The sequence below is a fragment of the Erpetoichthys calabaricus genome, chromosome 1 (assembly GCF_900747795.2).
Source record: "Erpetoichthys calabaricus chromosome 1, fErpCal1.3, whole genome shotgun sequence".
Taxonomy (NCBI): domain Eukaryota; kingdom Metazoa; phylum Chordata; class Cladistia; order Polypteriformes; family Polypteridae; genus Erpetoichthys; species Erpetoichthys calabaricus.
The window spans coordinates 102,994,123-103,130,170 of record NC_041394.2 but is presented as its reverse complement, the minus strand read 5'-3'; the positions used below and the strand labels follow the sequence as shown (position 1 = coordinate 103,130,170).

Here is a 136,048-nt window from a genome sequence, read left to right as displayed (position 1 = left end):
AATGATGAGCTTGGAGTCAGGACTGGGGACAGTAAATTATGCAGGGTCTGGATAACAAAAGGTGAATTTACAATTTGAGAATGTTGGGGGGGGGTTGTTTGATTTCTGATAGCAATGTCCGTTTACAAAGCTATTTCAGAAAAATATGCACTTGAAAGATGACATTTCAGAAAACATGTAGGAATTGGGCTATATTAGCAAGCTTTACTTGTGTTTGCATGTAAAGGTTATCTAATAAAAGAAAAAAAAAACAACTTATATCGTATAAGATAAATACAGAATGTTATTCATAACAACATTAGATGCAATCCAACTATGTTAACTAGATTGAAATGTAATGGGATATGCATTTTGGTAAGGATTTATCATGTCATAATTAAAAGCCTATCAACCAAATGATAGATTGCTTTCGACTGCAACAGTTTTCATGTCTGTTATAATGCAATACAAAAGCATTTTGAATTTTCATAGCTAAAAGCAAAGCAAACTTATTGCAGTCCACTTAGTGACAGTTCAGGTGTATCATATTTTGATTCATAACCAAGTTTTAATTGTGGCAAAATCACTGTAATCAAATGACCAATTAGCATCAAATGGGAAGGGGGGTGATAAGGGGCATAAAGAGTTGGGATAAGAGGCATGTGTTCAAGCAGCGCTAATGAAAGTGAAGTTGATAGGAGTTGATGTCTCATTGAAAGGGTGGAAGCTAGCAAAGTAAATGACAATTTAATTCCTTTTGGTGTCGAAAAATATATATCTGGTTTTCATAGAGGGTATGAAACCAAGCTCAGTGACAGTAAGAAATGTTTTATTATATTCAGTATTTAGTTAAAACCATTAACAAACCACACCTCAAAAATGTACCTGAATAGCTTATTCTAATGTGTTTTAAAATACAACAACTTTAGACAACATAATCCAAAAGTAAACTTTTTCTGTGAGACCTAAAACATACTTTTCGCCATTTTGGTTAATCATTCCACAGTCCACACTGACAAAACTTATGTCCACCACAAGAATATAGAAGTGTTTAGACGTAGAACATCTCTTACCCCAACTGTTGATGCCCTTGCCCCACCTTTTGACACTGATTGGTCATTTGTTTATATTCAGTTTTGGTAAGATGAAAGCATGGTCTGTAATTGAAATGCAATACATTTGAGCTTCTGCTAAGCAAAATGCAATACTTTTATTTTTCTTTTAGTTACAACACACAATCAAGGGACACAAACATGTCATTTGCTTTTGTACTGCATTTTAAACTGATGCAAAAATTGTCTGGTGTAGTGAAAAGCAATCACACATTTGGTTCATATGTTTTCAATTATGACACAACCAGTAATGGCACACTGCACAATAATGTGCAGTGAATACACTTGACTTGAGCATTCATAGTTTTTCTACTCTTTCTCTGTATGTTTAGCATTCGTTTGCTCAGAGGTTGATGCGCTTGCTGAGCAGCTCTTCTTTTCTCCATCCTGGAGGCCCGCTTCTTCCCTTCTTTCGTCTGCATCTTTTCGAGTTAAAACTGATTCAGTGTTTCTGTTGCAATAACTTAGTATGTTTTCCTTAATGTTTCACCTAAGCTAGCACTCAAGTCTTCAATCTGCCTCAATAATGATTTAAGATATGAAGAGGTAGGGGTAGTGACGGCAAAGGTGGCAGGGAATGAGAGCGGCACCTGTATGCATGTGCCACACGTCCGCCCTGCTGCCACTGCCAAGAGTTGATTTTATAATAAATTAAAATAAAAAGAGGAATAACCTTGGAGGTCAATCATCACCCAGAAAGCGGAGAGTAGATGTCATGTACAGTACTATATGTGTACCAAATTTCAGCTCAATAGGTCAAACGGTTTGTAATCTACAGGTGATTTAAAATCCTGGACAGACGAACGGACAGCCACGGTAGCGTATTATATAAGAAGATAAGACTGTGCCAAAATTAAATGCTATTCAACATGTTAAATAGATTGAAATATAATGTTTCTGTACCTGGTGCATTTAACTTTGGGAATATATGTTGCATTTCAATCTAGATAACACGCTGAATTGCACTTAATTTTGGCACAAACAATCTTCCATATTAAAACATATACATTTTACTTAAGTTACTGAAATAAACTGACAAGCGTAATATAATGACAGAATTCAATGACATTAAAATATAATGATTATCTTCAAATATTTACCCTTCATTCCTATTTAGCCTATCTTACCTTACATATGCAGATGATGCAATGTATCTATCCATTAAATGCAAAACCTCAAGACAGTTTTTTCAGTGATAGATGGACTATGGAGAACTGCTTTAGCATGCTAAGAATGAATGTCATTGATGGTGGTAAACAACAGAAAACGATGTTTGCCAAGTTTTAATGGGAGATGTGTACAAGTTGGTTTGAGTTAAATCAGCCATTAGCAATGCATTCATGAGCGGATGTCTTGTTGCCATTTAATTTTGTTTTTCCTCATCTGTATGTTCTATGCTACACCAGTTTAAGGATTTAGACCACCCATATCAGTGGCTTGTGTAGGTTATCACTTAAGATCTAACATCTTAACATAATAAAAAATCGGACTGGAAGTATTCAATCTAGAGTAAATCTAGAGAGGGGAAGAAAAAACAAATTGGGCAGATCTAAAAGGTTTCTCAGAAAGCCTGAGAGTACTTAGGAATTCTCCAGGAGAAGCTATAAGCTGCTGTTGCTGCCCTAGTTTGACTAGCTCAATGTGTTGCCACCATAAGCCTCATCAGGACAAGCAGATGGAAAGTGAAGTCTGTATTGTTTCTCTCTAAACAAGTCTTTAATTAATCTGTATACACATGATCGTCCTACAGTTTATTTCATGCTCACATCTGCTCCTATTTCTGTTCAAAACTAGGTCAACACACTTATGGCAATAACCTCTCTTGAGGAACATTTTTCCCTGGTTTCCATGTTGAATGCACCATAATTTCCACTGGCATCTTTTGCGTGCACAGTTCCATAATGAACTGGACAAATCATCCTGGATTAATTTTATTGATGTCTTTGAGAATTTTGAAGAGCTGACCCAATGAAGCCTGAAGAGGTTTAACTCCCTTAACCTATCAAGAGTTTGACTTGCCCTCAGGCTGGGGGTGCTCTCCTCTGCACATTTTCTAGAACTGTTATGTCTTTTTTGTAGCATGGTGACCATAACTGAATCTGCATCCTCAATAGCACATGATAGAAACTAAACAAAAAGGCTACTAAGGTTATACTGTAAAATATAAATAGAATATACATCAACATTTTTGCCTTTGTAATCGCATCAGCCTAGTGCCTGTAGAAAGAGAAGGTCTGTTGCAGCATAAACCACTAAAACTTTTAAAATTGTGCACCCTGTATGCCTGCACTATTTTGTATTTATAAATGTTCCTTTTGCATGCATATGGCCCTTTTCACTTGTCAGCATTAACAAGTATTTTCTAGTTTGCTACCCAATAAAGATCATGCAAGTTTTTCTTTTTTTGTTGCCGTCTCTTCAGAATTTGCTGTCCAGTGCAAATTTCACACATTTACTATGTATAGTAGTGTTATCAATATCAAACGTGGCATTTAAAAAATGTTCATTAAATCAAATGCTCCGGTAAAGTAAAATTGTCTCTAAAATTACAGCTGATAAGAACACTTAATGGAACTCCGTTACAGTGCAGTCAGTTAAGCGCAATGGTAAGCAACGTCAGTCCTGGAGAGACGATTTTTGTTCCAAACCAGTTGCTTAACGAGAAGTGAATTATTGCTGATAAAGCAATAAAGCTGAAGGCTTGAAATCATTTGGATAATATCCTTAGAGAGGAAAAAAACATAAGAATGATCTGATATTGCAGACTTAAAACATTGGCAAGTCATGATATTAAACAAGATCTGTTATTGACAAGGATTGTTTTCTCATTTGCACCCAAGTTGGAACAAGACCCTATAGCCTTTGGTTAAGCAGATGTATCAAAAGTACTAAGTAATTAACACAGTATTTTCCTATATAAAATATTTTGTCCCTTTTTTAAACTACGGACTAATATTATTGGCAGGCAATGTGTTGGGAGTGTGTAAGGCTTTGGACCTAGGAATTCAAACACTGAGGGTGTGGGTTCAAATCCTGCTACTGTGTGACCTTAAGCAAGTTACTTTAGCTGCCTTTATAGTATGCTTGCTAGCTGTTGAGCTTTGATGTACTTTCTCCTTCCATTTTACACCTGACTATACACGGCAGACGTGATTACATCTCTTTTTCTGACTAGGACACGGCGCCTTTTTCAGTCGTCTGTCCACCCTAATGGTTAATGGGATCTGTTGCCTCATCAATTGCTTCTGCTCCATCGTTCATTTGCATAGAATCCGTTCGTAGTGCAGAGCATGTACATTAGCATACTACGAATAAATAGACACATAAAAACACAGATTGGCTCATTTTCTTTTTCCTATAAAGGTCACCAAATTTTAATTAAATCAGTCAAAGCAGTTTTGAGATTTTGGTGTATTTAGGTTTTCTATTGTAGGAGTGGTTTTTACCTAGAAATATTGGTATACAGAAATTTCTTAGCAGATGCCTATTGCCCTCGCTGTACAATCCTGCCAAATTTCAGCTTTTTAACTAAACACAAAATTATACTTTTGATAATGAGTGAGTGTACTTTGCATTATATACATACAGATTTAGAACTTAAAAATCTCACCTGAAATCACTCTTCCTGTCTTTCTGCAGTTCTCCCAAACTCCCCTGAATGTTTTGCTTGCTCCTTTCATGACTAGCCAAAGAACACCAAAGCCTGAGCTGCTACAAACCTCCCACCAAAGGAAAACCAGGTTAGTGTCCTTAAAATACAAAAGGTACTTGAATAAGAGGCATTAGAGGTATCATAATTAGAGACACCATAATTAACAAGCAATGTTTATCAGTATTTCATTTACTATCAATAAGGTAACCATAAGTAGAATATAATACCAATTATCTTCCACATGTGAAATATTTTGCAAGTTAAAACCAGGTTGGTTTACACCAAGTTTTTTAGATACTTAAGGAAAATACTATTATTGCTCCATACCATGCAGATTTGTTTTAACTAATAGTTGAAAAAGCATATATGAAGGGATTAATTCATTCATAACAATAAAATTCAATAAAAACTAAAAGCATCCTGGTTGAAGTGCCAAGATTAATTAAAGAGTTAAGAGAATCAGAAAAATGTGCTAGCGCATTTGTTTTTTCAATATGTTAAAAGTAAACTCATCCACCATGAGATCCACTTTATTTAGTTGATTCATGGGGGTTGAAACTATAAATGAAAATTTTTGGTAAAAATAAATAAATACGCAAATAAATAAATAAAAGTACTGTGAAATGTGACAATAAGTAAATAACATGAAATGTGAGTATAAGTAATTAAATATCACAAAATATATTTTTATTGCTTATTTCTTCACATTTTTATTTATTTCTTTATTGAATATTTTCAGTGATCCACACATGCAACATGAAATACACCCTAAAATGAAAACTGGCAGTTTCATTCTTCAAAAATAAGAGGGCAGGTTGTAGCAAGTAGTTTTTTGATTGGTGAATCATCAGTAGAGCGTATATATACAGTACCTCCAGCAACTGTGAGAGAATAAAGAGAACAATCAAGGGGTAATACAGTTATTTAGGGGTAACAGTTTTTGGTATGCAGTCTACATTAAAAGAAATATATAGCATTTGTCTTAGAAATAGCATGGAGAGACTAATGCAAAGGTTGGGTAACAGATAAAATGCTCTAGGTGGTTTAAGGAGTGACTCAGCGTCATGTACACAGAAAACTTCATAAAAGAAGAGTAAGAGCTGAACATAAGAAATGTTTGAGAAGAAGAAAAATATATGAAATGAGAAATTTATTGTGGATATGTAGGCTGACTATGCTCTCTGCTGAAAACATCTTATGTCTTTTAACCAATCAGAGTAAATGTCAGAATTAATTCAGCACTTTTATGTAAATTTAGTTGTCAATAAGTATGAACTTCTGCCTTTATTCTGTGACCATTTGCTGACAACATCTGCCCAAGACACTGTCCCCAAGTAGATTGCTGTACAGGATGCACCCTCTTTAAGCATTTGCTGAAGAGAAATAAAAGACACAATGAACAAACTCCCTCCTGCCTGGTTCCGGACTCAAACAGGTCCTAGATGAGGATAAAATTTCTTTCTTTTAATAAACTAAAAATATATTATTCTACACAATCAAGTGGCACATTTACTCAGATGCTAACTCCTAATGTTGGATTCAGAGTTTCCTGAACTTAAATATCCATTTCATACAGTAATTCTGGAAAACTTCTTTAACTCGTATCTGATGTGCTTTGAGACTGCACGAGCCACAGGATTCCTAAGTCAAGCAAAGCGCATACGAATGATTCACCAATCAAAAAACAGTACTTACTTGAACTCATCTTCTCAACGATGATAAGTTTTGTTTTTTTTTTACCCCCAGGGCTTATTTCGTGTTGCATGAGCAATAAAAAAAGATTTTCTGATACACTTAATTATTTCTGCTCACATTTCACAGGACTTTTATTTATTTATGGATTTAATTTTGTCCATAATGTTCCTCCTTATGTGCCTATCCAGCAGGATATGGCACAACAATGAAACCAATCTTCGCCATGGTGTCTCTCAATCTCAAAATACACTTACTCATATGACGCCTGTTAGGAGGTGCCAGTCAACCCACCTTGTATTTCTTTGGATTGTGAAAGAAGATACTAGTGGAACAGGAGAAAAATCCACAACGACTCGGAAAGAATGTGTAAAATACACATACACAGAGCTCTGAATTGAATCTGAAACCAGGACTCTGGAGCTGAATCACGTAGCAAAAAGAAGGGAGTACTGTTTCTCTTTGTGAAATATGCCATTTTATCAAATGAAATCACTGTAAAGTCAATCTAAAATACTGCATGGACGTTGCAAACAGTTATCTTTATAAACAGAACAAGAAGCCCCACACACCCCACTCCATTTTCAAATCTACTCAAAATTAAGACAAGAAACTTAACAAACATATGCAATTTAATTTGCATTTATAAGCTGAAAACATATAAAATTTTGCATTTAAAAAGACAAGAATATGAAATGGATTTTGTCAAAAAGAAAAAAAATTCAGTAAAACAAAAATCAAAAAAGTAATATTTATTCTCACATGTAACATTCAAAAGACATTATCAAGCAGACATTTTACATCTTCTATAACATCCAAAAGCAATATCAATAACAAATTAACATTCTTAAAATTTTATATATACATATAAAAAAAAGGATTTATGGGTATAATACATTTTTAATTATTTATACCATCAAACTGAAGATGGTCTGGCTTTCCAGCCTTAAACAATGCAAGCAACACAATGGAATCTTCATATATACATTAAAAAAAGTGTTTACGCCCAGAAAAACTATTGCATCCTTATTAGCCAGCACCAACAAAGCTTTTTATTTAGATGAATTTGAAGAAGTTCCAAATATCAGCTACTAAAAACAATACAAAGAAATAAGCAGCAAAACTAGTCTAACAATTATGCTTCCAGGTTCTATCATCTGAACTGAATGGTAGACAAGTGACTACTGACTTTCATTATCTCTTACTTGATTATTATTTGGATGCCTCTTATTTCTTCATATGTTAATTTACATCTTGCCTGAAGAAGGGGCCTGAGTTGCCTCGAAAGCTTGCATATTGTAATCTTTCTAGTTAGCCAATAAAAGGTGTCATTTTGCTTGGCTTTTCTCTACATTCATAATGGCTAACACGGTACAACACCCTAGTACTTCATATGTTAATGTAATAAAGTTTTAAGTCTTACAGGTTCTCCCTTTAGGATTATGGTTAAACAACTGACTACCAGAATCTTTTTAACACTAGTAAACTGAAGACCAAAACATATGATTTTTTTCTATAAATTATGAAAGGTAAATTACAATTCAGCTACAACATTTTCACAACTGTACAAGTATCTGTATCACTTTGTGGTGTACAATGAAAATGTATAAATTTCTGAATATATAAAACACTATTTTCTAATACAATCAATATAAGAAGCTTCAAATGTGAAATGTGTCAATAATTCCATTGAATTGTGTGCATATTTATGCTCTACCAACAATACCAATAAGTAGAGAAAATTACCATTTATTAATTTATTTCAGGAAAAGATTAACTTATTAAAGATTAAGAGGAAACAAGTCTGATAAAAAGTTGTTTGCTTCTCTTTTCATTTAATCAACACCACTAAAAAATTATGTGAAAAGTGCTGGAAACACTGATTATTAGACATTAGTGCATTTTTGCCACAGTTACACTTCCAGCCATACACACACAAAAGAGTGGGTTATCAAATTACCTTGTGTACAAATTATACTTCTCTGCATCTTTACCAAATGTATTTATAAAAATTGTTTTGTAAATGGCGAAAAATGTAAAACAATGTAAAAAATTAGACAGTGAGTAAATGTATAAATTAACAAGTGCCATCTTATTTGTGAGAAAGAAAGAAAAACAAAATTTAACAATGAAACAGCTACAAGAAAGATGACAGAGTAAAAAGTTTTGCGACACATGTTCTAAGGCAGAAATTTACAGTTTTAATCATGACCATATTAAGTTTCCATCTTATTCCAAATATGCATTTAACTGATTTCTAGACATCTATTTCAAGCTAAAAGTTGGGTTGCTTACATTATGTACATTTTTGTGAGTAATCTAAACAAAAATACACACAAATGTATTCAAATTAACAGGTTATTCAAGCTAAAAAAATATCAAGGACCTTCTGGTGCTCATATATCTGTTTCCTTATCAATATATTTAAAGCATTTTCAGTCCGCTTTGACTACCCAGATTTTAGCTTGTGATATTTCTTAAGAAAATGTAAAATATAATATTTAGAACTAGATTTTTTACATTCATTGGCCTTTACTAGACTGCTACTTATTTGTACTTAATTTAAAATGTATGCATACAATGTGTACAATTATATTGAAGAACTGTTAGGAGACTCTTGAAAATCTAGTATTCCACAGCTCTTTCAGCTCCTATAATTCGATAATCAAATATCTTTGCTAATATTCAAAAAGCTATGTTTAAATACTGAAAGAAAAGCAATGCACAGACTGTACATTTTTCCTTCCATCAGAAATCCACACTGCATTTGTGTCATAACATTCCTACATTGTTCATAAATAGTCAGGCTTTGAATTGGCCATAATGCCAATATGTATAGCTCCACATCAGAACAGTCCTGGGAAAGTATTAATTGGAGTAAGCCAGAAAAAGGTAATATATGCCCACCATATACGATTCTGCATATTTTAGGCTGCATGGTGCCACCCACAGGAGTCATTGTACAACACTCCAATGATTAAAAAAAAGACACTGTAGTGCAAAAGAAACCATACTTTGGTAACTGCTACCCTAATTTCAATCACACAATAATAAAGCTGATTCAAATGAAAAATCCAAAAGGACCAAAGCATGGTACTTTCACTCTGCTAGGTGATGAAAGGGAAATGTTTGATTAATAAGACTTGTTTATTTGTCCATCTTCCATTCTAGTCAAAGCCACAAGGTTTATAATCAAAAATTACAGTGGAATTTTAGCACACAAATTGCAGCAATCAAAAAAGCAGCGCACATCGCATATCCCCTCTGGGTATTATTTCCAGGCAAAGTAAACTATATATATATAAAAAAAAACTGCACATCACATCTGTCCTATTCTGCAATATGTTTTACAATGTATCTGATCATTTCTAGGCACATTAGTCACAAAGAAGCACAGCAATGAACATGGTCCCAAACTATCAGCATTTTTGGGCAGCCACTTGTGTAAGCATGGCATTGTAGTTTAAAGGAACAGACTTGAGTATTGAAAAGAGGCAAATGCATTGTTTAACTCAAACAATGCAGCTTTTGAAAGCCCTGCTCAATTTCTACATTAGAAACATGTGCAAGTGATGTTCAGCAGTGTGCAATAACATGAGGTGCATCGATTCTGAATTCTTACACACTGTTTTTAAAGAGGTTTTAAGATGATGTGTTTGACACAAGGAAGTTTGTCCATTTAAATGTTCCTGGGTTTGAGGGAATGACTAAAAATATAATCTGTGCTCACCCCACAGTTTAAGACCAAATAAAAAAATATATGCTGTGTTATCAGCTCTTGACAGGGACAATACAACCTGTTGCATCCATCCACAGTAATAGGCCCAAGACATGCAGCTTTTTTTTCCATTCGTTGAAAGAGAATAAGTGTGTATTGTTGGACTCTCTAGTCATATTATGATATCAGCACTCTATTACATGTAAAATGGTGCCCACCAAAGCCAGAAGAGTTATGGGGTGTAAGCAGGAGGTGGCTGAAATTGATTGGCAATGTCATAATCTCCTGGATAAACTTCACTGTTCTCTTCCATCTCAGACAACAGCTCCAGAGCTTGCTCCTCTTCCTCAGTAGGGTAATGTCGAAGAAGGTTGGCAGCAGTTGCAAGAATGGAGGCTCCACCTGCCCCTGCAACTAAGTAAAAACTAACAGCAAAAGTGACGTAGACAAGTGACCCATGATATTTCTTATGTTGCTGCTGGAGGGCCAGGATCAACTCAGAGGCCCAATAACAGAAGCCAATCACTGTAGCACACTGCAAAACTGTCATTGGAAGACAAAAAAATGAAGATTTTATTTTAGAAGCCTGAGCACACAGCAAGACAGACATGAAATTGTGTGCGACACCAAGGACACATACAACCTCTCTATAGTAACACTTAAGCACAGGTCTGTAGCACTTAAAACAGATCAGAATCATTATATAAGACATGGTATGTTATTAGCTGCATTTAAAATTGTGTTGTCTTAAGGGTTTATTAATCCTATTTATTTATTCCCTCTTTTGGAATGCAACTATAAAATACCAGTTACAATTCACTGCTTTAAATAGATAGAAAATAAGTAAAAAAAAAAAAAAAAAAAAGTGTATGATTTTTCTACCATTAAGAAAAGCTGCTTAAGTCTTGCAGTACTCAATTAAAAATGTTAAAGCAAGAATGTTCTTTATTTTAAATACTTGTTGGAACTGCCTCTTATAACTAAAAAATGTAATTTCTAGATATCACAAAACATTTATTTAAATCTGCCAACTCATCCCTAAACACATATAATCCACAAGAAAAACTATATTTAAAAGACTAGGGGGCTCTGCCCCCTGCTCGCCAACCCATGTGCGGGCCCTACGCACTAGTCATTTCCCGGATCTGCCGCTCGTGCTGTGCTTTTGGATAACCACGAATATCAACTCTGTCTTTCGAAACTATTGTCGCTGACAATTCATCACATGTTGGTTTATTATATATGCGAGCATAAGCTTTCAGATTCTTATAGAAATCCAGGAAAACTTCTTTGTCCGTGTTTTTCAGATAAATTTTGTGTAAAGTGCGATACTTTTGGACATATGGATTTGTATCCATTATTGGCTGTAGAACTTCTAATATGTTCGATCATTTAACTCTTTCGATTCTATGTTAACATCACTTCTCCATGATCATAAATTTAAACCTGACTGAATTGTGGTTTCTTTGAAATTAAGCTGGTAGTAAGTTTAATTGTTGTGGGACCACAGATTCTTATAGATTATGGTCCTGAATCACGTAAATCTATTTTTTGAGCATTGAATGATGCAAATGTGAACAGATTATTGTAGATTCAGATATTTTGCCTGTAGTGTTTGTGGATTTCACTTTCACCAAATAACAAATCTTTTATTTCTCACGGATATGCCTCTCCATTGGGAAGAAGCACTACTTTTTCCTGATGGCAACACGAATTAGACGATGTACAAGTCTCCAGCTTAAACTTTAAAGCCAAACAATGTCTACATACTTCTGTCATATCACCTATGTCCATATATTCGATCTCTTTTTGCTGTTCAGTTATTTCACCGAGTAATAATTTCCGTTTGTTAGCACTGATGCGATTTTTACTCAGTTTTTTGAGAATTTCAAATTTTGGTACTTTCATTTTCTCTAACCTGCTCTGTATGTGTATCATGCCAATGTTTTTGAACCTCTTTATGACGTTCTACTTTGTCTTCTACTCTGTCTTTTCTTCTTCTACTGTTTGTCTTTTATTTCTGCCCACACTTGGACCTGTTAGGTTCTCAATTCATCTCTTGGCACAAAGTCTTGTCTCGCAGGACTTGAAATTATCTCTCTGAAAAAGTCTTGTCTCAAGATTTTTTTATATAATAGAGAGATATGCATTTCTTTAATATTTAAAAAAATAGAAAATTATGTGAATTATTTCTAAACAATCTGATTTTATTGTCATACAGTGCATCCGGAAAGTATTCACAGCGCATCACTTTTTCCACATTTTGTTATGTTATGTTATGTTACAGCCTTATTCCAAAATGGATTAAATTCATCCACACAACACCCCATAATGACAACATGAAAAAAGTTTACTTGAGGTTTTTGCAGATTTATTAAAAATAAAAAAATTGAGAAAGCACATGTACATAAGTATTCACAGCCTTTGCCATGAAGCTCAAAATTGAGCTCAGGTGCATCCTGTTTCCCCTGATCATCCTTGAGATGTTTCTGCAGCTTAACTGGAGTCCACCTGTGGTAAATTCAGGTGATTGCACATGATTTGGAAAGGCACACACCTGTCTATATAAGGTCCCACAGTTGACAGTTCATGTCAAACCAAGAAAGTCAAAGGAATTGTCTGTAGACCTCTGAGACAGGATTGTCTCGAGGCACAAATCTGGGGAAGGTTACAGAAAAATTTCTGCTGCTTTGAAGGTCCCAATGAGCACAGTGGCCTCCATCATCCATAAGTGGAAGAAGTTCGAAACCACCAGGACTCTTCCTAGAGCTGGCTGGCCATCTAAACTGAGCGATCGGGGGAGAAGGGCCTTAGTCAGGGAGGTGACCAAGAACCCGATGGTCACTCTGTCAGAGCTCCAGAGGTCCTCTGTGGAGAGAGGAGAACCTTCCAGAAGGACAAACATCTCTGCAGCAATCCACCAATCAGGCCTATATGGTAGAGTGGCCAGACGGAAGCCACTCCTTAGTAAAAGGCACATGGCAGCCCGCCTGGAGTTTGCCAAAAGGCACCTGAAGGACTCTCAGACCATGAGAAAGAAAATCTGGTCTGATGAGACAAAGATTGAACTCTTTGGTGTGAATGCCAGGCGTCACATTTGGAGGAAACCAGGCACCGCTCATCACCAGGCCAATACCATCCCTACAGTGAAGCATGGTGGTGGCAGCATCATGCTGTGGGGATGTTTTTCAGCGGCAGGGACTGGGAGACTAGTCAGGATAAAGGGAAAGATGACTGCAGCAATGTACAGAGACATCCTGGATGAAAACCTGCTCCAGAGTGCTCTTGATCTCAGACTGGGGCGACGGTTCATCTTTCAGCAGGACAACGACCCTAAGCACACAGCCATGATATCAAAAGAGTGGCTTCAGGACATCTCTGTGAATGTCCTTGAGTGGCCCAGCCAGAGCCCAGACTTGAATCCGATTGAACATCTCTGGAGAGATCTTAAAATGGCTGTGCACCGACGCTTCCCATCCAATCTGATGGAGCTTGAGAGGTGCTGCAAAGAGGAATGGGCGAAACTGGCCAAGGATAGGTGTGCCAAGCTTGTGGCATCATATTCAAAAAGACGTGAGGCTGTAATTGCTGCCAAAGGTGCATCGACAAAGTATTGAGCAAAGGCTGTGAATACTTATGTACATGTGATTTCTCAGTTTTTTTATTTTCAATAAATTTGCAAAAACCTCAAGTAAACTTTTTTTCATGTTGTCATTATGGGGTGTTGTGTGTAGAATTCTGAGGAAAAAAATGAATTTAATTCATTTTGGAATAAGGCTCTAACATAAATGTGGAAAAAGTGATGCGCTGTGAATACTTTCTGGATGCACTGTATTTTAGATATTTATTATTCAGTAACATAGGTATGAGTAAGGCTTTCAAACAGATATAGTTGCTATGAAAAACTGTGACAAACACAAGTATAGAAATATCACAGCAGGGTAATAAAGCAACATGAATATCAACAGACATGCTTTGTTACTCATAGTAGTTATACTACTCAATCTATTTTCTCATTTTTTTCACTGATTTGCAACATATTTATTATACAGTGATCCCTCGCTATATCGCGCTTCGCCTTTCGCGGCTTCACTCCATCGCGGATTTTATATGTAAGCATATTTAAATATATATCGCGGATTTTTCGCTGCTTCGCGGGTTTCTGCGGACAATGGGTCTTTTAATTTCTGGTACATGCTTCCTCAGTTGGTTTGCCCAGTTGATTTCATACAAGGGACGCTATTGGCAGATGGCTGAGAAGCTACCCAACTTACTTTCTCTCTCTCTCTCTTGCGCTGACGTAGGGGGGTGTGAGCAGGGGGGCTGTTCGCACACCTAGACATTAGGGATGTTGCTACATTCTGTGTGCAGCTGCTTCCTGAAGGACATGCTGCACGGTGCTTCGCATACTTAAAAGCTCAAAGGGCACGTATTGATTTTTGACTTTGTTTTTCTCTGTCTCTCTCTCTCTTTGTCTGCTCCTGACGGAGGGGGTGTGAGCTACCGCCTTCAACAGCTTTGTACCGGCGGTGCTTCGCATACTTAAAAGCTAAACAGCCCTATTGATTTTTTTTTTTGACTGCTTGCTTTGTTCTCTCTCTCCTGACGCGCACTCCTTTGAAAAGGAATATATGTTTGCATTCTTTTAATTGTGAGACGGAACTGTCATCTCTGTCTTGTCATGGAGCACAGTTTAAACTTTTGAAAAAGAGACAAATGTTTGTTTGCAGTGTTTGAATAACGTTCCTGTCTCTCTACAACCTCCTGTGTTTCTTCGCAAATCTGTGACCCAAGCATGACAATATAAAAATAACCATATAAACATATGGTTTCTACTTCGCGGATTTTCTTATTTCGCGGGTGGCTCTGGAACGCAACCCCCGCGATGGAGGAGGGATTACTGTATAGGGCGGAGTGGTGGCTCTGAGGCTAAAGATCTGCGCTGGCATCCCGAAGTTTGCCGGTTCAAATCCCCGTCACTGCCAAAAAAGAGATCCTACTCTGCTGGGCCCTTGAGCAAGGCTCTTAACCTGTAATTGCTCTAGGGGCACTATATAATGGCTGACCCTGCGCTCTGACCCCAAGGGGTAGGCGAAAACTAACAAATTCCTAATACAAGAAATTGTATAAGGCGAAATAAAGAACAAAAACAAAAAAACAAAAAAAAAAAACAATCAAGGTTTAGGTGTAAGTAAATTTCATCATCATAAATACAGAATGCATCAATCATACTGTCATATTTTACCTGTTGTTTGCTTGCTCGCAGTTCACAAGCAACTCCACAAAGTGTAAGCATACAATTATGAGACTATCAGTGCCCCAGGTTTTGGTAGGCAAATAGTTCTGCTTTTTCCAAAGTGATTCAGTGTTCTACTGGTTCAATGTAACCTCGACCTGATCAGAAAAGACCTTTCTGCTACATGAATCTGTCATCATACTACCTGTATAAAACGTAAGCAGCCTGCCAAGTCAAACAATGGAAGAACTTAACAGAAAGCTGTAGTAAGTGGTTTCCATTTCAAATATTGATAGATATAGCAACAATTTTCTGTTCAGTGTGGTGTACAACTACACACTTGTCCACTTAAACCATGGAAAACATGTCAGAACAAATGTGACCCAAGATATAAAAGTAGCAGTTTTAGTAATGGAAATTTCAGTTTGAAGAGGTCTGAAGAAATAACAGTTTTAAGAGAAACTCAACCACATGCACTAAGAACAGAAGTGTAACAATAAAACATAATTATCAACTTTTTTCTGTCATTTCTATGTATAAATTTTTAGAAACACTATACTGTTAGGAAGAATAAAAAAATACTGTATATATTGTTCAAGAATCGGGAATATAATGCATTATTAGTATATTCAACCATTGCATGGAGTGGTGTTAACTAGTAGATCTGAAGTCTAAATTTAATACTATTGTTTCACTGAACAATGCATCATTATCCAGAAATATCTTCAGTAAATGCAGAATTAAAAGAAACAAAAAGAAATATGTGATGCTTCTTAAGCATCATAATCTTTCAGTTGCCACGTCCCTGAAAATGTTGATAATTGTTAGCTATTATGTGCCAATTAACGTTAATAATCCAAGCATTGTCAAAAAGTATATATCAGCAGATGTTAGAAATCATTCTTCCAGAATGCCTAATCAGAGTGAACTACAAACCACAGCACAAACTCTTTACAGTCCACATTGTGGAAAATTAATCATCAGATTTGGAGGACACCCACAAACATACTTTCACAGTACTTGGAAGGGCCACAGCATGGAATAAACTTGCATTATCTTTCACCATCATCTTTCAATGCTCACTTTACTAAGAATTTTGCCAATATTACATGGTTAAACTTTGTAACCCAGCCACAGGGGATGCAAAAACCAGTGTGTTTCTTCATGCCAGTCCCAAGCCCAGATAAATAGGGAGGGTTACGTCAGGATGGGCATCCGGTGTAAAATTTTGCCAAATCAATATGCAGACAACAATACAAATTTCCATACCAGATTGGTCGAGCCCCGGGTTAACAACGACCGCCACCAGTACTGTTAGCCAACAGGGTGCTGGCGGAAATTGGGCTACTGTTGGCCAAAGAAGAAGAAGGAGAAAAAGAGGGGGGAGACGTGTCCAGAGGCAGGAGGAGAGGAGGAAGGTAAAGAGAGTTTAACTGAGTGTAGGAACTTTGAATGTTGGCAGTATGACTGTTAAGGGAAGAGAGTTAGCAGATATGCTGGAGAGAAGGAAGATTGATATATTGTGCGTGCAAGAGACTAAATGGAAAGGGAGTAAGGCCAGGTGGATCAGAGGTGGATTCAAATTGTTCCATCATGGTGTGGATAGGAGGTGCAATGGAGTAGGGGTTATTCTGAAGGAACACTATGTCAAGAGTGTTTTGGAGGTGAAAAGAGTGTCAGACAGGGTAATGATTACGAAGCTGGAAACTGGAGGTGTGATGATGAATGTTGTTAGTGCATATGCCCCGCAAGTTGGGTGTGCGATGGAGGAGAAAGAAGATTTTTGGAGTGAGTTGGATGAAGTGATGAACAGTGTACACAAGGGACAGAAAGAGGTGATTGGAGCGGATTTCAATGGACATGTTGGTGAAGGGAACAGAGGAGACGAGGAGGCGATGGGTAGGCATGGTGTCAAGGAGAAGAATGAAGGTGGTCAGAGGATAGTGGATTTTGCCAAAAGGATGGACATGACTATGGTGAATATGTATTTTAAGAAGAGGGAGGAACATAGGGTTACGTACAAGAGTGGAGGAAGATTCACACAGGTAGATCACATCCTGTGCAGAAGAGTCAATCTGAAGGAGATTGAAGACTGCAAAGTGGTGGCAGGGGAAAGTGTAGTTAAGCAGCATAGGATGGTGGTCTGTAGGATGACATTGGAGATCAAGAAGAGGAGGAGAGTGAGGACAGAGTCAAGGATCAAATGGTGGAAGTTGAAAAAGCAAGACTGCAAGGTTGAGTTTAGGGAGGATGTGAAACAGGCACTGGGTGGCAGTGAAGAGTTACCAGACAGTTGGGAAATTACAGCAGATGTAGTAAGGGTGACAGCAAGAAGGGTGCTTGGCGTGACATCTGGACAGAGGAAGGAGGAAAAGGAAACCTGGTGGTGGAATGGGGAAGTACAGGAGAGTATACAGAGGAAGAGGATGGCAAAGAAGAAGTGGGATAGTCAGAGAGATGCAGAAAGTAGACAAGAGTACAAGGAGATAAGGTGCAAGGTGAAGAGAGAGGTGGTGAAGGCTAAAGAAAAGGCGTATGATGAGTTGTATGAGAGGTTGGACACTAAAGAGGGATAAAAGGACCTGTACCGATTGGCTAGACAGAGGGATCGAGCTGAGAAAGATGTGCAGCAGGTTAGTGTGATAAAGGATAAAGATGGAAACATACTCACAAGTAAGGAGAGTGTGTTGAGCAGATGGAAAGAGTACTTTGAGAGGCTAATGAATGAAGAGAACGAGAGAGAGAAGAGGTTGGATGATGTGGTGATAGTGAATCAGGAAGTATAACGGATTAGCAAGGAGGAAGTAAGGACAGCTATGAAGAGGATGAAGAATGGAAAGGCCATTGGTCCAGATGACATAACTATGGAAGCATGGAGGTGTTTAGGAGAGATGGCAGTGGAGTTTTTAACCAGATTGTTTAATGGAATCTTGGAAAGTGAGAGGATGCCTGAGGAGTGGAGAAGAAGTGTACTGGTGACAATATTTAAGACTAAGGGGGATGTGCAGAACTGTGGTAACTACAGGGGGATGAAATTGATAAGCCACATCATGAAGTTATGGGAAAGAGTAGTGGAAGCTAGGTTAAAAAGTGAGGTGATGATTAGTGAGCAGCAATATGGTTTCATGCCAAGAAAGAGCACCACAGATGCAAGGTTTGCTCTGAGGGTGTTGATGGAGAAGTATAGAGAAGGCCAGAAAGAGTTGCATTGCGTCTTTGTGGACCTGGAGAAAGCATATGACAGGGTGCCTCGAGAGGAGTTGTGGTATTGTATGAGGAAGTTGGGAATGGCAGAGATGTATGCAACAGTTGTACAGGATATGTACGAGGGAAGTGTGACCATGGTGAGGTCTGCGGTAGTTGTGACGGAAGCATTCAAGGTGGAGGTGGGATTATATCAGAGATCGGCTCTGAGCCCTTTCTTATTTGCAATGGTGATGGACAGGTTGACAGACGAGATTAGACAGGAGTCCCCGTGGACTATGATGTTTGCAGATGACATTGTGATCTGTAGCGATAGTAGGGAGCAGGTTGAGGAGATCCTGGAGAGGTGGAGATATGCTCTAGAGAGGAGAGGAAAGAAGGTCAGTAAGAACAAGACAGAATACATGTATGTAAATGAGAGGGAGGTCAGTGAAATGGTGAGGATGCAAGGAGTAGAGCTGGCGAAGGTGGATGAGTTTAAATACTTGGGATCAACTGTATCGAGTAATGGGGATTGTGGAAGAGAGGTGAAAAAGAGAGTGCAGGCACAGTGGAATGGGTGGAGAAGAATGTCAGGAGTGATTTGTAACAGACGGGTATCAGCAAGAGTGAAAGGGAAGGACATCAGGACGGTAGTGAGACCAGCTATGTTATATGAGTTGGAGACGGTGGCATTGACCAGAAAGCAGGAGACAGAGCTGGAGGCAGCAGAGTTAAAATCCTAAGATTTGCATTGGGTGTGACAAGGATGGATAGGATTAGAAATGAGTACATCAGAGGGTCAGCTCAAGTTGGACGGTTGGGAGACAAAGTCAGAGGTGCAAGATTGCATTGGTTTGGACATGTGCAGAGGAAAGATGCTGAGTATATTGGGAGAAGAATGCTAAGGATAGAGTTGCCTGGCAAGAGAAAAAGAGGAAGGCCTAAGAGAAGGTTTATGGATGTGGTGAGAGAGGACATGCAGGTGATTGGTGTAACAGAACAAGATGCAGAGGACAGAAAGATATGGAAGAAGATGATCCACTGTGGCAACCCCTAACGGGAGCAGCCAAAAGAAGAACAAGACATGGTTAAACTTTGTCAAACATATGAGCGTGGCAAGAGACTTTTGGTGTCTTGTCTGGGTGAACACGTGGAGAAAATTAAGTCTCCAACTCACTTTCTATTTCCAACCTTAGAGTGGAAGAGGATATTTCCAAAGAGATGCGACATCATTTCCACCTTACTTCCAAAGTCCTACCTCTTCTTGTTCCACAATATAAAAGAAATATCACCATTGGAAAGTGGCTTTTCAGAGTAAACCAGCTGCTGAGGACAGGAGTATTTGATACCAAAAGCCTTACTACTAGCCCTGAGACATAACATCTTTACTTTCTTATTATTTTTCCCTTGCCAAAGCAATTAAACTAGGTTTTTCCCAACTGGAGACCAAAATCTCTTTACCTCAACCCTGTTGTTATAAAGTGGTCTGTTATTACTATGCAACAGAACAACCTGAACTGACTAATACTAAATTTTACATGTACCACATACTGTTTTCTGTAACACAGAGTTAAATACAACTTGTTCATTGCTGCAAAACCAAACAGATGCTATATGTTTTATGATTCATGCCATGTGTAATGTTCCAATTTTTGTATTTGCATATATGTAATTCTTCATATCCATAAGTGTCTGTATGATGTGTGTGGGTATTCATTTTATGACTTTCACCAACACACACGAATTGGTTTTAAGTTAGTATGCAACACTGTTCCCCTTCACCGTCTGCAAAACACACACATTGCAACAGTATTTAGTCTTAGTATGCCGCTAATCCTGATCCGCTGCTAGTATGCAGCTAAATTGCACTCTGTAACAGAAATAAACCCGGCTAAAATTTTTGTTACCATAAATACTTACTAAGACAAAACCATCACAGAATGATCCCATGCTGAATGCACACTGCAACTGACGTTCTTGTCTAAAAAACAACATCAAGCCACACAGAAAATAAATACCTGTTAATATGTGGGCAAAGGCATATCTCCGAGTTATTTTCAGAGCTGGGTGCTTTGGGCCAAAAACATCCAAAAGAAATGCACAAAGGCTGCAAAGGATTCCCAGGAAGCAGAAGGCAGCTATAACACGGAGGAGGAGGATTGTTTGAGGGTTCATGCAGTAGTCTGAGAAAACAGAACAAAACAATTATATGTCAGATAAAAACCATCCAAATCACAATGTTTTACTCAAAAAATGACCTCAAATGAATGTGGACAAATCTTAATAAATTAGGGCAATGAGAAGTTCAACAACTCACAAAAGGGAACAGTAAATCTGTTTATACAATAATAATGCAAAAAAAAAAAAAAAATTAAAAAAAAAAAAGCATTATCCCTAACCTGTTTCATCACTTCCTGAACTCTGAAGTAAACTACTGATTCTAATTTTTCCTCTGAACAACACAAGATTTGTATGACTAGACAGTCTTTTGGATTTCACAAATTAAAATTATTATAGAAAATTTGGAAAGCTTGGATCTAGTGAAGGAAGACTTAAAAAATCTACCTAGATATGATCGCCTACCAATTGATAGGTATCTAGAAATGACAATAAATTAATTGATTGATTGATAGGTAGATATGACAACAGATTGGTAGTTTGGTTGACTGAACAATTGGTAGGAAGCTAAATATAGGAAGCAGACAAATGAACCATAGATGGAGAGCTAGGTATGATGTATTTAGATATCACAGTAGACAGGTTGGGAGAATACACTGACTTTACAATGCATCGTCACACCCACCACACAATGAACCACCCAAACTGGGACCCAAGTGAAGCCGTGCAACAGGTTACACCTCAGCACCACACTGGAACAGTGCAAGTTGTTTTTTTTTTGGTTTTTTTTCAGTGGCTGGAGTGTCAATCCTGCCACCAACCCCAAAGTTTTCCTTGCAAGTTGGAGGACCTGCTTGCAGGACTGGATGCAGATTAATGTCATACTCAGGATGAAACAACTGTAGGGTAAGGGCCTTGCTCAAAGGGCCAACAGAGTCACTTCTGCCATTTATGGGATTCGAACCAGTGACCTTCCAATTGCCGGCACAGACCCCTAGCTTCAGATCCACCACTCCACCCCAACATGTAGACAGATTCCTAGAAACAAAAATTAGCTAAACAAAGAGATAGAACCCTAGAAGTAAAAGTACATGGGAATATAGCTAGATGAGACAACCGGTAGCTAAACATGACAACAGATAGGTAGCTAGTTATGGTAATAAACATGTAGCTGAATAGGACCAGAGATACAGTGACAAGAAAAAGTATCTGAACCCATGGAATGACCTTATTTTTAATTGGTCATAAAATGTGATCCGATATTCATACAAGTCGCAATTACAGACAAACACAATATGCTTAAGTTAATAACACAGGAACAGTATCTCATGTCATTATTGAATACAACCATCAAACATTCAGAAGTGTGCTGTAAAAAGGTAATTGAAAACTTGGATTTAATAACAGGTCAAACCTCCTTTGGCAGCAATGACCTCTAAAAAGTACATCTGGTGGCTGCAGATCAGACCTGCACAACATACTGGGGGAATTTTGGACCATTCTTCCTTACAAAACTGCATCAGCTCAGCCATACTCTTAGTATGTCTGAAGTGAACTGATCTCATTCCACAGCTTCTCTATTGGGTTAAGGACTGGGCTCTGACTGGGACACTCCAAAAGGCAGATTTTCCTTTTCTAAAGCCATTATTTAGTAGATTTACTTTTGACATTTAGGGTCACTGTCCCGCTGCTTCACTCAGCTGGCACACAGCTACCGTGACATTATCCCATTGGATACCTTGTTAAACTTGGGAATTAATTAATTAATTCATTTTAGAGCGGAGTGGTGGCTCTGAGGCTAAGGAGCTGCGCTAGCATCCCGAAGGTTGCTGGTTCGAATCCCCGTCACTGCCAAAAAAGGCCACTGCTCTGCTGGGCCCTTGAGCAAGGCCCTTAACCTGTAATTGCTCCAGGGGTGCTGTACAAAGGCTAACCCTGCGCTCTGACCCCAAGGGGTATGCGAAAACTACCAAATTCCTAATACAAGAAATTGTATAAGGCGAAATAAAGAACAAAAAAAAAAAAAAAATTTTCCCCTCGATAATAGCAAGTAGTCTGGGTCCTACAGCTCCCTGCACCATTTTTCACTGTTTGAATGATGTTCTCATGTAATGTTCTTTTTTTATTCCATATATACTACTGCGTGTTCACCATGAAATATTGCACCTTAATTTAATTTCATCAGTAAGCATACAGTTTCCAAGTAATGATTTTTGTTTTTGGACAACTGTGGCTTATTCCTCACCTGTTCAAAGTTTTGTGTATGTTTAAATCAAGGACACAAACCTTAACATGTTTCCAATGGTTCCTTCAAGCCTTTAGCAGTTACTCTAGGGTTCTTTTTTACCTCACTGATCACTCTTCATTGTGCCTTTTGGCTAGGCACTCATTTCTAGTCAGAGCAGCCAAAGTCCATCCATCCATCCATTGTCTCCCGCTTATCCGAGGTCGGGTCGCGGGGGCAGCAGCTTGAGCAGAGATGCCCAGACTTCCCTCTCCCCGGCCACTTCTTCTAGCTCTTCCGGGAGAATCCCAAGGCGTTCCCAGGCCAGTCGAGAGACATAGTCCCTCCAACGTGTCCTGGGTCTTCCCTGGGGCCTCCTCCCGGTTGGACGTGCTCGGAACACCTCACCAGGGAGGCGTCCAGGAGGCATCCTGATCAGATGCCCGAGCCACCTCATCTGACTCCTCTCGATGCGGAGGAGCAGCGGCTCTACTCTGAGCCCCTCCCGGATGACTGAGCTTCTCACCCTATCTTTAAGGGAAAGCCCAGACACCCTGCGGAGGAAACTCATTTCAGCCGCTTGTATTCGCGATCTCGTTCTTTCGGTCACTACCCATAGTTCATGACCATAGGTGAGGGTAGGAACATAGATCGACTGGTAAATTGAGAGCTTCGCCTTGCGGCTCAGCTCCTTTTTCACCACGACAGACCGATGCAGCGCCCGCATTACTGCGGATGCCGCACCGATCCGCCTGTCGATCTCACGCTCCATTCTTCCCTCACTCGTGAACAAGATCCCGAGATACTTGAACTCCTCCACTTGAGGCAGGATCTCGCTACCAACCCTGAGAGGGCACTCCACCCTTTTCCGGCTGAGGACCATGGTCTCGGATTTGGAGGTGCTGATTCTCATCCCAGCCGCTTCACACTCTGCTGCGAACCGATCCAGAGAGAGCTGAAGATCACGGCCTGATGAAGCAAACAGGACAACATCATCTGCAAAAAGCAGTGACCCAATCCTGAGCCCACCAAACCGGACCCCCTCAACGCCCTGGCTGCGCCTAGAAATTCTGTCCATAAAAGTTATGAACAGAATCGGTGACAAAGGGCAGCCCTGGCGGAGTCCAACTCTCACTGGAAACGGGTAAAGTATTAAATCATTTCCATAATTCACACAATGTGTCTAACTGTGGACTGATGAATATCTAAACCCCTTAAAATTACTTTGTAACCCTTTTAGAGTTTTATACAAATAAGCAATTCTTGATTGAAGATCTTCTGGAGTCTCTTTTTTTGCAAGACATGCTTCATATCAGCAGATTTTTATTGTGAATAGTAAGTGCAAAATGTTTTCGTCTTTTCTTTTATTGTTCAAAGTATCTCTAAGCTACACCTCCAATTTTGTTTCATTAATTGGACCCCAGCTTAGATTTGAGCATGAAAATTTGCAAAAACCAAAAAATAAGAAAATGCATATCCAAAAAAAAAATCTGATTTATGAAACCTGGATACAAACATTTCCACTCAATCTGCCTTTATAAACTACCACCATCTTGTAAATGTGTGTACACGAATGCATCTTGAACTCTGCCTTACTGCCACCCTCAAACAACCATACATGGTCAATGCTAATCAGCCTCATACATATGCAGTCACAATGCTGCAGAACTTCATTGGCTGGTAGAGTAGCTGCCCTTCTGAATCAGTGCGACCCCTCCTACTGCATTCAAGAGTATCTGGCTGCACTCTGGAACTGACCACACAAGATCATGTGTGGTTTAATAGCGCCTCTCCTCTAAATTCTGAGGGTCAGGTAAGGAGTAAGGCACCAGCATCTGACCGGGTAGCCACTATCATTTGACAAATGTAATGACAGGATTGCTGTTAAAATTAATAGTAAAGGCCATAAGAAAAACTGAGTTGTTAGCCAGTTATCTTACCATCATGCCAGCCACCACGTACAGCACCTTCACATCTGCCAAAGCTACTTTTCCTCAAAAAAAATAATTAATCATAGAGTGAGCCAGGCTACTGAACAATGACATTTGTCAGTCTCACCTTGGTATTACAGATAACTTGCGCCTTAATGGAATGTAACTGATTATGGTTAACAAAAGCAGCTTCATTCTCACTAGGTGGCCTTATTGCAAAGCTAGTGTAGCCAATTGCTCCTAATACATTAGGAGAACCGGACAATGGTGCAAATTGCCTTTTTAAGTTGGCAAAAGCACATTATGTTTTATGCATGTACACCCACACCAAATGAAGACAGGATACAATACCTCACCAGACGGTGAAGGGCTTTCAGCACTATGTAAAGCTTGGCTGAGATGTTCCTGACCTGTTGGACAGTTCCATGAGAAGTGACAAAAGGTAATATAGACGGTAATATAGACTATATAAACTGAAAATAAATGAAAACGTTTTTCAGTGCAAATACGTAGCATTGATCCTCCTAAAAGGGAAGTAAAATACATGTACATCATAACTTTGAGATACAATTCTCAAAACAGCTCAGTGATGTTAATTATTATAAGCATGAGTCATCTTTTAGCTGGCTGTATTCTCCTGCTTGATCAAGAGTGTCATAATTTCCTAGTTTCTCAAAAATATTGCATGCGCCATAAATATCCACACATTCTCTTGTCAACTTTCATACACGCATTTCGAGTCTCTTTATGTGTGTATACAAGTTTTATAAATCTGACCCCAGGTTTGCCATCGCCTGATACTAGTTAACCTTAGTTGAAGTCATTAAATGTAGGGGTAAACACACTCTTTCCAAACCATACATGTGAATATTTTAATGGAGTTCAATATGTGCAAATATGATAAAATAATTTGTGAGATATTAAAACAAATTGTGTTTGTTCATTACTGTAACTGCCGCTACACTTAGAAATAACAGATAGCTGGATGGATAGGTATGAGGTCAAATAAATGATGAACAGGTAACACAATGCCAGGTAATTAGCGAGGTAAAGCAATAATCGGCTATAAAATGATAACCGATAGATGCAATAAGTATATAGAGTTAGTACAATATTCAGGTAGCTAGATAGGAAGATAGACAGACATACGAAAACGTGGATTCCTACCTTCTAATAACTTGGCCTCCACGTGTCCCAGCACGTCCGCCACGCCCAGCTCCTGCCTGGGACAGATGCCTCCGTGGACCCGCAGCCAGGCCGGTTCTGCCAATGCCGTGCACAGGGCTGTAATGGACAAGGCGCCGGGCAGAGCAGAAGCCAAACTGCGTTCCGGCTGCTTTGGAAGGGCACTACCCCCTGGACCTCGCCTTCGCCGACTGCCGGGTATTGTAGGTGCCGTGGGCGCATACATCTCCAAAAAAAGAAACCGTCAATTACTCAGATAGAGCAACTCCGAACCGAGAAACGCCCGTCCTGACACGCAACGATGGAGGAAATTAAATAATGTATATCAATGTCGCGAGGACAGAGTACTTTAAATAGCTAGTTACTGCTTTAACACTCACGGGACAAGTGAACTAGAATAACTTGATTGTCCAAAAGCAAGCATGCGGATATCTCAAGTATCAGACAGTACACATAAAAAGCCATCAATGACACAATCCAGTTGAATACCCCGGTTCTTTCGTGTCTTATTTTAATATTTCAGAAAGGCCTTTGCTGTGATCGACTTAAAATTCTGTTCAAAGAAACTGGTTTGGTTTTAGACTCCTTTATTGAAACGAAAAACAATAATCGACGTGTGCAATATAAACATTCCGTTCAACAAGTTAAGCTTCTTTGTCTCGCAGCGTTTTTGAGTTTAAATCTTTTTCCCATTACACCGATGCCGCACGAAAACCGCAACAATAAAAAAAAAAAAAAAAAAAGGTGAAATGGAGCCGTCTAGGACACCCAGTAACAGACGGAATACAGTTTTCACCTACCCTGCCTGCTACAGTTCTTGTCTATACCCTCACAAATCAAAACAAGAAACAAATACTACCTTGTTTAAAACAAAAAAAAAGAAAACATAAATAAAGTCGCTTTCTACCCTGCTCTCTTCCGGATTTCTGGAAGGAAGTTATTTCCTGGCAACAGGATGTGAATCCGGTGCATCATGGTCTATGTAGTTGTATTACAATATCAGGGAAAAATCTGTAGATTTTAATAAACAATCTAAAATAACTAGACAACGTTTTCTTTTGTTTCATAAATATTCTGAATTTAAATGTAATAGATTTTCTTTTTATTGATTTTCTCATTCAAAATATTGTGAAACCTATGATTGCCCATCCATTCATTTTCCAAACCTGCAGGACAGCAGGAGTGTATTCCAGCAAGCACTGGATGCACTGCAGGAGCAATATTTGGGCAGGAAGCCAGCCCATCGCAAGGTGAACAAACATATCAAAGGTCACTTTGTCAGCATCAGTTCACCTAGCCAGCATGTATGTGGGAGGATACCAGAGCACCTGGAGGAAACCCACATGGACATGGAGAGAACTTGCAAAATCTGTGTGGGGAGCATCAGGGAATTAAACCTGGGTCTCTTTTTTGTGACACAGCAACAGTACTACTGAACCACCCCAAATATCATGATGAATATCTTAATATCCTTTAACTGTTGTATTCTAAAAGTGATGCATTACAGGAGGAGAAAGGCTTCTGTCCATGTGGAGACGTCAAACAGTAATTTGCATTGTATTAACTGTGCCCCTCTTATTTGTTCGGGGATTCTAATTTATATCGTGGCGGACAGCTGGGGATCCTGCCCAGCTGGGACGCCTGAAAGGGCCGGGAGGGGGACAATACCTTCCCTGGGCCATGAGAGGGCAACCACCCTGGTCTGCATGGGGGCCAAGGGACCAGAGCATAGAAGCTCAACCCTATTGGGGCCTGTGAGCACCGCCAGGGGGCACCTGGAGGATCACGGAGCCTTGGAATTCAGCACTTCCGCCACACTCGGAAGTGCTACCAGAGAGGATTCCAGGCATGCCTGGAGTGCTTCCGGGTGCTTATGCGGCACTTCTGCCACAACAGGATTTGCCACCAGAAGGCAATTACGGACCACCTGGAGCACATCCGTGGCATGATAAAAAGGGCGGCTTCACTCCATTGGACAAGCTGGAGTCAGGAGGATGGAGACGGAGGTTGTGGGTGGAGGAGTAAAGAGAAGAAGAGTGAAGAAAGAAGGGACTGAGTTTGGTATCGTGTCTGCTGTATACGGGGGGGCTGCATTATCACAATATTTAGATGATTAAAACGGATACACTCATAATATTATCCTTACAATTTTCTGTACTATGATAGACATTCTGTCAATACAATATCCATCCATCCATCCATTTTCCAACCCGCTGAATCCGAACACAGGGTCACGGGAGTCTGCTGGAGCCAAACCCAGCCAACACAGGGCACAAGGCAGGTACTAATCCCGGGCAGGGTGCCAACCCACCGCAGGACGCACACAAACACACCCACACACCAAGCACACACTAGGGCCAATTTAGAATCGCCAATCCACCTAACCTGCATGTCTTTGGACTGTGGGAGGAAACCGGAGCACCCGGAGGAAACCCATACAGACACGGGGAGAACATGCAAACTCCACGCAGGGAGGACCCGGGAAGCGAACCCAGGTCTCCAGGTCTCCCAACTGCGAGGCAGCAGCGCTACCCACTGCGCCACCGTGCCGCCCTCAATAAAATATAGTTTTAATTTTTTAATTGAAGCAGACTTGTACTAAAATTCCCACATGGATATTTGACTACACAACCACTTTTTCAAGCTTAGATGTGTTTCCTACATACAATATACATTCGATTAGTATTTTATATTTCCATATCTCAACTTTTTAATGTCTTTGTCATGCTTCTGTTCAGCTGTGTACATTTGCAAGTTGGGTAAAATTTCAAGCATAATAAATTAATACATTTCCCATTTTTGTTCACTGAGCAAAATGCTAAATTGAAATGATGATGATGATGATGATGACTGCTCCAAAATAGTGAGATGTGCAAGTTCATGCATACTTAAAAAAAATCAACCAATGGTTCACTTAAAAGGACACTAGTCTTCAAGTCCTAAGGCACACTGAAAGGTTCAAGATGCACACATGCACACCTGAGGAAATGTATGCCGAGAACACTGCAGGCTCTAACAGCCTGCCTAAATTTCCCAGAAACAGGTTTTTGGCACTGGGAGCAAAAAAAATAAAATAAAACATACTTCAAAAAGAAGTATTTTTTTCTAGATAAGACACTGCATTGAGCATGGAAAATTAGAAAAATGTAATTATGATGACTAAGTCAAGTGTGCTATAAACATTTTAATAATAAATAATTATTGAGCTTTCCTACCTGTCAACACATTGCATGAAACTTCCTTTGGATGGAACAAACCTTCATATCTAGTTTCTAGATAAATTAGTTCCTTAAAATTAGTGCTTCCTTCTGTCTAGGAATGGGTTGCATTCAAGGAGGGGATGATAACTGATTTTCTAGCTGTTATGATTTGCATAAGATCTAGAGGGAGATAGGTGATCAAGAAAAGGAATAATAAACAGGAAACCCCAAACTAGAATTTTCTTGGAAGTGCCTTTTTGCTTCCTTCGTTCTAAGAAATAAAGAAAAGCTGAAGAAGACTGCCCCACAGAGAGGAAAGTGGTTGCACAACTGGGGAAGTTGGAAGCACCGCAAAGAAACAAGAAGTGTGCAGTCCAAAATCAGGTGGGTGTGAAAAGAACTAAAGAAAAAATAAACCAAAATACCTCGTAATAGAGAAACTGTTCACTAAAGTGAATTTACAACACTACAAATAAAATAAAATAAAATAAAACTAGCCGAAGGTGTAAGAATAGGAACTGAAAAACGGTGAGAAAGGAATCCAGAAATCAAGAAGAAATAAATACTTCTTGAAAGATGCAGTTGTGAATAGGTGTTTTGGTGGAGACGACTGATAATGAGTCGAAAGATCTACTCGTACTACAATATCAGGTCTGTGCTCTGGTCTTTGGGTATCTGACAGTGCATGTAGAATTTCCGGCCAAGCAGGATGACATGTGAAAGTCATAAATAAATCAGGCTTTCCGAATTTACATACTATGGCCATGGCATCCTGATAGTTTTGTTGCATGTATCTTGGACTTCATGGAAATGTGGACGGTAATATTATCATTTTGCCTACACATATGTTGTTATTTTCAGTGTTTGCTTGCAGTGCGTCTGATAGTCCTTTGTATTGTTCCACGTGCAGATCTTGTTGATGTAATCTGAGATAGCTGAGATGTGCGCCCTCTGTTTTAACATATGCATCTACGACGTACTGTTGGAATAGTTTGCCGCTGGAGTGCAAAATACTAAATGTATTCCTCATTGCTAATCTGTACGCATAAAATTGGCATTGAGTAAGCCTTATTTGTTTGGCGGTTCTTTTATCGGGAACATGTTGTAAATCCTTGTGCCAGCCAATGTCTCCGTAAGGGAATATAAGTGGGTAAACCATAGGATCGTATTCATATTGAGCGTGGAAATCTGTTTACAGGAGTTGCCTGTGGGATAGATGCAAATGTCCCTTTCGGCAGGCTGTTCGCCATCTTCTCCAATGAAAATTGCTGCAACATTGGTGTGACATGTCGGGGCATTGTAGCGTCATAAATACTGCCTAGGGTTTTCCTTGAAAACCATTCATACAGATGCTGTTGGATTGGACTGAGCAATTTTATGCATGTGTTTGTATGATTTAGGAAAGGGGTTGATGGTTCTGAGCATGGAATCTAGCTGGAGAAGTAAATTTTCGCTGCATGCAGAGTTTGCTTTATTTTGTAAGCATACTTCAGTAGCTTGTGCTATGTCAAAAACATACAACTGTCCATATCCTGGAGAGGTAGAAGTGTTAGCGTATAGTGGAGAGATTTGGTGATAAATTTGCCTGTGTATTTTAAAACAGTATGGTCCTTGGCCAGGAGGTTGAGTTATCTGTGCACCCATGGAGGTAAACGCTAGAGAAGAGTTGTATTCTCGAATGTGTTCACAATAATTTTTGGCTTCTGATGTTTGCTGTGTAAGAAGCTGTTGTAAAGACACAGGTGGCTCCCGCAAAGGTGGTAAAGCTACTTTACCATTGTGGCAGCACCTCGAGTACTTGTTGGATGTATTATACTCAGCAGGCCAGTATAGTGCATGACAGTGTTTGCACTGCTCGTCTGGAGTCCCAATGTTGTACTCTTGGATGGGAAGACAGGAATTAGGTGAAGAAGTACCTGTGGTAACGGAAAGAGGATTATGTGTATGTCTGCTGAGACAGCGTTGGTTTGGAAACGTTGCTTTGCAGATGTCGCATTGCAAGAGATGTGAATGAGTTTTGTTGTGTTTAGTCAGACAATCCTGTGTAGTGAACTTCTTATTGTATTTCTGGCACTCATATATGCTTGTGTTTAGGAAGTGAGGTTCACGTTTGAAAAGTTTTGTTGTAGGAATCGCACTGGAAGAATGTGGGGAAGGGTCTGGAGGAGGACGAATAGGAATCGAGAAATGCCGTGTCGGCTGCGTGTGGGTGGGACCGGTTTTGAAGTGGAAGCAGGACGAACCAGAAGAGAAATATATATAAGAGATGTTGCAAAAGGTTCTTACATTAACTCTTGCAATTACCACTAATTCACATTAATAGAAACAAATTGTAATTTTGAAATCAAATTCAGTACACCGATCATGTGGCTGACAACACAATTAGCAACTGTAAACAATATCACCGCATCTGTGCAAATAAAAATAGTGTAAACATTCAAAAAGTGTAAAAAGCAAACTACAAATACACAAGGGGTGCATAATGTGGACACTTTTTGTGACTGAAGACAGAGAAGAAAATTAAAATTAGTCAAAACCTTTTATTGATACATACCAGACAAGGGTAAAATGACAGAGAAACACAGTCCTAGGACACCGCGCTTCATCTGCCTCGAGCGCAGATGTCCTTGCTCTTTTATACCTTTCTAATCTCCTGATCGTTGACCACGTAAGCAATAAAAATAGCGTCCTGACTCATTGTATTTTTCCAACTTTGCAAAGTCATTACCCTAAAGGTATATTTTCTTGTCACACACATCATCAAAAGAAAACTTCCAGAAAGTATACATGCTTTTTGTCACGTACGCAAAACACAAACAAGTTTCATCATTCTTGTCCTATTTTCTGTACACACATACATTTTGTTCAATTACATTATTTTATGTTTTCACACTCCTCCCTTTTTGAACAAAATGATGTGGGCAATATAATTCTATCTTGAAATGGTTGATGAAGGGGAAGGGGGAAAGAAAATGGAAGAAGCTATACGAGACATGCGCTCCTCATGTAGCATATATGCCCTTTCCATAGAGGCGGTAAAGTACTTAGATATTATATAGCGAAACAAAGGGATAATACAACAACCAACCAGGAGGAGGAGGCAAAATGTCACAACCAAAGAAATGAAAACAGATCTTATCCATTGTCCCCAGGATCCGAAGGAGGATGCAAACCACTGATCCCAGGGATTTGTAATGCCAGAATTAGTGGAAAGTTCTTTAGAGAGAGCAGTGAGGCCTGCCAATGCACGAGTTATTGATCCATCTGGCGCGGTATTATTTGGAATATATGTACAACAAGCATCACCAAACATAGCACAGACACCTCCCTTTTCCGCAAGTAACATGTCCAAGGCTAGACGATTTTGCCAAGTCATCAGAGAAGTACGATCAAGCTGTTCATGTATGCCTTCAATAGCGTCTTTGGTGAAGTTAAGGAAACGTTGTTGGTTCCCACAGTTGATAATAGAGCAGAAATCAAACTGCACTGATGTGGTAATTCCTAACGGGAAAGTCAAGGTGACCAGGGCAGTAGACAAGGGAAAAGAAAAGCATAGTAGCACAGCAATCAAGGGTGCCATCTCTTGCAATGTGAGGCGTGAATCCAGGCAGGCAGTCCTTCAACTTTCACGGCGTGTGGTGTGGATAGAAGAATTTGGAATGGTCCTCTCCACCTAGGCTGATGCCAGTGTTTCCTCCGAGTATCTCGAACCAGGATCCAGGTGCCCAAGGGAATTGGTAAATCCTTGGAAAGGGGGCTGGTCCTCCAGGCTTGATTAACCTGCTGGTGGATTTCCTTCAACGAGGTTCGCAAACCTGCAAGACTAGAGAGAAAATCATTGTCCACAGTATGCAAATTCACATTACAACCATGCCAACGGGCATGGGACGTCCGGTCAGAATCTCAAACGGCGATAGTCCCAGTTGTCGGTGTGTCCGTACCCTTAGTCCCATTAAAGCTAAGGGTAGTGCATCCGGCCATGATAAATTAGTTTTGTTCACAAATTTTTGCGAGTTTAGCTTTTAAAGTGCCATTGCATCGTTCTACGATGCCTCTGCTTTGGGGATGGTATTTACAATAATGGTGCACATTAATTTGGAGCCAGGTGGTTAACTCATTTATAACGGAGTTCACAAAATGAGTGCCATTATCTGTTTGTAACTTTTGAGGGATACCCCATCTTGGAATATCTCTTTAATTAGTGCTTTAGCTACTGTTTTGGCATCGTTGTGTTTTGAAGGGAAAGCCTCTACCCATCGGGAGAACACATCGACAATCACAAGACAATATCGGTACCCTTTAGACGGGGTTAGTTCAATGAAATCCATTTGGAGGTGTTCAAACGGACCCATTGGATTAGGGATAACGGCGGGACTTACCTGGGTACCTTTTCCCACATTAAACTTTTGACATATTGCACAGCATCTGCAAAATTGCTCTGCATATGTAGAGAAACCTACAGCTTCCCAATGTTTTTCAACATCTCGAACCATGGCATCTCTTCCTGCGTGATCGAGGCCATGGGCGATTTTTGCCATTCCTGGGAAAGAGGCTTTTGGGAGAAAAGGTTTGTTAGTGTGTTTATGAGTCCAGACTCCATCAGAGAGGGACCCTTCTTTGGACCATTTTCTCCTTTCGATATCCGTGGCTGCACTCTGTAAAGAAATAATTTGATTATCAGGGTCCTGGTCATTTCTCTGTTGGAATAAAGAAATTGGTGTGTTATTATATGCAGCCTCTTTAGCAAAGTGGTCAGCTAATTCATTTCCTTTGCTAACAGGATCCTGTGTGAGCTATCATTTAACAATCCCTAGCTTCGATGGTTTGGTTATGGCTTCTAAAAGGGATTCGATCAATTTCTGATGTTGGATGGGTTTGCCAGTACTGGTCTTAAATCCCCTTAGTTTCCATAGTGCTCCATGATCATGGCAGACTCCAAAAGCATACCTGGAATCTGTATAAATTGTTACGATCTTCCCTTCGGACAGCTGACATGCTCGAGTGAGTGCTACGAGTTCAGCTGTTTGTGCACTTAAGCTTGATGAAATTCGATTTGCTTCCAGCAGGCGGTCCCCTTGGACCACTGCGTAACTAGTTGAGATGTGAAGTTTTGGCTTGTACTAGGATAGAATGTACAGCGTAAGGCACTTTAACTGTTAGGGGGCTCATGAGAACTACATCCGTGCTTGCTAATACAGCTTCTGTTGTTGCAGCCACAGCACGAAGACACGGAGGAAGTGCTGCGGCCACTGGATCCAGTTTTTTTTAGAAAAATAAGCCACCGGTCTTTGTTTATCTCCATGTTGTTGCGTCAGTACTGCATTCATAAATCCCTGCTTTTCGTCCACGAACAAAGTGAATGGACGAGAATGATCAGGCAAACCTAGCGCGAGCGCAGATAGAAGAGTAGTTTTGAGGTTACAGAGAGCCTTCTCAGCCAGTTGTTGCAACGGCTGTGCTCTTTCAGTAAAATTTAGAACCCACTGTCTGCAGTAGCCCAGAATACCTAAAACAGACATAACCTGTTGTTTTGTGACCGGTCTAGGAAGATTTTGGATGGCTGTAATGCGATCGCTAGAGAGAGCTCTTGTTCTATACGTAATGTCATGACCTAGATATTTTACAGTTGTTTTGATTAGCTGCAGCTTAACTTTAGAAACTTTATGGCCATTGTTCCCCAAAAACAGCAACAATTTCTGGGTATCTATTGTACAATCTTCTTCCGTAGCGCTACATATCATTTCCATCTACATACTGTATCAATGTACTACCTCTTTCCGGCCAAACGCCGTCTAAATTTTGGGCAAGAGCTTGTCCATATACACAAGGGCTTCTCTGTATCCCTGAGGCATGACGGTCCATGTCTAACGGCGGTACCGCGTTTGACGAGATCGGAATGTACGGCGGAGATGCCAGCCCCTGCTTCGGGAGACAAAGGATATTGGGCACGGTGCGGGCGGAAGGAGGATTTCGGGTGGATCACCAGAGGCTCACAATGGGCTATCTTTTGAAACACTACTTTAGTTATTAAATGGTCAGGAGCATCAAAAATACCTGGAGTAACTTGTAACCAGTCTGTTCTTTCAAGGCATTTTTCCACCCATGGTCCTATTTCCCCCCATTTAACAGTGTGTGAATTAGCTAAGGAAATATGAGGCACTATGCTGCCAAGATAATATATGTGCTGTGAGCATGTAAGATGAACAGAAGCAGCTGCCTTTGTGGATGAAATAAAAACACAAGAGATGTGAAGGGTTTCGGGGCAAATACCAGAAGTAAGGAAAGATTCTAGCCAGGGGCCTGTAAATTGGGAAAAAGACAAGGGGAAAAAGAGTGTAGGGCTTTGAGGAGAATGGTGTGTCATGCTGCAAAAGAGGGTTTGGGGTAAGGGGTAATTTGACACAACAACTTTTGGGGTTGAACAAAGTATGTCCGCCAGGACGTGACTGGACTTGAAGAGGTTTTGATACTTGAAGAAGGTGAGGTTGTCCAGAAGCAGTAAGCACAGTAACAGTTTCGTTCGAGGCAGGGACCTTTGCCAGCGAGCGAGTGGCACCAGTGTCGATTAAGAAAACAGTCTCAGTGCCATCAACGAACAATGTCAGTAAAGGATCAGTCTCAGAATTATGGGTGAGCAAAGGTAGTTGAAAAAAGTGGCTGGAGGTCCCAGCGTTTTCCTATGGCCAGTATGGTTGGTCAGGGGTGTCAGAGAAAACAGGTGGAATAAGGGGAGGTGGGGGCTGTTGCTGTCTGTGAGGGCACTCCCGACGAAAATGTCCAGTTTCACCACAAGCGTAGCAAGAGAAGGAATTAGCATTGGAATTAAAGGGAGAGGGAATAAAAGGATTCTTAGTGTGGTCAACAGGAGGAGCTCTAAAACCACCTCGTCCTCTTCCTCGTCCTCGTCCCCTTCCTCTAAAGCCATATCCTCGACCTTGGTCAGGAGCATTCCTGGTATAATAGTTCATCTGTGCTGCCAATAATTTGGCATGAGAGTCCGATTCCTTCTGCTTAGTTTGTTTTTCGGCATGTTCAGCATGTCGTTTGACTTCATCAAACGTGGCACTTTCCCACTCAATACAGGAAGTGCGGACCTTGTTTTGTATATCAAAGCGCAAACCGGAAACAAAAAGTGGAACTGCAGCTCGGGTGCGGTCATCAGCATTTCCCAAGCCCGAGTGATTAGCCATAAGGTCTTGAATCCTATGTGCCCATTCATCAACCGTCTCGTCTCTCTTTTGTTTTGCAGCAGAAATAAGGGACCAGTCCGTTCCTTTTTTATATTTTTCTGCAATATTTTGTCTCAACGCCTCCCATTGTGGGTTAAATTCGCCTTCTCCACCTATCCCCTGTCCTCGAGTTAAAGCTGGGTTCCATACCCATGGAACGTCATTGCGGACACCCCTGCTAACAGTGGCCCATGTGGTCCCAAGCTTTCGACGAAGTACCTGGGTCCATTCAGCAGCACCTTTTAGTTCTTGGATGTCCCAATTCCGATTTATCATAGCTGTTGTGGGATTTTGGGGTCCAGCTGGATGGGCAGGGTTATAATGGGGATTGGGAACTTCTAAGTAAGTGAAGGTGAAGGATCAGAAGAGAAAAAAGTTGGAGCTGGTTTGTGACTTCGAGTGCATTTGGAGACGGGGGTTTGTCTAGTACAGGGTGAGTCATAGTGATCTGTGCCTGGGGGATCATCGGGAGAAACTTCTGCTAGTTGTAGTGCAGGGGGGGGCAGTCGGAATGGGGGATAGAGGAGGGGATAATAGAGGTGCCTGAGGTTGGTTCTGAGGAGGGGAAAAAAAAATAATAGGATAAAGGGGGTACTGCCTCTAAATTTCTATCGATCATATCCATTCGATACGGTCCACTATTATAACAACCCTGCTTATTCCTACACAGGATCTTCCTAGTTTCCTGTATTTCACTTACATCTCCTGTCCCCTCTATTGGCCAACGCCCACCACTCTGTCTATTCCATTTCTTACATGCCTTCTTGAAATCTAAACCTGTCTTCTTTTCTATAAATTTTCTAGGAGACCCATTTTTACGGGGCGTCTGTTGATCCTCCGAAAATAATCCTTCCAGCACTAATGATTTTGATCCCCCTGTGCGGCGATTAACAGGCTTACTGTTATAAGTTCCCATTATGTTCCCTTGCTCTCCCCGGGTTCTGTATTTAATTTTCCAACTATATACTGATTCGCCTAATCCCTTGTGGGCCTGAATCAGCGAGGTATTAAGTGTGCCACTCACTGTTCCCTTACTGTTCCCTTCTTTAGTTCCAAGGGGAGACACCTAACTATCGGTCCTATTCCAGTTCCCAGGAGAACACGGTATTGTTGCTTATTCCGTATGTAGATTTATTTATTTTTCCATAGCGCTACATATCTTCCATAGCGCTACGTATCATTCCGTTCCTAACAGCAATCCTGCAATCTGTGCTCTTTTCGGTTTATATTTCCATACCACCCCGTTACTCGTCCCGTTAGCCTGTCCGCTCACATCCCCGGATTCCAGCTCAGGTGACTTCGTGTCCGATTCGGTTCAGCAGAATACTACATCAATACGTCCAGCCGAGTCTAGGATATGGGTGAGGCCAGTATCCTTTCGTCAGACCTTTCGAATGCGTCAAACTGCTTGGGTCAAGTCTCCATCACCTTAAGCAACCCGTTGAGATATGAGTATGACTAGACGGTCAACAGGAAACTCGCCCTCCCGTTATTTAGAAAATAAAAAATGTTCGGAAATCCCCCGGTGCTTACCCCAGTCTGGAAGTGTGCAAGCTCTGTCTGGAAATCCGTTCAGTCACTGTGGATGTAGCAAAGAGGAGACCAGGGACTCTTCACGCAAGAACTGTTTCAGGACAGGGCAGTCCTAACTTTTGCCGGAGCTCAAGTTGACGGCAGTCCGCTGGTAAGACGGATCACTGAAATGGTCTCGCTGGAGGAGTCGACCGGCCGTCTCTTGCCCCACGTCCGGGCGCCAAAAACTGTGGACACTTTTTGTGACTGAAGACAGAGAAGAAAATTAAAATTAGTCAAAACCTTTTATTGATACATACCAGGCAAGGGTAAAATGACAGAGAAACACAGTCCTAGGACACCGCGCTTCATCTGCCTCGAGCGCAGATGTCCTTGCTCTTTTATACCTTTCTAATCTCCTGATCGTTGACCACGTAAGCAATAAAAATAGCGTCCTGACTCATTGTATTTTTCCAACTTTGCAAAGTCATTACCCTAAAGGTATATTTTCTTGTCACACACATCATCAAAAGAAAACTTCCAGAAAGTATACATGCTTTTTGTCACGTACGCAAAACACAAACAAGTTTCATCATTCTTGTCCTATTTTCTGTACACACATACATTTTGTTCAATTACATTATTTTATGTTTTCACAATAATGAGTATCATTCCAAACTATCACTACTGACCTATCAGAAGAAGGGCATTATAGTTAAGGGTCAAAATGCATGATAATAATAAGAGTAATAATAATAATTCTTTACATTTATATAGTGCTTTACTCACTACTTTTCATAGTGCGTGGGGAGCCACTTCAACCACCACTAATGTGTACCATCCACTTGGGGGATGCGACAGCATCCATTTTCGTACCACTACACTCATCACACATTAGCTATTAGGTGGTGAAGTGGTGAGGGAGAGAGAGTTAGTTACAGACAGGGGATGATTAGCAGGCCAGAATGACAGGCTGTGGTGGACAGTTTAGCCTGGACATTGGGAGACACCCTACTGTTTACAAAGGATGCCTAGGAAGAGTCAAGACCTCAGTTTTAGATCTCATCCAAAGGACGGCGACATTTTTACAGCACAGTTTCCTCATCATTATATTGGAGCATTGGGAGCCACATTCAGACCACAGGGTAAGTGCCCTTTGCCGGCCTCACCAAAACCTGTTTCAGCAGCAACCCAAGCTTATCGTAGATGGTCTCCCGTCCAAGTACTGGCCAGGTCCAAACATACTTAGCTTTAAGTGGATGACCTCACCTGAAGTGCATGTGGTACGGCTGCTAGATGAATGCTGTCCTGTTAACACCAACCCACGGAAAACTGCCTTAGTTATTGCAATGAATGACTAAGGATAGTGTTAGAAGATAAATAGGCCTGGAAGCTAGATGACACTGGAAAGACTGACATACTGAAGATGCATGAGGCTCACAAGAGTGCTCTGGTACAGATGCTGTGGAACCAAAAGTTGGAAAGGCTCTGATAAATCTGTTCTGGGAGACAGGAGAAAGAGCCCGATGATGGCTTTGGAATATGAGAGTACAGTTAAATTGAAGGCCACAAGGTGATGAGCAGCAGCCTGTTGTCCAGAAATAGGGTGTTATAATCCATCCATCCATCCATTTTCCAACCCGCTGAATCCGAACACAGGGTCACGGGGGTCTGCTGGAGCCAATCCCAGCCAACACAGGGCACAAGGCATGGAACCAATCCCGGGCAGGGTGCCAACCCACCGCAGGGGTATTATAATTTAGATTCAAAATCCCCAATGAATGCTGATTTCCATCTGGTGATATCAGTTCCAGGCTAATATAAACAGTCATTGTAGTCACTGACCATGGAGTGCATTAACAGTTTTAGAATTGATCTGCTGTCCTCCACAATCCTAAGTACATCTCCAGGAGTATCAGTATTCAACTATGTAAGATTCTAAAAATGTTTGGATGCATATAACGGTGGGGTTTATACTCCCTGACTGTGTTCCATAACAACTTCTGAATGTTGAAGGTTCCGCAGTTCTCATTTCTTAAAATTCTCTTTTCTTAATATTACAGCTACTGCTTATCATATTCTAAGACTGATATTAGGTATAAAACCCCTCAGTGGTAATGGTGATGACAGTGGTTTTAGGAACAATTTTCAGTATGTCAAGTCAAATGACTTTGCCATTATACCATCCACACACAGGATTGTGTCATACAGTGGTATGAAATTATGTTTTCCAGGACTAATATGTAACAAACACAGGACAAGTGCAAGACAAGTAAAGAGCAGTTCTATACTGTACTAGAAATTGATACATACATAAATAAATACATAAATAAATAAATACATAAATAAATAAATGGCAAATGAATGGATAGTAACAAATCAAAGTAAATGTTAATAAATAAATAAGTAAATACTTATAATAAAAAAACAACAGTAGTAACAAATGATACATTCATTCAACATATAAATAAGCTACTAGGAGCAGATCCCAGGAAAGCACATAGTTTAGAGTCCGGGCAGCCAAGTCTGAAAAGTTGTTGCAGAACCTGGCCAAACTGGTTTGGAATCTACAGTATCTTCTGCCAAATAGAAATGGGACAAAGAGACCGCTGGAGGCTTTGTGGGTGTAATGTTTGATAAGGATGTCTTTAATGGAGGGCAGAGACTCCAAATGGTCTTTTCTACAGGGTGGACTGTCTGTTGTAGAACCTAGTGGTCAGAGATACTGCAGTTCCCAAACCAGACGGTAGTGCAGTTGGTCAGAATGCTCTCGATCATACCTCTGTAGAATCTGGTGAGAAGTGGTGGTGGTGGAGTATTTAGTGGATTTAGGATTGCCCTCCTGAGCCATGGAAAGAAATGGAGATGCTGCTGTGCCTTCTTGGCTAAGGAGGTGGTGTTAATTAAGCAAGTAAGGTCACCTGCCAGGATATTATTATAGAAGGATGGATAACAGATAATTAAAATTCAAAATGTGATTTTTTAAAGTACATTATATTATATATTTGATAATGAGGGCATCTCCACTAGAGAAAAAATATAGACCTTTTTTTTAAAATATGCAGACAACATTTGGAGAGGCACAACTGGGCAAATTGATGGGGTTTAGAAGTATCAACATCAAAAACTGAAGAGGAATGTTTTAAGTGAATACATGAAAATACATTTTTGGAGCAAAATTTTTTGATTACTTTGTGAATACCTTTTAATGGAGAGTAAAAAAAAAAAAGAATTCATCTATTTCAATTTTTATAAGAATGGGCAATTCAATCCAATATGCTTGTCAATCCTGTCCACCTAATTTCTTCAAAGTAACATTGAGTTGAGTTTTGAAGGTTCCCCAAAGTATGCCTGGTTACCACACTGCTTAGTAATTTATTCCATGCATTTATGTTTTTCTATATAAAGAAAAGCTCAACGTTTGTGTGAAATTTAACACAAACAACATCATCATCTTAAAAACATGCAGAGTTGCAAGTTAAGTTTGTGACATCTACAGGATAGCTATAGTGTTCTGATAAAAAGAGTTTGGGATATTTTGCCTTTTGCTTTGACTAATTGTACGTATAATTATATAGTATTAGTACTGCTTGCTCTTACTCAGTTTTATATTTTGTTCTGTGTTGCTTTTGATGCTTTCCCCTTTCAGTCTTCTTTACACATATTATAAGCTGCTTTGTAAGTTACCTTGGATAGAGGTGTCTGATATATATAAGTATATATACATATATTAATAATAATAGTTTATTTACTTATTTATATTCATTTATTAATTTATTGTGTGTGAGTTTTTTTTGTCTATGTTCACTGTCTGCAGGAGCACATGCAAACAAGCATTTCATTGTACATGGTACTTGTACACATGACAATAAAGAATTGAAATAGTTACTGATCATGCTGCCTGAGAGTTACAATATGTTGCCTGTACATTCCACTTTACTATGACAATAGTCACTTAATAATCAAGTTTTCCTCTGTGTCTCAGGGTTCTTTTGAATGAATATTGCATGGTGAGGTGACCCAAAGCCCATCTCAGCAGAAATGGGCACAAAGCACTGGGGACGACTGCACTGTCTAGACTGGGTCATCATAAAGCCACCAGTAATGTCAGTATTTGGAAGTGTGATGAAGAGAAAATATACACAGACAAGGGGTCTGAATATAACCCCCCCACCCCCACCCCCCAATCGACAGTGACCTAAACCCAATTAGGCAACAACAATAACTGTAGCACCATTGGGAAATAAAAGACCTAAGTAAGTTAAATGTAAGGTTTAGATGTCAATATTATTTTTCAGAATTAAAAAGGAACTATTTCAAAATTTTACTCATAATACTTAAAATATACAAAAGAACATTTACACATTCTTATAGTTAAAAGATATATAGTGCTAATATTTTTTAAATAAAATGCACATTTTCTAACAAAACTTTATGGGACAAGTTATCAAACAAAGACAATGAACCTCCAGCCTGAAGATGGCAGCAAGAGATACTTGTGTGAAGTTTCAGAGTGCCGGGAATTGGAAAGGTAGCAAGAGGACTCATTTTCCCATGGTGCACTGCGCGTTGTAGGGCTCTAAATGATAGAGAGGAAGTAGCGCAGATTCGCTTGTCTTGCGCGTGTCTGTTTCTGTCCTCTTATAATTGAGCTTTATTATATGTTAGACGAGTTTATGAACACTCCAACCCTTGCAAGTCTTGTTGCTTACTGACTCGATCATCGTTGGGTTTGCAGGAATTTCAGGAAGCCATGAAGGACAGCCTGAAGTTGCTCACCCGTTTCAGTGCTCACCCAGACTCCCGTTGCTGGTTCGTTGCATGGAACCCCAATGGTACCCTACTGGCCTCTTGTGGAGGAGATCGTGCGGTCCGAGTGTGGGGTCGCGAAGGTGAGTTATCCAGCTAGCCGGTCCCGACCTTATGAAAGGCGAGCAACAGGTCTGCGCGTTTTGTGCAACGAGTTCAGATGGGCTGCCTGAAACTGACCAATTACTGGCATTCCAAAACAGCGCTGTCATTAGTGTGGGGCGACCTATTGCATACTCTCCGTATCAAGATAAAAAAAAGTAAAGCATCTTTATGAGTTCGTTTCCGCACGTATTCAATGCAATACAGTATATTAGATCTATTAAATACATGAAATTCGTATGTGTATGTTTTTAGCATATTTTTGTTTATCGTAACGGCATGTTACGTATTAGTCAAACACGTGACATTTTCACTGTATTCTGTACCTGCTACTGCCAGCACTAGTACGGGTACAAGTACACTGGTACATTATTGTATCTTTTATGAAGAAAAGTCATATTTTGAGTGACCTGGCTTGAACATTAATTTTTTTTTTGCTTTTGTTAATAATTTTTCTTTTCACAAGCCATAATGGAAAGGTGATCATGCGGTCTATTTGTTCATTCATTTGTATTTATAAAGAAACAGCAGGTAATCTTCCACTAAAATAGATTACTCTCAAATAAAATATCTACCTAAAATCCAAAGATTCTATTCCGACTGTGTATGCTATGCTAAGAGTCTTTGAATGCTTTCTGCATTTTACAGGTGACTCTTGGGTCTGCAAATCAGTTTTGTCAGAGGGTCACCAGAGGACTGTCCGGAAAGTAGCTTGGTCACCCTGTGGAAATTACTTGGCCTCTGCCAGCTTTGACGCCACTACCTGCATCTGGAAGAAGCAACAAGATACTTTTGAGGTAATATATAATACATATGTTAAACTGTGATGAACAAAACTTTGTAATGTAGGAGTGCTCCATAAGAGTATCCTATTAATGTAACCCATTTGCAGTAGAATGCCCAGCAGCGGCTGGGTGGTCTTTTGGCCTTGGGACCCCATCAGATTTTTTTTTCTCCAGCATCTCACCTTGGAGTTTTTTTTGTTTGATTAGATTATATGGTTTTGTCCACAAGAGGAAATTATTATTTTACAGAACCTCAAAATTAAAAAAAAAAAAAAAATGTAAAAAAATGAGAGGGAGCCTCTGTACTTTTTTGCTGTTTTCCCCAGCCGTCTGACCAGGTTCATGTTTTAGAGACTTAAAAACTAATCTTTAGAGACCTACAAATAAAATAAGGACCTTTTCTGTTTCCTGTATATCCATGTTAGGTAAATGCCTACTAATTTATTCTTATCTAGTATTTTTGAAATGTAATTTTTTCATTATCCTTTTTAGGTATTTCAAATTGTATTTATTTGTTATTTTCTTTGTCATCTTATAAAGTACTTTGAGTTACATACTGTGTATGAAAATGTGCTATAGAAATAAATGATGTTGTTGTTGATGCAGTAGTATAAGTAATTGCAAGGCAGATTGTGGAGAAAAGCTAACAACATGTTTAGACTTGAGCAGTTACTGGTTAGTCATAAGTGGGACCTCACAATCATTTTGTCTGGATGTATAAAACTAGATGGAAAATTGAGAAGTTTTTGTGAGAAAAAAACTAGTGGAATGAGTGGAGCCCTTATAAAATAAAGGGTGTTTTACCTGACAGAATATTTAACAAAGGTGTAAAATAAATCTTATACCATAAGTTCATAATATCCTTGTTAAAAAATAACTTAATTTTGTAATTATTTTCCCTAATCTTTGTACTAAATTAGTGTGTGACAACACTGGAAGGTCATGAGAATGAAGTAAAGTGTGTTTCCTGGGCACCGTCTGGAAATCTCTTGGCAACATGCAGCAGGGACAAGAGCGTCTGGGTTTGGGAAGGTATGTTTCAGACTGGTGGCAGGCAGTTTGGGCTATATAAGGTCAAAAGAGATATAATGGATGTGAATTAAGAATACACATATTTGGATATATATGAATGGTTCTGGCTGTTTCTTGTGGATGTGCAAAATCCACTTGGCTCTTGGCTTGTGGGAAAAATGTTTGACTGATAGGTATGCAGTTTGGGAAGTAAACACAAATGTCTAGAAAGATTATATTTGAATAATTGCATTGATTGTAACTGATTTTGAAAATAATTTTCAAAATAACCCAACCCAGCGATATCCATATCTTCAATGATCTTACTCTGGACATGCATAAAAGTTTTGCGCATGGCTGCTAAAGCCTTGTGATTTCACACTGGCCTTGCAAAGCATATGTTCACCTTAGCTGGCTTCGTGGCTAATTTCCAGAAAACATTCAGTAAACACTAAATTGTACTTAACTTTACCACTCGACAGATGCTTATTCATGGAGTAACATGTTTGTGTATGCTGACCGCCTACGCTTTCCATTGTTTTTAAAAGTGTAGTTTTGAAAGAAATGCACCATCTACACAACCGTATTACAGGCCAAATAGATAAGTACATATTAACAGTGTAAACCATTTGGCCCCAATGAGCCAATGTGCCAGTAAGCAAAATCTGTGCTTGCACTGGTCCAACCCGAAACATATTAAAGAAATAATCAGTAGGAAATAATGTGAAAAATAAAGTGTTATGTGTTCAGTTGTATAAGTTGGTTTGTATTTGCTACACAATTGAAAAATTACATTTCTTATGTTTTTTCACCAAACCAGAAATGCTGTACAGTACTGTATATTGTTGTTAAGAATGGAACTGATTAACGGGTCTAGCGCATAACGTTGTTGTGGGATGGTGTTAAATTATAACATAAAGGTCAATTAAAAAATACAAAAATGGCATGTTTAAATTATACATTTTTTTGTCAGGAAACCAACATAATTTTTAAAGTGGAAACCAGAGGAGAGAGATGAGAAACAGAAAAGGGTCAAAATGGAGAGATCAATAAGTGCTGAAACAACAAAGACAAAGAGGAAGGTGAAAGTCAGGAACCCAAGTGATCAATTCAGAAAACAAATATTTGCAATAAGTTAAGCAAAGTTTATTTATGTGCAGCTCGGATAAACATACAGCAAACTGGGCAGCTATTTAAACCCACCGCTGAAATTGCTGGAAGGTGACGAACTTGGGTGCCGCATTACCCACTGGTTAAAAAGGTTACTCTGGCAAATGGAATAAGCTGCAGGTGAACACAAGGTACAGCAAAGGACAGCTGCCAGAATAAATACAATTTTAAAAATATAATACAGTAATGACCTTTTGAATGTTTCCAGATAGTTGTATTTTAGTTATCTTGAGAAAAAGTAATTTTTGTTGACCGATTAAGAAATCTTTTTCATCTATAAACACACACAGTTTTAATTTTGTGGTTTACAAAAATAGATGAGAGCATGTCTCGCATACTCATGACAGAAACTCTTACAAGCTTTACTATACTTTTTTTTAAAAAAAGCCAGATTTACATATCAAGTAATACAAGTCATATGACGACTTACGTATCCATTTGGAACTGCCCATCTGATCAGTCCGTTATGTCAAATTGGTCGTATATTGATCACAAAGTTTACAGATCATTGCAATTCAGGCTCTATGGGTCATAGATATGCATAATTCAACTGTTGGTGTGAAGTATTACAAAATGATCTTCATCTTTCAGGGGCTGCATTGCAGGACAATATAAGGCAGTGTTTCTCAACCATTTGATGTTGCCATCATTGGTTTACACGTGGGTCGCGTGGGTCATCTAAGCTAGTGTTTTTCAACCACCTATGTTAGTATCAATGAGTGGTGGGTTGCTGTCCACGAGTGGGTCACCAGTGTGTCACCTAAGTGATCAGCAGCAATGCACAATGTTTCCCAGTTTCACCAAGGGAGCAGTTTGTAATTGCTGCTAGTGGGTTATCAATAAATTTAAAAATGCAAAACTGGGTCATGGGGCCACAAAGGTTGAGAAGCAGTGGTGCAATGGAAGGTAGTGCAGGCTTAATGCATTAGCCTCGTGAAGCAGTGCTGATCAAAACAGACTTTCAAGGTTGCTCCAAGAGTCAGAAAATATGAGACCCTGAGAAATAATAATGATAATAATACAAGATTTATTGCTGTGGCTTGGTTTGGGAATTTCTAAAACATTATTACCCTATTGTTTTGCTGTGGCCCTTGGTTGTAAGTACGACTCCTCTTAACACGCTCGGCTGTAAATTGGTGCATGACTGTACTTTCAGTTGGGTGCATAAAATTATTCAATGGCCTCGAAAGATTGACATTTTTAAATTTGATCTTTATTAGTCGCCTACTCTTTGGCAGGATGTGGGATGTTGGGGGGTGGGGGGGAATTGTGATTACTTCCCAAAATCTCACACAGAGGTCATTGTTTGAACTCCCTTAATGCGCCTCAGCTTTAATTGTAATAATCCAGTGATGTTACAAAGTAAATATATCCTCTTCCAACTACTGAGAAAAGCGCTATATAAATGTAATGAATTATTATTATTATTATTGTATTTCATGTTATGACAAATCTAACAATCATATAGTTCTAACTTAACATTTTAAGTATTAAAATATTTTCAAATGTAGCACAATTACATCTTGCCTGAAGAAGGGGCCTGAGTTGCCTCGAAAGCTTGCATATTGTAATCTTTTTAGTTAGCCAATAAAAGGTGGCATTTTGCTTGACTTCTCACTACAAATGTAGCACAGACATGATCTCATGATATTGTCCTTCATTATGGTAAATTACATGGAATGATAAAGTAAAGAATTTACTGAAATTAATGTTTATTCCTGTGTGGTATAGTAGCACAAATAAAAAAAAAAAACTAACAATAAATGTGTGTGTGTATTGCAGTTGATGAAGAGGATGAATACGAATGTGTCAGTGTGGTGAACTCACACACGCAGGATGTGAAGCATGTCATTTGGCATCCTAATCAGGAGGTAAGTGTACAGTCTCTGTTGAGAACATCAAAATGTCTTGCCTAGTTATCATTAATATAATTACACAACTTGTCAGTCTTCATGAAGCTGTTGATGCATGCTGAATCATATTGAAAGAATTGAAAAGAACTAGAAGTAATTTTGTTAATTCATGTATACCTCAGTAGTACTAGGGTGTTGTACCGTGTTAGCCATTATGAATATAGAGAAAAGCCAAGCAAAATGACACCTTTTATTTGGCTAACTGAAAAGATTACAATAAATTCATCTGATTAAGTCTGACAGCGATGAACAATATTACCTTCTTAAAATAGTGTCCTCGAGTAATGAATCAATCCAGCAACTGCAACAGGAATGACAAAGAAATATGACGAAAAGAGAGTTGAGTATGTAGTGATAAATGAATTTTGTAAAAGAACATTATTATTTGAACTTAGTTTTAAGACGTTACATTATTCAAACAAGTTAGAAGTGTTGTAGGTCAGTATATGTCAACCACAATGGGTCATGGGCTTCGAGTTCCTATTCCTATGGTAGTGGATCGCACACTAGGGGGCAGCAGGTTGCCTAGGCAATCTGCACAGCGGTGTGGTATATTCCCACCTCTGGCATGCTGAATTCACTAAGGGCGCACCGCACTCTGACGATGGTCTTTAGTTCATCAAGGGGAAGTCAAAGCGGGTTCTGAAGACTTACATGAGAAAAAGTGGGTTGCGAAATGGTTGAGAACCATTGTAGACAGAAGCATACTGTTTGGTTTAAGGTGTGGAAATGTTCTATTTACAGTATGTACCAAATATTTAGCATAGTAGCCAAATATTGTAACTGAACTTGATCAAAAAATGTCATCTTTAGTTATAATGCATACTGATAGAGGCTGTTAAAATAATTTAATTGGGCAACAAGCTATAATGGACTATGAAACTACTACAGATTGAGCTGGGACACAAACACATGTCCATTTGTTTTCTGAACTCCCTTTTCGCCTGGTGAAAAGTAGACAATCTATAGCTTCCCATCAAACTAATAGCCTGCCCTTGAACTGTGGAAGACCTCATTGGAAACTTCTATGAACACTGGGAGTACATTCTGACTGCAACTTTTTTAATAAAGTGGCAAAAAGTGTGCTTATATTTCTATTGTGTTTTGCAGTCATACAATCCCCTAGCTTTTCCCTGACTCTCTTTTTTGATAGTTACAGTGCATCCGGAAAGTATTCACAGCGCATCACTTTTTCCACATTTTGTTATGTTACAGCCTTATTCCAAAATGGATTAAATTCGTTTTTTTCCTCAGAATTCTACACACAACACCCCATAATGACAACGTGAAAAAAGTTTATTTGAGGTTTTTGCAAATTTATTAAAAATAAAAAAAACTGAGAAATCCCATGTAGCAGCAGAAATTTTTCTGTAACCTTCCCCAGATTTGTGCCTCAAGACAATCCTGTCTCAGAGGTCTACAGACAATTCCTTTGACTTCATGCTTGGTTTGTGCTCTGACATGAACTGTCAACTGTGGGACCTTATATAGACAGGTGTGTGCCTTTCCAAATCATGTCCAGTCAACTGAATTTACCACAGGTGGACTCCAATTAAGCTGCAGAAACATCTGAAGGATGATCAGGGGAAACAGGATGCACCTGAGCTCAATTTTGAGCTTCATGCCAAAGGCTGTGAATACTTATGTACATGTGCTTTCTCAATTTTATTTTTAATAAATTTGCAAAAATCTCAAGTAAACTTTTTTCACGTTGTCATTATGGGTTGTTGTGTGTAGAATTCTGAGGAAAAAATAAATTGAAACCATTTTGGAATAAGGCTGTAACATAACAAAATGTGGAAAAAGTGATGCGCTGTGAATACTTTCCAGATGCACTGTATAATTCCTAAAAATGACTGTTGTGTTACAAGAAAAACTATTAAGGGTTTACCAGACAGAGTAGTTAGTGCACAAGTGGTGTGGCTGGCGCTCATATTGCAGTGCTTACTCTACAATACTATAAGCTCTCAGTTTCTAGCATGGCTGATTCCCCCTCCTCTGTCTCTCTCCTTTACAATGCAGCTACTGGCCTCGTGCAGCTATGACAACACTGTCAAGATCTACAAAGAGGATGATGACGATTGGATTTGTTTGGACACACTGGAGGGTCATGAATCCACAGTGTGGAGTGTGGATTTTGATAAAAGTGGCCAGCGGCTTGCTTCCTGTAGTGATGATAAGACTGTTAAAATCTGGAGGGAGTACCTGCCTGGAAATGAGCAAGGTGATTCGGGCAGATGTGCTGTAGTTCCTTTAAAATGAGACAACTTTGTTAATAAATAGCAAGTAAAGCTCAAAATATTGACGGCAGTTTCCGTTTTCTTTTTTTAGGAGTAGTCTGTAAAGGCAGCGACCCATGCTGGAAAAGTATTTGTACCTTATCTGGATTTCACACACGGACAATTTACGACATTTCTTGGTGAGTTTTTTTTTTACTTGTATTTTGCAAATTGGCTCATTAAAGGATAAAGCTATTTTGTAGTGATTGCCTTATCTAACTTCTTTTAGTAATATAATTTTAAGGTTTCTTAGAAATCTTAGTTTTAACTGATGTTGGTAGTTTTAAACCTTTAAAAAATAGCTTTAATCCATATTACTAACCGAGAATGCTAAACCGGATGATGGACGCAGGCACATCCGGCAATGGGCCGTAGCTGCAAAAAGACGTACTGCGCAGGCGCAAAAAGAGTCCGCGAGAGTCGGCTGAGGAGCCGAGAAAGGCGGACAAAAGAGGGCGAGAGAGGCGGATGAGGGGCCGCAAGAGGCGGACAAGACCACAGAAAAAAGGAGTGAGCACAGGAAAAATGGAGAAATGAGGCGCAAAGAGCACCGAAAAAAGGAAAAGGCACATAAAAAAGTATTCAAACGCAAGCAAAGCACGAAACACATTGCACACGAAACTAGACCCAAAAAAAAAAAAAAAAAGGCTCGCGCACAACAGCAAGGCACCCCCCCCCCCCCCTACAGGCACCGGACGGGACACACACCAAGAGGGGGATTCAACAAGCCCATGGAACACAAAAAAAAGAACACAAAACCACCCCACAGACCCTACAAGCAAGGGACGGGACACACACAAAGAGGGGGATTCAACAAGACAGAGGAACACAAAAAGAAAGAAGACGCTCGCGCAACAACAATCCTCAACCCCCCCCCCCCCCCCCCCCAGACACACACACACATCCATAAGAAGTGACACCCAAAGCCACATATTCTAAAGTGAACGTCAACACCTTCACACTAGACAGCATAGGTGTCAGCATGGGTGGATCGCCTTACAATAAAGCACTATTAACCGTTCAACTGCAGAAAAAGAAACATATTAACAGTGACTGCGATCCTCCTTATTACTTATCCATATTTCGCATGCTGAGAAAGAAACAAGTCATGAATACACGGTCACGGGTACAAAACAAAAAGGAAATGATAACAGGAACAAACACACGAAAACGAAAGAAACAACAAAATAGACGGCTATGCAGCATAGGTGGATCTCATTACAATAAGGCACTATTAACCGTTCAACCGCAGAAAAGGCTCCATATTAACAGTGAGTGCAATACTCCTTATTACTTATCCATATTTCTAAAAGAAAAAATGTCTCGACTCCAAAAACGCAAAGCTCAACTAAAGCTTCTAACTAACGATGTACCTAAAAGTAAAAACTTTATGAACTGCATTAGATCCTACAATAGTTCATTTGCTTTTGCATATACCGGAGTAAATATCAGGCCACCAAAAGGCAATGGCCCATACTGCTTTCGCATATGTGCACAAATACTGCATCGCATTGGAACAGTGCACCCTGAAACAAATCAACAACGCAAATATGCACAAATCTACATCCTAGATCCACATGACGCAATCTATCAATCAAAGTGCTGCATCGCAACAGGCACGGATTCAAAACGAAACACCTCCCGTCTCAGACATACGTTAATGGCAGCGAAGGCTACAACGGGCTTCTCACACAGCACAGGCAAATCGATTACAGCTCCAAAACAACACGTCCCAAATACTACACATGCAACAACGCGCCTCTCAAATGGCACAAGCAAAACATACACCAGGAAAATTCATTCGGATTAATGAATGTCATTTGCAATCATTGTCATTCAGTTCACTTCCCTGAAGAAACAACTGGCAATACAAGTTATACATTTACACATTGTTGTCAAAAGGGTCAAATTAGACTGCCTTCTTTACATTCATATACTGAGTATCTACAAAAGCTATACTAACGATGTACCTGAAAGTGAAATCTTTAACAACTGCATTAGATCCTACAAATCGGTATCCACTATGAACATTAACGGTGGCACTGCACGTCACATCCGTCTTGAAAAAATGTTGTTTATTGATGAATGTACAATGGCATGAAGTCACTTACTCAACACCATTCATAAACTTCTACAAACGTTTATGAATAATAATATTCCATTTGGAGGAAAGGTACTTTTATGAGGAGGAGATTTTAGACAGTGCTTAGCTATTCTTCCACATGCCATGCGCTCAGCTATTGTTCAGTGCACCTTAAAATACGCAGACAATTGGCATTGCTTTCAAAAGATACAGTTAGTAAAAAAGATGCGATGTCCAGAACCAGATCATAACAATTGCTTATTACAACTGAGAGATGGTACACTCACCAATACAGCTGGACTTCACCCACATATTATTACAATTCCTCAAGCCTTTATCTGTGACGACTTAGTTACAGAGACATTTCGAACAGCAATCTCATTAGACCAAATGCCCATTTTAACACAACGCACTATATTATGTCCAAAAAATATTAATGTGGAAAACATAAATACCCAAGTCATTCCATTACTTCCTGGAGAGACACAACTCTTTCTAAGCTCTGACAAACCTGACTCTGATCACAACAATAACCATCTTCATTGACATTACAAGTTCTGACCTGGAATTACCTTTTACACTTAAACGGCGTGTACAAAGAAATTTTCAAATAAACCTTTACACTGTGCCACACACTTTATTGTTTGCTTTCTATTTGCATCATCTACACCTTCACACTATTCTATATCTCATTCATACATCACGCTCTTTGTCATTCCCAACACCAGGGGTTGGCGAGCGAAGCGAGCAGGGGGCGGAGCCCCCTAGTATGACTATATTGCTTTGTTCAGCCTCACAAAATAGTACTGAAAAAAAGCACACTTTTCAAAATGACAGAAAAAATGGCTTTAACAGGATAAGAATATCCAACACAGAGCTCCATAGTTTTTAAGTTCATCATAAGGAGAGCACAGCACTTCTGTTGTACCATTTTTTATGCAATTGATTTGAAATGTTTCACTCTGATGTCAACATTTGAATTTGAACAGCATGGACAGCACAAGCTGGACCTTCTGCATTCAAGGGTTTATCCCTTCAAATTAGGGATATCACGATACCAGAATTTTAGAATGTGATACCAATTCCAGTTAAATTTCACAATACTCAATTCCTTTTGATATCTTGGCAAAAACAGAAATCTCTTTCAACTGCTTTTAACAAAATGTACCTCTATTATTAAAGTGAACATTATTGTGCCTTTTTCTGTAGTCTCTCTATTATAAAAAAAAAATATATATATCTTGGAAGGAGACGAGACGTGATTTACTCGGAGAGACATTTATACGTCCCACGAGACGAGTTCACGCCCAGGGCTGGAAATAAAGGACAAAGAGTAAATGACAAAGTGGAACGTCGTAAAGAATTCAGAAACTTGGAGCGATACACATGCAGAGCCGGGTAGAGATAATGGAAGTACAAAAATTTGAAAGTCTCAAAAAAAGGATAGGAAAGATCACATTAGCAGAAACAAACAGAAATTATTACTGGGTGAAATAACAGAACAGCGAAAAGAGATTGAATATATTGTTCAGATTTCAACTTTAAGGTGGAGACTTGTAGATGATCTAATTTGTGTTGCCAGCGAGAATTAAAAATTTCAAAAAACGTTGGCGCGGTATGAAGTCCTGTGAGACGGAGACTTTTGACATGAGATTCTTTCAAGTCATGCCAGACACAGTTCCTGTGCTCTCAGCTCTTATAAATTTTATCAGGACAATAATTTTATATGTTCCAGATGACACGCCAACGAAAGAGCACGGGCAAACATTCGAAAAAGTTGTTTTATTTATTAGAGACAAAGAAATGATATTCACTCACAGGCAGTTATACGTTTCGTTGTCACAATGCAAGTCCAAACACGGAATCAAAATTCAACGTGATCTTGAAGAAAAGTTAATTCCAAATATTGTTTTTACTAAAGTTTTTAAAGTAAAAGTGAAAATAATGGATATGTAACAATTCCCATGAAAATAACAATCTCTTAAAATTGTACATCCAGTTAACCAAACCTGGGGGTGGGCAAGCAAGTGAAGTGAGCAGGGGGCCGAGCCCCCTAGTACAATTTAAAATATATAGATTCTAACACTGTTATGTGGCTGATGTCATTACCCAAGGAAGCTTGCAGCATCTGAGATGCCATTCATTACATTTCTTTTTTTCCCAGTTAGAGCACAGGAAGGTGCAGTGACCTGCTCATGGTTACGTAATGTCAGCAGTGGGATTTGAACCCACAACCTCAGGATCTGAAGTCCAAAACCTTAACTACTCGGTCATACTAGTAACCGCAGATTTAAAATATTGGTATCCCCATGAAAAAGTTACCCAACTATCATTTAGGTGAATAGTATTGGCATTCATAAATATCAAAATATAATACAGGACTTTTAATGTGTGATGGATAAGGGGATCCCCCAGTATCAAAACAAACTGGGAAATTTGTATAATCTTGTGAGGATTAATTGAGGATTTCAATATAAGATTTATAAAGGGTGATGTTATCACAGACTACCTGGTTTGTGATAGTGTGTGCACATTTCAAATTTATTCTAACATTTTCTTTGCAGTAACTGAAAAATACTGCTTACTAAACATAAAAATGCAAACATATGTGTACTATTCAATTAGTGAATTCCAAAAATAATTCAGGATATTTTTAATTAAACATACTTTTTAAATCCATTTTTGTAAAAACATGCTTTTAAAATCTGGTTTGTCAGAGAATTACTTTGTTAGATTTGTAAATTTTAACATTTTCATCATTAGCTGGTTAAAAAATTTACTACAGATGTCATTTTCAAATGTCACAAAATTCCGGAGCTTTAACTCTACAAATCTGACCCATCTGTCCGTCCTTGTTCTCCGTCAGCTTTACATTAATCAGTAGTTGTGTAAACAGTCAGTCCTGTAAAACACTCCTTCTTATCTGAGTGATCAGACTTCATTACTTAGCTTGTATACAAATCCAGAATTAGAAAAACCCGCAGTTTAACTGGTAGACTTTATTACATTCACCAGTGTATCTTTCAAACATGGAACATACGTCCTTCACCGTGTTGATCACATTTTGGGATTATATGAATGGACATTAATTTGGATTCAAAAACCAAATAAATGACACACATTTAGTGTTTGAAGATCTGCATGTAGCAATGAAGTATGCCATTTTGCCCATCCTGATAACTGTCAAAATCAGTGGTTTGTGCTTCAAAGCTCTAAATAAAATGTATTTTGGTATTAACACATGGAGCAGCTCATGTTATCACCAGACTAGGCAACCCAAATAACCACTTCCTCCGATTTTGACTTTCTACAGCTGTTCCTAGCACAACAGTGCATGGTGCGTGTAAGGTTTCCCTGTTACTCTGAACCGCACAAACTACTTAGAGAATGGATGGACGCCTAAGCGCACATCTGTGGACACGTTTGAAGTGTCAGACAATGAATGGGACGCCTCTCTGCCTTTTTTCAGAGTGTGTAGAACATGATGGTGTGGTGAATTTGTTTTCTGCTACCAGTTTGTCTCTAACTACAACTTCATGACCGTACAAGTTGAATGATTACAATTCACATCATTGCACTTGCAAAGCACACATGAAGCTACAGTGGTGTGAAAAACTATTTGCCCCCTTCCTGATTTCTTATTCTTTTGCATGTTTGTCACACAAAATGTTTCTGATCATCAAACACATTTAACCATTAGTCAAATATAACACAAGTAAACACAAAATGCAGTTTTTAAATGATGGTTTTTATTATTTAGGGAGAAAAAAAATCCAAACCTACATGGCCCTGTGTGAAAAAGTAATTGCCCCCTTGTTAAAAAATAACCTAACTGTGGTGTATCACACCTGAGTTCAATTTCCGTAGCCACCCCCAGGCCTGATTACTGCCACACCTGTTTCAATCAAGAAATCACTTAAATAGGAGCTGCCTGACACAGAGAAGTAGACCAAAAGCACCTCAAAAGCTAGACATCATGCCAAGATCCAAAGAAATTCAGGAACAAATGAGAACAGAAGTAATTGAGATCTATCAGTCTGGTAAAGGTTATAAAGCCATTTCTAAAGCTTTGGGACTCCAGCGAACCACAGTGAGAGCCATTATCCACAAATGGCAAAAACATGGAACAGTGGTGAACCTTCCCAGGAGTGGCCAGCCGACCAAAATTACCCCAAGAGCACAGAGACGACTCATCCGAGAGGTCACAAAAGACCCCAGGACAACGTCTAAAGAACTGCAGGCCTCACTTGCCTCAATTAAGGTCAGTGTTCACGACTCCACCATAAGAAAGAGACTGGGCAAAAACGGCCTGCATGGCAGATTTCCAAGACGCAAACCACTGTTAAGCAAAAAGAACATTAGGGCTCGTCTCAATTTTGCTAAGAAACATCTCAATGATTGCCAAGACTTTTGGGAAAATACCTTGTGGAGTGATGAGACAAAAGTTGAACTTTTTGGAAGGCAAATGTCCCGTTACATCTGGCATAAAAGGAACACAGCATTTCAGAAAAAGAACATCATACCAACAGTAAAATATGGTGGTGGTAGTGTGATGGTCTGGGGTTGTTTTGCTGCTTCAGGACCTGGAAGGCTTGCTGTGATAGATGGAACCATGAATTCTACTGTCTACCAAAAAATCCTGAAGGAGAATGTCCGGCCATCTGTTCGTCAACTCAAGCTGAAGCGATCTTGGGTGCTGCAACAGGACAATGACCCAAAACACACCAGCAAATCCACCTCTGAATGGCTGAAGAAAAACAAAATGAAGACTTTGGAGTGGCCTAGTCAAAGTCCTGACCTGAATCCAATTGAGATGCTATGGCATGACCTTAAAAACGCGGTTCATGCTAGAAAACCCTCAAATAAAGCTGAATTACAACAATTTTGCAAAGATGAGTGGACCAAAATTCCTCCAGAGCGCTGCAAAAGACTCATTGCAAGTTATCGCAAACGCTTGATTGCAGTTATTGCTGCTAAGGGTGGCCCAACCAGTTATTAGGTTCAGGGGGCAATTACTTTTTCACACAGGGCCATGTAGGTTTGGATTTTTTTTTCTCCCTAAATAATAAAAACCACCATTTACAAACTGCATTTTGTGTTTACTTGTGTTATATTTGACTAATGGTTAAATGTGTTTGATGATCAGAAACATTTTGTGTGACAAACATGCAAAAGAATAAGAAATCAGGAAGGGGGCAAATAGTTTTTCACACCACTGTATTTATGAACTAATGATGTAATGGGATACAAGTGGTGCTAATAACGAAAGCTGCCGTGTATATTTTGGCCTTTTTTTTTTCCTATACTGTATAAGCACAGTTCCACCAGTCGTGCTGAAATTCTCCTGCATTGAAGGTAAAGCATTTGTAGACAGGACTTCCTCCATGTATTGATGCAATTATATGTATTTGTTATTCATGTTTTTCTTATGTATTAATGTGCCATCTGGAGTAATTTTGTCTACTTGCAGTTGTGCATGAGTGCAATACCAATAGTGAAAAACAGCTAGTGCATATGGACATGTGAGCACAGGCTACAGGGCTGTGAAGTGCCCCATTCCATAGCATTACTGCAGCGCTGCAATGCCCAAGGTGCAACACGCAGAATGTGATTTTCACAATAAAGGTGTAATTTGTCCTGGTAGAGGGCACACAAGCACATTTTCATGGTCATTGCAGAGTTCCTTAAAATCAAATACTAAGAAAACTGCACTTGGATTGACTTACAGTATAAACTACAGTGGCAGTTGTCACTTGACAGCCGAAAAGAAGTTTCATTTTAGGCTGAAAACTGTTTCTCATATAGATTATATATAAACACAGTATAATATATATATATATTTTTTTTTTCAAACAAAAATTAGTAAAATTAAATAAATTTAGTCATATTTGGCCAATAAACATGTTTTGTTAGGCAGCGGCTAGCAGTATAATCGATGTGTACTTTTTCAGATGAGCTGTATACTGTCTATATATCCTCATTCCATACTGCAGTGTTGCCACTGAGATATTCATCAAGATGTACACTCGGAATTTCGTCATCCCTCCCCTTGTCTGCAGGTGTCTCCACATCAAGTATTAGTTGGCCTTATGATTGACCAGCTCCTCATCCATAGCTGGTTCTTGTCTTGTGCCCCCTGCCACCCTAAGCTGGCTGATGTTGACTCAAGAAAGAATGGCTAACAAAGCTGCAGATGATTAGGAAAATTAAAATTATTAAAAAGCACTACAAGAACTAAATAATTCTGGCACTCCTAATTTTGTTGAAACCCCATTTCCCAATGAGAATAAGAAGTAGTCACAGAATTGGCCAAGATTACTGTTGACGTCTGTGTTGTGCGTCTGGCAAGTTGTTTGAAAATGTAGCCAGCAGTCACATGTGTGTACTTGGACTGATGCCGAGAATCCGAGGGTTAGCCATAGCTTCTACATCGCTACAACAGATGTGCCCACTAAGAGAAGAAACAAGTCAACAAACATGTCATCTGACCAGGGGTACACAGAATTTTGTGTAGTTTTGTGCAAAAGTAACTTTTTATAATAAAAAACAATTCTGTTGCAGCCTTATTCATGCTTTGAGTGTTTGAAATGGCTAGTGGTTCCTTGCTTTGGCCAGGTTTAGAGAGGGTGATGCCCTGGTAATAGCCTATCAGCTTTTTCAACTATTTCTTCTCATCGTTTTAACTGATCAGGCCTAAGATGATAGCAGAGCTTGAGTTGTCTTTGCATGCAATTTGTTTGCTAGGTGAAGCAAGATACAAAATGGAATAGATTGATGAACAGAAACAAAGTTGGTTAAAATGTACTTACCTGGCACCACCTTTGTTTACAGGTGTCACCTGACAAACGTTATTGCAACTGCCTGTGGTGATGATGCCATTAGAGTGTTTGAAGAGGATGCAGCTTCTGATCCACACCAGCCCATATTCAGATTGATGGCTCACGTGCCCAAAGCTCACTCTCAAGATGTAAATTGTGCAGCCTGGAACCCAAAGGAAGGAGGTCTTCTAGCGTCATGCAGCGACGATGGAGAAATTGGCATTTGGCTGTATGAGCCACAGAACTGAAGTGGAAGGGGTGGGTTATACGCACCAGCGTGCTTTTGAAGCAGTGGTTCCTGCTGGGCACCCTTTCTTTTCTGCTCCCCCTGCTACTTTCCCATCCTCAGCAGGTCCATCAGCACCCTGCAGTGTATGTTGTATTTTATGTACATTTAACCAGGCTGTAGCTACCAAAATAAGTACGTTTATGGGACAGTAAATGACAAATAATGTAGATCTGGGTAGAAAATTGACAAATGATCCTCTAAAATAATAATAAAGAAAACAGTGGCAGATATTACAAATCCTGCTGAGTGACAGCAGGAGCAAACCGCAAGTCTCATATTTGTCAGACTTTGTAGCCTCAAAAGAATCAGGAGACTTCAGTGGGGTTTGAGCCTTTATTTGGGCACACATCACCAAAATACAGCATAACCAGTAAATTGTTGCCCTATTGATTTTTACACTATAAAAAAAAAAAGAAAAGCTGTACAAAATTTTTTTAGATTTCTATCCACAATTTATGGTGTATGCATTACAGAAATAATGTGGATTTAATTTAAAGATGCATGATAATAAAACTTACAATAAACCTGACGCTGTACATCTCTGCATTCATGCCAGATTACAGAACAAAGACGGAATGACGCTGACACTCGTACAAACTGTCACCTGTAGACGGCACTAGGACTGTCCAAAGTAAAACCAGAGTGTCGGCCACCTTAGTCTGAATCACTGTCTCCTTCGCTGTCTGCCTCCTTCACATCCACGCTGAATTTGTATTCTTGGTCACATCCCATGTAGGCATCACTCATGAAGTACAAAGTATAATTGTGGATGCCCAAGGCGGGAGCAACAAAGTCTAATTTAACCTGAAAAACAAATAAGCCTGTCAGCAAAGAATGAGCGCACACACCAGGGCTTTACTGATCTTTGTGTCTTGACAGTTCTTCACCAGTTTTGTGATTCCTAGATGTTACTTACCACACGTACTTAAGGGTGAGAAAAACTTTTAACCTCATGTTTTTCATGCAGAATGGAGAGAAACAAAGTTTGATGTAATAGAAACTAATAGTGACCAATTGTGAAAAAACATCAATGGAAATAATAAAAAATTCATGCTGCATAATCCACATGTCACTAAAAAATAATTACATTCATGTAGCGCTCTTCTCACCTACATAGACAGCGAGGAGCCACCACTAATGTACAGTATCCACCTGGATGACGTGCCAGTAGAATCACCATACAATTAGCTGTATGGGGGTGAAGGGGTGAGCGAGATATTTACCAGTAAAGGACTTTGGATGAATAAGGGGAAAGAATGACCAGGCCATGGTGGACAACTGAGTGAGGACATCGAGACACAGCCTATAGAGACTGAGTTTTAGGTCTCGTCTGAAGGACACCACCATTTTTGCAGCACAGTGTTCCCATACTGGGGCAATTGGGACCCACACACAGACCATGATGGGTGCAGATCATTCCAGAAGTATCTAACAATATTTTAGCTAAAATTGCACGTGTTTTGCACATATGACTGGATAACTGACATGTGGATTGTGCAACACATGATTTCTTTTTTTCCCTTGGTCATTTTTCACATTGATCATTATTGCTTTCTATTATATCAAAACATTTTTCTGCATGAAAACAAGATAACAATTTGGTTTTTTACAGCCATCACAATAAACTACGGAAGTAGTAACACAGGAAAAAAACATTTCTGGGTGGAGTATTCCTTTAAGATAAACTATAAGTGGGCTGCTCATCCTCAGGAACGTGAGCCTTGCTTCAACACAAATCGTGTGCTTTGCCTTTGATTTTCACTGCACTCACCTTGGCCTTCTGCTGTAGAGTCAAGCGCTTGATGGAGATAAGGCTGTTTGATTTGGGATCTCCAATCACAACCCACCAGCCCTCTTCACGTTTCTAAAAGTAAACACAGTCACATGAATACAAGTACTATTTGTGTAGGTGGATTCAAAAGTTCACACACACACACAGAAAATGTACCTGAGGAAACAAGGGAGCAATGACTGGTCCGGTCACTTCTTCTTCTCTCTCCAGCTGCACAAGAACCACCACAGGACCTCCACTGAAGGGAAATGAAGGAATAAGTGCTTAAGAAAACTACCACTCCGAACTTAAATGATGGATTATCGACATACATGTCCACATTAAGTTAATTTTATGTCATGACTTAGTAGCCAAAGAGCAAATACACTGAGACCTGTAATAGTTTCGTGGAAAAAAAAGAAATAAATGATGTACATGGGAAATAATTTGAGGGGAAATTAAGGAAAACATGCTTTGGTGGGATTTGTGGCATGGACTTCTGATAGCATACGCAACACACAATTTTTGATCTTGAAAGCACACCAGCTAAAGCCTATTTTATGTTTACTAGAGCTGTGGGATTTGACATTCACATTGTAAATACATCATTACAAAAGTCTTGTTTGATGAGCAATTCATTTTCAAGCAGCAATGTCGAGTCTGAACTTAAAAACACAAAGTGATATTATGAAGAAGGATCAAAAGCAGCACTGGGTAGACAGTAGAATAACAAATTAACTAAAAAAGAGCTACCCAAATCAAAAGGTTTCACGCAATCTGCACTGGATGCTCCATTACATTTAACACGTTCAGTTCTGCATGTCTGAGAAGACTCACAGAAACAAGTAATTGTAGGTCGACAAAGTCTTACCTTTTAATGTTGTCTCTCTCTGCAACTTCATAAGACAGTTCAATATTGGGATAACGATTACAAAAGCGGGCCACATCTGCAATTTGGTTGTCTGACATTTGCAGTAGAGCACTACGCTCATCATCTTCCATCTCCATAATATCAAAGATACTTTCTATCCCCTTCAGGAAAAAAGGACCAAAAAATATCACATGCCAGACAGTTATCAAGTAGATTTGAAAAAAATAAAAAAAATTACATTCTAATCAGATACCTCTAAGACAAAATATAACATGGTGATGTTAACAGAATTTGTGAGGTACGTCTCTAATTACTAGATGTAAAAATGAACCTGAGCCAGACGGAGCTCTCTGCCTTGGGTGCACATGGCTCTTACTCTTCCACTCTACTTCTAAATGTAGAGAAATGGCTTACCTTGTCTGTGCAGCGCTTAATGTGCTCTGAACTGAAGTGGGGCAGCTGCTTCAAGTAGGAGTCCTTTGACCACATAGCTTGGGTCACCATCTGAGCCAGCTCCATGGCTGCCAAGGCAGGACTCAACCAGCCATTGCTGGATAACACATCCACACAGGCTTGAATCAATCGAATTGCCTAAATAAAAAACAAATAATGCTCTATTGCTTTTGATCCCTGGCAACAAGGGAAGAATGAAAAAACCCATGCGTCAGAAAACCCACCTTGCTAAGAATTTCTTCCGTGTCCGACTGGAGCTCAGCACTCAGTTGCATCCGGGAGAGATGTGCTTGGAGGAGAAGGTTGGTCTTCACATGCGGATCGTTGAATTTCGGGTTGTTCAGCTTGTGTGGGACTTTCTGAGCCAACTTAAGAGATAAATTAGATACATTTAACTATTTGTTCACTATACACATGAAAAGGTAACAAAAGTAAGCAGTAAGATTTGAAGCACAGTGACCTGTCGAAGGAGTGTGTCCTCATGATGTCGAATTGGAATGTTTTCGTATTCTGCTGCATTAGAGATTATTTCAATAAGTCCTCTGATCTTGGTTTTAGCATTGAGGGACATGCTGAAAAGTTCTATAATGACAACATTGGGGAAAAAAGACAATATTAATACAATGCTGTCTGGTGTTAGAAGGTGTCAAGATACAGATTTGGGTACAGACATACTTATTGGGTACAGACATTTTTTTTTATTTTTTTTTTTAAGTGTTTGTATTTCTACATACTGCTTAAAGCAGTAAACAAATTCTGTGTGAGATGAGGCAGAGGCATCACTGATGGTCTTACCTATGGTGGTGTAGTTGATGTAGTAGTAAGCTGCAATCATGCCCAGATTTAGTGGTGCCACATCCATCTCATCCTCTATGCTGATACACTTGGACTGCTCCAGGTCATTGAGAGTCTGCTCTACAAGCTCTGACAGGTGGTCCGACAAGTGCCTGTGAGACATACCTGGGGATGGGGTAGTATAGGATATTATAAATATGCCATGTGAAACAAATTATAGACAATAAAGGTCCCTCGTTATAAAAACCCACATAGGATTGTCAAAAATATAGCTGGGCACAAATATCTTAGTATGGGCACCATATCAAAATCTAAAGCAAACGCAACAGGAGGACCACAGAGTTGTTTACAGCCATGATCAAACATCTCTAAAAAGCTATCCTTTTGAGTCAATCTTGTTTAGATACAGGAATGGTGCCTCTGTATGGATATTTGAATGATTAAAATGCAAAAATAGATAAAGAATGAAGAAAAACAACACTAACTGTAAATTACATTTTCATTTGTTCTGAGAAACAGATGCCCGCATAGCCCCTAAAGACATTCTGGGTCCTAGAATTTGCTTTGGAGGCAGCTGCTAGTGACAGTGAGTATTTATGGTGGTGAAGTATACTCGTATACTGTAAGGCTCTACAGGCTTCTATAGACCCGTTATATTCCCTGGTATGTGCAGATACCACTTAGACTACTGCCATCCATCACATCTATGTCTTTACCTTACTTGGCCCACACATTTATTTTTATATAATTTCACAGCTACAACTAACGGGAATCAGTGTGTGTGTGTTTTTTTACGAAGCAAAGTACTATTGGCATGCAGACGCTTTCTATTCAGCACATACAGTGCATCCGGAAAGTATTCACAGCGCATCACTTTTTGCACATTTTGTTATGTTACAGCCTTATTCCAAAATGGATTAAATTCATTTTTTTTCTCAGAATTCTACACACAACACCCCATAATGACAACATGAAAAACGTTTACTTGAGATTTTTGCAAATTTATTAAAAATAAAAAAATTGAGAAAGCACATGTACATAAGTATTCACAGCCTTTGTCATGAAGCTCAAAATTGAGCTCAGGTGTATCCTGTTTCCCCTGATCATCCTTGAGATGTTTCTGCAGCTTAATTGGTAAAATCAGTTGATTGGACATGATTTGGAAAGGCACACACCTGTCTATATAAGGTCCCACAGTTGACAGTTCATGTCAGAGCACAAACCAAGCATGAGGTCAAAGGAATTGTCTGTAGACCTCCGAGACAGGATTGTCTCGAGGCACATATCTGAGGAAGGTTACAGAAAAATTTCTGCTGCTTTGAAGGTCCCAATGAGCACAGTGGCCTCCATCATCCGTAAGTGGAAGAAGTTCGAAACCACCAAGACTCTTCCTAGAGCTGGCCGGCCATCTAAACTGAGCGATTGGGTGAGAAGGGTCTTAGTCAGGGAGGTGACCAAGAACCCGATGGTCACTCTTGTCAGAGCTCCAGAGGTCCTCTGTGGAGAGAGGAGAATCTTCAAGAAGGACAACCCATCTCTGCAGCAATCCACCAATCAGGCCTGTATGGTAGAGTGGCCAGACGGAAGCCACTCCTTAGTAAAAGGCACTTGGCAGCCCACCTGGAGGACTCTCAGACCATGAGAAAGAAAATTCTCTGGTCTGATGAGACAAAGATTGAACTCTTTGGTGTGAATGCCAGGCGTCACGTTTGGAGGAAACCAGGCGCCGCTCATCACCAGGCCAATACCATCCCTACAGTGAAGCATGGTGGTGGCAGCATCATGCTGTGGGGATGTTTTTCAGCGGCAGGGACTGGGAGACTAGTCAGGATAAATGGAAAGATGACTGCAGCAATGTACAGAGACATCCTGGATGAAAACCTGCTCCAGAGCGCTCTTGACCTCAGACTGGGGCGACGTTTCATCTTTCAGCAGGACAACGACCCTAAGCACACAGCCAAGATATCAAAGGAGTGGCTTCAGGACAACTCTGTGAATGTCCTTGAGTGGCCCAGACAGAGCCCAGACTTGAATCCGATTAAACATCTCTGGAGAGATCTTAAAATGGCTGTGCACCGACGCTTCTCATCCAACCTGATGGAGCTTGAGAGGTGCTGCAAAGAGGAATGGGCGAAACTGGCCAAGGATAGGTGTGCCAAGCTTGTGGCATCATTATCAAAAAGACTTGAGGCTGTAATTGCTGCCAAAGGTGCATCGACAAAGTATTGAGCAAAGGCTGTGAATACTTATGTACATGTGATTTCTCAGTTTTTTTTATTTTTAATATATTTGCAAAAACCTCAAGTAAACATTTTTCACGTTGTCATTATGGGGTGTTGTGTGTAGAATTCTGAGGAAAAAAATGAATTTAATCCATTTTGGAATAAGGCTGTAACATAACAAAATGTGGAACAAGTGATGCGCTGTGAATACTTTCCGGATGCACTGTATATAAAACACACAGTACCTTACAAAGGCTAACTGTGTGACTGAAGATCTCCGCCACCGCGCACAAGTGCTTGTTTCTCTCCTCCATTCTGTTAAATGCCTTATGACCATTGCCACTTTATCCACAGATCATAAGTTTACTCAATGGCTTCTTATACAAACAATTGCTTGAGGGTTTCGGGAAGATGTCATCTGAGGTTACATTTAATCTATCAAGTATTCATGGCCTATGTCTGTATTCATAGTCTGCTGTTGGCATTGTACTACTGTAACTAGTCTGTAGGAAACCGGCAAGTAAGTGATTTATTGCACTGTGTACACTTGACAACATATTTCAACTTTGGCTTCAATCAGATCATTAAAGGGAAAGCATTGATGTGGAGATCTCTAAAAGAAAAAGTTTATGCCAATATGCTAATCATAGTGGCTATGGCACATACTTCGAAAAGTTATTTGGACTACAAAATTTGAAGTGCTACCGTGTCTATATAAAACCAGCACCTCTGGAAGTTTGTGGACAAAAAAAAGATAGCGGCAGTATCACAAGTGACATAATGCCACTTCCAACCAATATGAAGCCCATCATCCTATAGTAAGAAAAATTCTTTACTAACAGAGAACAATCCGGACAATTTGCAATCTTTTAGGAATGGACACCTTAATAAATTCATTCAAAGACAGTAAAAGGCTCTAAGAAATTGCATAGAACTCCACAGCTACATCAACGCATATCCTGGCCTCTGTCAGCACTGTAAAATGTTACTGTTTATGACTCTTCTATTAGAAAAAGGATAAACAGGTATGAGTTTTACAGAATTGGTCCAGGAGAATGTGTTTTCCGACAAAAATGAACATGGCACCACAGCTGTTAGGTGAAAACCAGACACGGGGCTTCACCACAGCCATAAAACACATGGTGATTATGTGGTGACATTTGACAGCCAGAGGACTTGGACACCTAACCATTGACAAGTCTACCATCAGCTCCAGTTTATGCCATTTTACTGTAGAGCAGCATGTGGTGGCAACTCTCTGACATCTAAAGTTTGGGCAAAAGTGGATCACACAAAAGGACAATGAAGCTTTACATGCCAAACGAAAGAACTGAAGCAGTATTGTAAAGAGGAGAGAACCAAAATTCCTTAAATATGATGTAGGAGGCTGAGAAACTCGTACAGCAAACAGGCAAATGAATACGACTAAAGATGGTTCTGCAAGTTATGAAATTATGGTGTGTACATAGTCATTGTGAAATGGATTCTACATGTTGGCTTATGTTTTGTTGAATAAATAATGACAAAGCAAAATGTGTTATTAATGATTGTTGGTTATGTTCTAATATGAGCAGCTGAAATGTTTTATACACTGAAGTAAAAAAAGAAAGTGAAGAGGTTAGGAACAATTAAACAAGGTTCTTAAAAACACTCTCCAAATAATCTGTGCAGACATGTATATGTGTTTGTTTTCTATATAGTAGATGGGTGTCAGATTACGTTCAGAATTATAAGAATGAGGAGCCTGCATGTATTATTCCTGGTTCTGCTTTATGAACTGTGGTAATCAGGATACATGGTAGTTGTCCAGACCTTTTAGTTATGGTTGGTGTTTGGGTGTGTAGGAGCACCTGGGGCCACCCTAGCACCACAAGCAGTTTATGGTTGAGGCTAAAATGACAAGGGTTCAGCTGCTGAGAGTAAAGAAGGCTAGGGCCAGAAGGTAAGGAAGAGGAGTGTTTTGGTGTCAGTTGTAGGCAGCAAGCACATAAGATGCCACATGAGACAGACGGGTTGAAAGTCTCGTATAGTTAAGACTCCGTGGGGCAGCCAGGATATTTTTGCTGTTTATTTGATACTTTCATTCTACCTACATTAATTTTTTCCTTGTGATATTATTTGCATAAAAAAACAATTTTCCAGAGCTGTGGCCATTTTGGGTTTGGGGATAGCTTGTGATTAACCTGTTGTTCATTATAATACATCATTATAAAACCATTTTGTATATTTACAATTTCTTTACTCTTCCCACTCAGAAGAATGAAATCTAGAGATTGTTAAGGCCTACCTTGCAGATTGTAATAGTTAGGGTTCTGAGTCATCCTACGGTACAGGAATGTCCATGTGAGGTAATCCACAGCATCCTGCTTATTTTCTATTGTCTTTGTGACTATTTCAGCATTGAAGTGGTCATGAAGGCAGTGGTCTAGATGAGACTCCACTGGAAGGGGCTCATAAAGAAACTTCTTGAAGAAATCCTGTATTAAATAGAACAGATTTGTGTTAAAATTAATACAGACTCAGCTAACAAAAGAAAATGTTGCATTCTTTGAACTATACCATATAAATAACTCGATGAATAGACAAACTGGTTTGGAACTCTTCAAAAGAGAATCTGCATAACAAAAATCATGAAACACCATCTTCTCAGCAACTACAGCTATTTGACAAATGGCTGATATACCGAATTCCAGCTAATCTGACACTATGGCTACCAAAACACAACAGATCTTTTGGAGAAAAAAAAATTAAATTCCAAGCACTTGCGTAAAACTTTTACTAGAAGCTATTGACAACAGGGGTCTGTCAATAAAACCTACCTTCAAAATGGATGCCACAATTTTTGAACATGCTAATACTTTTTTTTTAAAGAATTGTATTCATAAGTGTCTTTAATTGAGATATCGGAAAAACAAGCCCTTAGGCACAAACCTTTTTGGATCCTTGGCACATAATGACACAGCGACCCTCATCATCCAGAAGGGGGCGATTAGCCCTTCCTACCATTTGAAGAACATCATAAATTGGGTAATCCACATACCTGTAAGGAAGAAAAGTTAGATAACTCTTGGGGCAAACAGTTTAAAATCAGAATTAATCACAATCCAAGCCAAATATAAGTTAAAAAATAACCCTAAAATAATCTTATAAACTAGTCCTATTTTTCCACATTAAGCCTTCAGATGCGATTTTAATGAAGATATTCTCTCAAACTGTCATCATTTCAAATGGTACTCACGCATGAATCTTGCCATTATAATACTGGGTGTCCATGATGATGACAAGATGCGCAGATATGTTCATCCCCCAGCACAGACTACGTGATGCTACCATCACTTGCACGGCACCTGCAACAGAAGAGGTGGATCAGAGGAAGCCAACACCTGCCCTTTCAAAACACAAATACGGTGTTTCTTTCAGCTACAATTATTACTAATAATTGAATGAAATTCTTCAGAAATATCAAGTAGCTAAGGATATTATAGTTTAGAAAGGTAAAAAAGGAAAGTAAACACTAAAGTTTACTAGCTAAACAATATTGCCAATGACTGCAGGACAGAAAAAGCAAAAACGTATTCAGTTAGAAAATTAAAACAAGCATTACCAGACATGAAGAGCTGCTCAACAATCCGGCGCTCCATGGGACTAAGTCCTTCATGCAAGTAACCTACACCACTAGACAAAGTCTCTTTTAGGTTCTTGTCACTCAGTTTTTCCACGTAGGGTGCTAAATCTCTTTCTGTGCAGTGAAGAAACCTGTGTGGTTACAGGGAAAGTAGAATGCTAATGAAATACATCATCACACTCTAATCAGATACATTACAAAATTACAATGTAATAAAAAACTAAAATTTAGGCAAGAAACCATTTAGCCTTTGCAAGACCAAAATGGTTGGTCCTTTTTATTTCCTGTTGACTGATTAAAAGAAATGGAACACACAACTGGAGGCCATTTTATTAGGTAGATTCACTCATTAACATAAATAACTGTTTATTTGAACAGCAATTGTGTGGCTGGCTGCAGACATGATTAGAAACAGACAGAACTAATGGTCTCTTTGTGTGTAACACAAGCTTCTCAGCTTTGAGTGGGCGCCATAACTTAAGCCCATCTCCATGTAAAGCGTAAATAATCATTAAAATGGTCAAAGACAGAAATGCAAAACACATTCTGTGGAGAAAACTAAACTTGGATTTGCTGATTGCCTACAAACAGATAACTGAAACCATAGGCCAGACTCCTCTCAATATAGCACAAGGAGGCAGGAATAATCATGAAGTACATACAAAAACCATAAGCAGATAACGTTATTGTAAACACAACTTGTCCAAATAAACTGGCAACCATTCCAGCACCAGAGCAAAATAAAGATCGACTGGTAGTTACTGCAGCAACAAACAAGAGCAAAGGCATTTACAGTAGTGCTGGGATTTCTGCAGGGTTGTGCAGAGCTTTTTACAGCTACACCCTTGCATACATTAGAAAATACATACACACAGTACAAAAGACTAGTGCTAAAATCAGGTCCTGTGATTTGTGATTCATATGCCTGTTACCGGGTTGCTTATGTGACACTTCTGTGTTGCTTCATATTTCATAAATAGAATTAATATTCATCTACATGCCGGTCTTATTTACTTTCATTACTCCTGTTTCCTCATATTTGCATTTGTTTACTGTACAAGTTATACATTAACAAAACAAAAAAAAAAAAAGAACACAAAAGTTGTGCAACTTGCAAATATGGATGTTAGCTTTTCCAAGACCTGAAGTTAGTCTAAATATGAAGAATAATTCATCTTTCAGAATAACGATAACCATACATGAAAATATGATCAATCCAAAAATAAATTCACCCATTATCCTATGAGCCAGGGGTCGCCAACTCCAGTCCTGGAGGACCACTGTGGCTGCAGGTTTTCTTTCTAACCCTTTTTTTTATTTTTATTTTTTTTTAAATCGAGTGCCCTGTTTGTGCTGTTAATTAACTTCTTGTGAATTCACTTAAATTGAATTGGTTTTTTAAGATTTCTTCATCGTTCCTCTGAATTGCTTCATTTCTTTCCTTAAATGGCACCCAAACAGAAATGAAATGTGAAGTGATGGAGCCAGCAGAAGACCAACTAAGTCAGGGCCTCAAACTCCAACCAATTTCACTCCAATCAGCTGCTTAATGAGGTGCCGATTCTTGTCGTTAATTAAACCTGTTCTTTAATTCTGTGGCTTGTTGCTGCTCTCGTGGTGCATTAGTAGACATTACAGAAATTGTTGATTCTCTTTTTTCTACGGGCACTAATAAAATGTTTTGGGGACCTTAGCAGACCACCATTCCTGAGACCTTCATCATTCTTTATTTTCAGATATTGTATTATGGACACCAGTTGTTTTGGCTCGTTTTGTATCTCAATATTGTTTGGCTGCTAATTAAAGAAAAAGAAACAATTAAGAGGTCTGAGTCTTCAAGAGCAAGTCAATTAAAATTAGTTCCAAAGAAGTTAATTAGCAGCAAAAAACAGGTCACTAATTAAGAAAAAGGGTTAGAATGAAAACCTGCACCCACGGTGGTCCTCCAGGACCGGAGTTGGTGACCCCTGCTATGAGCCATTTCTAAGGCATAAACTAATGACACCAGTAAGTCTGATGCACTACATGACCATAATGTTCAATGCTGTATGACGGGATGGTTTTTTTTTTTTTTTTTTTTTACATGTGGAAAGTACTCAGTCACCTGAAATTGCAAGCATTTTCAAATGAAAAACTCACCTTTGCGGCAAGACATCAGCTGCACAATAAGTAAGAATATTGATTGCAGTTAAGCGTGTCTGCTTGCGAGATGGTACAAACACGATGACAGGTTTGGAGGGGGCATGCTTCATAATGGCATGATACACAGGCTTTGCCATGGATAACAGACGTGTCTGGGTGTGGCTCACATTAAATCCCTAGAAATCAGACAAAAATATGAATTCTCATTTCTCTTCTCTAATATGAGAGCCACTATTTATTTTTGTAATTTAAAATTAATGTTCACATTTCAAATATTGGAGATGTTTGGGATGCACTTTTAAAATATAAAATACTATGACAAACTATTCATTTTCAATTCAATTCAATTCAATTTTTAAACTAACAAATCTTGAACCAAAAAACAACAAAAGTCCTAAAAATGCAGATGGTTTTTACTGATATAATTGTAAAGCTATTACCACCATGCACAACATTTTGCACATTAATGAAAAGATAAAAGACTAATTATTTTATTATTATTATTTTTACCAAACTTTCTGACTGATTTGACTGATAAGGAAAAATGCAAGTTGCAGTAATCTTAATAGTGGGTTAGGAGGCCTACCCCTATACAGATCAACTGGACGTCACTATAAATATTTCCATACCTGAATGTGAAGCTCCAATGGAATTGGTCGGACATTTGGGTGGAAATTGAAGGTTGCTGTGGTACTGCAACCCAACCAATGTGCAACATCTTTTGCATTGGAAAGGGAGGAACTGAGAGCAACTATTCTAATTGGCCGCTCAATCTGAGAGGAGATGTACCGCATACGGGAACAGATTACTTCAAGAACAGGCTAATAAAAGAACAAAGAAGAAAAAAAATAAAATGAGATACACGTGTAATAATAATAATTCAGGAATTTATCTGTTTAAGTTTATTTTACTTACTCCATTTTCGCCTCCAATGAGATGTGTTTCATCAATAATAAAAAGGCTGACATTTTGCACATTTTTGCGCTGCTTCCAGCGCCGAGACAAGATATCCCACTTTTCAGGGGTGCTGATGATGATATCTCCCTTTCCCAGCAGCTTGAGGTCTGTGCTTGTCTCACCAGTTAAAAGTACAACTCTTCTACTCAGATTTTCTTGAAACTTCTCATACCAGTCAACAAAAACCTGGTCAATATCAAATATGGAGAAATTAATTTATAATTATTATGCAAATTATTATTATTTTTTAAATCTTAATACTCCATAAAGCATGCTATAATCAAGTGAGGCAAAGTTTTACATTAGAGCTTTGTTAGTTGATTTCTATCTAAGTATCAGTAGAGCATCATCCTTGAACAAACCAATATGTGATGTGATATTATATACTAACACACTAACTACTAAAGCATTTACTACCAGGACAATGCAGCATAGGTCTATGCATATATGGTACATAATGAACTTTATCAAAACTTGTAAAGAATTAAAGAAATGTATCAGAAAGCAATGGTTTTATTATAATCAATGACTCTGTGAAAACTCTGAAAATGTAAATAAATTCAAATAAAAAAGTAAATAAACTGTTAATTACTTTATTTTCACCAGCAACATAACAAAGTCTGAATTTGAATGAAAGAACCTGAAGATGGCACCACATAGAGTGTGGTGGAAGAACATGTGCTGCAAATATAACATGTTCTTTTTTGTACTGTCCATGCTTGTTGCACGCAACACATTTAGAAGCTGGTGACTGTTTGCGCCCAGTGGGTGGCAGAATGTTGATGTAATAATGGTCCTAACAGGTCAGATGCCTTGCGATGAAGAAATTCCTTTGGGGATACTATCCACAACAATACCATAGCCTACATAGGAAAGGCACTATATAAAAAATGTATTATTATTACAGGTTCCACATAAGTTGATTGTCACTGTCTTGATCACTTTAATTTATTTTGCAACTAATCTAATTGTTTCAAATCATCAGTAGCTTTATACCTTTCTCACAACGACATAACTATGGTTTGTTGGATTAGAACATTATTTTTGCAAGCTGTTAATCGAAACAAATTCTATGGTTATCCACTAGATGGCAGCAATATAGCAGGAAAACGAGATGTGGCAGCAGAGCCCACCAGAATGCTTGCAGCATCTATAGTAGCTGAATACTGAGGAGTGAGTTATATCATATACGTATCATGTCTTGAAAGATACAGTGAGATAGGAGTTAACTCATACCTTGCATTCAAAGGGTTAATTATATGTGTTTAAAAGAGAAATAGGGCAAGCTATTTCTAATCTATCCTTGTAGAGAAAAGCCAAGCAAAATTTATTTTGCTTGGCTTTTCTCTACATTCATAATGGCTAACACGGTACAACACCCTAGTACTAATCTATCCTTTTAATTCTTACAATTTTAAGTGCCAACACAATAGGCTTCATAGCAATAACTCTTGGCAAAATTGGAAATTAAGGTTAAAGCTATCTTTTGTAATAATGTACTCCTTAATTTAAGACTACAAAATGTCAACAAAAGTTCAGAAGCAATGTCTCTGACCAAACAGTGAACTTTGTGAGCTGGAATGTCAAAAAGGTCTTAATTACGAATTAAAGAGAAAGAAAGTATTCTCTCACCTAACAGGTCTAATTGCCAAAATACTATTTTTTACAGGAGACACACTTATTAAGCAAGGATTAGTTTCTGTTACAAAGAGATTAGACTGGCCAAATATTCTACTCCAGGTATTCAAAGAAAACGAGGTGTGGGGATTTCTATACATAGAAATTTGTGGTATCAGATGTATCTGATTCTGAAGGGCGATATGTTACTGTCATGGGTAATTCACTTAATTGTAAAGTGATTTTGATAAATATCTAAGCACCCAATGTGGATGATAGAGCCTTCATCCAAAACGTATTTGCATCCATTCCTAATGTGAGCACTCATAAAATTATAATGGCTGGAGACTTTGTGTTTTAAATCCAGACCTGAATAGGTCTTCTGCCACAGGGGCAATAACATCTAACACTGCAAAAACGATTACACAGTTTGTAACTGATCATAACTTATCAAACCCTTGGAGATTTCTAAATCCAAACTCAAGAGCATAGTCCTTCTCACCAGTACATCACTGGTACTCAAGAATTGGTTATTTCTTTATAGATGACAATTTTTTGCACCCAATCAAATCTTGCAAGTGTAACGCAGCCCACCTCTTTTAAGTCAGTGGGTAACTGATGTTATATACTATTTGAAATTGGAAAATTCTCACTTAAGATGATCTGTTCAAAACTTTTTTAAAACCTGGCAGGATCTAATTAATAACATTTTAGAATAAGCATTTATATTGGGGAAAATGATGCTCTCCCCTCTTTTCTACTCTTAAAAGGTTTACGCTGGCTATTGGCCTTACTATGTTTCTCATGGGTGGGGGTTCAATTGAATGTTACTTGCATGTAATAAAGTCAGTAAGAAATACACACAAAAAAGGCAAATATTTGCACTGTTTAAACCAGGTGGTTAATCAATAAGAAGGTACGGTATTTTAGGTCTGAAAAATATATTCACATGCTTGCATACAGTGGATTCAGAAAGTATTCAGACAACTTTCTACTCACTTTATTGTGCTATGGATTTAATTTTAAATATATACATTTGCCATTATTGCCCAATAATCTACACTCAAAAAGCCATTACAACATAGTGAAAACATGTTTTCAGAAAGGACGGCAAATTTACTAAAAATAAATTGAAATAGCTCATTCAGATAATTATTCAAACCCTTAACTCAATACTTTATAAAAGCCCCTTTGGCAGCAATTACGGCTTCCAGAATTCTTGGGTAAATCTCTCCAGGCTTTGCACAAATGGATTTAGGCTATTTTTTTCATTTTTTCTCCAAAATATCTTCAGGATTCACCACACGTTCTATGAGGCTTTGGATGGCCCATTTAAGGACAGTCAGAAGCTTAACCAAACCTACTCCAGCGTTACCTTGGCTGCATGCCTGGAGTCATTTTCATGCTGAAAGCTGAACCGTTGCCCCCGTCTGAGGTCTCGTGTACTCTGGAGCAGGTTTTCTTCAAGGACCTCCCGCACTCTGACTGCATTCATTCTTCCCTCAGAGTCTCAATGACTCTGTTGCAGAGAAGCACCTCGATAGCATGATGCTGCCACCATCATGCTTCATTATAGGAATAGTATAATGCATATGATATGCAGTGCCTAGTTTTCGCTAGACACAGTACTTGGCAGTTCTGCCCAAAGAATTCAAGTTTTGCCTCATCAGACAAGATAATCTTTTTCCTCGTGGTCTCAGTTTTTTAAATGCCATTTGGCAAACTTCAAGTGGCTGCCATATGCCTTTTTCTCAACAGCAACTTCTATCTAGCCACTCTGTCATAAATGCCTGATTGATGCAGTCCAGCTGAGAAGGTTGTCCTTCTGACAGGTTCTCTGATCTCAGCAAAGAACCTATGAAGCTCTGTTAAGAATGATCACTGGCTTCTCGGTCATCTCCCTGACCAAGGCTCTTTTTTCCCCTCAGTTACTCAGTTTGGCTAGATAGCCACCTCTAGGAGAAGCCTTGATGGTTTCCAATGTCTTCCATTTCATAATTTTTGAGGCCACTGTGCTCCTTGGAACACTCAAAGCTTTAGAAATGGTTTAATGCCCTTGGCTTATCTATGTGTAACATCACAATTTGATTGCAGAGGTCTACAAAAAGTTCCTTGGAGTTCATAGATTGTTTTTTTAGCGTGAATTGTGGGAGCTTATATGCACAGGTGTGTGCCATTCTAAACAATGTCCAATCAACTCATTCTAGACAAATCTCAAGGATAATTAAAACAAACTGGACAAACCTGACCATAATAAATGTGAAAACCTATATTAAAAAGTTCTCATCTTGTTATTATGGGTTTTAGAATGTAGATTGATGGCTAAATTGTCAACTTTTTCTATTTAAATGAAATTAACAACAAAATGAAGTATACAGAAAATGAAAGTGAATAATTTTAGAATCCATTATTAATGTAAGTACATTAAGTTAAGGCCCATATGTTCGATAATATTCTAAAATCTTTGGAAATACACACACTAAAGCAAAAAAAAAAAAAAAAAAAAAAAACATTTTGGTTTTGTGGCTTAGTCAGTGAAAATTCATATTAGCTGGAGTCTTACCTGTTCAGCCAAGGCTTCCATGGGTGTAATATATACACATCGACCCTCTGAATTTTGGAGTAACATTCTTAGAATAGCAAATTCTGCACAGATAGTCTTTCCACTACCAGTGGGAGCACCAACAAACACATTATCATCACTGTTATAAACTGCATTAAAAACTGTAAAGATAAACAAACAAGGTTTTATGTTTTTTCCACAGGACTATTGGTATACAGGGACAAAAGTATATACACGAATGAGAAAACACAAGTTACTAATGATTAACCAAAATATAAAAGTAAATCCATAGGAGTCAACTGTTACACATTGGTTGCATATAGGTGAATGGTTAAATTGTATCTTCCTAGCTCTTCTTAGTGTATAATCTTTATATATATATATATAAAAAAAAAAAAATAAAAAACACTATTGAATAGGGGAAAACATCTCTGAATTAACATAGGTCTGCCACCCACCTTGTGTCTGGATTGGGTTGAAGAAGGGGAATTTGTCTTGATACAGGGCTTCAAAAGCACTGTTTCGTAAAGCAGATACTGGAAGAGGCTGTAAATCCAGAAGCTCTGTGGGTGGGGGATATTTCTCCGGAAGAATAAGGTGACGGAATGAAACTGGCAGTTGTGTTTCACAAGCTGTAGAAATGATACAGATTTGTTTAAGCACATTCCCTTCTCACGGTAGCGCTAAATCTACTGCAAAACATAAAAAATGCATTAAGTAAATACGTAAGTCTAAATATATCTCTCTCTCACACACATACACAGAACTAGTTCTGTTCCTACTTACATTTGTATCCTGATTTTGTAGGTAGGTAGGACTTGTAATGAGAGTATCCATTAATATAAACATTGGCAAAAATGTATCACGCCTTATTACTCATTTTACAGAACAACCTTTAAAACTTCTAAATAAAATGACAGTGAAGCAATATTATTGTATTGTAAATCATAAAACAAATAATTTAAATGAAAATGAGTAACAGATTTGTACAACATGTTAATCTTAATTTTAAACATCCTATGGTTTTCGATAATGATACCGTACTTCTTAGTGTGGGAAATTCTGATGAAGGATTGATCTCTCAGCATTCCTCCTTATTAGCTACTGCTTCTACAAATTCATCTGTATCAAAACTAGTTCAATTCATTCAAGAGTTAAAAATATAGTCGCTAACTGGGAATTACTTAAAATTCAGCTGAAAAGAATGGGGTACTGGGGTATTATGTGCTTGTTCATTTCCGTAACCTGAGACCCACCTATAAAGACATAATATCTAATTCACTGGTAAAAAGAGCTAAAACTCCGAACAATGTATCTTCATATGTCTGGGTAACCTTTCATTTCACCATTTTTATTTAATGTTTAACTTAAACTTAATGCCGCACATTATAGTAATTGAGTAAAACAGTGGATGATGGCAGTACTGAGTGCAAGGAAAATATCAACCTCAGACGCAAGGTCACCCGTTATTCTTAGGATGTGTAAGGAAAACAGGATACACACGGAAACCAAGCAAAGTCCAGAGAGTACCGGGGCCAGGACTCAAACACAGCATTAAACACTGCTACTAGATTGATTGTATAATGAACTTGGAAAGTCTGTGCCTGTATGGCTAATGCAGTAATTTATCCATCCATCCATCCATTGTCTCCCGCTTATCCGAGGTCGGGTCGCGGGGGCAGCAGCTTGAGCAGAGATGCCCAGACTTCCCTCTCCCCGGCCACTTCTTCTAGCTCTTCCGGGAGAATCCCAAGGCGTTCCCAGGCCAGTCGAGAGACATAGTCCCTCCAGCGTGTCCTGGGTCTTCCCCGGGGCCTCCTCCCGGTTGGACGTGCCCGGAACACCTCACCAGGGAGGCGTCCAGGAGGCATCCTGATCAGATGCCCGAGCCACCTCATCTGACTCCTCTCGATGCGGAGGAGCAGCGGCTCTACTCTGAGCCCCTCCCGGATGACTGAGCTTCTCACCCTATCTTTAAGGGAAAGCCCAGACACCCTGCGGAGGAAACTCATTTCAGCCGCTTGTATTCGCGATCTCGTTCTTTCGGTCACTACCCATAGCTCATGACCATAGGTGAGGGTAGGAACATAGATCGACTGGTAAATTGAGAGCTTCGCCTTGCGGCTCAGCTCCTTTTTCACCACGACAGACCGATGCAATGCCCGCATTACTGCGGATGCCGCACCGATCCGCCTGTCGATCTCACGCTCCATTCTTCCCTCACTCGTGAACAAGACCCCGAGATACTTGAACTCCTCCACTTGGGGCAGGATCTCGCTACCAACCCTGAGAGGGCACTCCACCCTTTTCCGGCTGAGGACCATGGTCTCGGATTTGGAGGTGCTGATTCTCATCCCAGCCGCTTCACACTCGGCTGCGAACCGATCCAGAGAGAGCTGAAGATCACGGCCTGATGAAGCAAACAGGACAACATCATCTGCAAAAAGCAGTGACCCAATCCTGAGCCCACCAAACTGGACCCTCTCAACACCCTGGCTGCGCCTAGAAATTCTGTCCATAAAAGATATGAACAGAATCGGTGACAAAGGGCAGCCCTGGCGGAGTCCAACTCTCACTGGAAACGGGTTCGACTTACTGCCGGCAATGCGGACCAAGCTCTGGCACCGATCGTACAGTGACTGAACAGCCCTTATCAGGGGGGCCGGTACCCCATACTCTCGGAGTACCCCCCACAGGATTCCCCGAGGGACACGGTCGAATGCCTTTTCTAAGTCCACAAAACACATGTAGACTGGTTGGGCAAACTCCCATGCACCCTCCAGGACCCTGCTAAGGGTATAGAGCTGGTCCACTGTTCCGCGACCAGGACGAAAACCACACTGTTCCTCCTGAATCCGAGGCTCGACTATCCGACGGACCCTCCTCTCCAGGACCCCTGAATAGACTTTTCCAGGGAGGCTGAGGAGTGTGATCCCTCTGTAGTTGGAACACACCCTCCGATCCCCCTTCTTAAAGAGGGGGACCACCACCCCGGTCTGCCAATCCAGAGGCACTGTCCCTGATGTCCATGCGATGTTGCAGAGGCGTGTCAGCCAAGACAGTCCTACAACATCCAGAGCCTTGAGGAACTCCGGGCGTATCTCATCCACCCCCGGGGCCCTACCACCAAGGAGTTTTTTGACCACCTCGGTGACCTCAGTCCCAGAGATGGGGGAGCCCACCTCTGAGTCCCCAGGCTCTGCTTCCTCATTGGAAGGCATGTTAATGGGATTGAGGAGGTCTTCGAAGTATTCCCCCCACCAACCTACAACATCCCGAGTCGAGGTCAGCAGCGCACCATCCCCACCATATACAGTGTTGACACTGCACTGCTTCCCCTTCCTGAGACGCCGGATGGTGGACCAGAATCTCCTCGAAGCCGTCCGAAAGTCATTCTCCATGGCCTCCCCAAACTCCTCCCACGCCCGAGTTTTTGCCTCAGCAACCACCAAAGCCGCATTCCGCTTGGCCTGCTGGTACCTATCAGCTGCATCCGGGGTCCCACAGGACAAAAGGGTCCTGTAGGACTCCTTCTTCAGCTTGACGGCATCCTTCACCGCCGGTGTCCACCAGCGGGTTCGGGGATTGCCGCCACGACAGGCACCGACCACCTTATGGCCACAGCTCCGGTCAGCTGCCTCAACAATAGAGGCACGGAACATGGCCCATTCGGACTCAATGTCCCCCACCTCCCTCGGGATGTGGTCGAAGTTCTGCCGGAGGTGGGAGTTGAAGCTACTTCTGACAGGGGGCTCTGCCAGACGTTCCCAGCAGACCCTCACAACACGTTTGGGCCTACCACGCCTGACCGGCATCCTCCCCCACCATCGAAGCCAACTCACCACCAGGTGGTGATCAGTTGACAGCTCCGCCCCTCTCTTCACCCGAGTGTCCAAGACATGTGGCCGCAAGTCCGACGACATGACCACAAAGTCGATCATCGAACTGAGGCCTAGGGTGTCCTGGTGCCAAGTGCACATATGAACACCCCTATGCTTGAACTATGCAGTAATTTAGATAACAGATTAAAAATAACATTAAACGACCTTGAGCTACTAGAATTTATGCTGTACATTATACATCTTCACAAGGCATACAATGCATGTTTTGAACAAAAAGACACTGCAAGTTTTTCTGTATATTTGAAAAAAGAAATTATATAATTTAAAATACTCACACAGCCATCGGTCAGATACAACACGGATGAAGTACTGGGGTGGCAGTGGCTCAAAGACGGGCACAAAAAAAGTTACAAGATGCTCATCCTGGGCATATTTTGCCTTTAGTAGGAAATATTCATGATGAAGTATGACCTCGCTGTCAACATCTTCAACCAAAATCCAGAAGGCCTCAGAAGACCCATGAACCTAAATTGATAGCAAGAGAAAAGAAACTTGAAAATGTTAGAGAGAATAGAGTAATTTATATTCCACGTATAAGGAAAAGATGCCTAAAACTGAAGTTTAAGAAGCAGTAAACAGACTGAAATATAACATACAATGGATATGAGAAGACCATGGGCCATGGCAAATGAATTAATTTTCTGCACAAAATATTCACGAATACCCTTTTTTTTTTCTTAAAGTCATCCATTTCATTAATTTCTGTTAAAGGCCTCGTAGCATAAGCAGCTGAATGAAAGTATGGTCAAAAGGCTCTTGGCACCTGTCATGGAGGGAACAGTAGGACCTTAAAGAAGCCTTCAAGTTGAAAAAGAGGTATTCCACATAATGTTAGCAGGAGTAGTTTTAGATTTGACCTTGAAGCACCAGCAAGCCAAAAGGCCTATGTGTTGTTGGTGTTTGGTGAGACAAAGGAAAACAACTTTTGGAATGCCTTGAAGATGTTCTGCCCAACCATATACCAATTCAGAAAGGCAGGGCAGGCCTGGCCTCACAAAAGAGCTTCATGGCAAGATTTGAGAAACAAGCCCAGCAAGGGATAATCGCTAAAATGTGAAAAGCATACTTTAAAAAAACTTAAACTCTGTGAATACACCATGCTCAGAGGAGGCAGTGCCAGAAACACTGATTAGGGCTGGGAAGATGTTTGTGGCTAGGCTCTAACTAGAGAGCTCCATAGTGGCAAAGACTTCACAAGAATAAATGCAAACTGTTTTGGTCTGTAATGTTGCATGGTTGGGACACTGTCTTTGATATCGAACACAGAGGTGATTTGATATTGGAAAGCTCATTATCATATATGCTGTGGTATGTTGTGGAATGCAATATAATAGGGATTCAGGGCTGCTGCAATTCACCTCTGTACTTATAGATCAAGTGATGTAATTGTGTTATTTTGTATTAAATCAAGCCTGCTCAGAGTGGACATGAATGTGTTTTGTTTTCTTTCCTGTTCATCATTTTCATAGACAAGATATTAAAGTGCAGCAAAAGCCTCAACAGTGACTATTTTGGGAACCTAAGGGTTGAATTTTGCTGTTTCTAAATGATGATGTGCTTTTGGACTCAACAAAATGCAATAGATAATTAATAAATATATCCAAGTGTGAACCTATGATCCATATTTTTAATCACAAACTCTGGATAATGACATAAAAACTGAAATCATGAGTGCAAGTATCTGAAAAACTGATTCCAGAGCAGAGTTGTTGAGCTCACTATAAGTGATGGGGTGAGAATCCTACCAATACAGGAAGACTTTTTTGTAGAACCACTGTTTCACCTGATTGAGAGGATACAGTGTCAGTGGTTTGGGTATGTAGTCAGGTCCATCCCACAGGGTGTGGCTCATAAGTAAGACATTGGGAGCAGACCTAGGGACAGACTCTGAACAACTTATGTGAGATTATATCTCATGGCAGACCTGGGAGCATCTGGGGAATTTCCAAAAGAAGCTGAACATAAACAGGCCCAATCTGTCCAGCTTGGTGTGTTGCCACCTTGACTATCAGCAGAAAAATCAGTTCAAAACTGGAACATCTCAAATAATTCAGCAAGATTCAGTAATAATGAAAGGACACTAGAAAGAAAAAAAAGAAAAAGCCACCACACACAGACTCACCTTTTCATCCCACTGAAAATCTGGTGTAATGGTCAATTCTACTTTCAAAGTAGATCTAGTTATTGGCTGTAAATGGACAGACAGGTCCAGTTTAGGAAATTGGTGGACATATTTGTGGATTGTTTTGCCCATCTTGGGCATACGGATTAACTCTCCTAGAAATCAAGGCAAAAGACTACATTAGGCTTATTTAGTAGATGACAATCAATTACTTAAACTAATTTGGTGCTCTGTACACTCAATCAGATTCATTATAATACAAAAGTGCAAAAAAATTCTTTGAACAAATAAAGTGTGAAAAAACAAAATGTACCTATTTCATTATGATTCAGATCATATAACCGCTCAAATGGAAAGTTCTTCTTCTCAATTTTCTTAATGACTTCTTCTGGAAGCTTTCTAAACTGCCTAAGAGGTGACATCGATTGCCACCTAAGAAAGGAATAAGGATAATTTTAACAGACCCACTTAACACCTCCTCTAACTAACTAGTGAATTTAGCATTAAAATACTAAAGAGAATATATACACTAATGTGGAGGATCACTGTGAGATACAAGATATATTTCATAAAAAACTCACAAAATATGATATTGCTGCCACAATTCCAGGGAGAGGACACATTTTGGCATTTAAATCACAGCATTTTATAAAAAACATACAAATTAATCCAATTCAACAGTAACAAATATTTTTCCTTCTCCATAAAGAATTCCTTTTTTTTGAATATTTTAGACTCATTCTGGACTTGAAACATTTTAGTTAAAATGCATAGTGAATATCCATCATGCAAAATGCAGGAATATTCTTTTTTCCTTCTTCTTACCCACTACTTTTTCTCTTTAGTTCTTCTTATATTCAATATCACAGTCAGCAGAGTGACTGGACAATATTATTTGATATGTCACCTAGCCCTGCCTTGCTATTTTGATTTTTTTTCTTCCAAGTTTTAATTGATACAACTGAAATTAACTGAGTAATTTCTTGATTGGTGAAATACATTTGTCACCCAACCCAACAATATATTTCAATGAGAAACTATACTTTACAATACTTTATATATACAGCAGGAACATGACTTTCAATTCTTAAAATTGGTACAGGTAACAGCCAAATCACATGGTTATATTTACTCAGGCAGATAATGGTGAACACTAAATCTGTGTGTTTAACCTTAGCTTATAGCCTACCCTGAATGCCAAGTAACTAACTTACATTCGTTTATCAATCATCTTGCACAAGTTCAGTGTTTTGTCCGTGAGCTGAGCCCACCCGCGATTCAAAACAATTTCAAAGATGGCTCTCATTAGACGTCCTGCAGACTGGAGAAGAGAGAGAAAGAGAGAAACAGAGACATTTGTGAATGTTTCTTAAATAAACAAAAAGTTCAATAAAAGCAAATTCTATATGTATGAGCATTTTATTTAATTTTAATTGCTTAGATCAGGTAGTTGAAGTGGATGATGTTTAGGAGGTCCATCAATATACTTTAACTGTGGATTACTGATGCTAGTATTTGAGTGGCAGGAGTGTACCACAAAGTACAATATGAATGTGTAAAACAAGCAGTTCTTCCCTAGCTGGATTTTTGCAGACCACTCACAAAGCTTGTGGGATTACCACATCTCTCCTCAGGTCAACAGCTGTGAAGGTGCTTTAGAAGTCTTTATTTCAGGAAGACAGAAATGGAGTCAAGTGCTTCTTAAAGTTTATTAAATTTGGTTTTAAAATACTAAAATATTATGCAGATATGTAACACTAATTATATAAACACACATATTTACAAGTATATGATGTCTATAGAGACTGATGTATGTTTACCATGTACACATTGTATTGAATTTCAATGAATTATAGAAAAATTATACAAATATTATGATCATGCAGCTTAGTTAATAATAGTTGTGATGATGCCAGTCCCCTACAGACTCCCTCTTCCCACATGGGAGTCTGCTGAACCAACACCGTTGATAGTTATGACCGAGATTAGGGGACAAATGAGGACAATTCTCTGATGAAACCAGAGGATGGTGGAAAAAGTGCTCAAGCGCCTTTATTAAAAACCAGTCAAAACAAAAGTAAAACCACCAAAGTGTCAATTGTGCAGTGTTGTAAATAAAACAGTACATATATAAATCCATAAAAATCATTGTGAAAGTGAGGATAAAATAAATAAATCCGTTAAAAATCCAAGGTTAAAATGCAGACTAACTCCTCCTGATCTCAGCCCACCTCCTTCTCATTCCCCCCAGCTCACCCATTGCTCGTGTAGACTCAGCAGCCACAAGCTCCTTTTGGCCAACCTACGTCTTGGCTGCCTCCAGGCATCACAGCCAGACCGTCCAAGGTCTGCTCTCCTCCCTTCTTCCTTCGCACTCACTTGGTCACACCTTGGAAGCCTAGGGAGGGCACCTGCCTTGCTCGCCACACTCCACCTGAATGTTCAGTGGGGCGAACTAGCCCCTAGAGTGCCACAGTCAACGCTCCTTTGTGGGGCCCCAGCTCTTACTGCTTCCTCCTTCCAGGTGGCCAGATCGTCATTCCCAAGCCTGCCTTTCACGTCCTTTAAGCTCCTTCGATTTCGATCTTTTACTTTCCTATTCTTCGATTCCTCTCGTCTTTGATTCATTGTGCTGTCCCGTATATATACACCCACGTCTCCATGGGCGCAGCACCTTAATCACACGCTACAGGAAGCCAATGAAGCAATTGAGAACGATCACACCCGCACGTGCGACTCACCCCAACTACCTCATTAACTCCCTGCAGTCATGCAATCGCGCCCACGGAGAATGACACAGCTCTATGGATTTAAAACGGGCTCTTTTTTTTTTTTTTTGAATCCGCAGACCCGCTATACCACAATAATGTACTACAGTATATAAAAATAAATTGAAGTTAACTGTTACCATAACTAATTTTTAACATTTTAAAAAAAACTCTTCCTGTGACAGTAAGATTATGTTAATGTTGCTTGGCTGGTTGTGAATCTTCACACAAGAAATGCACAAAATGCCAAACGTGTACTTCTGAAATAACCTGGAAGGGCATGATGACATGACAATTCAAACTCATATACACTGACTGTCCAGCAACGGGTTAATTATAATGATGAACAAAAAAGGCTCACCTCTCGAGTTAAATCTACATTATGTGATTTTTTTTTTTATTTTAACATTGGGTGCTCACCTGTGTCACATACACCATGTCAGCCATCAGAGCAAATCCTTCCAGCTTTAATTGAGAAATGAATGCTTGCAGAAGCACATTGATCTTAAATAGTAAGAACAAAAATACAGGTTACTGTCAGTTAGTAATGATTTAATGCATTTAAAGCTCACTGTGTTTTAAATCTGTCTACCATTAAATGCCCATTAGGAAGATTTAATAGCACCGAGCACATTTGAGTCAGGCCTAATTATTCATTTTTAATTTTCTTCATACAGACATGCAACAGAAATTTATCAAAACCTGAAAATATTCAAAAATTAAATTCAAACTTAACATCTCTATTCTGGCCCCACAAACATGTACATGAATTACCTTAGCACTTGGCTCCTCTATACTTTCTTTCACTGGAATTGGAACTCTCTCCAGAAGTTTCTGAAGCTCCAGTTTCTCTTCCTGCGTGATAATAAAAAGTACGGGTGTTCAGCTATTTCTTAAAGATGGACAGATCTTTAATTCAAAAGCACAGCACTGTGCTAGTGACGTCTTCCCTGTTTACATGCATTGCCAGGATTACAGGAAGTAAATGTCACTTTTAGCAAAAAATACACACATTTTGCACGTTTCAACTCTACAAATGGACATCGGACAAGTGGATGATGCAACACGAGTTAAGTGAGAATATTTTTCTTTTTTACATGAAAGTTTAGCACATCATTTGGCACTATCCAGTGCTAGTCACCCATGGATCCCATTGAGTTTAAATATTCTATATTAAATTTCTGCACAAAAACCTAAGGTTAAAAACCACTACAATGTACATGGGGTAAGAAAAAAAAATCATTTGGGGTGAAATATTCCTTTAAATACTTTAATTACGCTTACTGACTGCATTACAATAAGTAAAGCAGAAACAATACAATATTCCAAACATTAATCTTACTTAACAATGAACATCCTTCCTACACCCAGTTCAGAGAACTCATTATGAGGCAGTTTCTCATATGTACTGAAACCTCAAAAGAACTAAGGTTAAACAGCGGCCCAGTAAGCTTACTTTAGAACAGCATTAATGAGTTCTTGCCAAATTCTGAAGAGGTTTTGGATAATTCCTTGAAAGGAAACAGTTTTTATTTTTTGTTTTAGATAATATAGGATTATTATGAAAATGTGGATGATGTGTTTCAAGGCTAAAAGAGTAAGATAAGTTGATGTGACCAATGAAGTGTAGGATATTGCAATAGATTCTAATGTTTCAGTGTACAATCCTATCCCTTCTTGTGTTAATAAAATAATGCTATTGCAGGAATAGAAGTAAATGTAAATCCAAAGGATTTACAAAGGATATTTCAATGTGCAAATATGGAGACTAAAAATAATATCAACAGGCTTGCAGTTACCCATACAAAGACCTCCTTTTAGAAATAACTACCATTTAAAAAAATAAGAACTGCAGCCACTTCTTCCTCAATTGTACCGACTTCTTTAAGACCACATTGTAGGAGGGGAAAATAAAGCAATACTCAACATTTAAGAGAAAACTACTTAAGGATAATACTATCTTTGGAACACTGCCATAGTTACAGTGAAATCACAGAAATGGTTTCATTAGAATATATTTCTGAAAATATGTTTTGCACTAAATGCAATACTAAACTAAAAGTAAACTATTGATAATGACACCATGTTTCAGAGTGGTGAACTTTACCTCACGAACAGTTATATTCCTGAACTCTGAAGATAGTGAGAACACTCTAAATAGTTCAATTTCACTTAATGTGGGTTTCAGCAGTTGGTTGTAAGTCTGGATTGAGTCATGAGTAATGTAGAAGTGACTTGCAATTCGTCCTAGATCTGTGACCTACCCAAAAACACAAAAAGAAAAGCATATTAAACATCAGTTCAACCTACTGACATTCACATGAATGGTACTATAACAAATTGCATGTTTAAAGTAAACAAATAAAATACAGATCATGAAAATTACAGTGTTCTACAGTTTTGTCCACAAAGTAGTACTGTAATAGCACTAGTACCTGAAAGCTACCAGTCCTCTTGTCATATTTCACAAGATTGTTTTTATCAAGGATTACTGCTGCAGTGTGTACAAGGTCCAGGCGACGACGCTCAAGCAGGGGATCTCCACTCTTCTCATCATGAGGCACCCCATACAGTGGAGGGTTCCGCAGCATGCGAATGTATAAGTAAGTGTAACCGAGCCAGTTAACAGCATCCTCGAGAGATAATATTTTTAAAGTTATTCAGAATCAGTGGTTGTTACCTCAAATTTGAAATAAAAATAATTTGAAAGTACAGTTTTTCTAAGTGCAAATCCCATGCTTTTAGGGAATGCAATGCCACTAGCATGTGCTGTGTTTTCAATATGTACAAATACACGCATATACATACACACACACAAGTATATATAATAATATTAAGATAATCTTGCATGAAAATCTTGAAGAAAGGTGAGGATGACTCAACCCACTATTTTTTAACCTCTTGTACATCTATTAAATTTAGGTACAAAAAATGTTAGATACATCTTCAAAGCTAGGGCTTCCTAATCATAATACAAATAATTTTATGACAAAATAGACAAAAATAAGAGAAGACAAATTTTTCTATTGGCGAAAATTTCTGAATTTATTTACATCATCAATTTACTCAAGTAAAATAAATTTCAACATGTATGGGGCTATATATAGCCATTGGTATAATTAGCCTACATTTTGGGGATAACATTTTCCTTTAACTGCTGGCATTTTATTTGGTAATGTCTAAAATCTGCTACCATTGGAAATCCCAGATGCCCTCAGCACTTTGTGTACATTATGTACATATAAATAAGAGTACTATACACCACTGGTCTGCAGTGTTACTGCCAAACCAAATAAATGTGTAAAGCAGAGATACTTCACAACCAAAACATTTTAATATAAAGACACTTGTTCATTCAAAGTTTCAGCAGAAACTATAAGCACACTTACGTGCAGATCTACAAAGGATATTTGCTGTTAAGGCATAATTTATGGACAAATAACACACTTACCTTTGCATTCTGTACATTTCCCAAGACAATCTCTGCATTGAGCATATCTGAAAGCTTACAAATCATCTGGCTTTCAATAGGAAGCTGCTGGTTGAGCAAGGATAAGTAGTACTGCAGCTCTCCATGGGATGTGATAAGAATGCCTTCTCCCTTTGTGTCATACTGGGGTCGACCAGCTCTTCCCAACATCTTAAAATGAAACATACACCCAAAAACAATGAAGCCTCTTGTTTCTAAGTGTGTGGGCTGAATTATATTCTACAGATTAATAAACATCTTCAAAGTTTAATTTTACATACAAGTTTTAAAGTTGCTCACTTTACCTGTAAAACATCAAGGGCCCCAAGCTCTGTCCATCGGCCTTTTTCAGGACTATAAACCTGTGTTCCTTTAATGATTACCGTGTGTGCTGGTAAGTTGACACCCCAAGCCAAAGTGGCAGTTGATACCAGTACCTTAAAGGCAAATAGAAACCATTTAACATTTTAAATTCTGCTGTTAATGACAGTTTGTTGCAGTTTTTTTTTTCCTTTAAAATCTCACCCCAACTTCCCTCAAAGACAACAAGGAAAAACAATATTTGCACAGAAAGGAGATTATTAACCAATATACAACTTCAAAAACTGACTGATAAAACTCCATCACCTGCCTTCCACTGTGTAAAGAATTAAAAATGCTACTGAAGTAAGGTTTAAAGAGTAGCAGGAGAAATAAAGGAAATATAATATCCCTGAATATTTGGGACAGATCTGTGTATTCCTGATTAGCTTTATCTGTAAACAGTGTTGGGACTAACTTGTTAAAAGTAACGTACGTTACATAGTCAAGATTAATTTTAAAATGTATGAGTAATGTAGCACAATACTTATATTCTTAGAAGTGAAAATACCTGCGTTACTTTAAAAAAAAAAAAAAAAAAAACACAACTCCTGCTGAAGATTATTCTCACCACTCCAAAAATAGCTTTCTTTGAACTACTGCCCCTTTTTGCAACTGCTGGTGTAAGCGCGTACATGGTCAGCAACCGTAACACATTTTTACTTGTGGTGGGTGGCCTGTTAAAACAGTTAGCGCATTGATCTTTACCTAGTCAGCATGTGACAGTGTTAGATCAGTGTTACATACCTAACAATTTTAAGCAGAGTAAGGGAGACTCTGCTAATGGAACAATTGTGTCATCATTGGCTTTAAAAGAGAAGAAAGAATGTTAGACCCATTAACCAAATGCAGCAAAAGGATGGCGAATATAATATTCTTGTGAGTAGAGTTTACATACATCATAACAAATATTTTTGCATGTATATCTTGTGTTTAGATGACCTGTTGTCATATTTAGCCCTTCACTTATCATTCCTGCACCCACACAGTCAGCATCCTCAAAATTTACCACCCTGCATAGCTAGAAAAACATCCCTCTGTTGCATTCAGTGAAAACACAAGGGGATGTATCGCTGCATTTGAGGTAACTTTTGTCATGTGGCCTGCAACAAGTGCAGATTCATTAAGTAAAAATCAGAACTCTACATTGTGCATGCAAGCACTCCGGCCATCTAGTGACAACTGGTAAAGAAAAGGTTAAGGACACGTGTAACATATAATCAAGTGAAAGTAACAGAACAAAAGTATACATTTAATCCTGCGCATAATGAGCAGTAAATTTAAGGGGGTAAATTTTACCCCATGTTAGGGTCACAGAGAGCCAGAGATCAACATAGCAGCAGTAAGATGTAAAGCAAGATATCGATGGGCTTTAACAGCCAAGAAAACACAAATGAAGTGCCACACCACCCCCCTTTTGTCAGGAAGTTTCTTTTTATATCCAGCTTCATCAGGTATTTCTGGCCCATTAAACAGGTCGTAGCCACCTAAGGAGCTGTTCTCTCTCAGATCTGGACAAAGACACAGTATAGTATTTATAAAACACAACAAAATAATTACATTTGGCTGTTTGTTTAGGATTTAATAAGAAATGCAAGCCAGTGAAATCTGCAGTTTCTCATACAAAAGAAGAAAAAGTAACTCAAAAGTAACACGCCATTTTGCAATGCAATATATTTTGATAGTAACTACATAACATATTTAGTTACTTTTTCGTAAGTAATGAGTAATGTAACCAAGATACTTTTTAAAAGTAAAGTTCAAACACTGAGTGAATCATCTAGCATCACATTCAAATTCTACTAAGATTTTTTGCAGTGATGCTTTAAATTGAGAAACACTTTCTGAATAAATGAAACACACAAACAGAATCTCAGCAGAAAACAAGTCACCTGGATATGCCTGTCAGCAAACAGATCTTCAACAAGTGTTCTGTCCACTCGAGTCATGCCAGCATGGTGAATTGCAAAACTGTATGGTAATAGGTCTTTTAGTTCCAGATTCTAGGGAAAATTTCAATAAGCAGGATCATGAGAAAAGGACAACAGTGTGACATACATCATTCTAATTATTACATTTTCAAATATGTTTCAAAACTTAACATTATTTACATCATGATTAGTTTTGGCAAGAGATGAGATTATATCTTGGCTCTGGAAAAAAGCAAAAATCTGACTTTCATCAAAATTTAGTTCAACCACAGGTGCTTCACTTCAAAAAACAGCTGATATGTCAGCCCCATGTTAGATATCCTCATCATTTCCTAAAACAAAAATATCTGTGTGTCCCATATTTCAGATGTGGCTTCTTGATTAATATTTACAGTGTAATGTCTATATTAGTTACTGCAAATAGCTCCTTTCTATCTGTACATAGGTACACTATGTATAATTACCAATAACATCAATTTAATTTAAAATTACAAAAACAAAGCACATATGGTTCGAGTTTTGGGCCTCCTAGCACAAAGGAGCTGTCAGTGAGCGAGACCAGTTTTAATATGGGTAAAAGTGACAGGTGCATATGCAAATATTAAAAAAAACTTACAAATAGTCAATTAGTATACTCAAATATACCAAATCCCTCAAATGTAGTATAAAATGCAGAAAGCAGTAAATATCCATGATATATCATAGATTCACATGGGTCTGGTGCTAAAAATCACTGTTAGATCTTAATACATTTTGGTCCACATATATTTTGATGGTAACATTACAATGAAAGCATAGAATATCTAAGGAAATCAAATCCCCTCTATCCTTGCACCACATACATACCTTACATTGCTCAGCTTCAGTTCTGAGGACCTCAGTGGAGGCTGAACCTTCCCGTAGAAAAAGTCCCAAAGTATCTTTTTCTAAACACATGTCTCTAATTGCCCTTGCTGTTTTTCCAGTTTCTTTGCGTGAATGAACAAAAACCAATACCTTAGGATAAAATGAGTGAAAGGGTGATATTAAAGAAAAACATCTGCAACATTAAACTTACCATTTCTTTCCACTATATTGTTAAGACTGGATGCTGGGCACTAAAGTGATGTATCCACTATACTAAGAAGCCATACTGATAAAATAATTGTATTAACAATTTCCAAGTGTGTTTTTATTTATACCACACACATAAAATACCTCACAGGTATCTGAGACATTGCACTTCAAGAGCATAAACAACAACAAAAAACTAAATGCTTTAAACTCAAGAGATATGAAATCTAGAACATGGTGCATTTTTACTGAAACAAAATGTGAGGTCTTTTCCTTTTATACAACCAGTGCTTAGCAAATATTCCAGGCCTATATTCTGCATGAACACTACTAATTCTCTTTAATAAGGTGCCAAAAAACAGAAGTACACCTCAGGAACCAAGAGCAGAAGTCCAAGCTAAGCCGAGAAATGTGTGTAGTACTGTTTACTTTGGAATTGTTTAAAGAACTTGGGTAAAGACATGAATTGAAGAGGAGAAGACATAAAAACAGGTGCAGTTTAAAGTGTTGCATAATATTAATGTAAGAGCTGATAAATCTGCCTCTGCACTGGACTTGTATGACACACATGTCAATTAAAGAAGATTAACACGAACAAGTGTTACATCTGGTTTTGTAACCGATATTAACTGTATCTTTTCCTATGCTGCTCTACTCCTATTATTAGGTTTCTCTTTTTCGCTCTGTTTCCTCATAAATAAATAAGCAGAATAAGTGATATTTTTGTATAAGGTGTCACACACGTGCGAGAAGGAGGCAGCTAAAAGGCCTGAGTAATGGTAATTACACCACCGACTAGGGGGTGGCGGGGTGTGCTGTCTTTCTCAGTTACTTGCAGACCATTCCCGGGAAATCCCACCAGGTTCCGGCACCGTCGGTGATGTCACTCCCGGTCCTGACAACATCACTTTCGGTTCCGGCCCCAGAGATGACGTCACTTCCTTAATGAGCCTTTAAAGCCACTATCTTGACCATCGGTGATCAGTTCTGTGTTGGACTCAGTCATGTTAAAATCTCTGTTCAAATTACTGCAATTTTAGCAGCCAGGATACAATATACGGATGGTTGCCCCAAACCTTTATCATGTCTTTTGGCATTATTTGTCACAGTGGCGTAGCCGGCAGGATGGGTTTCCAGAAGAAACCAGGACAAAGATCTAACCAGGTGGGAAAGTACCGGAGCCGAGTTCCTGGCTGGGGAGTTCGTTCAGGGGTCAGGAATGACTTGGGACTGATTTTGCTCCCATATAGTAACTCCGGGCTGGCACTTAACCAAAGGGAGAGTGTGGAAGAGACGTACAGATGTAGGGTGGTTTCTGGGGATGAAATGAAAAGGGCTTAGTATGTTCTCTTGGAGAAGAGAGCTGAGCCGCCCATTGGGGTTAAGATCCCAGCTAAAGATGGGCTGTCCCCAGATCAGCAGGCAATTAAAATTAAACTGTGGGAATTCAATCCAGAGGGGTCGATTCAGGGGCAAGCTATGGGCCTCTGGGAACAGGTGGCATTTTGGCCTGAGTAATGGTAATTACACCACCGACCAGGGGGTGGCGGGCTGTGCTAACTGTCTCTCTCAGTTACTTGCAGACCATTCCTGAGAAATCCCACCAGGTTCCGGCACCCTCGATGGCATCACTTCCTTAATGGGCCTTTAAAGATGCCATCTTGACAGTATGTGATCAGTTGTGTTGGACTTAGTCGTGTGAACATCTCTGTTCAAAATATTGCAATTTTAGCAGCCAGGATACAATATATGGGTGGCTGCCCCAAACCTTTAACATGGCTTTTGGCATTATTTGTCACAATGGATTTGTACAGAATTCAAATAAGGGTATAAAAGATGTTCTTGTTTGTGAAAAATGCTTAATCTGATCAGTTCTCAACATTACAACATCCTTGTCCATTAAAGAATAATCAAGTTTTGAAAGTCCTAACTTTTTTTTTTTTTGGACTAGTTCAGCAGGTTGTGTTTTATTCTGCTCATTAAATTTTACATAACGTATTGGTAATAATATTTAAAAGAAACTAAACAGTGTAAAACATATCAAATGCCAGCAAAACAAATTCAACCATCATTATTTTTTAAACAATACACACAAAAAAACAAGTAAAGTATAAAGCTATAGCATCACCCGCGTTTGAATTTTTTTGCTTACCTGGTTTTTGCCAGCATGCTCCATAATTTTCTCATACACAATCTCATTCATAATCTGAAATCTTTTGATAGCTTTCTTTTCAGTGATACCAACGTAGGTCTGTTCAAGGGGCACTGGACGAAAACTGAAAATGTAAAGAATGAAAATTTGGATCAAAGAGGAAGTCTAACCGCAGAGTGAAAAGACAAAAGGGCTATGCTCTGCATATTCCTTACCAAACATGGCAAAAACAACTTAATTACATACAGTCAGGGGAGTTCCCCCCCCCCATTCTTAATATTGTTTTTTGACTCCACTGAAGTATTTTTCATTAGTATAATATTGTGTATAACCAAAAGGTTGTTAAGAGGTTTCAGTTTTCAATTTTCATTCATCATATAAAAATAATGCACATGTCAAGGAATTTTATCTTATCTGCAGACTTGCTTATTATTTTTTCTGTTGTGCTTTCACAGCTCCCACCTGTTGTCAAAGTAGAAGAGACCTTTAGCAGGATCTACTCGAAGAAATGTGGCCACATCTTCATAGTTAGGGAGTGTGGCACTCAGACCAACTAAACGTACATCCTCTTGTATCATCTCAATATTTCGGATTGTGCGAGCAACTAGCGATTCTAGTACAGGACCACGATCATCATGGAGCAAATGGATTTCATCCTAAAAAAATAACTCAGTAACTCAGCATAACAATATTTTCACAAGTCTCCTCTTAAGAAAGATTTGATAAATTGAAGAAGTTGGTGTGAAAAATAATTTCCATACTCACAATTATAATGAGTCTCACAAGCTGGGTGTATGTGCGTTCGCCTCCCTTCCTAGTAATGATGTCCCATTTTTCTGGAGTACAAACAATGACCTGGGTTGCATTTATCTCTTCTTTACAGAGTTGATGGTCACCAGTAAGCTCAGACACAGTAATGCCATAACTCGCCAAGCGCTGCAATTACAAAAAAACATGTAAATTTGCTTTTACTATCTTATCAAAGGACCCTTACATTCTATATCTATTGTTATTACATCACATAGCTACCTAGTGTTCATTTATGTTTAAAAATGTAGGAAAAGACATTACACTTCACTAGTGTAATATTAACTATTTCTTCAATCTAAAGATCTGGATCATTTGCTACTTACAGGAACACAAATACATCCCATATACTGTATTTAGCATCAATAAATGAAAGACTATGATGAACAGAAGTTTTAGGATGTATAGAGAAATGTAAAAGTCTAAGATGATGTGAACCTGTGGTCATGCAGGGAGGACACCAAGTTCTGTTAACTGAATGCCAGTGCACATTTTTGCAATATAAATTCAAGAAGATCCTTAAATTGTATTTAAAAACAAACTAATCAATGCCAGATTAAAGGATGTTGTAACAAAGCGCTATATATGCACCCAACCCGACATAGACTGGACCAGGAGGCACACATATAAAATAAACTATAGCGTCCAGGAGGCGATATTGTGTTTTCCATGCTGGCTCCCCTGGAACATATGCTGCAGGGGCATCCTGGCTGGGCATGGGCCCCGGCCATCCGTCACAATGTATATATTTAGTTTAAGGTGAAGTAACAGAAACATGAAATGTATAAAATCATTTCTTTTTATGTAAATGTGAAAGCTTCATAATGAGTACTCAGCAAAGATGGAAAATAGCAGAGCCAACCAAGATTTTTTTTTTTACTCTGGTTTCTTTGACATTTAAAGTTATTCTTTGGAACCAAAGACAAAACACAAAAATTAAATGTAAGCAAAAAGTGGACACTTCTTGGTTTTGGAGATACCTAGAAAAATTTAAACAAGCCAAATGCAGGCCAAATAGCCTCATGTTGCAGTTCTTTATATTCTTACCTTACTAAAGCTTCCCACCATCTCCTGCACGAGAGACCTCATAGGGGCTACATAGATTATTTTGAAATCATCCACATTAATGGTGCCATCCAAATTGATATGCTTTCCAATTTCTCGAAACATGCACATTAATGCTACATTCGTTTTACCAGCTCCCTACAAAAAAATCAGATCCAGTATCAAAGATGGACTGAGAATTGGTAAACACAACTTTAAATGTATGAGCATTATAAAATACAATAAAAGCAAAACATTAAATTACGTTGTACGTGAAACTACATTTATAACAGAGTGACGGCAACAGTCAAACTGGCACTATTCTTACCTAAAATGTAATGTGAAGATACTAACTACAGTATGCTGCTTTGCTGAAATCATTTTACTTTCATAATATAAAAATGTGCCCTACTAAAATTAAAGGAAATTTGTTATAGAGAAAGAAGTTACAAAGAACTAAGGTACTAAGAAGCAATACTTATTCCACTACAACAAGCAAACCATAATGCTGCCCTCATCTCTCATATAATACATGGATCCGATAAAGTCTAGAAACATATACCAAAAAAAATTCTATAAAATTATTGCAGCTTTGTAATGATCACATTGATTTGAAAGACAATTGTTTTCAGCAAGTAGTGAAAGCTGTTGGCAATGGTCAGCTAGAAAATACTTACTGTGGGGGCACAAACCAGCAGGTTTTCATCAGACTCCATGGCAGATTTGAACAACTTGCTCTGAATTCTGTTTAAAGTTTTAAATCCCTCAAACCCTGCTTGTGCATATTTGGGAAGTTTGTCTATTGGTACGAGAATCTAATGCAAAAAAAAAAAAAAAATCAAAAATGAATCAAGACCAAAATTAGAACACAGAAGATATGACAGAATTATTTGGTAGCATAGTGTTCCAATGTGACTTTTATTCAGTTCAATTCAATATATAGCATCACAACAGGTTGTCTAAGAAAGCATTACATTATGTAAAATATGAACAGATCTTATACTCATGAAATTCGTACCGAGTAAACAATCTGTATTCAATGACAAAAATGTCTCACTCTTTTCAATTCCTTAATTTTTTTAATTGAAGCATTGATCCTGCTGTAAGGACACAACATCCTCTCAAACTGTCCCCCATCTACCTCATCATTTGAAATGCATGAAGCAATATTCAACTGAAAATTAAACATGCACACAGAGAAAATGGAGAAAACCATTCTACTGTTCTTACGCAGAGAAAATACATGTGACTAGCTCTCACAATAAAAGACATACCTCGTCATCTGCAAATGGCTTTGGTTTGAGAGCGGGCACGTGAACCTCTTCATATCCTTTGCGCTGCTTTCTGAATGACCCATCAGGCAACTGACAACGCTTGTTTGCCATAAAGTGGCTGCCTTGAGTGAATGCCAAATCCTCCAAGTCTAGTACTTGCCTTGGTGCTAGTGACTGCCAGATAAATATTTTAAGTTATATAAGCCAACATTCAATTATTTGGAGGTGATAAAACATAACATCTCTAGTTGTGCAAATGGCATATTTTAGTAATTTCTGCAATAATTTCTAAAATGTTAAAACTTAATTTAAATAGAGCAGAAACTGACTGCCAGTGTGCATGTGTACACATACACTGTATATACACAACATATAAGAAAAACTCCAAAAAAGTACTGAAAGTAAGTAGAAATTCAGCACCAGTAAATTATTAATTACAGACAAGGCAATGGGTAGGGAAAAATGATTTTTAACTACCTCTCCTTGCTGATCAATATCGATAGCTTCCAGATCATTATCCACACGGGACTTTCGAACTCGTTCTCGTCTGGATCTCTCCTCCTGTAAAATCAATATATTGCAGGGCTCAATATAATTATAATACAAGGCAGTAAGATGAGCTGTGTTCTGGGTTACAGAGATAATCCACATTTGTATAAATCTTCCACATTTCATGTTTTTAAAGCAATAGTGCTATTAAAGGTTAAAAAGTGTGAGCTGGAAATAATGAAATAGGAAAACAGCATTTAATACAAAATTACAATAAAGTTTTATTTATAAATAGACTGCATCTGACTAGACATGATAAAAGATAAAATATTTAAATACTTCAAGGTCTCATATACAGTTACCTTAATTGGAGGTTCTAAGAAAAATTTCTTACCCGAATTATATCTTCTTTCTCAGTTTCTTGAAGCTGATACAGTACTTTGGAGAGATCAGGGTCTGACTCCATTTTACTCATAATTCTCTCTTTCTCTGCCTCACTCTGAGCACTGGCTAGCATAGTACAGTACTGAACTGGATACCAAGAACATATGAAAAAAGGGGATAAAATTTCATTATCTAAATAACAGAAACACAAAAAATATAAGCCTGAGACTTGTAAGAGGAATTCAAAGAACTGAGCTGGGCAACATGGCTTACAAATACAATGATACGCATTATTTTGGATGGTAATAATCATTACATACATCTACTTTCTAACCATTATAAACTTTTAATTTAATCTTATGAGCTAAAAGAATGCAAATGAAGCCTGAAGGAAATAGAATAATATTAACTTTGTAAATAATGAAAGTTCTTCACAGTTAAAACTAAAAAAAGGTAAGATATAAATATAGACAGATAAAAAGACAAGACATATATTTCCCTCAGTATAGACCAGGAATATTTGACTTCCTAGTTTTGATAATTTTGTCTTGCATAGTAGGGGCAGAAACTAATGAAAGCAAACTTTAAGTCAAATATTTGGGAAAAGCAAGACAAGCTTTAAATACTTTGAAGACTCACATTCCATTTAAAAAACAAAAAACTGGAATAACTTCCAGAATTAACTTTTAAAACTAAAATATCAGTATATAACAAGCAGGGTAATACAGTTGATCTAAGAAGTGCAGAAACTAGTAAACAGCAGTTTTAATAATCCTTTATTCAGTATAAGACACTGAATACAATCTCTGATATAGAGACTGGTTATAAACCATTTATAACCATATTTGAGCACTCTGTGCTTTATTTGCAACTGTGAAGTAAGTTAAATATGATACAAAATACTAAACTTTTATTAAGAATGTTTTAGTCTACCACAACACCTCATCCGACAAGAAAAAAAACACCAAAACAGAATGTTCACTTTTAAAATCATATTCCTCATACAATAAATAGATGAATAAAATGTTCTTTAAATTGCATCTACATAAAACATTCTTTTTAATGCTATACTAAATAAATAAAATTACTGAGAAAATACCAACAATTATTATTTAAGCAGGCAAAAATAAATCTCAAAACCCTTGCCAATCATAGCCTTAAACATGTAAAAAGACTGCAATGTTATTGTGACCATTTCATACTTCAAAATCGCCAAACATTTGTTTTGCAACAACTGTCTTACTTTCACTATACCAGTCTACTTTACTTGAAATCTATACCCAAAACATACTTCTATAAACATGCCTCCATTAATGCATAAGCCACTTAAATTTGGGGGCGCTACAAAACCATACGAGGGTCAAAAGGCTTTGACACATGAAACAAAAGTTTTAATCAAGGATATTAAATATTTGTGTGACACACAACTATTCAAATTGGACTCTGTTAATACACCCCATACTGGCAGAAACTAAACAACTTCATATTATGATTTTTTTTTTTGTAATTTTACAACTTATTGAAAAATGATCAACTGTGTTTTCTTTAAAAAATGGTACGCGATTTGTTTTAAGAACTAGCTTCAAGTGGACAGTTACAATAAACCAAACCCTTAAACCTCAAACACAGCTCCTACTTAAATTATATTTGTTACCAGCTAGCCCTGAGTAAAAAGCAGTGATCTTCAAATTATTCATTCATAACCAGTTGGCATAGAAAAATCAACTATTTAAAAACATTTAGTTTTAGCAGTTTTAACTATTAAATTTAACTTTACATATTAATTTTTTACTTCGATAAACCCACTCATGAGAAGAAAATTACTTCTTTAATTGACAGGCTGGCTATCCAACCAAATATAATAATGTTAGCACTTTTATATACTAAACTGTAGTAACAGGAAGACAAACATACACTAATAAAATACCTAATTTATTCAAGTAAAAAAATAAAAATAGGGATAGACAGTAATAAATTTAAAAAGACAGAAGGACCACGCACTCATTCTCCTGTGTTGTCGAAGGATCTTGATAAAATCAAAAGTATTAAAGCCAAGCAAAAGGACCAGCTGATTCTCACACTCTCTGTCATCAATAGCTGTCTGCAACAGAGAATACAGAGTAGGTTTTAAAATAGAAAACAATAATTCTTAAGTGAAAAAACTAGGCTAAACAATTGAACTTTTTTTTTTTTTAATAAAGAACACTTTAACAAAACAAGCATTGGCCTTAAGTTATTACACCGATCTAATCGCAGCAAGCACTCACCTTTAAAATTTCCAGGACTTCATCTGCCTTTTTCTGAGACACAATAGCATCATCATAGAAGCGACTAAGTTGTCTCTGAAGCCAAAACGCATCAATATCCCTAGGGTGGAGATCTTTCTTCTTAGAACTCATCACATCTCCGGTTGTGCCCAACTTTAAAGTTTCAAAGAAAACTGTTTATATTATGTAACAGTGGACACTTGTGTGTGACTGATACTATAATTGACAATGCAAATATAAAAACTCCTATTCAGTCTAGAAAACCAAGCAGGCTACAGCTTATATTTGTCACAAAGTAGTCTACAATTCACATGGCACTTTTCCTACATTAATAAATAATTCTTATTAAAATGATTTAACCACATTCAAGACATGAAAAGAGAGCAAAAACTTTCCACTTACATTATAACACGTTTACACTAACATGATTTCTTTGAATCACAGTCACAAAAAGGCACAAAGAACTTTAACTTGATATGTAAACCATAAATAAGCAAAATAAATTTGTTACTGAATCATTCATTTAACATGAGGCTAGGGATCTACACTGGCAATTGGAAGGTTGCCGGTTCGAATCCCGTAAATGCCAAAAGGGACTCTGCTCTGTTGGAACCTTGAGAAAGGCCCTTAACCTGCAATTGCTGAGTGCTGGAACCTTGAGAAAGGCCCTTAACCTGCAATTGCTGAGCGCTTTGAGTAGTGAGAAAAGCACTATATAAATGCAAAGAATTATTATTATTATTTAACAGGAAAATGTTATTATATACGATTCAAAATGCTACCTTCAAAATAGTTACATTATGCAAAATAGAGTAGGGTATTATTATTTTACTAAGCAAATTCTGTAGCAAAGAATTCTGTTGTAATACACATGGACAACTACTCAAATTCTAAATCATCATTAATAATTTCAATATTTATTAAACATTTAACTGACACCATGTTATACGGAAATAAATCTTTTCACCCTTATTCATTTATCAATTCAGAAAAAAAGTAAAATGCTAAAAAATTACCTTGAGCTGAAAATGTTATAGAATGAATCATGTTTATTTTTACTTTCAAATGCAACTGTCGAAATCTAGCATGAGCAAAAACAGTAGTAGTGGGGCTTTGAGTGTGTCATTCAAGATCTCATCTGTTGCCAGTTCCAGCTACTTGCTTTTTGTTTACTTATTTAGTAATTGCCTATAATTATGAAACTGGTCAAATGAACAATTTTAAATTGCATATAAAACAAATAATTGCTATTTTACTAAGTTTATTATGCAACTGATTGGTAATAGTCCAGTTCTACTGGTTTTACATTAGAAAGATATTAAATATTAACACAATTGATGGAAATGCCTCTTTCTACTCTACTCTTGTTGAACTTTATGTGGGTTATTTTTAAAGTATAATTTTTGTAATAAAAAAATATAGACTTACATTAGCAGTGAGCGTGCATGTTAAATCTGCCTCTTCACCCTCAGTATCCTGGTCGGAGGCCTCATCTCTTACTTCCCCATAGGTATCTTCATCTCCCTCCTAATCAATCATCAAAAGATTATTGAAAAACTAATGTATCAAAAAAGTAGTGTTTATTCTAAAGTTTTGAACAGACCAGAGTTTGTCAGTGTAAAATAACCCTTGTGCAAAGACAAAGATTGCACATTTCACTATCTCCCAAGAGACATTACAGATAATACCGTGAAATACAATACAGTTGCCACCCCTAGAATATCACAATAAAATTACAACACAGATTTAACAACCATAACAATCTCAGATTCATTTAATCCAACTCAGGGTTGCACATGCTTAAGTCTACCCTGGCAGCACTGGGAGTAAGGGAAAAAAAAAAAAAAAAGTACTGAACAGAGCGCCAGTCCATTTGTAAGGAAAAATCACTGAATACCTAGAAAAGGACCAAAAAGTAAATCCATACAGACACAAAGAGATTGTGTAAACTCCACAGACAATAACCAAGTGCAAGACTTAAAAACAGGTTGCTGGATCCATGAGGCAACCTCCAACCTAACCACTGTGCTGACCACAGCACATATTCACTCTTCTTTAATTCAACAATGGGTTCTAAGGGCTTTGTGAAAACCTTCTATGAACATCTGTAGCAAAACTGTTTCACTGCTCAAACCAAGTTAAATCAACTTACCTCTTCATCAGATTCAAACTGCACATTTACTCCATAGGTTTCATCAATGTTGTCATCTGCAATGTGCAAATTGTTCATTAAAATCATGTTGTATCAAACATTTTAAGGGTACTAAATTCTGGTCAAAATAGTTTGATATTTTTCTATTAAAGTGGCTCCATTTATTTGAATTGTGCAGCGAAAGTCTAAACTTTGCTAACAATCTTCATTTAACATCTGGCTTTATTCAAAGAAACTTCCAGACAACTACCAGAAATTAATATATTGAATGCCAATTGAAAAATCTTATATTCAATGAAAGAATACAAGCAATACTGACAAATAAATCTACAACTATGTTAAAAAAGGAACAGAATAAATAATCAATGACAGATATATATACCCATATTTTGAAGGTCCTTATCTCCACCATAGTCAGAGATTTTCTTTCCCAAGTTCACTAACACATGATAACGAGTGTCATCTGTAGGACCTAACAACTGCTCAACTTCTTTGCGTCTTTCCCGATCCCGCATCTTCTCATTTTTCAGAACTGCAAGGACCTCATCTGCTGCTCCACAGAGAATGTCACGTGGCTGCCATTATTAAAAACAAATCAGGAATTCTAACATAAGAGACCACGAGACCTGAAACATTTTAAAATAACACCCTTTAACTAGAAATACAACTATGGAAACTTAATTTAAAATAAAATATATAACATAATACAAAGTACATTATCAGATAAGACCTTCAACTTTACAATGCCAGACCAAATTGAACAGATTTAGAGAGAAGTCAACATTCCTTTTTTTCATCTCCGTATCATACACAAGGCCAACCTGGTAAAAACTGAGCTGTTATTAATGATGAGAAGAGTCAGAAAACTATCTGTTTTCATCTGTGGGGTTTTTGCATTCATCCACAGCAATTGGAGTTAAAATATTTTTGATACTCTTACTCTGCTTGTGTCTTTATTCTTTTGCTTTTTCTTGGGTGACTGGTGAATCTTGTTTTGTTTTTTTTATCTTTGAATTTCTATTTTTCTTATGTTTTACTAGACTAAGTTTGAAGTAAATTGTTGCCTCAGTTACGTTATTATATTTGCTTGAGTACTAATATATGCCATTGTAATATAATACTTTCCTAAATTAAAAATATGAAAACAAAAAATATTTAAACTGTAAGTTTTGATAATTTAAAGTATACCATGAAGTTTCATAGTCTGAAGTCCAAATAAATACTTAAAGCTCCCATATCCCATCCAACTTCTTTTCTTTACTCTAGTCATTAGAGATAACTTGTAATTACAGTACATAGACGGAGAAGAAAACCATTAGTGCACAATGAGTCTACTGTCTGCATCTTTTCTGATAACTGATGCAGCATACTATGTAATGAAACCAGAAGCACGCTTGCAAGAAAAGCTCCCTTTAGATCAGCTGTGGATGGTGCTCTGACTCCGAAGCTTCACGTTGTTGGATAAACTCTTTATATAACAATGTGAAACAGAGAAGGTGGGACCTGGGTGATTTTTTGCCAGTGACAAAAAAGCAGCTGTTAGTAAATCAGTAAGCCAATGGAATGAGTTTCAATCATACCTGATCTCCCAGTGCAGCCTGAATAAAACTTAGCAAGACTTCATAGGTCTCTCTGGTTTCCTTAGTCTTTGGCTTATAAACGATTCCTACCATTTCATCAATACCCTCAGAAAGAAGTGTGTAACCTTTCATCTTGTTAATGTCATGCCTGTCTTCATCTCTCTTACGTCTCCTGCAAAGAAAAAAAAAGTAAGTAAGTAGTAGTGAGCTGAAAGTTGCCAAATAATCTGGGAAGCCTCGAGACCACATCAAAAATATAAACAAAAGCATTCTGGTAGAATTCACAATCATCATTCCCTCCTATGACAACTATCAACAACTGTATCTATTTCTTAATTACTTAAGCATTTTCATACTTACTTTGCCCGTCTCTCCTCCAACATCTGAGGCTTGGTCCTTTGGGATTTATCTCCCATTTTCGTCCCCTCAAGCTTCCCCACAAGAGACAACACTTCTCCAGTGGGCTCATCTCTCCTAGTGCGATCGATCAATGAACGATCTGCTTGCAATACAAGATTGGAGTTCTGAAAGCAAAAAATTTAACCACTGCTTTAGTACACAATATGCTGAAGATTATCTTTTGTTTATTCTGGTCTATACCCATTATTATTTGCTTAATTTTGTTGGCTGTTCTTGTACATAAATGGGCCAGATGACAGAGCTTTGTCTTGCAGAGCACAGATGTGTGTTGTTTTGATGGAGAAATAAAGCAGTGGACAATGTGTGCAACATACATACACATATTCTTATATATGCTTAATCCAATTTAGGATTGTACCAGTTGGAGTTATTACAATAGCAATGGGCCAAAGGCAAGAAATGGTTTTGAACAGGATGCCAGTCTATTGCAAGGCCCACTCAAGTTCACCCCCTCCGGCCCAGGTTAAAATTGTCAGTCAACCTAAGACAGTCATTTTAGGGGATGTGGGAAAATATTCTGCATAGATACATACAATGGGCAGATTCTACACAGACCCAGCATGATACTCAAGCACATGATGTTCATCTGGCTGTCTTACAAATGTAACATCTGTGATTATAATATACTCTGTAAAAATTTTAAAAAAAAAAGTATTTTGTGCAAGAGAGAAACTTCTATCACAGATAAACATCACAGTGTTATAACTATGTCTACTTCAAAAGTATATTTAAGGATTTGGGGTTTGGTGCACCTGACACTTCAATTTGGATTCTTAAAGCCACTAGTCAATACAGTAAATTCTGAGCCACCCTGTGTCTTCTGTCTGCGGGCAAAACCCTCACCATTTTAGCTGTGCTTTTGCATTTTTATTTTAATCAAGGCAAGAAATAAAAGAAAATTTCAACACTTAGCTACCACAGAAGGGAAAATACAGCTGAATGTGCGAATTATATCCTTACATCCTGCCTCAATCAAAAAGCCAATGTTAAACTGCTAGTAAATGTAGTTGCAAAAGTGCATGATGCCCTGTCCAGTTTTGCCTAAGTCAGTCCTGATGCGGCTGAGAGAAGCTTTAGGCCACTCTGTGACCCTACATTGGATTAAACTGATTGAAAAACAGGCAAGTGGATGGATTTTAAAATCTTAAAACGTGCATTTTACGAACAGCGGACATCATCTCGTGTATCTAGTTTGCAGCATAACACCTGCAGGGCGAAAAATAAATGCATTTATCTATTTTGCACAGATTGCAAGTTCAGCTGGACAGACGCCTTCCCATGCATCAACAGGCACAAGGCAGGAGCCAACCCCGGATGGGATAACTGTGAATGGAAGGGCACATGGACTTGTGAGTGAATTAAGTATTAAAACAATACGCAAAAAGCGAAAAAAGGCGGAAATCAAAGCACCGCGAGGGAAACATGCCAGCGGCAACGGAGGTATATATGGAAAGTCAACACAAATCGTGATCCTGCCAAGAATTATAGCCATAATAACAAAGCTAAGCAACGGGCATGGGAATCGATTAGAGTTAAGTAAACTTTTCAGAAAACTGTTATAGCGCCCCATCCTAATACTACAGCAAAGAATCCACGATACACACCAAGATAGGACCAGCAGAACTGCACTTTATTTCCCCTCAACCGAAGACTCGTACTCACCGCTTTGTACTCGTACTGCAGGCTGCGAGCAGTCACATCCGCCATGTCTGCCGGGCTGCAAAAGGCCGGCTAGCGGCACACGCTTTACAAATCTGAAAAATTCCCTGTGATATAACTGAATGTGCCGTTGGGCTACAGTGAACAAACAGGATTTCGTTGTCTGCAATTTACTTTGACACAGACTGCATGAAGTCTCTTGTCTACTACTCTACTGCACACGTCTGGAATACGAGTTACAACGATAAACACACGCGCCACAAAGGGCAAATGCCGAGCTTCCGCTTCCGAGTGACGTTACGCAGAATGAGGGCGCCGATGACGTCAAATGTGGGCGGGTTTAAGAAAAGTTTTTTTTTTTTTTTTATCTTTTCTCCTTTTTTATGACAGTTCTCACTTATCGCTTGCATATGTATTATATGGTACGGTATTACTAGCTCGGACTTCAATGTTGAAATACAATTTTTCACCAGACACCTACTGTATTTGAAATAATAATGGTATTAATTATAAAAATAACACTTTGTTAAACATGGAAACATAGTACAGTATGATAAATTATATTCTTACCCTGAATTCACATCCTAGTGGTTACATGAGTTTGCTATTGCCTTTGAAGTTGTGAAGTCAGGTTAATTAGCTTCTTCACTGCTTACAGTAGATTTGTATATTGATGGATTAAGATTGCAGTACTAAATGTATCAACAAATACATTACAAATGTGTGCAATTTCTGTTATGTTACTTCTTGTGTTTCCAGCTGGAGTACAGAATTTGGGGTTTTAAACTGAAAAGTAATCTGGTCAATCTCTTGTAGATACTGCCTTAAAACAAACTGAATTTTTTTTTAAATCATACACAAAATTTACCAAGTAAGATCGACTCTCTCCAAATATATTAAAGAGCAAAACACATTCTGTGTATTTTGTGAAAATGAGAAGGAATTTATAACACATTTGGTATGTGTATATATACAAAAAGTTTTTGATTTGGATTGAGAAAGTGCTTCCTTCTGTAATATCACAAGACCAAACCGGATTTATTAAAGGCAGACACTTAGCTTCTCATCTTCCGTGTCTGTTTAATGTTATACTCACCCACAAAATCAAGCACACCAGTGATCTTACTATCTTTGGATGCAGAAGAAGCATTTGACAGAGTTGAATGGGTCTACCTGGTCACCAGATTTGGCTGTATTTTGTAATATGTAAATACAAGTTACATCCATCCATCCATCATCCAACCCGCTGAATCCGAACACAGGGTCTCGGGGGTCTGCTGGAGCCAATCCCAGCCAACACAGGGCACAAGGCAGGAACCAATCCCGGGCACGATGCCAACCCACTGCAGGACACACACAAACACACCCACACACCAAGCACACACTAGGGCCAATTTAGAATCGCCAATCCACCTAACCTGCATGTCTTTGGACTGTGGGAGGAAACCGGAGCGCCCGGAGGAAACCCACGCAGACACGGGGAGAACATGCAAACTCCACGCAGGGAGAACCCGGGAAGCGAACCCAGGTCCCCCAACTGCGAGGCAGCAGCGCTACCCACTGTGCCACCGTGCCGCCCTATACAAGTTACATTTACCAAAAAAAAAAAATGTTCTTTAAGAAGTTAGACTCAATTATAACCTAATTTATCTGGAAATTGAGATGTCCATGCATTCAGAATGTTACTTTACAAAGTCCTAAAGCAGAAGGTGGCATAGATCTACCTAAATTTCAATTTTATTACTGGGTAGCAAATATACAAACTATAAAAACCCAGACATCGACACTAATTGATAAATATACAGTACATAATCCTGGTTGGCAGTAACATTTTGCTGTATTTCTGCTTTGTGCCCCAGTAAATACAAGTTATTGTCAATCTATACATATAATTCACTAAGCCGACAGAACAAGCAAGACAACCATGGGATACGCACGAAATAGCCACGCCCGCCAACTCACAGAGACCCACCCACCAACGCTGACCATGGGATACGACAACTCACAGAGCCACGCCCACCAACTCTAAGAATTCACTAAGTCCATGGCAAGCAAGACGCACACAAGACAGAGCCATGCCTGCCAACTCACAGAGCCCTGCCCACCAACACTTTGAGCGAGAGCGAAAGCATTTGCCAAGAATGTTTTCATTAATCAAGAACGAAAGTCGAAGCTTCGAAGACAATCACATACCAGACGAGAACGCCTGCCCGCACGCCCGCCTGACTGTTACCAGCATTCACCGCAATGTACTGGAGTGTAAAACCATAGCAGCTGCTAACTCACAAACTGCAACAAGTCACCACGCCCACCAACTCACAGAGACCCGCCCACAAACTCTAACACAATGAGATACGACGACAACTCACAGAGCCACGCCCACCAACTCTAAGAGCATGGGACTCTTGTCTTCTGCACCTCTACATGATAATCACCTTTTCTCAGCCCTCTCAAACCTACACAGTATTTTATCTGTGGAAAACATCCTGGATTAAAACACTTAGAGAACTGTATATACAGTAGATAGTCTTTGCATTTTTTGAACAATTGCACTTCAAATTTAACTTCCCAGCAACACAATTTTTCCACTACTTTCAAATCAGACATTTTGCTAAAAAGAACCTACCCAATTTTCCACACCTCCTACTTATTTCTATTCCAGCAGAAATATTGATCAGTCCTGAAGACTCAGATAGCATCTCCATAAATTATAAAAACACCTTAAAAGTCTCTTCATCTTAAAGATCCAGGGTACGGCTGGAGAAAGGACCTTTCACTTAATATTGCTGAAAAGGAGTGGATGGCAGCCATGCACAGAATACACTCTATGTGCACAAAGCATTCAGTCTCTCACCTTAAAATGTTTCGTAGATCACATTTATCTCATTTAAAATTGTCCAAAATGTGTCCAGGGCAAGACTCAACCTGCGTACATTGCAATCTACCTCCAGCCTCACTGGCTTCACCAAATTAGCATCATTTTGGACCAAAATCTTTGAATACCTATCAGACAGCCTTGGTGTCACATTCTGTGTTTGGTGTACTCTAGGGTGGGCTTAAAGTGGAGAAGGACAAACAAACTGTAATTGTATTTACCACACTACTAGCATGTAGGCTTATCTTGCTCAACTGGAAGAATCCCAGCCCGCTTCATATAAGTTAAAGGATAGCTGATGTTCTATACAATTTGAAATTGGAAAAATTTACACTCTCACTAAGAGGATCTGTTCAGAACTTTTAGAAATATGCTAAGATCTTATTAATAACGTTTTAAAATAAGCATTAATATTAGGGAAAGGACATTCTGCCTTCTTTGTTGTTTTCAAAGATTTGCTCTTGTTGTTGGCTCTCCTCTCTTTCTCCTGGGTGAGGGTTGAATTCTGTTTTGTTACGTTTGACTTGATTGTATGGAATGTTATTTTCTTCCAATAAAACTAAAAAAAAAATTTGGATTAGATGTTCAATAATTTTTGTCACAAACTCTTTATACTAATACTGCTTTTAAAGAGTGATGTTTTATTAAGCATTGTAAGATTGCATATGAAAAAAGAGTGTTTATTTTTAACTAATCTTTTTTCTAAAACACATATTACATTCATAAAACTAAATTGTCCAATAATGTTCCTTATTTTAGAGTTTATAAAATAGAATTCTAATTTTATTTAGATCCCTTATTCAAGTTAAAAAACATGAAAGCATTAAGCGTAATCAGTCAGTCATTATCCAACCCACTATATCCTAACTACAGGGTTACGGAGGTCTGCTGGAGCCAATCCCAACCAGCACAGAGTGCAAGGCAGGAACAAATCCCGGGCAGGGCGCCAGCCCAAACACACACACACACACCAAGCACACACTAGGGACAATTTAGACTCACCAATCCACGTAACCTGCATGTCTTTGGACTGTGGGAGGAAACCCACGCAGACGTGGGGAGAACACGCAAACTCCACGCAGGTAAGACCCAGGAAGCGAACCCAGGTCTCCTAACCGCGAGGCAGGAAGCAGCGCTACCACTGCGCCACCGTGCTGCCTTCCATAAATTCATTTTGAGTGTAATTCAATATCTAAGACATTGTCATATTGCCTAAGTACTTTATTATATTGTTAAATTCATACTCAAGTTCAATAAATTAACTGGCAGTTGATTAGAACGTTCACTATATTACTTAAGCATAAATTTAAAAACATTTTGACAGTTATGAAAAATATATCTCATATCTCCTTCTAATCACTCCACAGTTAATCAGCTTGTATCTCTGATATCTATTTTTTATTTTTTAAGCCCTGGTCAAAACTTTGCATGAGCAACTACTTCTCTGGAATTACAGATAGCTTGATATCTGTAACAGGTGTGAACTGCAGCGTGTGCTTTTAAAAGAACCCAACAGAATGCATAAATATCCAACAAAGTTAAAAAAGGGGTTTCCTACTCAGGTAGGATAAAACTAACAAAGAATCAACCAAAGGAGGGAAGCACACTACATAACAGAGAACTAACCTCAGTTGAGCATATCTCAGCATTGCAGCCTGCTCCTTCACAATACCACCTCAACTCTTGAGTCCTCTCTTGCTTTTTCACGAGCATGTTACTGGGTGTAGGAGGTCCTTTGTAACGGATGGCCTAAGACTACTTAATAAAGTTATGCCTAATTGACTAAAAAGTAGTTATGGGTCATTTCTGACCCCTCAGGTGCAGGGAAGTAGCTAACCCAGCCACAGGGGATGCACAAACCAGTGTTTTTCATCATGCCTTTCCCAAGCACGAGGGTTATGTCAGGAAGGGCATCTGGTGTAAAATTTTGACAAATCAATATGCGGACAATACAAATTTCGAGGCCTGGGTTAACAATGACATCCACCAGTACTGTTAGCCAACAGGGTGCTGGAGGAAATTGGGCTACTGCTGGCCAAAGAAGGAGAAGAAGAGAGGGATGGGTGTAACAGAACAAGATGTAGAGGACAGAAAGATATGGAAGCAGATATGGAACGGAAGAAGAAGGAGCAGGGAAGTAGCTAGGAATTCATTTCATGGTTAATTTCGGGGAAGATATACTATATGAGAAAGTAGTATGTGAAATAAATCCATTCATGATCAATTCGTTAAAACTGTCATAAAATATATTTCAGGGTGGCATGCAGCTATATTCTTAGAGTCAGGCCACCCGTTTGGATGGAGAAAAGCTGCAGCACCCTTGGGCACTGAGGTTGGCCTCTTATCCTCCTTCGGCCACCATTACTACCTCATTCGGAGCAGGAGTCTCCAATCCAGGCAGTTTTCCAGTAGAACTATGGGATGGCTACACCCACCGTCCTTGACATAGGATAAAGTTATTGGCTGAAATAAAATAACTTTACTAATGCTTCTTATTTTGTTCACCAGTAAAATTTACAATACATTGTGTACATGTCAGAAATCTGCCTTTCAGTACTACAACATGGAACTACATATGGAAATGAAGAAAGATGAAATGTACAAATAAAAACGTATATATTTGTCAAAAACTCTACTTACCCACATTCTGTGAACATTTTAGGGAACCTGATCTACATGAGTGTGCTTCTGATGGAATGGTGCTTCACCAAAGGTAAGGTCCTATTTTGTCTGTGGTGTAGCTGGAATAGATTCCAGTTCTCAAAGGAAAAGACGGGTTCAGAATATGAATGGATGCAATTTGTTGCTGCTTATTATTGATGAAATTGAAAGTCTTTTTGGTTTTTGAATTTGAGATCAAAGTAAGCAGTGTCCTTGTCTTCCTTGAATGAAAACCTTTTTAGTCAAAACTTTGAATCCTTTCAGTTTAGTTCAGTGACAGCATACACGTAGATTGAAGTGCAAAACAGTAAAGGTAAAGGCGGCTTCATGAATTTTAGAAAGTCAAATAAGCACTGTTTATGTAGTTACCTGAAACATTGAACATAATCAATAAAGAAAATAAACTGTACAGAGTAACTGAACATTTTCTGGAATCATTACCTACTTATCATTGAAGAGGTGATATTACATATTCATTAGTTTAATTATTTTAGCATTAGCTATGGCCTGATGTTGATACACTAGAGAAAAGCTACTGTAAAACTCCAGAAAGTAATTTTCTGTAGAAAATAAACCTGTGAGAGCCCAAAATCTTCAGTAGTTAAAGAACATAAAGTTTTGTTGACCAAGGCCTGATGATCACCAAGTCCCTCCTGAGCATTCTGAACTTAAAAGTCATAATTTGTAATGAAATCATAGAAATCTGATACTGTATATAAGTTTTGTCCTTCAGGTCAATGAAACTTTCCCTAAGATTGCTGGGACACTTCAACAGTGGTGCAATAGTGCATAGCACCACAGCAGGATCCAGAGAAGGAAAAAAGAACAAGGGAACGGTGTAATAACTAATGATAATGCTAACTGTCTCAAATTTTATTACATAATTGATTACCATGTGCATAATATGAACAACCAAACCAGCTATGCATACATAGCATATGGAATAGAAGTACTCAACTAAAAAACTGTTTTTAGGTTTCATTGTGTCAGATTGTAAACTTGCAATCTGTTTAAGTAAGAATTTTCCCAACCGATCAACCCTCACCCTCACCTATTCTGTTTCTCTTCTTGGTACTCAAATGTGGCACTTGGTGCCATGGCCCACCAGCCAAGTTGTTTTGCCTGCCTAAGGTAAAGTCATCCCTGATGGAGGATCGCAGGAATCGTAGGGTAGAGGGGTCCTTTCATCGGATTGGCTGGCCCAGTGCTGTTTCAGCTGTGGAATGGTCAAATGGGGGAGTCAGCTTGATGGCTGAGGTCTCTAGGACTCGAAACAAATCCAAATCATATTATGTGATCATCTACTGTTAAATTCTCCTCTGTATTTGTAAAATTTGTATTTTTATAATGTATTGAGTATTTGTTCTGTTCTGTGTATTGTACTGTATTGACCCTTTTGTTTTTGACACCCACTTCACGCCCAACCTACCTGGAAGGGGGTCTCTCTTTGAACTGCCTTTCCCAAGGTTTCTTCCATTTTTTTCCTACAAGGGTTTTTTTGGGAGTTTTTCCTTGTCTTCTTAGAGAGTCAAAGCTGGGGGGCTGTCAAGAGGCAGGGCCTGTTAAAGCCCATTGCGGCCCTTCTTGTGTGATTTTGTGCTATACAAAAATCAATTGTATTTTTATTGTATTGTAACAGCACACATCATGCCAAATCAAAAGAAATGAACTGAAAATCTTTCAAGAATTTGCTAAAAAGGAAAAAGATTTAAAAAAATATTCACACCCTTTGTAATATAAGGCTAACTTTGCTCAGATGCAGTAGATTACCTTACCAGCTGGTTTTGGACAGAACTGTGAAAAAATTTCCAGTCAGATTGATCAAAATTCCAGATTGTCATATTTATGTGAAACAAGGTTTGGGACTGAATGAGGTCTCACAAGACAGTAAATATCAATCCGTTTTTTCTTAAGCAAGATACAATATTAGTTAAGAAAAAGACAAACTGAAAAATTGTGTTTTTATGGGTTTCAGTAGTGTTCTACAGTGGATGCCCACCATATTTCTGTTGGCAATACTCTCCACATTTTTAGTACATAAAAGCAAAAAGTTGCCTCTTCAGTCCTTTTATGTTTCATTCAAGGTACACTCTGTAAATAACGCCAGTGCTTGAAACTTCGAGAGAATAATTTAGAGCCTGCCGAGGTAGGTGCAAGATTGTTAAAGAGACTTTTGTACAAGCAAGAGTATTTTAAAATCAATTTTAAAGATATTGGATGCCAAAAAGCTTGTCTTAGATTGCCAGATACTGTAAATTAAGTACAAGACAAATGACAGGGATGTGTGCGGTGCTATAAGGGTTAGCATTGCTGCCTCAAAGCTCCAGGGACTTCTCTACTTGATTCCTAATCTGGTCACAATGCAGAGTTTGCACATTTTCTTAATTGGCAATCCATATTACTAACCGAGAATGGTAAACTGGATGGCATGGACGCAGGGTCACGGCGATGGGACCATGAGACATACTACACAGGTGCGTACAGTGCGCGTCTCATAAACCGCAAGCGAAGTCGTATCCACCGCGAATGAAGGAGTCACGGCCCAAAAACGAAAGAGCTCAACTGACGTGAATGAGAAATGAAGCGGCAACGCGCCCATAGCTAACGACTAACGACACAGCCACACAAAAAAGAGGATTCTGCGCTGCAGCCCAGATTCAAACGGAAGAGGCTACGGAGGCCCCACAGGTCCACAAAGATAGTACGGAAGGTGCGGGAAAGTACGAAAGGCAAAGGCGCCTACACAGCATAGTGAAACCCGACATAGTACGGAAGGCGCAGGCGTCACCGCCATATTGTGAGTGGCACTACTGCGGAGTGAAAGCGTAGGCGTCACCGCCATATTATGAGTGGCACTACTGCGGAGTGAAGTTAGGAATAATGTGCTGCTTGGGATTGTACAAACCGCTGACCGCTTTACACCAAATTCAAACACAATACAGCTCAACGATACAAACACGAGCCCACCTAGATAACATCAATGAACGCCTACAACGCGCGTCTGAAACTGCGGAAGCAAAGCAGGCAGGGTTCAAAACGAACGAGCTTGACTAACGGATATACAAACATGAGCCCGGCTGGATAAGATCACTGAACGCAGCCGTCTACAACGCACGTCTGAAATGCCGCAGGCAAAGCGGGCACGGCTCCAAAACGAAAGCTCGACTAATGTATTTCAGGATACCCAACGCCGGGGGTAGGCGAGCGAAGCGAGCAGGGGGCAGAGCCCCCTTGTGTATGCATGACTGCTCTGCATGCCTCTTGAATAAAAATGGGGGTTATTAAATGTCAAAGCCCACAGTCTGATCTCAGTTTATATTTTGAGTCTAAACTGAACACTAGTAAACAATATATTTAATTAGAGATATAAAAGACAAGATTAAATACTAATGGGGAGAAATTACTTCACTGCTACTTTGACTTGTCTGCTTATTAAGAAACGTTTCATATAAATAAGCAGAGAAGTGAACTTAATGGAGCAACCTTTACAGAAAAGTATAAATTATAAAGAAAATGGAAAAGAAAATGGAAATGAACACTTCACCAAAAAATTATACTTTTAAGTTGCTTACCCTATGTAGTTTGTAACGATGGCCAAGAAAAAATTTTAATCTCTTTATTTTGATGGAGAACAGACATAACATAGTTTCTGATAGCTTGGAACCCAATATGTGACAAATGCACAAATAATATAAAAACATTAATGAAAAAAGCTTCACGTTATTTGGGTTGTACAATCCACATGCCAAGTCATCCAGATGTATTCTCACAATGTATTATGCTAGAATATTGTTAAATAAATACCTCCAGAAAATAAAAGTAGTTAACCAACAGAAAGACCCTTCACATGGAGTCACACTTTTGTATTGAAGGCAGGACTCCTGACCAATGAATGAGTGGAAGAGGTGGGTCTTCAATTCCAAAGCACGACCCCATGTGAAGGGGCTTTTTGCTTGTAGATTATTTTTATTTTTCTGAGGTATTTATTTAAAAATATTTTAACAAAAGATCCAAGCATTTTGCACATTGGGAGAAATATGACTGGAAGACTTGACATGTGGATTATATGACTCAAATAACATGAGATTGTTTTAAAGGACATTTTTACAGTATATTGCTTACTGTTGTTTGGCATTGCCCACCATTGGGCTCCATTCTATCATAAACTTTGTTATGTTTGGTCTTCATAAAAACATTAGATTAAAAAAATCATCTCTGTGTGAAGTATTCCTTTAACATATCAAGTATTTCAGTATTTTTTAGAATAAGAGAGTAAAGGGTCAGTTCACTAACATGAAAAAGGTAAAAGCAAGAATGGGGCACTAATTTTCAGATGAATAGGAATAAAAACCCACAGTTATGGGGTCCCACAGGACTGAACTTGGGAACCACTACCCTAATCCAGTCCTTGGGATGTGAGAGGAAACCTGGATACCCCAGAAATAAAACCCAAGCAGACATGGGAAGAATTATGAAAAATCCACAGAGACTCGTCTGTATTTAGATTTATGAAGCAGCAGTGCTAACTGCTGTGTCAGCCAAATGCAGAAATACAGTGTGTCTGAAATGTAGGAAAGAAAAAAGATTATAAGAGACTGACAAAAAAGAAATAATTACTCCCCAGAAAGGGCTAATGTACCTTGCATTACTTCAACATGAAGTAATGGTATTGTAGCACACGTTTTTGCCGAGAATGTTACCTTCAAGAAGTACTCCTTTATTTTCCAATTTTTTGTAATAAGAAATAAACCATACATTTCCTGAAAGACAAAATTTATATACAGAAGTGGCATTTGGTACTGTGACAAATTTATTAAAAAACAAGCCAATAAATGTTATTTTATATAGCATCTTTTGAAGAAAAAGCAAGACACTTGACAAATACATGTAAAATACTGTTATTACCCATAGGTAAGGGAGTTGATTTACTCGGGTCGCACAATAATTCAGTATTGAGGATTACACTTGCAGCCAGATGTGTTACATTCCAAAGCCATCATCACTGTCTTCCGTGCAGACAACAGAAAGCGTTATACTGTTTGTACTGAAACTCTTGAAGTCAAAAGTGGGGAAAACAAGATAAACACTAAAGTAATGTTTTACAAGAATGCTTATAGGAAATCGGGGTCATACATTCATTAAGTAATTATGAGTTGAATATGGGTCACATTTGTTGTGCAGTGAACAGTAAATTCTCTTTGTTTAAAATGTCTTCCTTTCATTAAGTGTGTCCTCATCAAGGAAAATCATCATCCTGACCATTGAGGATTGTGTTGATTCACACAATAAGCCTCTGCAAACTCTGCATGTTGTCAGCTCTCTCTGCTAGTTTTGGCACCCCCCATTAAGTCATCACCATGCCTTATCATCTAGACTTTTGTTTATCCTAAAAAATTCAAGAAAAGATTAAGCGGTATCTTTGGTCTGGTGGGTCATGCGCCCGGAAGTGTCGATGCACAGGCACAAAGAGAGCACTGTCCCAACAAAGAATGCCACCTCTGTGTGCCACCAGAGATGACCGTTGAGACAGGGAGAGCGAGGAAAAAAGAGAATGGGGGAAAAAAAAGACAATGTCGTTTGTTTATGGAAATCACATGATTATATATCTCCTATTTAAAGGCCTGTTTGCTACTTCATTAAGGAGGACAGCTGTTCAACACAGGTTGGCCAAAATGAGATTGTGGCTCATTCTTTTGATTGGTTTGGCTTGTGGATATGACTCAGGTGAGTGTGGCTTTAATTTAGAGACACGGCTGAGCTGCTCTTTGCATGATCTCTGTATGGAAAACTTATATGGAGCTGAGTCTTTTTTAATTTCTTTTTTTTTTGCAGCAGTGTTTTCTTTTTAGAAGGTGGTACTCAATCAATTTCACTTAAATAAACCAGAAACTATCTGCCTAATGGGAGTTATGTGTTAATTAATATCAATCAGTTGCATTTATTTAATTAAGTGACCCTCATAGTGAATACTGTCTTAATCAAAGTCTACATTGTCATTCAGGGGATTTCAAATAGACGTCCTTGCTTTATATAGTGCCGTTATGCAGAGAACAGCATTGCAAAGCATTGTTTCATGTGCATTATCTTTACTTTTTGAAAATGTGAGCACAGGCAGACTAAAGTTGATGCAGCGAGTCAGAAGCGGGGACTGAACTAGCAACGTTTAAATTTTCTGTCAGATATCTTACAGGCCATGCTGCCTCAAATTCAAAAAACATTAATAAATGCACAGAAGGATCTACAAAGGTGCACTTCAGTCAAGCCAACTGGTGGTTACAGTATGTTTTCATTAAAAAAATATCTTAAAATGCAGCCCCACAGTTGAAACGAATGTGTGATTGTGAATGCAGAAGAGAAATAAGTGGTGACCCTTCTGTTCATTTCGCGCTTGGCTGACTTGTTCAGGTGTCCTCTGAGTGTTGATCTAGAACTTGAAGCGTTCCTTGTTCACTTTCCAAAGACAGCTTATACATCATTAAGCACTTCTTTGTTGTTCTGTAAGTAAGTAATTCGAACGATGCCTACATGCTGGTTATATTACACAAACGTGCTGAAAGTTGAAGAAAGGGACTGTAGGGAATAAAAGAGATCGACATACTATATTGTTGAAGTCCCAATCCTTAATGAGGCCTACTGTCTTTTCAAAGTTGACCTCAGTTATGTGATCTCGAAACATAAATACTAAAATGGCAGTGTTGTGCCTTTCTGCTGAGACCTCATCCATTCCTTTAGATGCAAGGCTGCTATCAGCTATACAGTTTATTGCCATGCTTCTCCATCTCTCGCTCTGTTTATATTTCTAAATTTTGTACAACCAAGTAGTAGCCAGATATGCTGATGAATTCATAAAAAAATTATAGTTACAGGTAAGGGCAGCCTGTCATGTGTAGATACAGACATCAGGCAGGAACATTTGATGGCTGAAATACCAGTCCTTCATGCGGAGAACTCAAAACAGTTGCAATGAGTCATTCAGGGAGAGTTTATACACAGGTATACAGGCATAATTACACAAAGGGGTTGAACCCAGGTAACCACAAATGGGAGTCAATGATGCTAACCCTTAAATGATCTGATTTATTTCTCCATGTTTGAGCCTGCATATTCCAGGTCATGTGGCACGAGCAGGGCCATCTTAACATATAAGAACAATGGGCACTGGCCAGGTTCTCCAGGAACATAGGGCCCCACAGTGTTTCTGATGCCTATGTATGTTTTCATTTTGCTATCAAAACAGGAGCCCCAGCACACTACTTTGCCCAGGGGCCTATGATGCTGTTAAGATCGACCTGCATGAGCCCGTCCTGACTGTACCTGAAAAGGCATATGTAGTAGAAACCAGCCCTGAATAGAGTGTCAGTCATAACAGGGTACGCTCATGTAAACGTCCATAATCGTATATACTGTATAGGACCAATTTAAGGTCACCAATTAGTTTGTGGAAACGTGTGAAGAATTTAAACATACAGGGAGAATATGCAAAGTCTATTACGATTTCATCTCAGTCTGGAATGAAGCTACATCTCAAGGTGTCTGCTCCACTGCAGAATCCCTCATTCTTTAAATTGATTTTTATTTTAAGATCTACCTTCTATATAGCAATTTATTTGTCTTATTTTTTCAGCCAATTGTTTTTCAAACAATTTATATTATACATAAAAACTATTAAAAGATAGAAATGCAACCTGTCAACTGTGGAGCCGTCATCTGATATTTCCATGGAAGTAAGAGCTGGATAGAAGGAAATAAAGTCAGAGATGAGAGATGAAGAAGACCAGAAGGTGGATGTAGGTTCAAAGAGTGGGCATTTGAAATGAGAAGTGGAGAGAATTAAAGCTTGTCCTGATGTTCATTCCTTGTAGATGTAAGAACTAAACTTTATTATACATTGGGTGTTTTTCTTCTATGCGTTTTTAATGACCATCTTGCTGCTTATGTTCTCAGATGGTTACATTTTACTCTCACTCAGGTTTTTCTGACATGGCTTTGTTTCTTAGGTTGCGTCAAGAACAGCACATGTGGCATTCCTGGTCTTGCAGGAATGTCCATCCATCTGTCCAACCATTAATTATATTTTGAACATTTGGTGGTCAAATCCACTATAGGTGCCCCATTACAATACAACAGTTCCTAACTTTAGATGCTATTCAGACTTTGGGTCTTGCTCAGCGCTTCACAAGATGCCAACAGTAAGTGCTGAGTCGGCAAAATTGTGATTAAAAATATAACACTTCTGACATTTGATCTCACTACATGCATTGCAGACACTCACCTATGTGGTTAGTCATTACAATGATATTAGAAAATCTGGTAAAGGTCGATAGAGCTCAATGAGTTTATACAGATGTCATCTCTTCCAATTTTCAACATGGGACACAAATTCTTACCTTTCCACCAGCTGAGCCTCCAAATTTGTGCACACAAGTGGTTTTTTGAGGTACTAGCTTGACTGGTGATGAGGGTGAAGGGTGGCCGAGTGATTGAGCTTCTGCCTTACAGCACTGTGGACTTGGTTGCAGTTCTTGGCTAATGTATGTGCAGAGTTTTTATCTTCTCTTTGAGATACAGTGGATATTCCCTATGTACTCTGTATGCACATTAGGTAATTTGTTAACCATTAATTGCGTTGATTTGAGTGAGTGTAGGTATGTGTGAATGAGTGTGATTTATAGCAGTATGGCCTTTTGCCCAAGGTTGGTTCCTGTTTCACAATGTTGCCAGAATATATTCCAGATCTCCAGAGTGGAATCAAAAATAGGATAGATGCATTTTCAGTCTTCATCTGTTTTACAATTGGCAGGGGACTGAAACATCCTGCTATCATGTTTCCAGACATTCATATAAATGGGTGGCAGAATGCTTTAGTATGAGCTGACATTCTTCTTGATTATCAGTAAGGTAAAATATTGCAAAACGTGCATGTGCAGCCAATCTGACACTAGTGAGCTTAAGTACCTAGTTTGAGGTTACTGGCATTGTAGTGGTCACTATGTTTGGAAAATGTACCATAATATAATTTTTCATTTTAAAATGTAAGAAAATCTAATTTCTATTATAGGCGCCTTATTGGCAGAGTCAGGAGGTAGGGGAAGACTACAAGAAACGAGAAGACAAGGTATGTCAATCTTTTCTTCTTTCTTCCTTTCACAAGTGTTTATACTTCCATTTTTATACTGGCTTGACCTGGAGAGGGCTGTAGGGGAGCAAAGCCGATCTCCATAGGTGCAAGAAAGAAGCCAATCTGCAATGGGCTACCGGTCCTACGAAACGAATACTCAGTCCTTAAACACAAATACGAAAGTCCACCTGTCCAATATCAATCTTCCTGAATCCGTTTCAGTGTTGGAGGCGACTAAGCTTATCCTAATAACATGAAGAGCAAAGCAGGAATCAGCTCTGCACTGAATGTTGCTAAATGCAAAACATTTCAAATATAAAACTTGGAAGTGATGAATAAAAGAGTTAACTTAGTGGATAATGAAAGTAAAGTAATCAAATTTATATACAGGGCTTTAGCCTGTTTTACAGCTTGTAATGTTCTGCTCATTTTGAAACACATGCAAACATTGATACGGTGCTACATGAGATGTTGGGAATCAAACTAAAAGAAGTGGGAGTTCAGGGTGATGTTTCTAGATGGGTGCAGAATTGGCTCAGACACAGGAAGCTGAGGTGAGAGGAACTTCATCAGAACTGGCTGACATTAAGAATGGTGTTGCCCAGGGGTTCAGTGCTAGGGCCACTGCTATTTTTAATATATATATATATATATATATATATATATATATATATATATATATATATATATATATATATATATATATATATATATATATATATATATATATATATATATATATATATATATATATATAGAAGGCGGCACGGTGGCGCAGTGGGTAGCGCTGCTGCCTCGCAGTTGGGTGATCTGGGGACCTGGGTTCGATTCCCGGGTCCTCCCTGCGTGGAGTTTGCATGTTCTCCCCGTGTCTGCGTGGGTTTCCTCCGGGCGCTCCGGTTTCCTCCCACATTCCAAAGACATGCTGGTTAGGTGGATTGGCGATTCTAAATTGGCCCTAGTGTGTGCTTGGTGTGTGGGTGTGTTTGTGTGTGTCCTGTGGTGGGTTGGCACCCTGCCCGGGATTGTTTCCTGCCTTGTGCCCTGTGTTGGCTGGGATTGGCTCCAGCAGACCCCCGTGACCCTGTGTTCGGATTCAGCGGGTTGGAAAATGGATGGATGGATGGATATATATATAGAAATGATTTGGAATGGAATATAAATAACAAGCTGATTAAGTCTGCAGATGATAAAAAGCCAGGTGGATTTCAAATAATCTGAAATCCATTGAATCATTATAGAGGAACTTAGACAGCATACAGGCTTGGACAGATTAAATTTAATGTAAGTAAATGTAAAGTACTACACTTAGGAAGTAAAAATGTTAGCTTTGAATACACAATGGGAGGTCTGAAAATTGAAAATATACCTTATGAGAAGGATTTAGTGGTCGTAGTGGACTCACCTTCCAGACGGTGTTCAGAAGCCATTAAGAAGACTAACAGAATGTTAGGTTACTGTATATGTATAGCACGATGTGTGGAGTACAAATCCAAGGAGGTTATGCTCAAGCTTTATAATGCACTGGTGAGGCCTCATCTGGAGTACTGTGTGCAGTTTTGGTCTCTAGACTACAAAAAGGACATAACAGCATTAGAAAATATCCACAGAATAGTGACTAGGCTGATTCCATGGCTAAAGGGGATGAGTTATGAGGAAAGATTTAAAGAGCTCAGCCTTTTCAGTTTAAGCAAAAGAAGATTAAAATGTGACATGATTGAAGTGTTTAAAATTATGAAGGGAATTAGTACAGTGGATCAAGACTGTTATTTTAATATGAGTTCATCAAGAACATGGGGACAAAGTTGGGAACTTGTTAAGGGTAAATTTCACATAAACATTAGTAAGTGTTTCTTCAGACAGAGAACAACAGACACTTGGAATAAGCTACCAAGAAATGTGGTAGACAGTAAGACTTTAGGGCCTTTTAAAACTCGACTTGATGTTATTTTAGAAGAATTAAGTGGACAGGACTAATGAGTTTTGTTGGGCTGAATGGCCTGTTCTCATCTAGATTGTTCTTTTCTTGGACCATTACTTTGATTCCTTCAGAATATCAAGGTTTCATTAGCTCCCTACGTGGGATCAACAGTACAGAGTAATGAGGATTGTGGAAGAGAGGTGAAAAAGAGAGTGCAGGCAGGGTGGAATGGGTGGAGAAGAGTATCAGGAGTAATTTGTAACAGACAGGTATCAGCAAGAGTGAAAGGGAAGGTCTACGGGACGGTAGTGAGACCAGCTATGTTATATGGGTTGGAGACGATGGCATGGATCAGAAAGCAGGAGATACAGCTGGAGGTAGCAGAGTTAAAGATGCTAAGATTTGCACTGCGTGTGACAAGGATGGATAGGATTAGAAATGAGTACATTAGAGGATCTGCTCAAGTTGGACGGTTGGGAGACAAAGTCAGAGAGGTGAGATTGTGTTGGTTCAGACATGTGCAGAGGAGAGATGCTGAGTATATTAGGGGAAGGATGCTAAAGATAGATCTGCCAGGGAAGAGAAAAAGAGGGAGGCCTAAGAGGAAGTTTATGGATTTGGTGAGAGGGGACATGCAGGTGATGGGTGTGATAGAACAAGATGCAGAGGACAGAAAGATATGGAAGAAGATGATCCGCTGTGGCGACCCCTAATGGGAACAGCCGAAAGAAGAAGAAGATTAGCTCCCTCCCAGTAAGCCTTCACTTCAATTCATCTCAGAACCTGGCTTTTGTTAAAGTGGCCTTTATTACCCCTCTCTGTAGAGCTCATCTCATAACCCTACCATATCTATTTACTAAATTGAGAAGATGATGATTCCTAAAGTTCACCTCCATTAGCAGTTTATACAAAAGTATATATTGTGTTCTTGTATATTTAAGTAACTGTGTATTACTCTCTCTATATATAAATATTGCATGGTTTTGTGTCTCTCTGATACTATTTTAAATCTAAGGGTTTTGCTGGCAAGAGTGTTACATAAGAGAAGCCTGCCCTTCATTATAGCCAAATCCTTCGCTGGGCTCACCTGCCCACATCTGTCACACTGGGGAACAAAGACTCCCTCTCAGTCAGGCCACCCGCTCTGTGCTGACTACATATACTTATAAGTGGCAGTTTCCTGCTTCTCTGAAATATAGTTTTCCTCTAAGGTGGGTCTTCTATATGTGGTCTTAATCATATATAGAAAAAGTATTCATCTTTTCTCAAATTTGCCAAATGCATACGTATATTGGATTTAAAACGAACAAACTTTGAGATACTGTGCAGGGTTATACTTACCACATTCAAGTAGAAAGGACATTTTTCTGGGAAATGAGATAACACTGGTTCTCGTTGCAGAGACCTCTTCAGCAGAATCTGATAATGGGCATCAGTTCACACTCCATCAAGCAGGAGCTGCAGTATAGACTTTCTTTTCTGAAGCACGTACTCTATGCCATACCAAAATCAGAGAGAGCCGAGTCAGCATGGAGCCTGGAAATTAATCCAAAACATACAAACAAAAATAAATAAATAACAAGTAGTTAGACGTTAACATTTTATGGATAAGGAACTTTGCAAATAGGTGTGTACATCAATATGCCTCACAATGGACTGGCATCCCAACTTAGCTTTGCTCAAATAATTTCTGGTGGGATAGACGTTGTGCCCCCATTCCCCTGTCAGCCATTAGTAGAGTCAGAAAAGGATGTCTGGATTTATTTCAAGTCTGATGGTAGAATTGAAGAAAGTGCCTAAACTTCAGCTTTGGAAACGATCAGTATGTCTGATTACTAAATGTAATATATTGTCACAAACTCCACAAAGAGCCATAGCATGGTTTGGGGCAGCCACCAGTATATTTGGTTTCCTGGCTGCAAATTGCAAGTAAATGATAGCACTGATGTGCACAAACTGGAGTCCAAAACAGAATAGGGAGGGAATAGAAAAAAGGTGGAGGCTTTTAAAGGTCAGGGCAAGAAGTGACGTCAAAACGGCTGGTATCAGAAAGGTCTTCAGTTATAGGCTCGAGCCCAGACATGACATCAAGGGGGCCAGAGCCAGCAAGGCCTTCCTCTATAGGTCCGGACCCGGAAGTAACGTCAACAGGGCCAGGTGGAACTTCCCATGGATGGTCTGCAGGTCAAGGAGAAAAAGAATCAGTGCACTCTGTCACATCCCGGTCAGATTCGGAATTGCCCTCACCCAAGCCCTTTAGCTGCCTTTCATGCGAATGTGTATGACAATATAAAGCTGAATTTGTGTGTGTGTGTGTTTGTCTGGTATACAAATCCACACCATTGAATATATCTCTAAAAAATTTTGCACAGATTCCTCTTTTGCATGGCAGAAGACTGTGTAGGTTATTATTTTATTTTTCAGAATGTCATAGACTCGACTACTACATCTTTCTTACAACTTGCACCCAAACCCTGAAGCAAACATATGAAGAAGGCTGGCTTTGAGCAGACTCCTGTCCTCATCTGTTAGTCTGTCTCTGACCCATCATTGGTCAACATTGCCTGTGTGCTCTCTATCAAAGCATTGCTCACAATAATTTCTATACAAACATTGTGTTTTATCAGCAAAAATGTCCCACTTGCATGTGGCTCTGGACCCCAGTTATCTCTCATCAGCCCACATGACTCTTTTAGCTGCCCTGAACCTTCATGTAGCTGTTTTCATTTTAAGGGGCTTTGTTTGTCCCCTTCAATATCTTATACTCCTGATTCAACCTGCTCACATTTATGACAGCAATTTCCATTTAATCCCCCAAATCTTGGATGACCACTTTGAGCTGGTCACTAATAGGCACTGCCACAATTAGGAGGCAAGGTTGTTGTTATATAGAAAGCAACATGACTGAGAACACTTTTACTCCATGCAGGATCCTCTGTAGAGAACATGGAAAGTGAAGAAAGGATCCAGGCAAGTGAAAAGCGAGGTACAGAATGCTTTTGTTATTCTTACAGAAATCAGCCCAAAAATGCAACAGTAAATATTTAAAGAATTACAAGATATATAAAAAAAACTCTTTTACTAGTAATTTATTACATTTTCAGCTTAATAGGGTGAAATGTGAAGGGAGGATTTTTTGCTTATTGCTTATCATTGAAATAGTAATCTGAACCGTCTGCTCTTTACCAATAGGTTAGGAAAAGCTTAAAGAAATGGTGGGGAGCCTTGGTGGGATGCAGTGGCTGTAGTGTTTTGTTCCAACTGTATATCTTAATTTAATGTCGATCTTGTTGTTCATTGAACATGTGTAGTCAGACAGCTCAGGGGAGCTGCCAGTCTGCTCTCTCAGATGCTTGCTTCTGCGGTTGTGACATCAGGCCCAGGAGTATGAAAGAAAATTTTGGGCAAAATTAAATGAATAAATACGCAAATAAATAAAAGTGCTGTGAAATGTGACAATAAATAATTAACAACAACAAGCAATGTGAGTTTTATATTTAAATGTGTCATGAAATACTGTATATGTTTTTGTTGCTTATTTCTTTATGCATTTGTTTAATTATTTCTTTGTTTATTTATTTCAGTGATACCACACAAAACATGAAATAAGTCATGAAATGTAAACTGTCACCTTCACTTGTCAAAGGTGAGAGGTTGTGTTCTTTTGAGGACTGTTTTGTGATTGGTGAATCGTCAGTAGGGTGGCTGTAAACGTTCGGTAATCGAGTGCCACTTTTACAGCAAATACTTCAAATGCAAAATCCTAATGAGGCATAGCAGTGTGGTGTGGTGTGGTGTGGGTAAGGCTTTCGACCCCAAACCCTATGTTTCTGGGTTCAAATCCCCCGACTGACACTATGTGACCATGAACAACTCACTTCACCTGCCTGTGCTCACCTGGCAGAGGGGTGTAGTGGTTAAGGCTTTGAACTTCACACCCTGAGGTTCTAGGATCAAATCCCCTTACTAACATTGTGTAAGCATGAGCAAGTCACTTCACCTGCCTGGGCTCCAGTTAGGAAAAAAAAACCAAAGGCAATGGAACCAATTGTAAGTCAAAATTGTTGAAAGACACTTTGGATAAAGGTATAATCCAAGTAATGATGATGAATTTAGAGTCTTTTGAATTAACATGTACCTTTCACAATTTTCTTACACTTGTATCCGATGCGCCCAACTTTGAACATACACATGAACCACTGGATTCCCAAATCAAGCAAAGCACAGGCAAATGATTCACCCAATCAAAAAGCAGCACTTGAAAGAGCCCACCCACTCAACTTTGACAAGTGAAAGTGACAGTTTTCATTCCAGAGCTTATTTTATTTTGTGTGGGTGGTCACTGAAATAAATAAATGAAGAAACAGTTAAAAAATACATCCATGCATTTTCCAACTCGCTGAATCCAAACACAGGGTCACGGGGGTCTGCTGGAGCCAATCCCAGCCAACACAGGGCACAAGGCAGGAACCAATCCTGGGCAGGGTGCCAACCCACCGCAGGACACACACAAACACACCCAGCACACACTAGGGCCAATTTAGAATCGCCAATCCGCATGTCTTTGGACAGTGGGAGGAAACCGGAGCGCCTGGAAGGAAACCCAAGCAGACACAGGGAGGACATGCAAACTCCGCACAGGGAGGACCCGGGAAGCGAACCTAGGTCCCCAGGTTTCCCAACTGTGAGGCAGCAGCGCTACCCACTGCACCACCATGCCGCCCTAAAAAATACATCTTAATACATAATTCGCCAGCCTCCTCACTCACTCACTCACTCACGTCTGTCCGAAGCCGATTGCGCAGTCGCATTCTGCGCACGTCCGAAGCCGAATGCGCAGTCGCCTTCTGCGCAGCCGCCCGAAAAACCTTACGAGACTGACATCGCGGCTAGCGGCGAATTTACGACCACGAAAATTCAAAGAGAAAGGCGACTTCGACCGACATCCAACCCCAACATTGCGGCAGGCGGCGGATTTATGGCCGCAAAAATTCAAAGAGAAAGGCGACTTCGACCAACATCGAGGCAGGCGGCGGATTTACGGCTGCAAAAATTCAAAGAGAATGGCGACTTCGATTAAAGCTCCAGAGGCCTGAAAGGCGATTTCGACTACAGCTCCAGGCCTAATTACGCATTCACTCAATACACCTATATCAGGTTTGTGGTGCTTATACTTATTACTATTCCACTCGTGCCCGTTTCATCATACGTTGTCGAAACGGGCTCTTTGTCTAGTAAATAATAAATAAGCAACAATACATTTCATTCCACCTTAAATTATATATATACTCACATTTCATGTCATTATTTATTGTCACATTTCCCAATACTTTTATTTATTTATTTATTTTATTTTATTCATAATATTCCCCTATACAGGAACATCTTACATTTCTGATTTTTTTGCTTAACGTGTACTCATTTGATTGTGAAAATTGTAAATTTTTTTTTAATAACCAGAAAGCAATTAACAGAAATTTTATAATAAAAATGGAAAGCATAACAACACTCTTAAAAATAGTGGTGGCAGAGTGGTTCTTCAGAGTGATGCCATATGAGAACCATTTTTTTATTTACTTAAAGTCTCAAATGAGCAACAGATTTGTGACATACCAGTAAGTCCTGATTTTAAATGGACCCTTGCTGCATAAAATAACACAGTCTATGTTCTGATTTTCTTAATCTGTCCTGCTAGGCAGCCCAACAAACCAGGGCCATCTTAACTGCATCATAGGCCCCGGGGCAAAGTAGGGCGCTGGGGCCCTTGTTTTGATAGCAAAACAAAAACATACATAGGCATCAGAAACATTGTGGGCCTCCATTGCTCCTGAGGCCAGTGCCCATTGTGCCCATAAGTTAAGATGGCCCTGTACCAAATATTAAAGATTTCAGCTTTATTGACATATTAGGATTTGTTTTAAATCAGAAAGAACAAACTTTATATGCAAAGAACCCACTCAGAATGAACTGATGTCTTGTGAAGCAACAGTTTCTATGAGGAAGCATACAACCCAGTAAAGAATTATAAAGTGCCATTAAAGAACCCGTATTGTAAAATCAGTTAAATGGACGTTTTTTTTCCAGCTCTGTGTATGTTCATCATAAGTTGGCATTTTACAATGTAACACTGTCTGTTTCATAATCAAAGTGGAGTGAAGTTGAGAGCCAATCCAGGCAGCACTGGGTGCAAGGCAGGTCCACTCACGCTAACTGTCGCACTCACCCTGAGGCCAGTTGTCACCAGTGAACGAAACCTGCATGAACAGGAAAACAGCAGGGAGCTGGGGATTTAAGCCAAAGATCATTGAGGACTGCGCTACTGTGTCGGCCACATCAAAAGGTCATTGCTTTTAATACAGTATTTTAAAAAAAGTTAAGAAATTACAAGTATCGAATTCCCTGCACTGCATTCTGTTATTCTTTCTAGAAATGGAAAGGAATTTCTGACACAAGAGAAAGATATCATGCTGAGATAGCCGGCGTATGTTATGGAATCAGTCCAAATAACAAAAACATGAAAGGTTAAAACAAAAATGTAGACATTATTAGGCAAAATTGTATTATTATGCAAAAAAAGAGCTTAAAAATGTGACTTTCGCCACTAAATTTCCAATGAATTTTTAGGCAGCTACACTGAAATGAGACTAATTGGCTTGTGAAGGGAATCGAAATGGTGAGGACAGAAGTGTCCGAAAAAAAAAGCATCCTGTCATTAGTCTGTCATAATACAAAACGTAACGAATATGTCACGATTAATGATCACTACCAATCCTACACATGCATCCAATCTGCATCGCATCGAAAGAGAAATTACAAGAAACAACAAATCCCAAGAAAGGAATGGGATAATTGTTAGAAAAAAAGAAAAATCTAAAGCATGAAGATCTGCACTGGTTAGATGGGTGTGACGATTAGTTTTGTGTCGGCACCTACCACTGTCTCCTCTCTAAGACGAACTTGTACACTGAAGATAATTGCCGATGGGCTGCACCGCTTCTGAAACTATGAAAAAGATCGTAGGTACTCGAGACGAAGTGAAGTACTCTGCTTCAATGCACTGTTCAAGTTATTCCAACAGATGGTGCAATGCATTCATCCATCCATTTACTTTACTTTTATATTTTAAAACCAAATTTGGGTTAAAGTCATTCCAACAGCAATGAACACAGCTCAGAGGAGGTGCCAGTTCAAGGGCACATAAGCTTACACATCCATTTGAAGTCGCTGACCAACCTAATGTGCACGTCTTTCAGACTACAGAGAAATCGAAACCCTCAGATGCAAGCTCAGAAAGGAGAACATGCTGACATCATATTGTGCTCAGAATAGTCAAGAAGACAAGAGCGCTGACTCTTTGTATTTCCAGCATAATGAGGGGCCATCTCCTCGGTACTTCAGCATTAGCATTATCGTGGAATACTGATCAAGCACTTTTACCTTTAGCATTATAAAATGGGCCAATATGTGTATATGTTGCAAATACAAATTTAATAATCCCTTCTCAGTTATCACCTTCCTTTTACTGTTACTTAGAAACAAATTGGAAAGTAAAGTTCAGATCTTGGTCCAGGACACAACAAATGTGCTGGACATGCTAAATGATGTTGGCGTGCTCTGCTCATTTAATAAGCCATTAACAGGACTAGTCTCCCAGCAAAACCATCTGAAAATAGATTTACCCCATAATGGTGACCAGCTGAAATCTAGTAGGGCCTATAGAAAGTTTTTTTCTTTTAAATAAAAGTGGTTTTTGTCCAGATCTTTTGGGATAGGCTCTGGTCCTCCACCCTGAAATTATTAAGCAGGTTACTCCTTGGATGAATGCAAGGACAGACTGCTACTACACAAAGAAGATAAATACACATCCGAAATGTGGAGGAAAGAAGGAGTCAACCATGGAGTTTAGGATTGCCAGAGTTAAATGTTTTCTTGAGAAGACAAATCGGTCCACTGGTGATTCTAAACTGAGAGGTGTAGGTTGTGTTGGACTGGCATCCTGGTTTTGCACTCAATGCAGCCAAGAAATGGATATATGGATGATGGTAGATCTTAACAATTAAGATATGTTGTGGTTCCCAAAGTTTACTCCCTATTGGGCTCAAGGCCATCTGAACAACATCATAGGCCCCTGGGCAAATTAATGTGCTGGGGCCCCTCTTTTGATAGCAAAACAGAAATATCGTGGCCCCTATCCTCCAGGGACAACCCCATCCCAGCCAGTGCCCACTGTGCCCATACGTTAAGACAGCCCTGTTGGGCAATTCACCAGTAGAAGTAATCAAAAAGCAGGAAAAAAGGTTCCCCAGTATAATGCTTCTGTCTGTCTATCTTAGCATAGTTTCTAAATCAGGGGTCTCCAACTCCAGTCCTGGAGAGCTACTGTGGCTGCCGGTTTTCATTCTAATCCTTTTCTTAATTAATGACCAGATTTTGCTGCTAAATAACTCTTTGCCTTAATTTTAATTGATGCACAACATAACACTCAGGCCACGTAATTATTTGCCTTAATTAGCAACCAAACAATATTAAGACACAAAATGTACCAACACATAAACAACAACCTGCGTCCATCACACAATAACTGAAAATAAAGAAAGGTGAAGGCCTCAGTAATGTTGATCTGCTCAGGTCCACAAAACATTTTGACAATGCTCTTAAAAAAGAAAATCAACAGTTTTGAAAATGTCTGCCATGAAATTAAATAACAGGTTTAATTAGCAACGAGAACTGGCTTCAAGTTAAGAAACTGAATGAAGCAAAGTTGGTTGGAGGCCCCAGCTTAGTTGGTCATCTGTTGGCTCACTTCACATCAAATTTATGTATAGGTGCCATTTAAGGAAAAAAGAATCAACTCAGTGGTCAGAGTCTCAAGAATAGACAAAAGAAGTTAATTAGCAGCAAAAACTGGTCACTAATTAAGAAAAGGGTTACAATAAAAACTTGCAGCCACAGTAGCTCTCCAGGACTGGAGTTGGTGACACCTGTTCTAGATACTCCTCTGATGATCATGTCAAATAGATGATTCAAATTGTTACCAGACTATGAACCTACATATGTTTTTAAAGTAGCAAGGTGTTGAATTCACCAATGTGCATTGTGCAGAATGCAGACAGCTCATTGCACTAAAAAATAAGCCACGTCTAAAATACAAGACAAATATGTTTTAAGATTAATTTAGGGCACCAAAACCGTAGTTGCTAAACAGAACTTTCCCAGGAAGCAGCAGATGTCGGCTCACTTAGTCATCATTACCTTTACTCTTTATGTCTCTATTTAGTAACTCTAAAATACTGTGATCATGTTTTGGATTAAGCTGAAGATCACCTCACTTCCTCTGCAAATGAGACGCACTGCCTTTTCTTTAACTTCAGCAAAAGAATTTGGACGTTGGCCATTGGTGCTTTGCAGTGTTCCACAATTCATTTGGTCTGCCTTCTGTGTTTTTGTTACATGCCTGGCGAATCATTTTATGAATACTCAGAGAAGCAGATCATTTATATTCACCCAGAGTGTACTTAAATGATTTGCAAAGGAAATAAACATACTAGTAGTATGAAGAAAATCAGTTACACTCCTCATTTTTGGAAGAAACAAGGTCCCAAGGACACAATTTTGGCCCTTGAGCCATAGTTTTGGTAGGTCACACCTTTGTCTACAGAACAAACAAGACAACCAGGTAGAGCCATGTTTTTCATAAGAATGTGATGACAAAAACAGTTGAAAAGTAGCTAATCAGCTCAAGGTGAACAACACCAAAAACCAAACCCCATGTGGACTCTTAAAAATACTAGTTCTTAAATGGTATTTTACTGGTTCCTCACAGCTCCATTACTTGACAGAGAACCATTTAAATCTGGGAAAGGTTCTTAGCATATGAAATTGCTTCTTTAGACTTTGAAAAGGTCCCTAATATCTAGATAAGGCAAAAATCTTTAATATGAATTTAGTCTACCTAGCAGGATACAACAGATCAAGAAAATCTGAGCTTAGCCTGTGTTATTGTAAGCAGTAGAGTCCTTGTACAATCAGGATCCCATTGTTAATTTACATATCTATTAGTAACTCTGCACTGCCTGTTACTGGTCTGAATAAATTAAGGTTCTTTCTGGAACCGTCATGCAGATAGATTTTTGGAAGCCAAAACTAGATCTCCTTTGGCACTATTCTGAAGAACAACTTTGGCACCTTTCTTCTTAAGAGTGTGGACCCACACCTTTAAAAATAAAGGTTCTTTAATGGCATTTTAAGGTTCTTTACTGAGTTATGTGGTTCCTCATAGAACTGTTGCTTGACAAAGCACCATTTCACTCTGGGAAGGATTCTCTGCATATGAATTTAGCTCTTTGTGCTTTGAAAAACTTCCTAATATGTAGAAGAAAAACTTGAAATCTTTAATGTGTGTAGGCTACCTAGCAGGACAATACCAAATTACGAAAACCTGGACTTAGCTTGTGTTATTGTATGCAGCAAGAATCCTTTTAAAATCATGTCTTATTGGTATTTCACAAATCTGTTACCATCTATTTGGTTATTTAGTTTATGGAGCCTGTTATGGATCTAAATAAATAAAAGGTTCTTTTCTGAACCTTCGTGTGGACGGGTCTTTTTGGTTCCCTGATGACATTGCTCTGAACAACCACTGTGGCACCTTTACTTTTAAGAGTGCATGGTGTTCTCTATAAGTCTGATACTGCATTATATCGATCCATTATATGAGCTTTCTTATTCCACCAAATCATGCATAACTGGATGCTATCCCGGCTGTACTGGACACAAGGTAGGAAATAAACCCTGGACAGTCCATCGCAGATCACATTACACTTTAAATTCACCAACTGACCTCACCTACACTTCTTCAGGACGTTGGTGAAAACCAAGTTAGGCATGAATGCCACATGCAGACTCTGTGCAGACAGGGGTTTCAATCAGATGCCGCTCTTCGTTTTTGACCACTTATTATTTTTATTTCTTTTTTTTTCAGATCACGACACACAAGGCCTTGAAGAGAGAGGTTTGTGGTTACAAAGTTAATCTTTATCTGTTACACAGATCTAACTCATTTCCATGACACCTGACTCTTTGACATACTTTGCATTTTATTTTAAATATGTGGAAAAGGTTCAAAGTTCACACAGTTGCCTCTTTACTGAGCTGCCTCAAGTGGATTAAATGAAACAAAGAAAGATTATTCTTACATCTAATGGTCTGATAATGAGCGAGTAGATGGTGTTTTGAAGTATCATTGGAAAAACTGCCCTGTGGGGAAAAAAAGCATTAACACATGAGTACAACTGTTAATTTAAAATATAAATAGTAAGGAAAAAAATGGCTTGTGTAAAAAAAAAAATTAAGGGAGCATTTAATTTTGCGGCTTTGCGTACTTTAGAATAATCACTGAAATCAAGAGGTTAGCTTGCTCATCACCGAGGGTCTGGATACATATGCAATCATGTTACTTAAGTCCAAATATACCAATTAAAACTGTGAGGCAAATTGTACAGTGCTTTAAATGAAATAATCTCTCCCCTTTCAATACCCGTTTTGTCACTACCATAGTCACAGGTAGCCAGTTACATCAGTAACCAGGCCAGGATGCCATTTCACTGAAAGTCCACCCCACACACCCACAGGTCTAGTGATAAAATACCACCAGTTTTCATCCCTCACCCCAAAAACATGCATAGCAGGTTAACCAATGACTCTAAACTGGCCCCATATGACTGAGAATAGTGGGCGTGTGAGCGAGTGTGCCCTGTGATGGACTAGTCCCATGATGCTGCTGTCAGGGCTGTCTTAACAGCATCATAGGCAAAGTATAGCATTGGGACCCTTGTTTTGATAGCAAAACAGAAACATACATAGGCATCAGAAACATCATGGGCCCGTATGCTCCTAGGGCCAGTGCCCATTGTGCTCATACGTTGAGATGGCACTGGCTGCTGTGCTAGGCTTCATCTCCCACAGAAAATGCGTGAATGGATGGAAGGCCTCAAATGCATTATACAGATTAAAACAGCACATCCATCGGAGAGGTCAATTCTAATTTCATCCAGTATTACTTAATAACCTAAATAGCTTTTTAAGATTCCTGCTAAATAAAAGGGCTAGATGATGTGCAAAAAAATTAAAAACATTTATGTAAGAGTTCAAATCAAAGGATCCATTTTATGTACACACTTACACAGAGACAGCAAAGCATTTTACAAAGCAAAGCAATCCGATCATTTGAAGGGCCGCTGCTGACATTGCCTTGTATCTGTTGTAGGAGACAAGTCAGCGGAATCAAATGAAAAAACGGAACTGCAAGCAAATGGAAAGCGAGGTATGATTTGTTTTTTTTAACTTAAAAAAAGGCTTGTCTGATGGAAAGTGACAAAATTTATCATGGTCATCAATCTGTTTGCTTCAACCACAAAAGCATTATAAAGGACTGTTTCAGTGAGCTACTAGACTGGAACATACAAAGCCATCAGCCTAGACAGAAATGAAAGCAATCACATAATGTATCAAATAAAAAAACACGAGTGTATGCTGGTAGCTCAGTGTCTGTGTTATTAGACATATCCATCAATTATCCAACATGCTATATCCTAACTACAGGGTCACGGGGGTCTGCTGGAGCCAATCCCAGCCAACACAGGGCACAAGGCAGGAAACAAACCCTGGGCAGGGCACACACACACACACCAAGCACACACAAGGGACAATTTAGAATCGCCAATGCACCTAACCTGCATGTCTTTGGACTGTGGGAGGAAACCAGAGCACCCAGAGGAAACCCACGCAGACATGGGGAGAACATGCAAACTCCATGCAGGGAGGACCTGGGAAGTAGACATATCTTGATTTGTAATTACCCAATAAAGTGTGGGGTCTATAATACTAGATGCCTGTTATTTTGTAGGTTCATATTCATAGTTGAAAGGAGTGCTCTCCATTTGGAGTTGTCCACGTTACCCTTTTGAGCTAAGTTTGTGGTAGTGCTAAAGGGCCAATTCAGGATACCAATCCAGGATGGACTTTCTGGCAGCACAGAAACAAAAAGCAGGGCAGGCAGGCATCCATACTTGTAGTGATGTGTAGTCAGATAATTCCAAAGCCTTAACTGGTTAGACAAATTGGTTTTACGTTTGAAAGTATAAGATAGTCAGCATCATGAGTTTCCAGAAAACGCTAATAGAAATATAATACTTTTGATAACCAGAGTGGCATTTTACTGTTTAATTTTTTATAAGTTAAGTAGGTGGAGGAAGCTTGAAATCAGTTCTGAAGAAAACTAGCAGCCAATGGAGTAACATGATCACACTGTACATCCCAGCTTATTATTATGATGCTTGCTTCAGCAATTTGAAGTTAAGTGTGAAGCAGAGATGCAACACTTTCAATTGGTT

At 38.8% G+C, this 136,048-nt stretch overlaps 3 protein-coding genes across 3 annotated transcripts; 1 reads left to right on the top strand and 2 right to left on the bottom strand.

The window, feature by feature from the left end:
• Positions 1-7,172: 7,172 nt before the first annotated feature.
• On the bottom strand, positions 7,173-26,985 carry tmem127 (transmembrane protein 127). The gene is made up of 4 exons (XM_051930602.1): positions 26,016-26,985; positions 20,594-20,758; positions 7,816-10,696; positions 7,173-7,661 (listed from the first exon to the last, which is right to left on the bottom strand). The coding sequence occupies exons 1-3, from the start codon at positions 26,257-26,259 to the stop codon at positions 10,386-10,388; spliced, it is 720 nt and encodes a 239-aa protein (XP_051786562.1). The 5' UTR covers positions 26,260-26,985; the 3' UTR covers positions 7,173-7,661; positions 7,816-10,385.
• A 15,579-nt stretch (positions 26,986-42,564) lies between these two features.
• On the top strand, positions 42,565-59,451 carry ciao1 (cytosolic iron-sulfur assembly component 1). The gene is made up of 7 exons (XM_028804536.2): positions 42,565-42,866; positions 43,534-43,682; positions 44,591-44,702; positions 47,634-47,722; positions 49,787-49,988; positions 50,096-50,183; positions 58,958-59,451. Exons 1-7 carry the CDS (start codon positions 42,728-42,730, stop codon positions 59,190-59,192), a joined length of 1,014 nt encoding a protein of 337 aa, XP_028660369.1. The 5' UTR covers positions 42,565-42,727; the 3' UTR covers positions 59,193-59,451.
• A 101-nt stretch (positions 59,452-59,552) lies between these two features.
• snrnp200 (small nuclear ribonucleoprotein 200 (U5)) lies at positions 59,553-106,354 on the bottom strand. Its single transcript, XM_028804526.2, has 45 exons — positions 106,086-106,354; positions 104,364-104,527; positions 104,004-104,175; positions 102,806-102,998; positions 102,424-102,479; positions 101,700-101,798; positions 100,272-100,424; positions 100,006-100,105; positions 98,015-98,151; positions 97,609-97,692; positions 97,132-97,305; positions 96,535-96,672; positions 95,861-96,016; positions 94,772-94,942; positions 94,469-94,662; positions 94,007-94,130; positions 91,648-91,797; positions 90,763-90,873; positions 88,816-88,947; positions 88,493-88,681; positions 87,477-87,674; positions 87,149-87,301; positions 85,816-85,896; positions 85,462-85,545; positions 83,488-83,594; positions 82,587-82,705; positions 82,274-82,428; positions 80,427-80,616; positions 76,708-76,881; positions 76,250-76,410; positions 72,028-72,255; positions 71,742-71,933; positions 71,110-71,288; positions 68,950-69,101; positions 68,584-68,692; positions 68,277-68,385; positions 67,633-67,822; positions 63,124-63,288; positions 62,789-62,910; positions 62,553-62,696; positions 62,290-62,466; positions 61,876-62,036; positions 61,182-61,263; positions 61,005-61,097; positions 59,553-60,037 (listed from the first exon to the last, which is right to left on the bottom strand). The coding sequence occupies exons 1-45, from the start codon at positions 106,128-106,130 to the stop codon at positions 59,888-59,890; spliced, it is 6,417 nt and encodes a 2,138-aa protein (XP_028660359.1). The 5' UTR covers positions 106,131-106,354; the 3' UTR covers positions 59,553-59,887.
• Positions 106,355-136,048: the final 29,694 nt, after the last annotated feature.

Coding starts and splice junctions, on each gene's coding strand:
- tmem127 (XM_051930602.1), bottom strand. CDS start 26,259: ATGTATGCGCCCACGGCACCTACAATACCCGGCAGTCGGCGAAGGCGA. Junction 20,759..26,015: donor GGAGGCCAAGTTATTAGAAG/GTAGGAATCCAC, acceptor CTGTTTTCTCAG/ACTACTGCATGAACCCTCAA. Junction 10,697..20,593: donor CTTTGCCCACATATTAACAG/GTATTTATTTTC, acceptor TTCCAATGACAG/TTTTGCAGTGTGCTACAGTG.
- ciao1 (XM_028804536.2), top strand. CDS start 42,728: ATGAAGGACAGCCTGAAGTTGCTCACCCGTTTCAGTGCTCACCCAGAC. Junction 42,867..43,533: donor CCGAGTGTGGGGTCGCGAAG/GTGAGTTATCCA, acceptor TGCATTTTACAG/GTGACTCTTGGGTCTGCAAA. Junction 43,683..44,590: donor AGCAACAAGATACTTTTGAG/GTAATATATAAT, acceptor GTACTAAATTAG/TGTGTGACAACACTGGAAGG.
- snrnp200 (XM_028804526.2), bottom strand. CDS start 106,130: ATGGCGGATGTGACTGCTCGCAGCCTGCAGTACGAGTACAAAGCG. Junction 97,306..97,608: donor ATATTGATCAGCAAGGAGAG/GTAGTTAAAAAT, acceptor TTTATCTGGCAG/TCACTAGCACCAAGGCAAGT. Junction 63,289..67,632: donor TAACTATTACAATCTGCAAG/GTAGGCCTTAAC, acceptor CCCCATCCCCAG/GTATGTCTCACAGGCACTTG.